Genomic DNA, 115,436 nt, shown 5'->3' on the forward strand with positions numbered 1-115,436 from the left:
CCATACACGTTATGCCTGATGCTTCCCAGTCTGCACCACCGTGTGTTTAGCTCAGACCGGCCGCCTCCCTTCCCCAGACCTGCAGGTGAGCTCTGGGCAGAGCAGACGCCTGTACCTGCCCCCAGCTGAAGCTGGCCCAGTAAAACACATCACCTCATCCTCCTCGTCTCTCCCCTGGCCCAGTCTCTCCCCTGGCCCGGCCCAGACACCCCCACCAGGCCCGGCTCCCCCGCAGCCCCTCCCGGAGCGGCACCGCTGCAGCTACTGCGGAGCCCGGGGAAGCGGCAAAGCCCCCCGCCCGCTTTGAACTGGGGCGGGCGCGGAGCAGTGACGTCACGGCGGCCATGGCCGCGCCCGGCTGTGTCCCCACGTGGTAGAACGCGACGGGCCCCCGCGGCGGAGAGCGGCAGCGGCAGTGACGGTGAGCGCCCGGCCGGTGGGGGGTCGCGGGAGGCAGCTGGGGCGAGGCTTAGGACACGGCCGGTGGCAGCCGCTCCTGCTCCGACCCGCCTGCGGCGTTCCGAGGGCGGGGAGAAGGGAGCGGGCCCCGAAGCCTGAGGGAGACTCGGGCGGGAGGGTGTCCGGCCTGGCGAGGGCCGCAGGGGAAGCCCGGCCCGGCCCGGCCGGCGGGTGTCAAGGGCAGCCCTGCTCCCTTCCCGGCGGCCGGGCTCGCGGGCACTGTCGGGCTCGCGCCGCGAGGAGGCCGTTCGCTCTGCCCCTTACGCCCCCGCCCCCCCCGGGTCTGCTCGCGTTCGGCTTCTGCTGAGGGGCCCGTCTCGTGGGCCCAGCCCCAACCCCGGCGGGGCGGGGAGACCCACCGCTCGCACTCACCCTAAGTAGCGACTTCTCCCTGGCGGCAGATCAGCGCGTGGGCCAGGCCTGGTAGCGTGCAACGCTGTCCTGGTTTTACGAGGCGTCCTCGTGGCACCTTAGAAACTAACAAAAAGTTATTTGGCCATAAGCTTTTGAGGGCTAGAGCCCACTTCATCAGAGGCATGGAGTGGAAAATACAGGAGCAGGTATAAATACAGGAAAAGGTGTGATTTGCTAGGCTGTAAGGTGCCACAAGGACTCGTTGGTTTTGCTGATACAGGCTAACACAGCTACCATCCTGAAACCTGTTCTGTTTTTGTCTACAGCCAAGCTTTCCACCTGTACAGTGATGTGGCAGTGGATACAGTTAAAGGGGTACAACCCCATAGTGTGAACACATTTATATGGGGGCATCCACACCAGGGGCTGTGGCACTTCCGAAGATGATATAGTTTTGAGAATCACTGACTTTTGTACTGGTGACCCCTTTCACATAGCTAGCCTCTGACTATGACCCCCCCAATAAATTAAAAACACTTTGCTGGAGGCAAAGCAGGGTATGGGGTGGTGATTGACAGCTCACGACCCCCCAGGTAATAACCTCGTGACCCTCTGAGGGGTCCCAACCCCCAGTTTGAGAACCTCAATATAGTTAAAGCAGGACAAAGGCCATGCTCAGATCAGCCCTGTGGGAAGATGCCAACAGCAGTTGGCTGCCTCTAATTCTTCCCAGTGCTTTCTTCCACCTGCCAGCTTCCCAGATCTTTATGCCTTTCTATCCCCTAAATAAAAGCATTACCCCGTGACTTTTCACATTCCAAAGCCATTCTTCATCGCCTCAGTGATCTATCCCCCATACAGTATAGTTGAACTTAGCATTTAACTGGTATACACTTTCTAATAATATAATGGAGCAGTAGTTGCCCTCCAGGTCAAGAAGTTGAGGGTCAAACTTTCAAAACCAGCAATGCAACTTAAGCACATACACAAGGGGAAACTGCTCACATAAGTACTTATTTTGTAGTGTGCATGGGGTAGTTTCTGAGGGTTGGAGAAGGGAAGGAATCCTCCACAAATTATGCAGCTCCCATTTCAATAACTAGATTCAGTTGCCCTGTGCTGAGAATACCCCCCACCCATCTTGCTAAAGGAAAGGCAGCTCCTCAGAGGAACTGGAAGGGAGGGGTACAGGATTCTCTCTTTAAAGTAGAGCACAGTGTCCTGCCCATTATGCCATTTTAGTGAGATAATCACTTTATCTCAAGGAGACATAAAAAATTCAAATGGTTAACTGTGGTCATATATGAGCCTACCGCAAATGAACAGCATTCTGGTAAAAAGGGATGTTATCTATGAAACAGCAGTAGAGGAACCCCAGTATCAGGCTGCAGCCTATTTTCCATTTTGTGTGACTCTCAGAAGAGTTTTCAACACTAAATTCTAAAAATGTCAGATTAATAAAAAGAAGCACAATAGAAGCTGGTTTGAGAGTCTGGCATCGGGGCTTTGATATTGCTTAGGTGTCTCATCCATTTTTCAACAGGAGCCTGACAATTTTAAACAGACCTGTCATTTCAGATGCAATTTAGGTAATTAAAATTCTTTTGTCAAATAGCTGTGTGAGGTTAGAGTTGCAAGTTTTTAAAACTGCAGAAAAAAACCCAGTCCTAATCCAGCACCATGAAAGTCAGTCAATAAGGCTAATAGGCTAGAATCCTGAGACAAACTGCAGTTATCTGCAACAGACAGCCTATCAGATTTACACAAATGCACTCCAGTGTTCATGAGTATGTTAACTTGACTGTCACTGTTTTGTTCTGGTGGCTTACAATGGTTTATTTTCCAATATTTTTAGATAATCATGAAGACAAAAAAAGGAAATAAGTTTAAGACTTCCTTTAAATTGAAACAAAAGGGTATCAAAGTAGTAGGAACATGGAAACCCATAGAAATTGACCCAAATCTGTTTGCTGAAGAGCAGCTTGGAGATTTAGTGTGTTTTGAGGAGCTTACAGATTATAAATTGGTGAATTCTTCCAAAGTTGGAAAAGAAAAAGGAAAGAAGAGAAAATCTGATAGCGTTTCTGAAGAGGGGGAAGAAGATTCTACCATCCAGGGAAAAAAGAGAAAGAAATACAAAGAGCAGGGAACCAGAGCAAGTAAAAATTATAAGCTTAAAGTGGAGCAAGATGTAATTGATCAAGAGGACAAGCCTAAAGACACCACCAAGTTGTTTGGTTATGAGGAAGATGAATGTGAATCAGGAGGCACCACAACCACAGAAAAAAATTTGAAGAAAAAGAAAAAAAAAAAAGTGAAAAAGAAAGTGTTTCCACCTGAGAGAGCTCCTCTACCAGCAAAGTCTTCTAAAAAGGTTAAAAATTGGACTACGGGAGTTCTGTCTGCCTCATCTGATCAAAAAGCAGATGTGTCTGCATGGAAAGACCTCTTCGTTCCTAAGCCGGTTCTGCAGGCCTTGAGCTATCTAGGATTTAGTGCTCCAACTCCTATTCAAGCATTAGCCCTGCCTTCTGCAATCAGAGATAATATGGATGTTCTTGGTGCTGCAGAAACAGGTACAGATCCATGCCATTAGCACATTGTATCTCCCATTCTCCCTTTTAAAACATGCAATGTATTGTCATAATTGTAATAACAGCATGAAGAGCATATAAGCTTCAGCACATCCAATGGGTGTGTTTACTATGCATAATTATGATGTAGAACAGATTAAATGTAGTGCATTTGTGTCACATACTATGCCTATTCACAAGTACTACATGACCTTTACATATCAGATACTATTAAGGTTTTCTGCCCTAGGCTATAAATGAATCTGCAGTGGACCCCTGAAATTACATTTAATGGAGCACTTTTCCATCTTCCCTCTTTAGTTTGTGCTCTGTGTTAAGTCAAGTGATTGGTCTTTTTATTACAAAAAGTGCAATAAGGGTTACACTTAGTTTCTCAGTTAATAAGCAAAATCACGTAATGAAAAAATATAAATTAATCCTTTAAATAGCTTTCAGTTTGTCCTTGGCCTCATTTGCCAGTCTCTTATTTGGAGAACATTGATCAGAGCAGTCAATTAGGGCATGGTATTCTCCTTTAGGGTATACAGTTCTTTAAAAAGACCTTGGCTGCTATTGCAATTTTTTAAAACTAATTTCCTAGCAAATGTATATTTTGCCTGCCCATCTGGGGCTTGGAAAAATACCTGCTCCATCCAGAAAGTATCTACTTGAGGTCAGTATTATAGGCATTTAAAGCAAGGTGCTGTGGCTTGGCTTCTAATTTCATAGAATCAAAAATGTGCACTTATACCATAGAAATAAATAAGAGTAATTTTTTATTTACTTTAGTAACTGCAGTTGGCTGCTGCTTCTTTGCAAACAGTTGTAATGCTTGTGTTTCTGTCTTGTTGTTTGGTGTTTTTAGGAAGTGGGAAAACACTCGCGTTTGCAATTCCAATGATCCATTCTGTGCTACAGTGGCAAGAATCAAAAAGCAGAAGTGACAATGCCACTGAAGAGCCTCTCTGTGATGATGAAGACAAACCAGAATGGGAAAGTGATAATGAAACAAACCCTAAGCAAGATGAAGATAGTGGGGGTGATGATGATGTAGATGAATCTTGCACAATAGGTTGTGCGAAGGTGCTGGAAAATGTAGAATTTGATTTTGGTGCCAACAAACATGCTGCTGACTTGAATAAAAACAGGCCTCTTTTAGGGCTGGTGCTGACTCCCACAAGGGAACTAGCTGTACAAGTAAAACATCATATTGATGCCGTGGCCAAATTTACAGGTAGGAGAGACAGAGGCAAGAGAGCTGGGGTCTGTTCCTGCCTTTGCTGCTGACTGTGTGTGCCTCAGTTTCCTCTTCATAAAATGGAGATACTTCTTTTTCTTGGAAGGGGTGTTAGGAAGCTTAATGCATGAATGTTTGAAATGTGATTTGAGATTCTTGGATGGGAAGCACTGTAGAAGTGCAAAGTTACCATTAATATGTTGCCTAAAACTGTGTACTATAACTTCCACCTACAAATGTTTACTATTACTGTTGACTTAGAAATACAAAATCTGCACTAAAATCAGTGGTCACATGGCTACAGATACCCAAGTACCACTTTCTGATGATGTGGGTTAAATATATCAACGTGGAAATTTACATAGATTTTTTTAAGGCCTGAAGGAACCATTAGATCTAGTTTGACTCCTGTATAACACATACTGTAGATTTTCACCCAGTTACCCCCCGCTTTGAGCCCAATAATTTGTTTGACTAAAGCATATTATAAACCTCCTAATCTCCTTTACATATTAGAAGGCCATGCAACTCTTATGTGAATGAGTTGAGGTAAGACAGGGAGAATCAAGTAGCAAAAATTACCTCTCCTTCCTAATATTAATGATTATGTATTCGTTAGAGTAATACTACTATTCTTCAGGAATACATGCAGCATGGAGTCTTGGGTTGTTTTTTTTAAATGCTCCTTTGGCCTCTTATACCTCTTGCTGTGTAACTGAAAGGAAGGCTAATTTTAACTCTTACCCTTAAAATACCACATCGATTTGTAGAAGTACAGTTCTGTTAAAAGCTAATGCAGCTTTGCACCCCAGTGAGAGACCGTTGCTATGTAGTCAGAGTAGACTGCGGGTTTTTAACAACCACTGTGTGCTGCCACTGCAACAGCATTTGGAGGTAGGAAGGAAAATCCCTCCCAGTGTTGTCCTTCCCTGTCACCCTAAACTGACTGAGTAAATCTTCATATGCTTAGTCTGGCCACTTTTAATTGTCAACAACTTCCACTGGCTGGTTGCTAAAATGGGCAGTTCATAATCCAAGTGCAAGACATGCCTTCCTCAGCTTTATTCATTGTGTGCAGACCTCCTGACAGTGTAAGGGACTGCTTACCCATTAGACGCATTAACATAGTATCTAATTCTGAGTGGAAGAACGTCAAAGCTTAGATCCTGAGGTAGAGTGGTGGGTTGCCTTCCTATGTGGGCATTCGGAACCTGAAGAAAACATGCATTAACTATCTAGTATATAAATAATCATTCCTGCTGTTTGAAGGCAAGTGCAATTCAAGAGGTATCGTTTTACTTTTGGCCTCTTTCTATAACCAGCATTTCACTGTAATGCTGACCATATGCTTAATGTTGTACAGAGAAGAGGAAGAGACAGTTCCTGGCCAAATGAACTTACTGTCTAGATAAAGACTTCTTAAATTATTTCCCAAAGCTGCAGTATAGTATGGAATATATCCATTTTCCTTCCTAAAATGTGGAGAATATTTTCCAGTGGGAAGTAACTAAAGTAAACTAATCCTCCATGGTCTTTACATCATGCAATCTTGTATGTTCTAGGCATTAAAACTGCAATTCTGGTCGGTGGAATGGCTGCTCAGAAACAGGAACGAGTATTGAATCAGAAGCCAGAAATTGTAATTGCAACCCCAGGTCGTTTATGGGAGCTAATTAAAGAGAAACACCCACATCTCTCAAATCTCCGGCAGCTCAGGTAAAGGTGGCTTTTAGTCTAACTACTCAGAATTAATATCCTTGGGAAAGACTGTCTAGTATCACCGAACATGCTTAATTACTTACTGATTAACTAATGTTGACTGTGCAGGAGCACTTATGTCTTTGCTAGAAGATCTCATTAAAGTTTATATTCATTACATTGAGAATCGGGGATGTCAGCTACATTACCAAAACTAATTATTCCCTTTGAACCTTGACCTTTCAGAGAGGAACAGAAACGGCTGCTGTAATTACCTATGCATACCCTCCTTTATGTTTTACATGGGGGAAAAGCAAGAAAGGTTCTTTTGAAGTGTATCAGATTTCTATTTATCTAAGGTGTGTTGTGAGCAAGACATGAGAAGTCAATCTTCCGCTCTACTCTGTGCTGGTTAGGCCTCAATTGGAATATTGTGTCCAGTTCTGGGCACCGCATTTCAAAAAAGATGTGGAGAAATTGGAGAGGGTACAGAGAAGAGCAACAAGAATGATTAAAGGTCTAGAGAACATGACCTATGAAGGAAGGCTGTAAGAATTGGGTTTGTTTAGTTTGGAAAAGAGAAGACTGAGAGGGGACATGATAGCAGTTTTCAGGTATCTAAAAGAGTGTCATAAGGAGGAGGGAGAAAACTTGTTCATCTTAGCCTCTAAGGATAGAACAAGAAGCAATGGGCTTAAACTGCAGCAAGGGAGGTTTAGGTTGGACATTAGGAAAAAGTTCCTAACTGTCAGGGTGGTTAAACACTGGAATAAACTGCCTAGGGAGGTTGTGGAATCTCCATCTCTGGAGATATTTAAGAGTAGGTTAGATAAATGTCTATCAGGGATAGTCTAGACAGTATTTGGTCCTGCCATGAGGGCAGGGGACTGGACTCGATGACCTCTCGAGGTCCCTTCCAGCCCTAGAATCTATGAATAAAGTAACCACTGTGCTTCTATTACTGTACCTGTCTTGTGTCCAACAGGTGCCTTGTGATTGATGAAGCAGACCGAATGGTTGAAAGGGGACATTTCTTAGAACTCTCTCAGTTGCTGGAAATGTTAAATGATTCACAATATAACCCTCGACGTCAGACTTTCGTGTTTTCTGCCACGCTGACTTTGGTCCACCAGGCTCCCACAAGAGTTTTACAAAAGAAATATGCTAAAAAAATAGACCAAAAGACCAAACTGGAAATGCTAATGGAAAAAGTGGGAATAAGGGGCAAACCTAAAGTGATAGACTTAACAAGAAAAGAGACCACCGTAGAGACTCTGACAGAAACCAGGATCCACTGTGACATGGATGACAAAGACTATTACCTCTATTATTTTTTGCTTCAGTACCCAGGAAGAACCATGGTCTTTGCAAACAGTATAGACTGCATAAAACGCCTGAGTGCGCTCCTCACAATCCTGGATTGTAACCCCCTGCCTCTGCATGCAAACATGCACCAGAAGCAAAGGTTAAAAAACCTGGAAAGGTTTGCTGAGCGAGAGAAGTAAGTTGATTGATCTGTTGTGGGAAAACTGTGCATGAAAAGGAAAAACAGTTGACTACGGAAGGAGAGTGGGGGGGAGATGACGAATGGTTCAGGGGATTGGCTGTAGGACACAGCTCTTGACAACTTCTAGGTCACCAGTTCAAATCTAATCCAGGCTGGTAATAACGGAAAATTGTTACCATCTGCTGGCTGTTCAGTGGCCTTTGTGATATGATGTGGTGGTCTCAGTTCATCTTGTGGTGCATAAGGGTCCATAACAACAAAATGCCTACACAGCTGGAATTGATTGGCACCCTGATTGACTTCTCTGCCTGAGTTGGTCAAAGATTAAATTGCACATGAAGACGATGAGGCAGGAGCTGTGCGGGGAAGCTCACATTGCTATTGTCCAGACTGACCTATTCTGTGCACAAGTTGATGGCCTCTGTCTCCGGGGTTTGTAAATGAGCACCTTTCGCTAGTACAAAATTCACACGTGTGTGTGTGTGTGTATTTTTAATGAAACTTTTGATAAAACATCCCTTCTGCAGAACATCCTATCAATCCTATCCTTGGTTTATGACAGACCGAGCAGAGTTTCATAGATTGTTAAAGCCAAAAGGGACCATTAGATCATCTAGTCCAGCAGTAGGCAACCTATGGCACACGAAGGCAGCAGGCGAGCTGATTTTCAGTGGCACTCACTGCCCGGGTCCTGGCCACCAGTCCAGGGGGCTCTGCATTTAAATTTAAATGAAGTTTCTTAAACATTTTAAAAACCTTACTTACTTTACATACAACACTAATTTAATTATATATTATAGACTTATAGAAAGAGACCTTCTAAAAACATTAAAATGTATTACTGGCACGCAAAACCTTAAATTAGAGTGAATAAATGAAGACTCAGCACACCACTTCTGAAAGGTTGACGACCCTTGATCTAGTCTCACCTGCATAGCAATGGTTAAGGAATTTCACCCAGCTACCCCCCTGTATTGAGCCCTATAACTATAAGCTATGCAATGCATTGTCATAAACCAGCTTTTGTTAAAATCTTAGCCAGTTCCTACTGAGAATGCTTGTGAATGATTTTTCAGTTGTCTGCAGCGTTAAAAACAAAAACAAAACACAGTTATCACCAATCCTTACTGAGGCCGTAGCTGCTGTTATGGATTATTTACATGTGAAATAGCTTGCTTGAAAATGCATCTGTTTGACATAATTGCATGAAAAAAATCTAGTGGTCAGAATACAAAATATTGTATTTTCCCCCTACCCTCTTATAGTTCAGAACTGGCTAAATGCAGTTTCCTCAAATGCAATTCAGTATAAGAATTTTCAGTCCAAAAGGAATTACGTTCAGAAAATTCAGTGTGTTTGAACACAGAGGTCTATAACGGAGGAATAGTTTTGCAATCTGCATTGCAGTGTTCATACCAGCAAAAGCTGTCATAGCCGTATCATGTACCTTTTCTAAAGAATCAGCATTATTAGTAGTAAAATCATATTAAATTAATGAGACATTTAAACCTAGACTGGACAAAGCGCTGCAAAACATTTCATAGGGGGAGCAGACTTGCACTGCCAGGAAGTTGGATTAGATGATCAAATAGGTCTTTTCACACTGACTTCAGTGAAATAGGAAGAGAATAAAAGAATAGCAAGGCACAATTTTGCTAGGATTGAAGTTAATGACAGCTTTGCCATTGACCTCATTGGGAGTAGTATCTGGTCCACAGTCAGTAACAAGGACATTATTTCTTTTCCTTTCAATATTTCACATTTCATGATTGCCCTAGATCAGGTGTTTAGGTGTCAGTTTCTTGACTTCCAAATAGATGGCATATTCCTAGCAGATGTTATAAAATGAGGATGCTCTTCAAATTCTTTTGGAAAAATTCTGAGTCACTCACACTGTGTGTTTACTGGCATCTGGTTTATATTACAGGTTTATGTTTAATGAATAGCATGTATCTCCACTTTCTCTGTTTCAGCTGTGTCCTTTTGACAACAGATGTTGCAGCTCGTGGTCTGGATATTCCTAACGTGCAGCATGTCATCCATTACCAGGTTATAAAAATCTTTTGAAGCTTCTATTGCCTGCTTTTGAACCAAGGTCTCATTGATCTAAAACCTGGCTACAATATAAAACAGTGCTTCTCAGTCCCTAGTAAAGAAGTATAGAAATTAAGGCTCAAGTATTTAATGCTTCTATAGCCCTCTGCACCTAAGGATCTCAAAATGCTTTACAAAGATAAATTATGCCCATTTCTAGAGTGACCATCAGTAGAGTCAGGGTGCAATTTACACACAGTTTTGTGTACAAGAAGTTCTTCTCGCTTTTCCATTTACACTCTGAACTTAGGCATCAGGGTCCCACTCCAGAGGAGTCAGATGACCCCACCTCATAACATGTCTGAGGTCGGGTATCATTTTTCCTTGCTCTGTGCATAGAGAAACAGGCTCAGGGAATGAGAGTGATTCACCAAAAGTCGCATAAGCCGTCAGTGGCAGAGTTGGGTCTAGAACATGTCCCTGGAATCCCACCTCTGTGCCTTAATCACTTCCTTTCTTTGTTACCAACAAAGTTCATGTTATGAAAGCAATTTATCAGACACCTGCTTGTCATCTCTGGGTCCAAGTGTTGCAAGCATTTCCTTATCTTTCATATACACTCTTTTTGATTTATGGAAGCCCTTTAACCATTGAATTTTTGCAGGTTCCACGCACTTCTGAGATTTATGTGCACAGAAGCGGCAGAACAGCTCGAGCTACCAACGAAGGCCTTAGCTTGCTGTTGATCGGCCCTGATGATATGATAAATTTTAGGAAGATTTATAAGACATTGGAGAAAAATGAAGAGCTTCCATTCTTCCCAGTTGAAACAAAATGCATGTTTGCTATCAAGGTAAAAAAAGATCATCAATACAAGTGATTGCTCATTATTATGTTTAATGAAACACCCTTCACATTTTATTAAGATTACAGAGCAGGGCTTTAGAGCTGTGCTCCAGCTCCAGGAAAAAAACCTGCAGCACCACTGCTCCAGAGCTGCTCCAGCTCTGGGCTCCACTCCAAAGCCCTGTTACAGAGTAAGTCTGAGCTTCAAAAGGTGAGTTGAAAACAAAATGAATCAACTTTCATTTTCAATAGCAATGTGCAGAATGCTTCTATTAGCTATGGAAGGCATCCTAATGCTAAGGAAGGCATTCAACACAAACAGTTTTTTTTAAATGTTCCTTGTTTAATAATTATTTGTAATTATGTATAATTTCTCATATATAGATCCTGAAATGCTTTACAGAGGTGAGCCTGTATCATTATCCCTCTTTTATGGATGGGGAAACTGAGGCAGTGGTAAATTAAGTGACTTATTCAAAATCCCACAGTGCGTTAGTAGCAGAATAGGAAATGGAACTTGGGCTTCCTGTATCCCAGTACTGTGGTCAATCTGCTAGACCACATCTATCCCTTTTAGGTCTCTCAACATCCAGCCCTTCCACGTCTGAGGTCCCCTATGCTGTGATATCCCAGTACAGACCGGCTGGCAAATGTTACATCTATCACTGAACCCTGCTAGAGACAGATAAATGCCATTTTTGAGCAGTTGTTTGTGTTACACAAAACTTTTGTTGTTGTTCAGTATCTTGAAGGGTGGAATAATAAATAATGACAAGGTTTTGCAAAATAATAATAAAAAGTAAGTCTTTCACCACACCTTTTGTCCCTAAGCATTGGTGGTTTCATACTCCATCAGGATTCTCTAGTAGCTGTGATGGTACAAGAATAATGCTTGTCTGTCACATTGGCGTGACAGTTGACCAGCAGTGGAGGGGCTGAACTTTGTACAACCCAAAAGAATGGGAGAAAAAGAAGCAATTTTTCAGATAATGTGGTGAATGCCCCTCCTATCCTGGTATCTGGACTGCCATATACACAACTAGGGCTAGGCACATGGGCCAGCCCAACAGCTAGAGTAGTACTGCTCTCATGAGAGACCCAGGAACTTCCATGTATTACAGGCTACCTGCAGGTTGGGTTGCTAGATACAGCCTTTTTAAGAGAGGAAGGAGAAAGCAGAATTGTTTCTCTGGGCTTTTTCTCCTTTAAAAAATGGCCAGAAAACATCAGTTCTCTCAAAAGCTCTCTGATTACTAGTGAGGCAAAACCATTCTTGTCTCAAGAGTTTCTCTTTGATGTGTGGCTTCTGAAATGAGTTTGCTTCTGCTTTTCTTTCCAGAGTAATACTTAGCGCTTACATAGTGCTTCACAATCTGTAACCTACAGACTGCTGGGTGGTAGGTATATCCACCATCTGTCTCCTCCACTCTTCCTCTTCTTTACCTGCATGGAATGTTTTTACTCATAAGTGCCAGTAGGCTTGAGTTGGAGTGCGTGCTATATTTCAAGCAATCATGGCCTCATCTAGTGTGCCTAACCTACCACTCACTACTGAGCATGATTGTTCTCATGATCGTGTATTTGAAGTGGCATGTTATGAGGTGAAAGCCACTGATGTTGATTACCAAAATGAATGTTTAAATGCTTGTTACATTACGGAAGTGGAGGCCAGCAGGAACTCTGTGTAGTTTGGGAGAGTTGCTCACCCCATATTAAATGTTATTCTGGTCCTGGTAACAGAGCTGGGACTGCCAGTGTTGGTTCTCATCATCTCTCCCATCGATATCTTCCACCTTTGACTTGAGATGGCTTCCCTTGAATTTCTTATCTGCAAGGGAGGCACTATAACCTACTGGATAGGGCACTGGACTGGGACTCAGGATACCAGGGTTCAATCCTCAGATCTGTTATTGGCCTGCTGGGTGATCTTGGGCATGTCATTTACCCCCCTATGCCTCAGTTTCCCCATCTGTAAAATTGGGATAATGATACTGACCTTCTTTGGAAAAGCATTGGAATCTAAAGATGAAAAAAGAGCTAGGTACTGCCTGATTTTTATAAGCAATCCTAAACCTCTGGGCACAACAGAGACTTGATAGGACCCTAGCAAACCACTAATGATGGAGGGACAAGTAGAGGACTCAAGAAGTTGTATGGAAATGATAAAAAGCTATTTAAAGGTTCCTGTAATGAGCTGAGGACAAATGGTTGATTGCAGTTAATTAATGATTTCAAGCTTAATTTTGTTTCTGTGATTTCATAAGTGTTCTAGCCCCTGATCATCCAGCGGTGCTGTTTGATGCTGAGATACTGTAGCATCTAGCTATTCAGTATAGTTGGAGTAGTTCAGTCAGCATGTCCTGCATGCTGTACCATCTTTTGTGTAATCACTACTGTCTGCAAGCTGGGTTGGGAATCTTATTGTTCTGTTACATTTTATTCAATAACAGCAACAATTTTCCATCTATTCTTAGTTATGTAAGTTAATTGTAATATGTAAATACCTGGGTTGGGAATTAATGGCAAATGAACTTTTGATTTGCTCCTAACTTCTGAAGTGTCCCTATATTCATGGCCCCACCACTCCCTAAGATAGACTAGGAGTTAGTGTTCATTTGTGCATTACTTGAGAATTATGATTTTTGTTACCATAGTGCCTAGGAGTCTGAGTCATCTACCGGGCCCTCATTGTTCTAGACGTCATACAACCACCACCACATCTGTGACAGTAAATCAGTTGTAGGAGACAAAGCCTATTTCATGTATTTCTCTACTTGTTTTTGTCCTTGCCTTTGCAAGATTAGCACACTAACTGTGTTCCAACACATGCTGTTGAGTGCTGATTCTACAGCCATCCCACATTCCTCTCTGACGTACTGCTGTGCTTTTGTTGCAGGAGCGGGTGAATTTAGCAAGGCAGATTGAAAAGGTGGAATATTACAACAGCCGGGCAAAACAGCACAACTCTTGGTTCCAGCAAGCCGCGGAGGCTCTTGAAATTGATCTTGATGATGATGTCCTTATAGGCAAGTAGAACCGCTTGCAAGTATGCTTGGCTCACTGCCTCCCCCCCATCTCCCAAAGATACAACTCTGTCTAGCATATGTCCAACCATACTAGAAGAAATCTCTCAACCCTGAGGGGGGTGAAGGGGAGAGAGTGGGATGATACCACTTAGAACTGTATTAACACTAATCCTCACAGCCCCTCTGTAAGGTGGGTAGATTGGGTGAATGACTATTTCACAGATGGGAAGCTGAGGTAGAGAGATGTGACACTTCTGACACATCACTGACAGGGTCTGGGCTAAGAAGTCAGGAGCTCCTGCCAGCCAGCCTAGCCTAATTGAACATGCTGTCCCAGCAGGTCATGCAGGAGTTTAATCTGTTCTATGACAGTGTGGTGGCTTCTGTGTCCCTGTATCCCTCCCATGACTGTGTAGATTCTAATTTCCTGCTCTTTCCTGTAATCAAGCAGCAGGATACAACTCTCCCTATATATTGCATACAAGAGCACACCAGGACGTGCCTGCATGTGGTGTGAATGGAGTGACCGGGGCCAAAGGCAGAATGCCTAGTCAAACCACTAAGAAGTGTGGTTATTCTGCTATAATTAAGCTTAGTTAAAAATTGTGAGGTGGGTTTTGTTTTAAAACAGAAAATAGGGTTTCCACAGAGAAAAAATCATGGAAAGTGCCTGCTTGCTGTGGAGAACTTCCACTTCATCAGAAAACCCAAACACAGAAAGCTTAATGGCTTTTGACTGAAAATTTTCCATTTTTTGATGGAAAGTTGAAATTTTCAGCGGGAAAAGTCCCATTTTGCTACCAGCTCTATTCACACAACTCTGTGCTGCTTTTGTCTTCTCCCCCCGCCCTCCCCAAACACCTTAAAATTAAAACCTTAAATGCATGTCTATTCTTGGATTTAATTTAAAAATCCCCATGTGGTGGTTGATTTTGATTGACTTCTCCCAAGTCAATATGATGCACTGTCAGCAGAATATCTTGGGCTTAAACTGATATGTAGTGACACTCATGCTACTAGCTACATTTCTTAATTTTGTAGCATGTTCATTTATTTAAATGGAGGGTTTCTCCTGTCCTCTAAAGGGTGGATAGTCATGACTAGTTACTTCCATACTGTTGTGTGAATGAACACTAAGCAGCCCTGTATCCAGCCCATTTAGGACGTCTTAGATAATTAGTGCCTTACTGCATGTTTTGACAATCTGAAAACATTGAGGCTTGAACTAGGTTTCAAAATGCCATGTCTACCTGAAGTAGCTCATGACTTTCCAGTTAAGCATTTTGTAATCATCCTCCTGACTCGTGGTAGTCAAGCATTTTAAAGTGTGAGCATTCCCTGGTGTTTCTTCCAGAGCTTGCACTAGATAAACTAACCTTGATCCCTTTTCTTAAATGAATTGCCATTTGTCCTCTGTAGACCAGATCATTTCCCTTCTTATTAAATGGAAAGTCTGCTTAGTTAAATTTTACTCCATTGATAGTCTCTAATTCAGGCCTCTCACTGAATTATTCATCTAGGATCCTTAGGGGATGGGCCACCCTTACTGTAGTATTTGAGCACCTCATAATCTTTAATGTATTTCTGCCACAACACCCCTCAGATATGCAAAATGGGGATGATGGGGAAATGCTATGGGGTACATGGTAATTAATTGACTTGCCTACGGTCAGATAGGAAGTCTGTGGCAGAGCTGGGAACTGGACCCAGCACTTTCACGTCCTGGGCTAGCATCTTAACCACTTGAACCATCCTTCCTCCCATTATTCTGTTCATAGTTGGGCAGCCAATTGAAACTTAACCAGAATGCTGATTAGGAGTAGATAAAACAATTCAGAAGTCAAGGTTCTCTCCTCAATGTCATTGGCTTGCTGGCACCCAAAATGGAGAGGAGGTGCGATAGTCCCCCAAGCACAAATCCATGGAAAGCAGCATGCGAGTGGGGTGGTTAAGAGCCCTAAAAGGGAGGGAGATTTGGATCTTTATGGCTGCTATGTTTAGAAATACAAAAGATTGTTTAAATGTCATAATAAAAGCCCTTATTCTGTCTTTGGTTCCGCCCCCAAGGAGGCCGATCGAATGAGCAAGAAGAGAGTCAGAAGCAAAAGATGTTGAAGGGAATGAAAAAACAGCTGAAACATTTGCTATCACAATCAGTATTTAAAGTCCTTCTGAAGACCAAATATCCAACACAATCTGGAAAACTACTACTCCCTCATTCACCGGTGAGCAATTCAGAATCAGCTCTGAGCACTGTATCAAAACAACAAGCAAAGAGGAGGAAGAAGAAAAAGAAAGAAATTACAGATGAATTAGATAAATGATCAGTAGCACCATGGGGTGTGGGAGAGAAGAGGGGCCATTTTTTCCTTAGAATGGAATTACATTAATGAGTGACTGCTTATACAGTGATGCAGAACAAAACACCTAGTACTATGTGGGTGGACATTCTAGACAAACAGCTCCTACATAGTGTTGATTGTACTGGCACGCTCTGGAAAATTAAGATAAATGGCATTGGTAACATGAGAACTGTAGCTAGTTAATGTCTTGACTGTCAAATCCTGTTTGCTGTATTCTTATTAACCTTTTCGCATGCTATTGAAAGATCAGCTTTGTAAGAAGTTTGACTCAGTCTTTACTTTCCTTATGAACAAAGTTATTGGGCTAAATTCATCCCAGGTGTAACACCATTGACTTCAATGAATTTGAACTTTTACATTTTAAAAGAGCAGGGAGAGACTAAGGAGGGTTCTTGCTGTGGAGCTCTACCTTTGCTAAAATAGACCTGCTGTGAAGTTTGACCTTTGCAAGTGCCAGTGCAGTGAAATAAGGAAAAAATATATATATAGCCATGTTGTCCATAAACCAGCAGCTTTGGTTAACAGAATCAATCCCAGATTTCCATCTCCGTGGAGCTTTTCTATGGAGATTTAATTTCTCAGTTCCCTCTGCTGGGTGTAATTTCACTAGTCTCTGTTGACGTGCTGTTTATAATGTGCTACTGAGTTGGAATGGCAGAGCGCTAGAACCAGTCTTGTAAGAATTCTAATCCAGATTTAGCTTTCTAAGGAAAAAATCTTTGCTACTCCTTGATTTGTTTATTTGGTGTTCGATCAGCTTGAAGGTGTGTCAGCATCTGACCCTTGTTTTTGTGAAAACGAGAGCATGTCATGGAAGAAATGGGCACTGAAGTACACATCAATAAAACAAACTGTGCTTTTAATGACATTTTAACTTGATTATTGAAAATAATTGTTAAATATTAAGATCCTACATCACAAAGTGGGCTTCAATTAAATTACAAACTTCAAGAGCAGCTAACATTAATGCAGAGTTAAGATTGCTTGGTGGTATGTCTCCCCCTTGCAGAATGCAGCTGAGCAAAACCTCAAGCTTCTGACAACCCAGAAATGTCCAATCAACCTTAGCTCTGCCCTCTCCAGCAATGCCTCCTTAACACACACATCTTTACTATGTCAACCCCCCCGCTTGCTGAAACGTACAAGCTCTTCTCCTTTTACAATCCATTCATTCTGACCTGCAGGATTTGATTGAATACTATTAAAGGACAAAAACAAATAAGATTGTTGCTCACACAGGATTAAACTTTCATTGCTTCAGCAGTGGGATGGTCTCATGTCCTTTGGAGTAAAAGGAGGATGGGTGAGAAACCAGAGGGGGTCCGTGTGAGTTGGAGAAGAGATGCATCTTCAAAACTCACTTTCTAGTATCTACAAGTGAGAGGGAGGTACTGTGGGAGAGAGTTTGTGGAGTGGAATTCTGAAGAGAAAAGTCAATCACTGCTGCTTGTGCCATTGTGTCTTATCAGCATGATTTGGATCACATCCTCCCCTCACTGAAAGAAAGTGAGAGCTGCAGCTTCTGTGCCTCCCTAAGGGGCTTTACAGGAGGCAGGTTGTACTTAAATTCCAGCAGTAAGAATCAGGGGCAGATCCTGGTGCTAGATGTACCAACTTCCTTCCTCTCAGAAAATCTTTGTGAGCTTAAGACAGTTCTTGCAAATTATAACAGCACTGTGGGGAGCACTAGCCAACTTATTGGGGAGGCGGGGGAGGAAGTAGTATAATGTTCCTCCTGTGCCAACTTTGAATAGTTTACAGGAGAGAGAGAAAAAAAAAAGGGATGTCAGACACTGGCTGAGCCAGGCCACCTCCAATCTCAGCTCTTTGCAGAGCAGCAGCAATCCCTGTTCGTGCTCAGGGAGGTGAGAATCATAGAGAGGGGAAGAAAGAGTCACAGACTGACTCCTGATTCCACTGAATATGCCACAGAAACATGAACAGAGACTTGCCTTTGTCTGTCTTAGGGCAGGTCTACACAAACACCACAGCTGTGCAGATGCAGTGTTTTAAGTTACCCTTGGGGGTATTCTGTGCCTAAACATTCTACATATTTTATTTGTCAAAATAACACAAAGTAATATCACCAGTTTCAATTATTCTGGTAATTTATTTCAAAATCTGTCAGCAAATATGTCTGTAACAATACAGACAAAGATTCAGGATTTTTTGTTTTTTTTGACAAATGGATTCTTTGCTAGGCAAATTAATACTGAAACTACAATACAGAAACATATTTCCTGCAGAAGCAGTGCAAAGGCCTGGGAGAGTTGGGTTATGGAGGAGCTGAGGAAGAGGGGAGGGACGAAGCCTGAGAATGAATCTGTAGGATTGTTGGGTGGTTTTTGGTTTGTTTGTTTGTTTGGGGGGGGGGGGGGATTGTTAGGGATTTGGGGAGCCTCACCCATGTAGACCCCAACTGACCCCTAGCCTCTCCCATTTAGGCACATCTGCGCCTGTCTTAGTGTGGCCCATTTAGCCCTGGGTTCAATGCTGTCACCCCACTAGCTCCTGAGCCCCTACTCCAGTCTGTTGCCCCCACTAGCTCTTCTGAACCCCAGTCTGTGATCCCCCCCACAGCAGCCCCTTGTGCCTCTATCTGTCCTCCCATCCCCCCAACCCATGCCTCCTAACCTGGCTTCGCGGGCAGGGTGCTGTGATAAATGCAGCCAGCTGTTCTGGCCCCACAGTGGGCAAAACGCAGAAAGTATTTTCTACACCAGACATGAATTCTACACATGCGCATTGGTGCAGAATTCCCCCAGGAGTATTACATGAAGACGCTCCTATGCCAGTGGGAGAGCTTTCCCATCGGCGTAGTTAATCTACCTCTCTCAAGAGGTGGTAGAAGCTCTCCCACCAACAGAACGCTGTCTATACATAGGGTTAGGTTGATATAACTGCATTGCTTGGTGTGTGGATTTTTCCACACCCTGAGCAACAAAGTTATACCGATACAGGTCTGTAGTGTACCCAGCCTTAAGAGTTCATCTGCTGCAGAAGCTCATGCCCTACCTGAAGCTGTAGTTTCCAAGGCAACCAACTGAGATGCTACCAACAGGCTAATGCCATCAGGTGAGGAATACAGCAACAACAGGTGGATACAGATCCTGATTTCAATAAAGAATGAAGGGAAAGCAGAGCAAATTTGATTTTTAGGCTGGGCTTACGCTCCATTTTTGTACCAGTATAACTACATTGGTTAGGAGGGGTCTTTAACACTGTAGTTATACCAGAACAAACCCTAAGGTGGACACAGTTATACCAGTATAGTTTATCCCACTTATGGGACTAAAGCTATACTGCTATCAACACCTTTATGCCAGTATAACTGTGTCCACACTTGGAGGTTGTGCCACTTTCAACTATACTGAGCTAGATAAAGCTGTACAATTTTCTAGTGAAGGCAGGGCCTAAGGCCAGAATCTGTTAGTTTTCCCATGAGAAGGTTATAGCTTTAAGGAAACACTCAGGCTTAAATCTTTCAGCTGAACATTGAAGTCACTTCCAAAAAAAAGTGTGTAAAGGTATTTAGTTAAGTTATCCACGTTGATCGTGGCAGTGTGATTGGCTAACAGTGGGAAGAAGTTACATGAACTAAACAGAGTGCCTAAAATGCCAACACATGTAAGGAGCTGTCTGTAGAAGGGCAATTTTTAGCTGGGAGGACTTAATCCTGACCAGAATAAAATCTTAACTAAGGAGACATTTCAAGAACAGCTTTGAGACTTATCACTCATCATATGGAACATGCACATGGTTACATAAAGACACTGTCAGACTATGGTAGGGAGTATCCTCTGTCTAGTCACAGAAATTAGAATGGAAAATAACTCTCAGCATCATTCAGGCCATCCTTTCCAGACTAGTTCAAGTGATGAGACTTCAGCCCCAGCCAGTTGGAGACTGTTCCAATTAATGAGCTCTACTGTTGAAACATATCAAGGGAAAAATTGCTATGTGCTTTTATGTCATGTCATCATACTAGTCCTAGTTTGAAAGATCACCAGTGCACCTATCTGTCCACACAAATTGTACTGGAAAATTTGTCCTCCCGCCCCATCCATCAAAACATTTGGAAATTCATTTTTTAAATCAGGTCATATACCACCACCTACCTCTTGGAGGCAAGCATCATTGTACCCCTTTTACAGATGAGGAAACCGAGGCACAAAATGACTTGCCAAAGTTCACTCCGCATACCTGTGGCAAAGCCAGGATTAGCATCTAGATTGCCTGAGGCCCAGTACAGTGTCCTATCCACTAGGCAACACTGTCTCAGGTATGTTTTTTAAAAGTGAGTAGCCCCTGACGATCTGAACTGCCAGAGCAGTTAATCAATGCTATTCCCAATGCTGCATATGTTCCTGTCACAAAATCCTTGAGGCTACTGAAAGCAGTAAGTAAACCCACAGAGCTGTTTGCTTCTGCTGAGAAATTGTGGTAAATAAATATTGGTAGGAAGTTCTACTTCCATGCTTTGAAAGGCAAACCAGGAAGATCTCAGCATTTAAAACAAAAACCTGCTTATAGAATCTCAAAATAGCAGGAATATCAAGACTTGTCCCTATTTTGCTGGAGAGTTGGAGCTTTTAACCATTTTCAATTAAAGGCTCAAGGTGTTGAATCTTCCACACAGACTTTTCTCCTGTTTGTCAAGAGTTTGGATTAAATGGGTATGAAAAAAAGATCTCTTCCTCACTAAGTTATCCAGCTTCTAGTCTCTGGGGCTCACAATTAGAGTGGGGCAAATTTTTACAGGTGCAGACCACTGAAACATTTCATGAATTCCTGTTGGTTTTGTTGAACTGATAGTGTGTTAAAAAAAAAGTCTAAATCTGTAGTTGACATTTTTAAATGGAAATTTCAATTTTTTTTATCTAAAACAATTTCAAAATTTCCTTCCATTTTCTTTACACACATTAAAATGTTCACATTCAAAACATGTCAGCCCAGAACAGTTTTTGTTTTAAACTTTTTGGTTCATCAACCCACTACAACAGTTATTGGTCTGTCTCAGAAAATCACAATCCCATCAGTTCCCCAGCAAAAAATGGAAATTAAAGACCTGCTATTTGTAATGTGAAAAACAAGATTTTTTTTTAAAACAAATCAGGCAGCTTTTATCCTGCACTCTAAAATATTGTTTGTGCAGTATAAAAACCAAACATTTAATAACGTTTAGTGATAGTGGCTTTGTTAGTAGAAGGGTCTTTCAATTATCCTAGCAAGCCGGTCTATATTCAGAAGTATGGGTATTACCAGTAGCCAGCTGCAGCTCTCCACGCACAAACCAAGGAAATGTTTGCATTTTTTTATTATTCTAAAATGTCTTATAAGAAGTGTCTTGAAAGGGCATATGCACTCACAGAATGCTTATTATTTGCAAGCCCTAAAAATACCGAGGTCTGACTGAGAATGGCGTGCACACTGCCAGTCAGCAAAAGCTCTCTATTACTCCTACACTTTAATGAAGCAATTTCTTATATTGGTGTGATCAGACCAAACTTCAGCTTGCATCAGGTTAAAATCTCCCATGGCTAGGTTAAGAGGTGTAAGAACAGCCAGCACTGAAGCATTTGTTCCCTGTTGGGAACAAACAATGCCATAAATACAGGTTTCTGCTCTCCTTTCACTGAAATTTACAACCGTTTTATAAGCTTTGAAAAGCAAATTGGGCACTTGGATTTATGGTACAGTTTCTCCCCTCAGAAGTCTAGTGCCCAGCCCATACAAGCATTGTACACATGCTCTCCTATGCCAAATGACCTCCCAAGAAGAAGAGGCAGCAACTCAGAAAAAGTATATTGCGTTGTGATTGTATCATTATAACAGTATCTTTCCTGCTTTGGTTTTCAGTTAGCAGCAAAATTTCTCAAAGTTGTCATGAAACTAAAGGCCTAAATTTTCAGTGATTTCTGGTGCCTCGGTTTTTGGTTGCCTGTTTTCACCAATTTCTGAGAAACTTTATTTATTTGTATTGCAGTAGTGCCTGGGAGCCCCTGTCGTAAACTAGGATCCTACTGTGCTAGGCCTGGTACAAACACAACAACAACAACCACCACCACCACCACCACCACCACAAAACCAGCTCCTGCCCCACAGAGCTGTGAAAGTGAGGCCCCTTTAAATCGGTCTCAGGATGGGTGCTCAAGTCACCTGTAGTTTTAAATAACTTAAGCCAAAAAATCTACTAGGGAAAACTATGCAGATTTAGAAGTATTCAAATGATGATATATCATGTGATGGGAGGTAATTTCTTCCTTGATTAGAAAATAGATCCCAAATTGATATTATGACTGACATTTATCAAGGCTTTGTGGATATTGGTTTTGCCCATAGGCTCCCTTCATAGTCCAAAAGACTTCCCCACATGAAGTTAAACCTTCATGTTTCTAAAAAAAGTGCTATTTGCTGTGAAAAACACTGGTGTTATCCCAGCCACTGACAAAGTTGACTGTGCATATTCTAAACCATATTCTAAGCAGACTGTGACAGCTCTGTCAGAGTTGTCTACCACAATAAACTGAAGGATTAGCTGTTACAATGATTAACTGCTGGGTCCATCTCACCTGCAGTCCTCTGGAAGACGAATTTGGAACGTGAGCGCACACAATAATCTGAATGTGATCACATTGCATGGCTATTAATATTTCCTTTATTTAAATTTACAGGAAGAGTCAGTATGTATTAGCATAATTAGTACAATTGAAACTTTGGGCCCAATTCTTTTCTGGTTTATACTTTGTTCATAGATTCCAATTCCAGAAGGGACCATTGTGGCCAGCTAATCTGACTTCCTGTATAACAAAAGCCACAGAACTTCAAAAATTCCTAGAGAAGGTTATTTTAGAAAAAAATCCATTCATTTAGAAATTGTTAGGGATGGAAAAATCCACCATGGCCTTTGGTAAGTTGTTCCAATGATTAATTATTCTCAATGTTAAAAAAATTACACCTTATTTCCAGTCTAAATTTGTCTAGCTTCAACTTGACATTGGTTGTGTTATACCTTTCTCTGCTAGACTAAAGAACCCATTATTAAATATTTATTCCCCATGTAGGTAATTACAGACTGTGATCCTTAACGTTTTCTTTGTTAAGCTAAAATTCAATGGAGCGCCTATAAGGCATGTTTTCTAGTTCTTTAATCATCAGTCTCATGGCTCTACTCTGAACCTCCTCTCCAATTTAGTTAACGTTCATCTTGGATTGTGGACACGGAACTAAACACAGTATTCCAGCAGCAGTTACCACAGAGGGAAAATAACTTCAGCACTCCTACTTGACATTCCCCTGTTTTTCCATCACAGAATCGCATTAGCGCTGTTGGCCACAGCATCACACGGAACGCATATTCAGCTGATCATTACCATAACACCCTCTCTCCCCCCTGCCCAAAAAAATTTCAGAGTAATTACTTCCCATGATAAAGTCCCCCATCCTGTAAGTTTGGCCTACAGACTTTGTTCCTAGATTTATATATTTACATTTAGCCATATTAACACACATACTATTTGCTTGAGCCCAGTTTACCAAGCAATCCAGATCACTATGCCAGTGACCGGTCCTCTTCATTATTTACCACTCTTCTAATTTTGTGTCATCTGCAAACCTTCAGTGATGATTTTATGTTGTCTTCCAGGTCATTAATAAAAATCTTAAATAGCAGGGCCAAGAACCAAGCCCTTCTGGACCCAACTGGAAACACACCCTTTTGATGATGATGATTTCCTGTTAACAGTTACGTTGTGAGACCTATCAGTTAGCCAGCTTTTAATCCAGGTGATGTGTGCTGTAATATAAAACTATCATTCTAGTTTGTTTTAACCAAAATCTCATGCAGGAGGAGGCACACGTCAGAGCCCTAGGGGGGCTCACATCAGGGTCCTCTTGGGGCTCTGGGTGATCGCTACTTCCCATCACTCAACACAGATGTAATGTGGCTGAGTAGTGTCCGCAAAAGAGAAACTAACACAACTCATTATTCCTCAAGGTAGATTTTTAATGACTTATGAATATAAAGGCAACACAGATGGAATGTGCCTAGCGACTTCACGTGTACTGTAACCATCCCCAAACAAATTTATATGGAATTCTCATGATGCAATTTCAGTTCTGACTTTGCTAGTGCTTTCTGTGTAGCCTGTTGTAAAACTAGGCAAATAATATCTAGATGTACCATGTATCCCTGGTTGAGAACAACTGGACTAGGTCATTAGTTCAATTATAGTAATTACTAATTATTACTTTTACTAAAGTTAGTCATGCAATGGTGACCATAGGCTATTGTGCCAGGTGTTGTACAAAACACACATACTAGGTCCCTGCACCAAAGAGCATACAGTCTAGTAACCTAAAATTGTTACTATCTAATATGGCTGCTGGGTGGTGTGTGAGAAAAAGGAGCTAATTGACTCAGTCCAATTACCAGCGGACAGGTTCCCACACCACAAAAGCCACCAGCAAACTTGTTTATCGTCTCAGTAGGGAGGCCAGAGACGAATTTCAGAGATTCAATTAGCTTAATGCAGCGAGCCAAGATACAGTGGAGACAGGTGATTGAGAAGAGGAGGTAAAAAAAGTAGTAAACCACCGTACACTTGGTTCATGTCAAGAATCACACACGCTTTCAGCCTCCCCACCCCTTTTTGTAGCGAGTCTTTGGGCCTCCGTGTAAGGATCTCAGAGCACTTCACACATTAGGGAATTAGGCCTCACAACATGTGTGAGGCAAGAATTCTGCCCTTCCCCGATTCTCAGAAGCAGAAACCAAAGCATAGTTAAAAGCAACATGAAAGAGATTACAGGGTAAAAAAATATCTGTTATTCCAGTTTATTTGCTTTATACATTTGATAGCACTTTTGCTGTAGCCATTCAGTTTGCTCTATTCTTTTCAACAGAGGAGGGAAAACATTGCAAACAAAACAGGAAGATACAACAAAAGAACACCAACGTTGGCAGGAAGAATCAAGAGCATGTGATCCCTGCAACTACTTTTAACTTTTTTCTTCAAGTCACCTAAGTTTCACCTTAACAGTGCCCTTTAAATGACATGAATTCTGTGCTCAGCCAGAGACCAAATCCCCCCCGACTCCCAGGAAGCCAGCTCTCCAAAGTCTCTTCTACTTCGTTATCATGATCAAGGACTGTTCTTTAGGAAGAAACACATTTTGACAGTCACCAAGAGCAGACACTAGGTGGCACAAATGCATCAGCAAATCTGTTCCTAGCCCAAGAAATGCAGATCTCAGGACTACGGGGAGTAGATAGGCTGGGAAAGAAGACAAGCACGCTAGTGCAGGGGTTCTCAAACTGGGGGTCGGGACCACTCAGGATCACAAAGTCATTACAGGGGGGGGTCGCACGCTGTCAACCTCCACCCCAAACCCTGCTTGCCTCCAGCATTTATAATGCTGTTAAATATGTTAAAGTGTGTTTAATTTATTGTGGGGGTTGCACTCAGAGGCTTGCAATGTGAAAGGGGTCACCGGTAAAAAAGTTTGAGACCCACTGCACTAGTGGGTATTCTCCCCACTGAGCGTGCAAGACAGTGGATTGGATCAGACTGAAAAAAACTGCCCTACCTATCACCAGGAAGAACAATGGTGACTACTAATTCACAGTGTAATAAACCCTCCCCCAGCCCTTCTTCCTTCGCACTAGAGAGATGCCAAAAGCCCAGACGCTTACACCTAGATTTGTTCCTCTTTGTTGCTTATTGAAATAAAGGTCACCCCAAAGTCCCAGCCAACCCACAAATTTGCTGCCTCACTTTTATTTCACTCTTATTGACCTCAGAGATGCCATTGTTTCCCCTCTGTTTCATAATTCTGCATTTAGGCTAAAGAAATGGGTCTCACGTTGTTCAGAAGCTTTTTGCACGAACAGTGCTCATGTCCCTCCCTTTGGCTCTTCACCTCACCCTGTCCTATCTTTGCGCCTGGGTGTAAGGATGGTGTAGTCTCTGGAAGCCAGGCAGAAGCAGTGCTGGGGAAGGTGGATAGGCAGAAGCGTTGCAATGAAGCAGAGACAGATGCCGTTACTTTAGGATCCATCCACATTACAGATGGAACAGTGATTTTGTAACCACATGAACAGGTTACAGGGTTCTGACTGCGTCTGTACAGCAATTTTTCTGCATCTTCCACAGCACTCTGCATAATCGTGTTTTTAAGTGTGTGTTGTGGGACATTCTGGACAGTTATCCCAGAGCAGCTGCAGCCCATGCCATGAAGCAAGGATATTTTAGCAGCTCACTCACTTCCTGCTTTTTGCGGCTAGATTGCTTCATCAATCCTGTCTTCCTCAACCAACTCTTCCCCACACGATTAACTTGATCCATGACTGGTCTGATCCTGAGCAGAGCCCTCCCTTGGGTACAGCAAATCAGGGCAACAGCCCCAGGCCCTGTGCTTTGCGGGGCCCCACACTTGGATAAAATCGTGGAGGTGGTAGGTGGGTGAGCAGGGTGAGGTGGGGAATGGGGGGAGGTGAGCAGCAGGCAGGCAGACAACATGGAGGAGGGTGGTGACCACTGGCAGGCCCCCTTCCAGAACCTTCTCCTTCCCCCAGCAGCTCCTGTCCACTAGTAGGTCCCCACCGATCAGCGCCTCCCACGGATCCAATGTTTTGCAGCATCAAGAGGGGAGTGAGAGTGCAGGGTGCAGGCAGAGCCAGGAGAGCACCCACCAGCAGATTAGAAACTCAGCACCTATGTGCCAGGCCCTGCACCCACCTAGGGATGTCCCTGATCCTGAGGATTTGGTGCAGCTCCTCAATTAGAGACAGAGTATCTGCCCATTGTAGGAGCCTTTATTCAAGCAAGCCCCACACCTATTTGTATTGCAATTTCTAGCACCATTTTTCTCTCCCAGCTCCGTGTATGGATACATTTCACCATTAAGTCACACACTGCCAGCTTGTCAGTGCCTTAAAGAAATGTTTTCTGAACTAGTCTTCCTAGAGCCTGTAGGTGGAATAACTGAAGTGTGGTGGGGCTGATTAGTTATGGAGTCATCAGGAAGCTATTAGATATGTATACTGTTACAGATACATCTGGTAACATCCCCAAGCAAACAGCAGCACTCCAGGACAGTATGTGGATGAGGAATCTACCAGATAGTAGAATTTAGACCTTATCCCACAGAATGGTAAAGTAAAGAAAGCTTTTCTATAGAGCCAGTGCCTAGTTTCATGAAGCTTTAGTCCTAATTCACTTAGTGCATAATTTTAAAGGTACCCTTAATTTGTTTTCAGTAATTTCCTCAGTTCTGAGGGAAAGAGTCCTCCTTAAATACCTAAAAAGGGAGTTGAAAGTTAGAACTACAGATAGGATGGATTTAATTAAGCCAGGACAAACAGGCGCTATATTTAATTGCCTCCAATACTGAGACCCCACTAAGAAATGCAAGTGTACCATGTGACACTCAGAAGTAATGCAAAGACACTTAAGACCTTGCTGAGGAAGACATCTTTAGCCTATTTAGCCATGTAATATTGGTGTGAAAACTGCCCATTGCCTGCATGCATGGGGCAAACCTCTTCAATGGGGGTTGAGGGCATTCAATATTTTGCAGTATCCCATGGCAGAATTCTAACTTCACTCAGATAGGAATTGCCAGACTGGATCAGCCCAATGGCCCATCTTGTCCTGCATACTGTCTGACAGCAGCCAGTGTCAGCTACATCAGAGGAAAGTGCAAGAAATCCCACAGCAGGCAGATGTGGGATAATCTGCCCCCATGAAAGTATCATCCTAATCTTCAATAGTTAGAAGTTGGTTTCAGGGCTGAAACCAGCAGTTTTATCTTCCTTCCAGTTGAGTTAGTTATAATTCTGGATAGTCTGGTTATTCATATTAACTTCCAATCCCTCTGAATCTTACTAAATTCTTGGTTTCAGCATCATCCTATGGCAATGCATTCCAATCGCATATGGTGTGAAAAAGGATTTCTTTTTATGTCTGGACCATATAGCCTGCGGTACTGATGAGACCGTCACTCTTCAGTAGGTTTAACTACTGGTGAGGATAGTGAGTGCTTGGAGAGCTTTACCACATTAAGCTCTTAACTTCTTTTATGAAGGGTATGTAAGATGAAAACTTAGTAGGGCTGTCAATTAATCAGATATTTTTTTAATCAAGTAAATGTTTTTGAGTTGTGACTAACTGCAGTTTTAATTTAAGTGTTAAAAATAGAATACCAATTTAAATTATAAGTATTTTGGGATGTTTCTACATTTTCAAATATAATGATTTAAATTACAACACAATACAAAGTATGCAGTGCTCATTTCACATTACTACAAATATTTGAAAAATACTAAATCTTTTTACAGTGCAATTCACCTCATACAAGTACTGTAGTGCAATCTCTTGTGAAAGTGCAATTTACAAATGTAAATTTTTTGTGTTACATAATGGCATTCTAAAACAAAACAATGTAAAAAACTTTAGAGCCTACAAGTCCACTCAGTCATACTTCTTGTTCAGCCAATCGCTAAGGCAAACAAGTTTGTTTACATTTACTGGAGATAATGCTGCCCACTTATTTACGTCACATGAAAGCGAGAACAGGCGTTCACGTGGCACTTTTCTAGCTGGCGTTGCAAGGGATTTATGGGCTAGATACGCTAAACATTCAAGTGCCCCTTCATGTTTCAGCCACCATTCCAGAGAACATGCTTCTGCTTGTTACTATTTTATATTTGTATTACAGTAGCCTAGAGGCCCCACAACCAAGATCAGGCTCCCATTGTATGTACAATCTCCATAGACAAGAACCTCTCTCTTCCCCTCATATCCCCCATTTTTACAGCGGAGATTAAAAGTGACTTTTCCCCAAGATCAGAGGAAACCAATTGCAAAGCCCAGAACTGAACCCAGCTCTCAGTCTCAGTGCAGTGCCTTAACTATCTTTCTTCTCCAATGTCACATAATGCCCCACAAGCACCCACACCCAGCCCCCATTCAGTTTGTTGCTAAACTGCCTGTGGCAGCTCACACAGTACTTCAAGCATGGTCAGATTTATGTATGTTTGTAGAATAGGAGACAGTGATGTCCCAGAGAAGCTTAGTGTTTCCTACAACAGTCCCTACTAGATTAGGAAAAGATCTATGTGTTACATTTAGCTCAGTATCGCATTACTATAGAAACCCTTGGGAGCTCTGTTCTTTATGAGTAAATCCCTGCCGTATGGATTGGTTAGATTCCAGCATTCCCATGATGCAGATTTCAGGTGACAAGCAGCTACTTCTGCTATCATTATCGGGATTAGAAAAAAACAAAACAAAAAAAACCTTCACCCCAATAGGAGTGTAGCTGTCGGAGGTAGATTGCCTAGTTGTTGGATGTAAAGCACTTAACTGGTCAGTGCCGCTGTTTTATCCACCTGTCTCGTCTGTCTGTCCAGCTCAGGTATTTCTAACGCACAGCGTTCTAGAGCTAGGGCTAAGGCACTTGCTACAGCGGAACCACCATTTACAGATAAAGTAAGTGCTTCAGTAAAGGGGGACCAAATTGAAACCCAGAAACCACCTATCATCATAGTGCAAACATCCTCTTCAGGGTGACAAAGTGTCAGCAGTCATGGTTCAAACACAGCTCAGACTGCCCTGACTTTTTCTAGTTTTAGATGACGGGACATTTGTTTTAATCCATATGAGCCATTCATTCAGCAGACCTCTTCTATGTACATCAAAAAAACCTTCCAGTCTAGGTGGATTAAGCCTTACATGCATGTTCAGAATCAGTGACATGGATACAATCAAAAACTACTACAGCCAGAGCCAATTAATCCAGGCCAGATAGAGAGCACCACTCTGCTTAACTGGGGAGAGAGCAGGGATAAGTGACAAACCTGAACACCACCAGGAACAGTGTAACACCTTCCTCAGTCTCAAAACATGTTGCAACGTTCCTACATTTAGCCTCATACCTCTGTGAAGTGGGTATTATTCCCATGTAAATGGCTGTGCAGGCCAGTTATGGCCCCAATTCAATCCCTGTTCAGGACAACACTTAAGCAGGTGCATAGATCCCATTGAAGTCAATGGGATTTAAGTGCATTCTTAAAGTATTGCTTTGATCCTATCCTGAGCAGGGATGGACTTGAGCACGTGCTTCCCTGAATTCAGGAATAAGCATATTAGCTAATCTCACAGAAGCCTATGGTGAAGTCAGGACTAGAGCAGAGGGTTTGGATCCTAGTCCTGTGCCTACTAGACAACGTTCCCTCCCATTTAGTAGTGGTGTTTGCAGACCACACCAGGGTAGCCATGTATAGCAAACTCTCAGGCTTACAGCTGAGCTGTTTACCATTAATATTCTGTTGTCCCTTTGTTTCTGTCATGCCATTTCATATAGTTACCAGAGGAGTCAGTGTTCCCCTAGTATATTTTTGATGTTTTTCCCCCACTATGGTTATTTAAAGTCAGTTTGTGACATAAGTTTAAACATACCCAGAGTCAACCAGCTCCTTTTAGCCTCCAATAATCAGGATGATACCTTACCTGACATTTCTATTTCCACCAGGATAGTCCAAATTAGTCTTCCGCTGTTCTATGGATAAACTCAGCTATGATGTTTCTTATCCTGACAATTACCTAGCAAAGAGGAGAGAAATGTCTGACATAGGATGAACATATGACCTGCACTTTTCCTATGTTTCTACAGCATGCACTTTTATACCAGCATTTCCGAGTCAAACAACTCAGGGCATTGCACACAGAGTCTGATCAAATCGGCCATGAGTAGGAAAGATGGGCACGGAACAAATCCTGGTTCTGAACACCCCTGAGATACAGTTCACAGTATCAATCCAAATAACTTGGCTAATGCCATCAAAGTCTTCTTGGATCGCCACTTCACTGTGCCATCCCTACCAGTACGAAGTCCCACATAAAATACTATTCTAGAATATTATTAGTTACTTCAACCCTTCTTTAAGGGATCTACTGATGCCTATACACCAAAGTGGAAAGCAGACCCTCTAGCAAAGATAGTTCTGTGTAAACATATTCACCAATGGAGAAGGGAACCAACAAAGTGTTAAAATAAGCTTTCTACAAAGCACTTTTGAGACACAAAAACAAGTTTTGCTGGACTTTGGTGTGTGTGGGAGGGAATCTGTCTTCTTTTAACTTGTACCCTTTCACATGATGGAGCAGCCTCAAAATTTGACATTTACCAGCCTCTACCAATAATCCATTAAAGGAGAAACAATTCTATTAACTGGAGTTAAAAAAGAGAGAGAAACATTTGAGTGCTGGGGGTGGGGGAGAGAAGAAGAGGAAGAAAGGAGAAGGAGGAAGCAAAGCTATATATAAGATGCAGGCTGCTGGCCCATCTCCCTAGCCAATGAAGGCTAAGGGTGGTGTTTAAGAGTCTGCTCAGGCCCTTTCTTTAAGGCACCATTTAGTGGTGACATCAGCAATAATTAGCAAACCCTAAAATAAAATAGCTTGACATAAATACCAGAGTTACCTTTCACCTGACTCAGCAGCTCCTTTACCAGAGCCTCCCAGCTCCTGACAGCACTTCCCCACTCCTCCAGTAGACTGGAAAGTCCACCTACCAGTCCCCTTACCCAGGTATTAACCTACTTCCTTCAGCTCCATTGCCCACTACCAAACTCACCTCTTTCTATCTTTACAGGAATCATATGCTCATCAGGCAGTCACCTGATCCCTTCCCAGCTGGGTCTGATAATCACTACCAGGTCCAAACACCTATTCTTAAAGAGGCTCTGCTTCAGAACAGGGCTGTCTGGCTCCAGGCCCCATGGCCTTTAAAGGGGTAGACCACACTGTTACAGAAACCTGGAAGAATTGCTTTTGCTTTTTACCACCGAAGTAGCAGGAGTGTCAAGTCTTGTCTTCTCCCGAGAGAAACCGCCAGCAAAAACAGGGATTCCACAGAGCTTTACTGAAGGGGAAAGAGTGTTGAATCTTTATCAAAGAGAGCTTTTCTCCCAAGTGTCTCTCAGGAGTTTGAGTTCACTGTATTTTCACCAAAAAGAAACAAAGCAAAGAGCCCAATTCTCAGCTGTACTGAAGCCCCTTTAAGTTGTTCCATTGGCAAAAAGGAGCTTCATAAGTGGGTTTTCAGCTGGTGGAGAGCTGCTGGAACAACACTGTCAGCCTCCTCTTCCTGCTCCCAACATACAGATGAGGGGGTGGGGGTCAGGAAGGAAGTGGGAGCAAAACACACTGTATTCCAGCTACCCTCCTAGATGACCCCTAAGAGGACATTGCAGCCAGAAGATAAGTTAGAGCAGCCTTAAGGCCGGCGCATCTGATTTCTCCACAAATCCAGGTGGCATAAAGCGGCAGAGAAACAGTGCCTTACAGTTTTTTTAGAAAGCATTTATCTTCATTTATCTTTTTACTGCAACGGAGTAAAGGGGAACTATTTGGTGGTGGTGTTACATTTCTATAGTAGAGTCAATCAATCAATCAAAATAGTAGAATAAAGTAGTAATAATAAGATCACCCCAATCGGCAGGCACATAGAAATAGCTGAAGCAGTGGGAGAGGGAAGGGTAGGGAATGGTTCAACTATAGGCTCTAGCTCCTGTCGTTGTTTTTAATTAAGTCTGAAAAGGCAAGACAAATGCGGCTTTCTCGATTTAATTATAACTGCAGAAACGTTGCTTGGAAAATGTACACACAAGTAATATGACAAATGTGCTAAGAAATCCACTTAATTTCACTTGACAGTCACAGTTTCAAAACAAGTAAACACATCGGCAATGGCAGACGGCCAAACTCTGGGATCTCTTCCCCAGGTGTAAATCTGGAATAACTCTGCTTTATGCAGCTATTAACTGAGAACATAACTGATCAATGCTTGGGACCAGCATCTTCAGCTGGTGTAATTCACTTGACTTCTTCCAAGGCCTTGTCTGCACATAGAAGTTTTGCCAAAGAAAGTTATATCAGTTCAACTAAATTGATGCAGCTATTTGGGTTGTGTGTTGACACTGTTACTTGTGCACCAGGGCATGCTTGTGTCTACACAGGGCCACACTGCATTGATGTAAGCTGGTATAGTGTGTGCAGGTATCTCTGAGTCCTTCACAATGCATTGTGGGCAACCTTCACGGCATATTGTAGGATCCCTGTTAGCATCCGAGGGAATCGTGGGAGCAAGGTTCAGACACCCATCAGACCTTCCCAGATCACACCCTGTCCCTGCACCATTTGTGAACTGGCTGAGGCCTTGAAGAATGCAACATTCATTATTATAACAGGACTGTATATATTACTGTGCATCTGATGCTCCACTCCCCTGCACGCATAGTTATTTATAGCTGTGCAGAGTTGAGGTAGGACGCATCCAGATCAGAATGGCATCATTTTACACCCCCTTTGCACTTTGATTTGGTAGCATTTTACACCACTTTGTCCAGGTGTAAATGACTAAACACATGTAATGCCAGGAGAATCAGGACTTATGATGTTGCAGTTTTAAGGGCTAAATTCCATTCCGAGTTTCACTGGTGTAAATCTGGGATAACCATCACTTCAGCTTATAAGGGTGTAACTAAGCACAAAACCCAGAATTTAAGCCCTGTTCTGGTCTCACTTACAGTTCATATGTCCCAGAATTCACCATTTGAGCTCATCTGCACATTCCCCCCCCCCCCCCCCGGAAAATTCTGATGAAAACAAAAAAACTTCTGCTTTCTCTGAAATTTCATTTTTTTCCTCTGAAAACTCAAAGATTTTCCCTGAAAACATGAACTGTGGCACCACCTGGGAGCTGTAGTTTGCTCTGCTATGTGCCAGGATCATCAGCTGCACTACATCTCCCATAATTAGGCTCCGAATTTTTTTTTACCGGTAAATCTCAGTAAATGTCGCTCTCACCATACACATACAAACCAACAAAAAATATTTCCATCGGTAATAGAAATGTACAGATAGGCAAGGTAAGAAGAATGCCCCTTGAGAACTTATTAGAGTTTGATTTTAGCATATCTACTTTGTATATTTTGACATGTGCTGTTGACAATTTGTGTTTTAACAGGTTTAAAGCTTCAACATTTTGAATCTGAACATCTACTGTTGTTAAATGTGTGACACACACCCATTTCCTGCAACTGTGAAAGTTTAAATTGATAAAAAATAATTTTTAAAAATGCTTTAAAATAAACGTCAATGTTATCCCACAAAATTGTAATAAAAATCAAATTCTTGACGTGTACTCGTAATGCTCCATGATCTCCCTTCTTGGTGAGGAGAAGCTGTGCATCATGGAGTTCCTGGTTATGGTGCAATATGGGAGATAAAGTGAAGAAAGGGGATGTGAGGAGCAAACTGCAACGCCTCTGAGGTGCTACAACTCCCATTTTCAGCCAAAATATTTTGGTTTGTAGCTGAAATATTTCAACAAAAATTTTAATTTTTTGGTGAAAAATTCAAATTGGTCAAGAACTCAATTTTTCATCAAAAAACAGCTTGGATGGGAATTTTTTTGACGAGTCCTAGTTTGTATAGTGCAAAGAGAGATGCATTGCACCTTTTTCAATAAAAAGATACCCATCAGTTTTCTCCTTTGTAAAACTTTGTATGGATATGCTGGGAGATGTGGAAGGTGTAATACACAAAGGAAATGCAGACTATCTGCCCATGGTGGAGAGGAGAAGAGAGTGGAGAAAGAGGCCTGAATGAATAAGGTGTACAAAGCCTACACTCTGGATTTTTTAAAAGTCTTGGTGAAGCTGAGTGCACGTTACTGTGGTAAATTAAGCCTCACATAACTTTAACTTGCCTGACTGCCCCTTTTTATGTTGCCCCACAGCTCATGGACTTTGGTAGAATTACTGGCGGGCCAGATTTTCACATGGACAAACTGCTGTTGAAGCATTCCTCTACTGTACTAGGCAATGAAAATGCTTTCCTTCCCCAGCTCTTTCCACTTGTTTTTTCCCTTTAAGAGACTCTTACTGTACAGCTTTGCTTGACTTCCCCATGTCCCTCTTACTGTGTTCTGGGGCAGTCATGCAGTAGAGGTCTTTTTTGAGAGCTTCTTTTCAAAGCTCCTAACCTGTGGTCTGACCCGTGATAAATAATCCCAGTTAATGTAACCGTATCACCTTGCACCTGAGACTCTCAAAGCATTTTTACAAATATGATTGAGTTACACCTAATGGAAGAATTAGCCTCATTTTACAGATGGGGAAACTGAGGCACAGGTAGGTGACTTGACTTGCTCAGGGTCCCAAAGGAAGGCTGTGGTGGACCAGGAAAAGAATCCCAGCTCTTCTGAGTTCTGTTCCCACACCTTCACCACAAGACCAATTTCCCACCTCAACAATAAGCAGTAATTTTTTTATTCTTAAAAGAACACCACACAGCAATGATTCTGTTTTGGGAAAGGAGTGAGACCGAGCTGAGGATAATTAATCTTTGAGGTTCTAAAACTGAGCCCTTGCTTTGGTTCCCAAGAGGGTGCAGTGGGGCAATTTTTGTTCTGTGTCTATACAGCACCTAGCACAATGAGGTGCTGGTCCATGACTCGGGCTCTGTTATAATAACTGGACCTATAAATTTACTTCTCACAGTTGAGCTCACAATTAAGGTAAGGGAATGTTCACAGAATGTCACAGTAACTTATAACAATAAACAAATGGTAATACAATAAGTAACAATGCTCACAATCAAAGAAGACAAGCAATAGATGAAGGATGGGATGAAAAAACACAATACAAATATAATAATATTAATGGTCCCCCTCCATGTAAGCCATTATTAGATGGCTAACTCCTTAGGTGTCACGGGAGACTTGACCATGAGAAAGCATCTGAATGTTTGAGCTATTAAACTCATATTATACTTGAACTGAGTCAAAGACCATTAACCTAGTCCTGAACTTCTTGTTATCAGCATTGAGTTCCTCTAGCTTTTCCAGCTAAGTCACTTTGTACCTTCTGTTTCAATTTCTCCCCTTGGTAACAGGGAATTGAAACCCTTGTGACGACATTGAAAAAGTCTCGGGCCAGCTGCCGTAAATCAGTATAGCTGAGAACTTGTCCCCAGATGTAATTTCAAACAAGCCCACAGAAAAACACACATTGCAACATAATGACACTTGGCATTTACATTGCAATTTTCAGATAAAGATCTCAGTGTATGTTTTACAAACAACAAATTAACTATTCTCACATTGTGGTCCAATATGTTTTATTGAATCTATTTTAGTCTTACTTTTTAGTCAAAGAATGGAATATCACAAATGACTCCTTACTAATTTCACTGGAGGTGCCATGGATAAAACCCACAGTTAGTAATGGACTAATCCTACATCCATATAGCAAAACCAACATAATTTTCGTTTGCATTATTGGTTGGCTTTTTGCCTTTTGAGTTACAGTCCAGGAATTGTGTAAACCATTGCCAAACTTGTGAGTGTATGGAAGACACAAATATTAAAAATGAAGGCACTAGAAAGAAGCATTTCACAGTAAGAAAAGTCAGTAAGTCTGAGGAAGCGTGCATATTTCCTCTCTTCCATTGCTTTGGAAACTGCAACACATTAATACAAAACAGTGTCACACTGACACTTTCCCCTTGTTTTTAGGAGTTTGTATAACACCACCACTGCCTGCTGGAACTTGGATCTGGAACTTCTTCTTGGTGATTCCCATTTTTCTGCTCTGAGTTTGGTCTCCAAGACTAGATAGCAAGGCCCCAGATTCATCAGGCTGAGTCGCTAATTGCGGGATATGCTTTTTTTCCAAAATGAATTCCTAGTATAAAAAGAGAGGTTTCTTCCATGCAGGCATTCACTCATGGAAGGGCTCCATCCTGCAGCGCTTACTCACACACATAGTCCCTTTGATGAAACTAAGCAGCAGTTTTATATACTCTGTCCACAGTGAGATATACTGAGTAAGGGATACAGGATTAGGCTCATTAGCCCCAGGTTAGCAAGGTACTTAAACACATGCCTAATTTAAAGCATGTGAGTATTCTCACTGAAGTCAATGGGCCTATTCATGTGCTTAAGGTTAGCCACATGCTTCAGAATCTGGCTAAACTGGGGGCTTAATCTGTCATTTAAATGGTAAATGCAAATCAATTGTACCAATTCTTTCCAATGACTCCAACACTCAGGATGTTCCACACACAAATTACACTCTTGTCTGAACTATAAGCGCCTGTTTAAAATTGTCATGCAGAAAAAGCAGGACTGACAATCTAACACAGTGTTTCTGGTGAAAACCTGCAAGTACCACATGGTCCAAAACCCCTGCATTGCAATGCAGATAGTATTGGTATTTCAGTAATGGTTCCCAAGACTAGCTGTGCCTGGCACTACTGGTACTGCAGGCTTCTGTGATTCCCCTGCTTTACCTTAACGACAAGCTGCTGTGCTGGTCCCCAGAGCACGACAGCCACCCCGCTCCCATTCAGCAATGTACTCTAACCACCAACGGGCACAATGGCGCCAAGCCCCAATTTCACAACCAAGAACAGGCTAAGTGCTATGGGTGTGCAGTGGAATGGCTGAGAGATAGGGAAATATTATTCCAGTTTTATAGGTGGGGAAACTGAGGCACAGAGCCATTAAGTGACTTGCCTAAAGTCACACAGTGAGTCATTAGGAGAGCTGGGAACGGAACTCAGATCTCCCGATTCCCAGTTCCAGGCTTTAGCGGCTATGCAGTGTGCCCTCTCCCACTGTGTATATAACTAACCTCTACATATGTTGCTAGTACATGCACTACTGCGTTTGCTAGAAGGCTCCAGAACATCCATCCTTGAATGAGCCAGACATCAGAGTTGCTTAAATTTTAGCTGCCTATACAATCTGTATTCCCTTAGCAGCAGGCACCCTGCTGTCCTGAGCAGCTTTTCTATTAACGCCACAGCAATGTTTGTTACTTACTTGGATCATGTCCAGCTTTGACAACCATTCCATTTCCTGCAAGGAGCCATAATGCTGCATGTGGCACTGCTCAGCCAGGTTGGCGATAGCTAACAACAAGCTGCCTAGCTCTTGACTCTGCAAAGGCATAAAAGACGTTGGTGAATTTCGCCCCATAGAACACTTTGCGCACAAGTATGCCTGGGATTGCCAACCTGCATGAGGAAACGTCTCTCAAGGCTACTACACAGGAGTTTGGCTGGGTAACAATTCTGCTGTGAGATCTAGCTTCTCCTCAATGTGTGACCCAACTGCACTGCTGCCTATAGTTCTGCCCCCATCTCCTCCTACATCCCTCTCTTGGCCCCTCTGTTCTACCCAAGCTTCTCTCTTCCCTCCTCACTTTGTGCCCTTCTTTGCACAAGGTATAACCCTCAGCCTCAGCAACTGCTAAGAACGACACTGGCCTTTCCATCCTACACCTGAGAATCCCCCTCCTAACTGCTTTTCCGCCCTCCCAGATGTCTTCTCCCCCAGGGGGCTAGTCAGATTGGGGTCCCTCCAGATTGCCAGGCTTGCAGAGTTTAGCAATTTTCCCACAAGCTCGTGCTGCCTCCTGCCTGGGCTCTCTGTCATGTCCCAGCCCATGGCACGGCTCCCACTTGCTGTTGTGGCTGCCCCACTTGGTGATGAGAGGCAGCAGCACTAGTGAGAACGTGCTGGGCTAAGTGGCAGCTGTGGGCAGGCAGAGGCCCAGACGTAGGGCATTGCAGGAGTGCTACCTAAGAAGATGAAGGGATGAGTGGGGAAAAGGGGAAACCAGAGGGAGCCCTGGGAGGGGCTAGTGAGGGAGATGGGAGAAAAGGTCAAGAGGGAGAGGGGGAAAACTGGGTAGTAACTCATGGAGTGGGAGGAAGACAGTGTGTCTACAGGACTGGACTGGAAAAATCTCTCTAGGTGTCAGCTGGGGGCTAGGTTGGGAGAAAACTTCTCTGTATGGAGAAAGGATTGTGCCTAAGGCCCTTGACTGAAATCCCCAGTTTAGACAATCAGTGACTAGCCATTTTCACCAGTACAAACTCCTAGAGCAGACAAGAAAAGCTACTTGAAGTTTAAACTCACTGCTTGAAACTGGGCTAGACTGCAATGGCCACAGCCTCTTTGCCTGGCAACAGTAGGGGTTTGTAGTGGTGCAGCTATACCAGTGGCTAGTCACTTATGGCTGTAACAGAGGCAAACCTTCAGTGTAAACAAGGCTTGAATCCATCCCTAGAAACCACTGAAGAGGTAGTGTTTGGAGCAAGTTGCTGCAGGTTTTATGGTAGCTTCTGGCTTTAACATTGTGTTAATGTGCGGGCCTCACCCCTGTGGTGCCTCCTGCTGGTCATCTCCAGGAATTAGCTCTCCAGCCATTGGAGCACCCTCTGCAGGCTGGTGTCCCACTACCACTTGCTGGCCCCCACGTCCCTCCCAGGACCCCAGTGCCCTGTTAGCTGGGGTGCTGCCCCCTGGCAGTAACCCCACAGTTCTGTGTCTCCCCCTCCCAGGGGGACCCCCACCCACTATCCCCACTTTGCCACAGTCTTGGCTACTGCCAGTCATCACTTAGCCCTCATTCAACCCCTGGGGGGTTTCCAGGCCAGAGCTCCCCAGCTCCTCTTGCCTTCCTCCAGCCCTGCTTCACTCAGGTACCCTGTCTCCAGCTCCCTGCAGCCAGGCCCATCTCCCACTACAAACTGAAAGAGACTGCTGAGCTCCTGGCTCCCAGACTCTTTATACAAGCCAGCTGGGGCTTGATTGGGGCATGGCCCAGCTGCAGCCACTTCCCAATCAGCTCAGCTTAGTAGCTCCCAGCCACAGCCTTCCCCAAGGGCTGTTTTAAGCCCTTCAGGGCAGGAGCAGGGTAACCACCCTGCTACAATTGTCCTTTTGCCCAGAAACCCAATTGTCCTTTTGGAAAGAATTGACGTTTAAGAACCAAGGGCCAAACCCAGAGCTCCTTACTCACACAACGGTCCCGCTGACTAGCCCTGACTTGGAAGTTTAGCCAACAGCAAACAACAAACTAGATGAAAGTAAATGACAAGTTGGAGAGCAAACCAAGAAGAGTGATGAGTTGTGTATCTTAGAACAATGGGCAAGTTAATGAATTCTGGGCCTGATCTTGCTGCCAGCTCCCCCACTTGCCTCCAAGGAAGGAGGATCAGGCCCTGAATGTTTGTAATCTCACTCGTGTGCCAGTCTTTTCAGTTAGGGTATGTGTCTCCTCTGTTTTATCCATAGCTTGTGTTCTGCTGGAAGGAACAGAAGGGGCACTTCTGAACTTACCTGATATCTGAAGTGACCTTTCTCGTGGTTAATACTGACTTCCAGCTGCTTATTTTTCTCCTGTATTCTGTTGCACTTCATCTGAAGCTCAGACAGTTCCCTAATCAGCATCTAGGCGAGGTAAACAAGAATGCCCACTGGGGATGTGCTTTGAACTGCAGGAGTCTAGCCCTAGTGTCGCTCATTCTCCTAGTGGCTTTCAACTTGAAGGATCCCAAAGCACTTTACAGATTAACCAACGATGTCACTAACAGTGAGTTACACTCGGAGGCAAGTCTTTCCCTGGCCACATGGCTGCACTGGGGGAAGCACAGGCTGGACCTGATCAACAAGTGTTGTATAGGCTACCAGCATGCTCTGCAACCATAACTCTGAAAAAAACTGGGCCATTCCGCTCGCAATTACAGTAATATAAGTCCAAAGCAACTCCAATAGAGCTTGTCCACGTGGGAAGTTACTCTGGAACAACGTAGGGTGCACATTTAAAGAGCAATAACGATTCTGAAGTATTTCAACATTCTTATTCCTGAAGGCGAGTGTCCACAACAGGGAGCAACTCCACAATAGCTATTTTGGGTCAACTTCCTTATGTAGACAAGCCCTCACTCTGGATTTACACTAGGCCAGGTTCCTGGCCTTTGACAGAACAATGCCTCCAGTTGCAACTCAAATGCTACTATGATAGCCACCATCTTGGCCTACAAACAGGGGAATAAACAAGGGTGCCAAAGAGCTGGAACCATAAGTCTTCCCTTTCCCTTGTAGGAGCCTGGCTCTAGCCCTGTTTTTATTAACAGAAATGGTTAAGTATTATTCACTGAATTAAAAATAAAACACCCGGAAAAACTCTTCTCTAGCAAGAATCTCCTTCAGTGGCCACAGTTTATAAGTGTGGGTCTACATTGTGCTAGAAGACCCATGCTGTGGACCATTACTACATAGTCTGCCCTTGGGCCTGCCTGATCCAATAGCCATGGGACATTCTGATGGGGGATGGAGTGCAGAATGTGCCATAGAGGTTGACACTACTCATCTGAGAGTAGAAATTTGCCCAGGGTGATCAAGTGATGAGAACGTACATAGTGTTTGTGATCAGCAATATTCCAGAAATCATTGCCCCTTTCAGCAGTTACATATAGACATAGGGTTGCCAATTTTGGTTGGACATATTCCTGGAGGTTTCATCACATGACATAATCTTCAATTAATCTTTAATTCTGGAGACTCCAGGACAGACCTGGAGGGCTGGGGGATGGACCCCAGCTAAGGGTTCAGTGGAAGTTGCTGGTGCTCAGTATTTCACAGAATCAGACCCTGGCTTAACTCTCTTGAACTAACTACTATCTAATATGCCATAAATAACATGCTTGATAACATTACAAGTTTTGTGGTATCATGTTCCCGTTGCAAGGTTTCCAGGTCATGCTGGCTTTTCTCAAAGTCATCTGACAGGGTGATCAAGTTCTTTATCAAGCTCTGGTTTGTAGCAGACAGCGTCTCATGCCGCCTGATGATAGCTCCAATGACAGAATCTGCACCGTACTTCGGATAGTCTGTAGCGGGACACAGGGGAAACACAGCACAAAGGAAAAACAGACTTAGCTCACCATATATTAGAGACGCTTTATTTTCCTTCCTTTTCAAGTTATGTACCGGAGCCATTAAGGAACTGAGGATATGTCTACACTGCAATAAAACACCCACAGCTGGCCCATGTCAGCTGACTTGGGCTCGTGGGGCTCAGGCTGGAGCCAGGGCTCTGGACGCTTCCCCTTCACCAGTTCCCAGAGCCTGGGCTCCAGCACTGCCCAAACATCTATGCTGCAATTTTATAGCCCAGCAGCCCAAGCCCACAACAGCTGACATGAGTCAGCCGTGGGTGTTTTACTGCAATGTAGACATACCCCGAGTGACTCGGGGGAGATACCATGTATTTGCAACTCCCACACCTTCCAGGAGGGGCCAATTGCACAATTGGGCCCTGTCCATGCTAAATAAAACTTTTCCATGAAAACTGACTCAATATTGCGAACTGCAAACATTCAAACCTGATGAACTGAGTTAAAATCATGAGATTTTTTTTTAAATATTAAATTTGGAGTTATTTTTAGTTGCCTTCCAGTTTTTGGAGCCTTTAAGGTTCATGTTTTCAATCTTTTCTCCACAACCACAAGAGCCAGAAGTGGATATTTTTAAAATGAAAGCTGAGAGTCTTATGACTTATGAGAGTCAGCTGACTGCAGGAACTGGGATTTCAAGACCAACAAGTATTGCAAGACTCAAAGTAAAGTTGCAAAAGTTGGAAACACTGTAATGGATATCTGAGAAGAAAAAAAAGACTTCTTGTTCTGATAGCATGTAGGCATGTAAGAAAATCTGATGGCTTGAGTGACTTAATTCCATAAAAATGTACCAAGCTTTTGAGCAATTGACACTGTTTTTATTAATGACCTTAGTACAAAAAGTAGGAGTGTGCTAATGAAATTTGCTGATGATACAAAGTTGGGAGGCATCATCACTATAGAGGAGGATTGGAATATTAAAAAGGGAACTCTTAGATGACCTTGAAGGCTGAAGTGACAGAAATGGGATGAAATTCAATAGTACAAAGTACAAGGACATGCACTTAGGAGGGTCTTATCGTAAGAATTTATGTTACAAGCTGGGGGCTCATCAGTTGGAAGTGACAGGAAGAGGAGAGAGACCTGGGTGCATGGACTGATCACAGGATGACTACAAGCCAGCAATGTAATGCAGCTGTGAAAAAGTCAAATGCAATCCTAGGATGTATTACGTATTGCCAGTAGAGACAGAGAAGTATTAATGCCATTATACCAGGTACTGGTGAGACCTCATCTGGAATACTGTGTACACAGTACAGCTCTTGTCACCCATATTCAAGAAAGATGAATTCAAACTGGAACAGATGCAGAGAAGAGCTACTAGGATGACCAGGAGAATGGAGGGCCTGCCTTATGGAAGGAGACTGGAAGAGCTTGGCTTGTTTAGTCTTCCAAAGAGAAGGCTGAAAGGGGATATGAGTGCTCTCAATAAATATACTGAGGTGCAGAGGAATAAATACCAGGGAGTGTGAAGAGCTATTTAAGCTCAAGGACAATGTTGGCACAAGAACAAATTGGTATAAAATAGCCATGAACAAATTCAGGCTGGAATTAGAAGAAAGTTTCTAATCATCAGAAGGGTAAAGTTCTAGAACAATGTCCCAATAGGAGTTGTGAGGAGAAATAACTGGATTAGTTTTAAGAGAGAGCTGGACAAATTCATGAGTATGATTTGATGACAGGCCTGCTTGTGATGGTAAGGGGCAGGGTTCAGCAGGCCCAGTGATCAATGCAGTTTATTTACCTTATTTACCTTATGCTTCAGGGTGTTAATTGCCAACTGCAGGAGTCAGGAAGGAATTTCCACTCCCTCCCACAATGGATTCTGGAGGTTGGGGTTATCTCCTTCCTCTAAAGCATCATGGATGGCCATGACTGGAGAGGGGACACTGGGTGGGGTGGGCCAAGGCTCTGTGGGGGCACCGAGCATTCTCTCTCTCAGGTGCTTGGTGCTCATGTGCTCAGAGTCTAACTGATCGCCACATGTGGGGTCAGGAAAGAATTTCCCCTCAAGTCAAACTGGCAGTGAGCTTGGGGGTTTTCGCTTTCCTTTGCAACATGTGGGTGCAGGTCATTTGCCAGGATTATCTGGGTCCATGTCACTTAATCAATTCCCTGCCATGGCAGGGGCCTTTGGCATTGGTGCCTTAGTCCCTCCCATTCTCTGCCTGTGGCACACAACAGTCTGATCTCCTGTAGGCTGTAATACTTTGGTCTCATTTCAGTTGTTGGGTTTAGTGTGTGGGTGCTGGGCGGCGTTGGTGGCCTGTGATATACAGGAGATCAGACTAGATGAGCTGGTGGTTCTTTCTGGCCTTAAATTCTATGATTATGTCTCTACAACAATATAATGCAGTCCATTTTAAGAGATGTACTGAAATGTAGCTGCACCTCTCCACCACTGGATGGCACTGGTTCTATTACAGGGACATTTAACTTGTGGGAAGCTTGGTCAGATACTATAAGAGTTTTTCACAGGACAGAATATTGATAACATATAACAGCAAGAGAATCTAAGTGCAGAATCAGAAGAACCAGGTTCTCCAGCAATAGGATGGGACAAGGGAATTAAGATTTTGTACCAAAAAGTAAAATATGGCATAGAAGAGTCCACTTAAAAGAATCTACTCTTAGTCATGAATTCTGAGTCAAGCAGGTGATCGCATCACGCAAACTTGACCGTGTTGTGAAGGGAAGCTGGTAACTTTCCATGGCTCAGGTTCTGAATGTTGCTAAGAGATGAATAATCTATATAGACTTAACACTTGACTAGATGTTAAATGGCTGTCAGAAGAGATACCTATGATAATCTGATTACCTTTTAATGAACAATTATCACTTCAGCCTTGAGTCTGGGCTCAAGAATCAAGACCTGACATACTCGAAAGAACTCAGATGGATGTTTTGATGCATTTAAGCAAATTCTTATTCTATGAGGAATGTGCAAGTAACAAGGCAGAATCTGAGATTTAGAAAAATTAATTAAGTAGCTGATCCTTTATCTGATATGCAAATAACAAGCTGCACTGTATTTACTTATGATAGGAATAAACTGAAAGATAAACCACATATTTTAAAACTAGAAGAGCTTATATCAGCCAAAATATCACTCCTGTAAGCTAAAACAGGGTTTCTCAACTTTTTGGGTTGGTGACCCCCAAGTCAAAAGCAAAAATGTTCATGACCCCATTACATTTAGTACAAGAGTAACACGGTATCAGTGATAAACTCTATAGGTTTATCATTATTTGTGCTTTGAGATGTTGCCAGAGAATGCTTACCCTTAGAGGGTAAGAGTGTGTGAGGAGTGGAGGAGAAAGAGTTCCTTTACTTTATATTGTAATAAAATATTTAATGCTTCCCTCTACTTCACCCACCCCCTGATTATCTTTCATGACCTTGCGACCTTTGGGTTGCAACTCACAGGTTGAGAAACACTGAATGAGAAGTTAGTCTGGAGCATCTTCTAGTGACTCCAATTGTTTAATAAATAGGGAAGGATAAATGGTCTGGGCCAAGGATGCCTAAAAGATCCCCAGAAGCTTTGGCAGGAGTCATCTGTGGATCATCACTCTACTGCTGGGCACAATGGATCTGCCCACTGCAAGGATAAAGCTTAGCTTTCTTGGGGGGCTGGTCCATGGCTGTGGAACAAACACCCATGGGAGCTAAGAACTGCCTGAAACCTGTTCTATTCCAAGGATAAGCTGTATGTCGGACTTTTCTTTCCATAGCAAACATGCAGGGCAGAGCAGAAATAAAGTACCGATGACTAGGCTACGTGGCCAGGTGACAGGAGCAAAATGAGTCAGTGAAAGTTACTATTATTACACTTAAGGAGACCGCAGATGCAGTATAAGAGCACTTACTGTCAGGCAATTGGTCAATGACTTTCAGTAGGAAATCCTCATAGACTTTTTGCTTGGCTACCTTCTTCTGCAGCTTCTGTTGTCTGTAAAAATGCAGCAAGAAATATGTAGAGTTTAATAAAAACCAATGAGAACACGAGGAGCTAATTACATGAATCCCCTGTGTCAATTATGGCTTCTTGTCACACATGCACTACTCAAGGGAAATGTGAATAATGGTGTAAGTATGTTGCATATAAATGACACAGAATCCTTCATCAGATCCAAAAGTACCCAATCAGTTCAGCCTCCCAACACCATGCAGAAGTTAGTGTTGTTAGAATAGCATTACTGGACTATTATAGTCATAGTGTATTTTCATAAAAGAGTAAACTGAAGCAATGAGAAGTTAAGTGACTTGCCCACGATTATCTAGCTAGTCTGTGACAAAGCCAAGAACCCAACACTCTTGGGACCTTGTACCAATAAAGTCAATGGGAATTTTGTCAATAACTAATGAGATTAGGACTCTAGCGGCCTGCTTGAATCACGGGACCATCCCATCTATCCTGGGGAGGAGTGACTGAAAAAGATTTGGGGGTCATGGAGAGTAATCAGCTGAACATGAGCTCCCAGCATGATGTGGTGGCCAAAATAGCTAATGTGATCCTGGGATGCATATAGAGGGGAATCTCATGTAGGGGTACAGGAGTTATTTTACTTCTGTTTTTGGCACTTGTGCAACCACTGATAGAACACCAGGTCCAGTTCTGAGGGCCACAATTCAAGAAGGATGTTGATAAATTGGAGAGGGTTCAGAGAAGAGCCACAAGAATGATTAAAGGATTAGAAGACATGCCTTATGGTGATTGAGCTCTTTAGGTACATCTGCACAGCAGCTAGACATCCGCAGCAGGCCCATGCCAGCTGACTCGGCTCGCGGCGGGGCTCAGGCTGTGGGGCTATTTCACTACTGTGTAGAAGTCGGGGCTCAGGCTGGAGCCCAGGCTCTAGGACTTTGCGAGGTGGGAGCCCAGAAGTCTACACTGCAATGAAGTAGCCCAAGCCCTGTGAGCCCAAGTCAGCTGGCATCGGGCAGTTGCAGGTTTTTCTTTGCTATGTAGACATACCCTTTATGTTTATCTATTTAGCTTAACAAAGAAAAGGTTAAGGGTTGACTTGATTACAGTCTGTAAGTACCTACATAAAGAACAAATATTTAACAGTGGGCTCTTCAGTCTAGCAGAGAAAGTTATAACACAATCCAATGGCCGGAAGCTGAAGCTAGAAAAATTCAGTCTGGAAATAAGGTATGAATTTATAATGATGAGAGTGTAGTTACCCATTGGAACAATTTACCAAAAGTCGTGGTGGATTCTCCATCACTGACAATTTTTAAATCAAGATTGGATGTTTTAGATGTGCTTTAGGAATTAGTTTGGGGAAGTTTTCGGGCTTATGCTATACAGGACATCACACTAGAGGATCAGAATGGTCTCTTCTGGTCTCGGAATATATGATGCTAGGCCTGGATGACAGGGGGTGGATCACTCAATACTTGCCCTATTCTGTTCATTCCCTCTGAAGCATCTGGCATTGGCCACTGTCAGAAGACATGATACTAGGGTAGATGGACCTTTGGTCTGACTCAGTATGGCTGTTCTTGGGTTCTTTTGAATCAAACCATAACAAACTTTTTTCCCCCATAGCCACAAGTTTTATCTTCTGATGGTAAAAAGCAAAAAAGAACAGTCTTGTTAAGGCCCAGGAGATTTGGATTCTATTCCTGCCTCTCACACAGACTTCCTGTGCAAAGCCCTTTGTCTCTCTAATCTGTAAAATGAAACATGTGCTCTGTGGAAAGCTGGACCTAAATTCACCATCAAGGTCCTGAATTGTTCAGGGATTTAGTGTGGTAATTCTGTACCAGCTCCATTAAAAGTGGAGGGTTTGGATTAATTAAATAGGTGTTATTTATTTTATATTAAATTCCATGTTTTTAATATTATTGCCCTGTTCTCAGTTTCTGGTGGAAGCCTTACGAGCTTCAGAACCTGTACAAGTTATTCAGTGAAGTTAGCCTAAGCTCACTGGGCAGGGATTGCCATTTCGTTCTGTGTTTGTGCAGTGACTAGCACAATGGGGCCTTGATCTAAGACTGGGGCTCCTAGGTGCTACGACAGTATAAATAATAAATAGTAATGTTTGCAAGCTGTCCACAAATGGAGCGTGACTTTTACACGTTTCCTGTTCATAGTTGTCTCACTAACATTTTTTGCAAACAAATTCCAGCCTGAGTGTGTGTAACTAAGTGGCTGCAGCAAACATTCTATCTTCATCTTTCAATATGCAAGCTGTGTTACATGGTATTGCTTCTGTTCCCTGATTGGATGACCCTTATCAACTACTACTTCTGATATCACTCAGAAGCAAATCAAAGAGATGTGAATTTGCAAAATGTTCACAAATATTTGTCTTGACTAATCATCCCTTTTTAACTAAAGTGCCTACGGAGTAGAATGTAGCCAAAGCAGCATAGAATAAATGTAAGAGTACATGGGAGAGAGGAAAGTTTGGCCAAAGGCCCCATGGAAAATTCAGATCTTATGAAACATGCTGTTTGATTTTGATTGTTGAATGTTTCTTTGATTGTTGTTATTAAGCAGAGATGGGACCAACCTACAGAGTTATTAGGAAGAGACATCTATGGGAGATTCAATTATTAGAAATATAGATTGCTAGGTTTATGATGACTGGAAGAACCGCGTGGTGAATTGCCTGCCGGGTGTGAAGGTTGCAGACCTCTCAAAACATCTAGATAGATTTATCTGCAGCACTGGGGAGGAGCCAGTGGTCATGGTACATGTAGGAACCAATGACACAGGGAAAAGTAGGAGAGAGGTCCAAGCAGTCAAATTGAGGCTGATAGATAAGAGATTAAAGTCCAGGACCTCCATGGTAGCATTCTCTGAAATGCTTCCAGTTCCACATGCAGGGCTAGTTAGACAGGTAGAACTGCAGGCTCTCACTGCATGAATAAGATAATGGTGTTGAGAAGAGGGATCTAGGTTTATTAGGAATTGGGGAACCTTTTGGGGAAGAAGAAGCCTATAGAGGAAGGATGGGTTCCACCTAAATCAAAATGGAACCAGATTGCTGGCATCTAAAATTTAAAAGATTATAAAGAAGTTTTTAAACTAAGGGCTGGGGAAAAGTCAACGGGTTAAGAGGAGCGCACATTTCGGACAGAGACATCCCTCTGAGGAGGATTTATTAAAATGAACACTCTATAGCCTCGTAAAGAGGAGAAGAAAGAAGTTGAAACAGTCAGATGAGAAAGTTACATCACATGAAGGCAGAAAATTAAATATTGACAAATTTTATAAGTGCTTATATATAAATGCTACAAGTCTAAATATTAAGATGGATGAACTTGAGTGCCTGGTATTAAATGAGGAAATTGATATATTAGGCATCACAGAAAGGTGATGAAACCATGATAAGCAATGGGACACAGTAATACCAGGATACAAAATATACAGGAATGACAGAGTGGCCCTATATGAGAAAGCACAGAGTCAAATATGTATAAATCTTAAATGAATCAAACTGTACCATCCAATCTCTATGGATAGAAATTCCATATTGAATAAATAGCAGTAAGAATATACTGCCAACCACCAGACCAGGATGGTGATGGTGATTGTGAAATGATCAGGGAGACTAGATAGGGTATAACAACAGAAAACCCAGTAATGCTATGGGATTTCAAATATCCCCATATTGATTGGGACCATGTCACCTCAGGACGGGATACAGAGATAAAATTTCTAGACACCATTAACGACTGCTTCTTACAGCAGGAGATCCTGGGACTCATAAGGAGAGAAATAATTCTTGATTTAGTACTAAGTGGAGCCCAGGATCTGGTTCAAGAGATGAATATAGATGAACTTCTCAATAATAGCTACCATAATTACATTACATCTAACATCCTTGTGGGAGAGAAATACCAAAGAAATCCACCAGTGTGGCATTTAACTTCTAAAAGGGGAACTACGCAAAAATAAGGATGCTAGTTAAACAGAAATTAAAAGGAACAGTTACAAGAGTGAAATGTTTGAAAACTGCATGGAGACTGTTTAAAAACACCATAATAAAGGCTCAAACTAAATGTTTGCCTAAATTAAACAAAAACAAAACAGCAAGAGGACCAAAATAATGCCACTATGGCTAAACAGATAAAAGAGGCAGAGACAAAAAGACACTCTTTAAAACTGGAAGCCAATCCTACTGAGGAAAATAGAAAGGAGCATAAATTCTGGCAAGTCAAGTGTGAAAGTACAATTAGGCAGGCCAAAAAAATAATCTGAAGAGCAACTAGCAAAATACACAAAATCTCACGGCATTTTGTTTTAATTACATCAGAAGCAAGAAGCCTGCCAAACAATCACTGGGACCACTGGATGACTGAGGTGCTAAAAGAGCACCCAAGAAAGGCAAGGCCATTGTGGAGAAGCTAAATCAATTCTTTGCATCAATCTTCACTGGTATCCTTCAGAGGATATGGTGGAGATTCTCACACCAAAGCCATTCTTTTTAGGTGACAAACCTAAGGAACTGTCCCAAACTGAGGTATTAATAGAGGAGTTTGGGGAACAAACTGAAAAATCAAACAGTAATACATCACCAGCATCAGATGGTATTCACCCAAGAGTTCTGGAGGAACTTAAATATGAAATTGCAGAACTACTAACTGTGGTATGTAACCTATCACTGAAATCAGCCTCTTTACCAGAGGACTTGAGAATATCTAATGTAATGCCAATTTTTAAAAAAGGCTCCAGAGATGATCCTGGCAATTATGGGCTGGTGAGCCTAACTTCAGCACCTGGAAAATTGGTTGAAACTACAGTAAAGAACAGAATTATCAGACACGTAGATGAACACAGTATGTTGGGGAAGAGTCAACTCAGCTTTTGTAAAAGGAAATGATGCCTCACCAATCTGTTAGAATTCTTTGAAGGTGTCAACAAACATGTAAACTAGGGTGATCAAGTGGATATAGCGTACTTGTATTTTCAGAAAGCCTTTGACAAGGTCCCTCAAGTAAGGAGTCATGGGATAAGAGGGAAGATCCTCTCATAGATCATTAACTGGTTAAAAGATAGGAAACAAAGGGTAGGAATAAATGGTCAGTTTTCACAGAGAAAAGAGGTAAATAGTGGTCTCCCCCAGGGATTTATACTGGGAACAGAACTATTCAACATATTCATAAATTATCTGAAAAAAGGGGTAAACAGTGAGAAGCAGGGATCTTAGAAATCCGTTTGCCATGGAAAAAACAAGGAACAACATGGAATTTCCATTTTTACAGAGATTCTTTAGTTTTTACATTTTGTGAAAAAATAGAAGTATATACACTGGAACCTTGATTATCTGATCTAACTGGAACTGGGGTCAGATCAGATAATAAAAAAATCGGATAGTCAGGACAATGGGCCAAGCCCCGATTGGCGGTCTTGGGCTGTCAGCCCAAAAACTGTAAATATATCAATAAAACTTTGTGTTCAACTGATACCTATATATATTATGGCTAGGGAAACTAAAGTTCAGTGTTTCATTTTAATTGTGGAAAAACACAGATTTTCATATATTTTTTTGTCAGAGATTTTTTTTTTTTTAATCACAGAAAGCTAGGATCCCTGGTGAGAAGTCAAAGATTGCAGATGATAAAAAAGTTACTCATGATAGTTAAATCCAAAGCTGACCGGATCTCACAAAACTGGGTGACTTGACAACAAAATGGCAGATGAAATTCAGTGCTGATAAATGCAAAGTAGTGCACATTGGAAAACATAATCCCAGCTATGCATACAAAACAATGGGGTCTAAGTTAGCTGTTACCACTCAAGAAAGAGACCTTGGAGCATTGTGGATAGTACTCTGAAAACATTTGCTCAATGTACAGTGGCAGACTAAAAGCTAACTGAATGTTAGGAACCATTAAGAAAGGGATAGAAAATAAAACAGAAAATATCAAAATGCCACTATATAAAGCCATTATACACCCACACCTTGAATAGTATGTGTAGTTCTGGTCAGCCCATCTCAAAAAGATGTATTAGAATTGGAAAAAATATAGGGAAGGGAAAAATGATTAGAGGTATGGATTAGCTTTCATATGAGGAGAGATTAAAAAGCCTGAGACTGTTCATCTTAGAAAGAGACTAAGGGGGGGATTTTAGAGAAGGTCTACAAAATCATGAATGTTGTGGAGAAATTGAATAAGGAAATGTTATTTACCCCTTCACATAGCACAAAAACCAGGGGTCACCTAATGAAATGAATAGGCACCAGGTTTAAAACAAACAAAAGGAAGTACTTCTTCACAAAACGCACAGTAAACCTGGGGCTGTTACCAGGGGAGGTTGTGAAGGCCAAAATTCATGGAGGCTAGGTCCACCAATGGCTAGCCAAGATGGTCAGGGATGCAACCCCATACTCTGGGTGTCCCAAAATCTCTGACTGCCAGAAGCTGGGACTGGAAGACAGGGCATGGATCGCTCACTAATTACCCTGTTCTGTTCATTCCCTCTGAAGCATCTGGCAATGGCATCAGAAGACAAAATTTTGGGCTAGATGAACAATTGGTCTGACTCAGTATGACTATTCTTATGTTCTTAAAGTTCTGGACTTTCTGATTTAAGCTTTCACAAAGTGTGTACATGTTCAAATCTGGGGGTTTAGCTCTGTTCTGAAGGTTTTACCATTCCATACATTGCATGGAATGTAAGTTATCAACCTGAGAAATCTGAAACTGAGTTGATCCTGCTAGTATTTGAACTTTCAGGGACTAGATTACTACAATGCAAACCTGAAATTTAGGTTTCTAAGCCACAAACACAGGTTAGAAAGACACATGCAAAACGATATAGTAAAACTCTTTAAGTGGGTGGTGGAACGTGAACTTTTTAGATAACCTAGATGGGTCTGTTGCATACCTGACTTTGAGTTTTTCAAGTTCTGCTACCAATTTATCTATCTCCCTCTGTTTTATTTCATTCATTTTTACTTCTGCTTGGTATTTCTGGAGTGCACGCCTCCTCTTCACATCACTTTCTTTAAGAAACTTGTCAAATTTAAGAGCTTGATTCCTGCTCTGGCAAAAAAAAAAGAAAAGAAAAAAAAGATGATATATTTAATAAACCAGGGCAACACTCCATTCAGGGAAGGGACTTTGTATAAAATCAATGAAATGTGTGCATGTTCCGCTTGCTGATCCTTGTTAAACTGAAGTTTTACAAATCTACAAAGACCCAGGTTTGTTTCCATTTATATTCCTGTAGGATGAAGAATCAGGTCCCCACTAGGTACCTGACACCAACATTTGGGTCACTGCTGAATTTAGCCCTACATGTTTTACTGCATAAGCAGAGGGGAACACTGTCAGTCTATAGAGGCCTTCAGGATCAACCCAATGCTGATGGAGGAATCTGAAAGTCATTCTTATCACTGTGAGTATGATCAGACACAGGGTACGTCTACACTACGGGACTATTCCGAATTTGCATAAACCGGTTTTGTAAAACAGATTTTATAAAAAAATCGTGTGTGTCGTGCCACAACAAACACACATCGTCGGTGTGTGTCCGCCACGTCGAGGGAAGGCCGATTTCTCTGGAGCAGCATCCTGTGGGTAGCTGCAGACCCCCCCCCAGTTCCCCGCCCCTCCCTCCTCCTCCCCCCGCCCCTTTGAATTTCCGGAAGAATTTGGTGGTCGGTAAATGTCGGTAGTCACGTCAGTCCACTTCCGCTGGGAAGTCACGGCAGGAGAGCAGCATTGCCTTTTTTTTTTTCATGCCTTTTTGATGCCATGGCATGGCAGGCATGGAGCCTGTGTGGAGCCTGTGGTCACTGTGTGTGACTGGATGTGCACACACAGAGGCGACTCAGCAGCGCAGCACAGCACAGCGCAGCTTTGCTTTGCATGATGATAGGGATTTGCCATTGCATGATATCACCCATCCCATATACCATAATTTGTAATAAGATGATTGTGGCTACAGTCCTTTTTGCTGTTCCATTTGTGTGTGTTAATAAGTGCCCCTTTGCTTAGCCAGGGGCTAAAGCTAAAGCTGGAACTGGGAAAGGATTGACTCCTTGGTATTTAAAAATAGATCCAGTCCTGAATCAGTCCTGGGCCAGTCCCCTAGAGAATCCTAGAAATCCCAAGTCCCCCCCTAGAATATGGGCAAGTACTAGAGAACCAGAGAGAAAGAGAGAACCAGAGAGCCAGAGAGCACAGCTGCAGAAGAGTCAGAGAGTGAGAAGTTGCTTATTCACAGGTCCTCCTGAGTGCTCCTGCTTCAAACCCCACCTGTTGATTCTGCTCCTTCCTCACCTTCCTGGGCCTCAGCCTGGCTGTCCCCACTGTGTGATGAAGTATGTGAAGAAGAGTAGGTGATTTGAGAGTGAGATATGAGTGGAAGAGTTAGTGAGGCAGTGATGCAGACAGGAGAGTCCAGAGGTAGAGAGAGAGAGCAGACAGTTCAGAGGAGGAAGGATCTTGCTGCTAGTCTTTTCACAGGGCAGGTTTTCTTTTCATGAAGGGCCCTGGGTGGGGCTGATGGAGCCCATCTGACATGGATCAGCCGATGGCATGATGAAATATACCAGCATATAGCACCATCTAACCATCTAATGACCTAGGCATCGACCTTTCGACCTATGGTCATCATGCTTTACTGTGTCTTTTTGCTGATGCTTTTGCCATTTGCACCATTGCTGATGGGCTGACCAGGGATGGGCCATCAGTCACCATGCCTGTGGCGGTGCGTGTGTTGGTGTTGTGTTGGATGTTGGCAGCATCGGAGTGACATGTGCAGCATAAGAGAGGTGACATGTTATCAAGAGAGGAGAGAGAAGAGCTTTTTGAGGTTCTGGGGGGTTTAGGGGGGTGGTGGGTAGAAACACTATGTGTGACGACACTGTGCTCCATGGTTAAGTGTTGACCTGAGCAATTTGGGAGAGACTGCTAAGAAAGCAACATGAGCTCGCAGGACCATGGAATGTTCGGAGTCCAGTCCCCCCCCAGTCCCCATTTGATGTTTGATCTTTGGGCTTTGTCACGCAGCATTTTTAGCAGTGTGCTTTTTTTCTGTTTATGGAATTTGTCTGATCTTTTTAAAATTATTTTTTCTGTTTCTTTTGTGCTGATAGTGCAGATTTCACATTTTTTGCCTTCTGATCTGATCTTCTTTATTTTTGATTTTTTTGCTCTTCTTTTGATTTTTAATTTGATTTTTAACTGCGCCAAAATGGAAATATTCAAAAGTTCGCGGGCAAATCCTGTCTACCTGGGGCTTGCATCCTGCTCTACATGTCCTGCTGTCCGAGCAGATTGCTGTGTGTGCGGTCCAGAGTGCAATACTGGATATAACGCCGTCCACTAACCATAATCCGGATCATACGCCCCCACTCACACACTCCAACCATAATCCGAATGAAAAATACCCCGTTATGTTGAGTTAATAAAGCAGTTTAGTGGACCAGCCAATGTGGATATGGTGTGTGCCTCGTGGTTAAATCCCTAGTGTGGTAAACCGTTGGTTTGTAACCTCAGGAGAGCACACTGCTCTCACTTGGGAAAAAGCGTACCAGGCTGCAGGTCTTGCCTGCTCCAACATGACTCTGCCAAGCACTCAAATGCACCATTGACTGCACTGCACCAGGCCCAGAAGCAAGTGTGCAGATATGGAAACCACCAGAGCAGAGTCCTGGGAATGTGAAAAGACCAGGACTAACTCCTCAGGGACCCTAAGTGCTCTCTTATCATAACACAGATGGGAAATGATGCTTACATCCTGCTGCTTTTTGGCAAATTGTGCTCTCCGCTGAGCCACAGCTTCCATCCGCTCTTTAAATTCCTGCCTCTTAGCAATCAGCTCTGCCGTGACACGATCAACTTCAACCTCTTTCTTCAGAACCAAGGTTTTTTGCAAAGAGTTTGCATCAGTCTCAAGAATCTTGCTGGGGGCCTACAAGTGGAAGTGGGTTTTCAAATCAATAGAGGCACATAACAAATTCCTGTGACGTTCCCATAGGTCTCGCATAAAAACAAATTCGGTGCATCATTACTTTTTGTCTTAAAGTACTAACTGACATAATCATTTTTATTCCCTTGCCCTCAAGGTACGGATTAAAATAAGAAAACAAGGATTCAAACAAGAACATGAATGCTGCAGTTTTAAGGCCAAGTCCCAATCCTATTAAGGCAAATGACAGAGCTCCCCTTGACTGCACTGAGAGCAGACAGTGGCCCAGAGCTCTCAACCTGCCAAATGTGACCACGGTGTGAGAAAAGAATTCATACAGAGGGACATAAGCTATATATCAGTGCAGGGGCTTAATATCAGCTGGGCTGTATTTATTTCCTCACAGGCAACATTTTCTACAATCCAGTCTTGATGGTGATGCAATGCACATAAGACCTGATTCTCCTTGGGCGTAACTCAAGAATAACTCCATTTTGGTTAATGGAATTAGACTGGGGTAAATGAGAGAAGAATCAGAATTTACCATGTTGGATAAGATGCTTCAGAAGATGGTGTTAAGGTGTTAAGATGTGACAGGACATCCCAACTATAAAGAAGTGATTAGCAAGTGTCACTAAACCCTCAGGAAGTTTTGTCTTTGACTTTTTCTTAGCCCAGTCCTGAAGCCCTTACTAAAAGCCTGCTCTACTTTCTACTGAGGTCCACAGCAAGGTTCCCATTCAGGTCAGTGGGAGTCTTCCTAACTAAAGATGTCAGGATTGAGCCCATGGTAGTTGGAAGCTTGAAGCTGAAATTTATTTCCTTATCAGAATATATTTTTCCTGCTTGGTGCCCACACTGGTTTGTTAATGCTCTTTGTTAAGAGGCCTCTCGTATTTGTGTGGGTATGAAAAAGAGCACTGAGGTGTTTTTGCAAAAGAAATCCCCCACATAAAGAATGACGTGTCTTGGTCAGGGTTGAGAGGCCCACAGTGGAACAGAGCTCTTGTATGAGCTGTCTGCAGCATCCTTTCAAGGAACTTTCTGCAACTATGTCATCACATTACCTCAGCAACTGATACGTGGCGCTGAGGTAATTTTCCTGAGGAAAAGGGTTCCATGGTCTCACCTACAGAGCCGTCCTTAGGATTTATGGGGCTTTACGCAGCATTATTAAACTGGTGCCCCTATGCTGGCATATTTGGCTTTGTGAATACTGGTGCCCCTATACTGGTGCATCTATGCCAGTGCAACTGGTTCCTCTGTGAATACGGTCCCTGCCTTCTGCCTAGTAAGGAGACTGCAGCGTGCACTGGGTGTGCGGGAGCCAACCTGCTCTTACCTGCTGTCCCGGGCATAGATGTGGACTCCGTGGGTGGGTGCTCTGGGACTGGAGCACCCATGGGGAACTGGAACCACACTCTTCCCCTCAACCCTCCTCCCCCCAGGCCTCTCGCGCACCAGTGGCCCGGCGCTTACCAACTCCTCCCCCTCCCTCCCAGTGCTTCTGGAGTGCCGTGAACAGCTGATTTGTGGCATTCAAGCTCCGGGAGGGAAAGGAAGGAGCGGGCATGGGGCATGTTCAGGGAAGGAGGCGGGGAAGAGGCGAAACGGGGATGGAGCAGCGGCAGGAAGAGGTGGGGCAGGGGCTTGGAGGAAGGGGTGGAGTGGGGGCAGGGCCTGGAGCGGAGGGAGGCGGTCCAGCATCCCCGGGCAAGATGAGAAGTCGTCGCCTATGGTCCCGGTAGTGCCCCAAATTTTCAGGTGCCCTACGCAGCCGTGTATGCCTAAGGAGGCCCTGCGCACCTATCCAGCCACCAAACTCAGATCCTACACCAATGAGGGCCATACAATTCCCATATAGACAGACACAGGTGATTTGAGTCTTCATGACACATACACAGCACCCTGTTGAAGGGGAAGCTCTTGAACTATGTTCCCTGTGACACACAGACACAAAAGGAGAAGGCAAAAAAAACCACATCTAACCTCGCTGATGATAGGGATATGAGTAACATCTTTATCCTCTTCTTCCCTGGGAAAACAAATGAGAGTCACCTTTACATGGAGAGAATTAAGGACATCTTTTTGACAGGCCAGATCAGAGTGATAGAGTTTAAGGCCAGAAGGGACCACACAAGATTGTCAAGTCTGTTCTCCTGCATATCACAGGCCACCAACACCACCCAGCACCCACACACTAAACCCAACAAAGAAAATGAGACCAAAGTAAATAAGACCCACAAGAGATCAGACTATTGTGTGCCACAGGCTAAGAATAGGAAGGATTGATGCACCAATGTCCAACCCTCTGCCATGGCAGGGAACTGATTAAGTGAGATGGACCCAGGTGTAGCTGGCAAGTGACCTGCAGCCACACACTGTAGAGGAAGGTGAAAACCTCCCAAGGTCATTGCCAATCTGACCTGGAGGAAAATTCCTTCCCGACCCCACACATGGAGATCAATTAGACTCTGAGCACATGAGCAAGAACCAGCCAGCCAAGCACCTGAGAGAGAGAATGCTCGGTGCCCTCTCAGAGCCCGGGCCCACCTCACCATCGTACCATCTCCAGTCATGGCCATCCCTGTATAAACTGGAAGTGAGTCCCAGGGCTATTGAGCCCTGCCCCCCCTCCCCCAAACACAAGCAACTCCCTCATACAATTGTACTCAAATTTGTCCAGCTCTCTCTTAAAGAGAATTAAGTTATCTGTCCCCACAATTCCTATTGGGAGACTGTTCCAGAACCTCTCCACTTAGATGTTTAGAAACCTTCTTCTAATTTCCAGCCTGAATTTTTTCATGGCCAGTTTATATCCACTTGTTCTTGTGACAGTATTATCCATTAGCCTACACAGCACTTCATACTCCCTGGTATTTACCCCCAATGCAATTATACAGAGCACTCATAACCCCTCTCAGCCTTCTTTTTGCTAGGCTAAACAAACCAAGCTCTTCCAGCCTCTTCGCATAAGATAGGCCCTCCATTCCCCTAATCAGCACCTGCTCCACTTTAAATTCATCTTTCTTGAACATGGGTGACAAGAACTGTACAAAGTATTCCATAGGAGGTCCTATAAATGCCTTGTACAATGGCATTAATACTTCTCTAGCTCTACTGGAAATGCCTTCCCTAATACATCCTAGGAGCACATTTGCATTTTTCACAGTTGCATCACATTAATGGCTAATCATTCTATAATCAACCCTCACAGCCAGGTCTCTTCTCTATTTTTGTTTCCAACTGATAAGCTCTTAGCTCGTAGCAGAAATTCTTATTATTAAACCCTAAATGCATGACCTTGCACTTTGTACTATTGACTTTCATCCCATTTCTGTTACTAGTCTTCAAGGTCATCCTGATCTTCCTGTATAATATTCTGATCCTCCTCTGTATTGACGATGCCTCTCAACTTTGTATCATCAGCAAATTTCATTAGCACACTTCTACTTTTTGTGCCAAGGTCATTAATAAAACTTAAATCCACATGTTCAAATCCCAAAAGGGTAGACTCACTTCATCTTTCTGTGGCCAATAAATTGTGTTCAGTGCTCTCTATAGTGTGAGAGACTCTGAAAGAGACCTCTTGTGTGCACATTAAAGGTTTCCTGGCACTTCTCTTAAGACTAGAAGTTTGCCCTGGTGTCCTTAGTTAATCACTAAACAAACGATTAATTTAGTGCTCTCACAACACCTTAGGACATACAGAAGTATTATCAAATGTTCACATAAGTACCTGGACAGATTAATGTTATTTGTTTTACAAATATGAAAAGTGAAACATTGGCAGTTGGTGACCTGCCCCTGGCCACAAAGTCAGGCAGAACTGGAAAAAGAATTTAAGTTTCCATTACAAGATTAATCCCACTGCAAAATGTCTCAAGTTACCATTTTCCATTTTGGTTTGTTTGTGGTCATGAGGGTTAGAAACCCTGAGCCTTGTATTACTGGGGATTGAAATCTTTGAGTCCAGGGTGCTATAAAACTCTAGAGATGGCCCTTAAATGTGCACAATTAGAACTAATGGGCATGTCTGGTATATTACTTATTCTTTTGAAAAGATGTTTTATAAAAAAAGAAATGGCTGCCAAAATACATGAGGACTATGCATCCTTGACCTCTCATGACTTTTTAGATAGCCAGCAAGTCAACCAGATATGGTAGATTCATACTTACGTCACAAGTACAGTATGTTGGCAAACAGAAACCACAGTGATGGCCACATTACAAACAGCAAACTAGACAGATTAACAGGACACACATATGCAGCAGCTGCTGCACATATCCAGTTTCCCAGATTTGTCCTGGGCTTTTCCAGGGCTGAGTTTGCCAATTGTGCATATGAGTCACATTATGCATGGTGTGTTTTTTTAATAGACTCCATACTCCATACTATACCTTGTAAGTTTAAATGATTAACTGCCTTGCTGTCTTCTACTCTACTCTGGGTTTGCAAGATGGATTCAGATACAATACATGGACACATTCAGATGTTGCAAACAATAATTTTATAGTCGAAATTGAGATGGCTTCAATCTGACTAAATTGTCTAGCCTAAAAGCATCTTCTGAGATAGCTCAGCCCCTGAGACACAAACTCCACAGTCAAGGCAGATCCCCAGGGGAGGGAGCTATTTTTATATGTCTACCATAAAGGCTACTTCAATACTAATCAATCTGTTCTTCTTATTCTAAATGTCTGGAAACACACAGGGAAAGGGGAGTTCAATTTCTGAACCTCAAGTCTCACAGGCACATTCACTTTAACACTCCCCTTTTAGACTTTAGATTCAAGGAAATAAAACGTGAGTGCAAGTGACATCACCTACCTGTATTCCCCTAACTGGGTTACAAAAACGTTCCTCCTCCTGTTTTCCAGCTGCAGTGAGTACCTAGGATGATCGTTCCTTGGCACTGCCAGGGACTCCAGGTCACTCATGATGAGCTCGGGAATCTAGCTGGCGACTTTCCCTACCTGCAATACTTCATGCACAAGCCATGTGCGTTGCAGTGTCGTTCTCCTTCTGCAGAAGGGTAAGAGTTTGCAACAGAGTTTGTAAGAGTTTGCTTACAACAAAGCAATTAGAAGTGTATTGTTTTAACTGCACGAGACATGCAGAGCAGTCTATTTTAGTAGCAACTTCAGAATGTGTTGCAAAGCTCTTGCAGAGCTCACGCACAAGAGTCCGGGGAAGGCGGGCGAGCGGGGGGGAAGAAGAGGGAGGAGGTGAGTTTGCTGTTGCTACAGTTACCTTTCAGTAGCCGGCTTCTTTCGGCGTTCCCCTAGCAACCCCGGGCCGCGTTCTAAAAGAGAACGCGGGACACAGAGTGGATCAGGGCCTCGGTGCAGGGAGAGTGTCTTCGCTGAGGGTGGCTGGCTGGGCTTTGCTTGCCCAGGGAACAACTCCGCTGCATAGCTATGCACGGCAATCTCATTAAAACACCCTGTTTTTTATTGCAATTGGAAAAGGAAAACACTTCCTCCCCCACCTGACATCTGCAGTAAAAGAGCCCGGTCCAGATGCACTGAAATAAAGGAAAAATAAAAGCAAGTCCTGAATACTTTAAGGTTACAAACATTGAAAATGGAAGTTTGGGGTGACATTTGTTTGAGCTTTTGGAAGCTGTTTGGTTTGCCTAATTCTGTCCTGTCCCCACAGTTCCCAATCCCTGTTTAAAACCTCTCAAACTTCAAATGAGTTGATACTGGACTAAGACTTGGGCACTGAAGTTCCCTTTCCACAGAGCAGGCTGTGGCTGTGCAAGTTTGGGAACCACCCTCGCTCCTGCCCCCACACACTGGGACCCCATCTAGGGGTAAGGAGACTCAGTCAACGTGATGTTTGGGGTTTTTTGAGGCAGCAGGCGGGGGGGTTTCTGAGATGGGTACAGTGCTTCTAATCTGGATGATGATTTTTGTCAAGAGGACACCTGTACAATTCATACTAGGCTGTGACCCACCAACTCATGACATCACAACCGCACACAACCATAAGATCATATATTTTGCACAATATCCATCAACCTTTGTTGAATTCAAACCATCAACCTCTGTGGTTAAAGGCTCCATCTCCTATTCCCTTGATCTCCTGCACGATTCTTTTTTAAACCACGAGGAGCCTGAAATCTATTGTTTTTCTCTTACTAGATCCAGTTTGTAGTCTGGATTTAAAAAAAAAAAAAATACAGAAAATGTCACTAGAACATCACATGACTAGTCAGTGTATGTCATTTGTATATTGTGTTATGTAAGATTTTAAACATAGTTTCCAAAGCCCTTTGGAAGAAGCTGTGAGACTCTCTCTTAAATACTTTCTGGGTCCAAAGACACTGGGCTAGATCTTCAGCTTGGGTAAATAGGAATAGTTGAATTGAAATGAATGGAGAGAAGCTCTTTTAAATCAACATAGGAACTGGCTCAATAATTCTGACAAACACTTCTAATGATAAAGGGATACATTCTCTGGTCCACTCCATACACTTTACATCATATAAGTGTGCATAGTGCAAGTTGACTAAAAGCACCTGGAAATAGATAGTGACAAATTCTACCTGGGCAGGGGAATTCTCCACCAACAGAAAGCTGGCAGAGGTGGTTCCTGGGCCAGTTGTCATTCCAATGTGACTACTCTTCTGCCACTTTAACTTGTGCTGGGCAGCTCAGGATCCTGGAACCAACATCCTCCACTGCATCCAAGCAGAACTCAGGTGAGGTGAAGAATCTGTTCCAAGAAACTGTGGGGGGGGATCTAAAAATAGAAAATACCTATTTCCTTCATCACTTTTGTCACTTTGCTCAGAAAAAAACTGCCTGTCAATGGTTAGGGGGCTATTCTTATTTTGAGTATTTATGTATGTAACTTCTAGTTAATCAAAAGGAGACTAGTTTTATTTCCATTGATCTTCTATGCACTCTGTAGAGCAAATATTGTTCAGTTACTGTAGTGCAACCCCACTAATTTCACAGGAGCTGCACTAATGTAACTGAAAGCAAAATTTGGCCCTAATGGTCTGTAACACAGGTGTGAAACCCAGCAGTGCTGGACTGATCTTTATTACTGACTCCAAGCATGTGGGATGGGTTAAGGTTACAAAAGGCAATGCTCATGTCACATGCCTGGGTTCAGTGTCCTCCAAAGGCTCCAGTGGTTTCTGTTACATCTTTTTGGTTGCTTGTTTTTTCTTTTAAATCAAAAGCAAATAGACGTGATTATGAAACATTCCAGCCCACCTAAACACTGAACCAACAACATGTTTTTATCCTGATTTAAAATATTGAGGGATTTTCTTTTTATAACAAAAGAGCTTTGGTTCTGATTATACACTGCAAAATGAAAAATGTGGATAACGTTTCACTGCTGTAACGTTAGTGGGTCTCTGTCCAGGCTGCCTCACTGAGATATTGTTAACATATTCATCATAGTCCTTGTTTGCAGGAAGTGGAGCTTTTTAGGAAGGTTTGTGATTATAAAACATAGCTACACATTTCCTCTACAGATTGAAACAAAGCATTCAGTGTTTGACTTCCAAATCATTTTATACATTATGCAATTTGTGGGCAAAGTGTGGTAAACTGGCTTAATAAATGTGATCTTGTCTCCCTCTACTGGCTGGCCTCAGCAACTGCAACATCCTGCTGCTTGTTCATAGCTTCAGGATTCAGGAATACAGTACAAGGCGGCTTGTGTTTTTTGGTGCTAAAGACCCAAGGTTCAATCCCTGCTAGTGATCATGAGATGTTTGTATACTACAATGGGTTGTTATATGTGCATGAATGAATATCCCACCTCCTCCCCATACTGTGCTGCCCAGTGCAGCAGTCTGGGAGCTGACCTTGTCTGTGAAGACCAAGGCAAAAAAAGCACAGAGTACTTCAACTTTTTCCACATCATCTGTCACTAGGTTGCCTCCCCCATTCAGTAAGGGTCCCACACTTTCCCTGACCTTCTTGTTGCTAACATACCTGTAGAAACCCTTCTTGTTACCCTTCACATCCCTTGTTAGCTGGAACGCCAATCGTGCCTTGGCCTTCCTGATTACATCCCTGCATGCTCTAGAAATATATGCCTGCGAATGGTCAACGTAAACAAAATGTCTCGCGACCTGCCTTCAGATTACCCTGATGGGTTGCGTGGCAAAGGTTGCCGACCCCTGTTCTAAATATTAGGTTGAAGAGGAGACATTCCCGGGGCAGGGGGATCATGTTTATCCCACATCTGCCTAATGTGTGGTTTCTTGCACCTTCCTCTGAAGCATCTGGTGTTGGCCAGCGTCAGAGACAGGATACTGGACTAGATGGACCTTAGGTTTGAGCCAATCTGGCAATTCTTATGTAACTGAAAAAACAGGTAATTAAACTAAGCAAGAGATAGATAGATAGATAGATAGATAGATAGATAATGCAAACATGACTAAAGTACTTAAGTTAAACAAAAACAAAAGCCATTTTTGTATGATTTAAGTGCTCATGAAAGGTGTTGTCCTGACAGCCCCAAAAAGCTAAGTCTTCTAGTATCTATAAAACAGGCACAGCATGGACAATATAAACATCCCCGCAGTGACATGGTAACGTGCTTCAGCTCTGACCTTGAAAGATCCACTCTACCTATGAGGCAGGCTTTTTTGCTGAGATCACCCAAAAGGGTCCAATTTATGCAGTTGTGATCGTTTTTGGGATGTGAGCATCTATCCATTGCTACCTAGATTGGGACCTCCAAACTTATCTCTCGTAGGGTACTGTACAGCTTTCAGATGGCAGCCACTTCCAACCAGAGCTGGGCTGGATTTGGCCTGGGAACCTGGAATCCCTATATCCAGTTTCTAATCCCTTGAAAGAAAAACTTTTCCTTTCTCAGCAGCCACGTGGAAGTTACTACATTCCACACACTGCATCACCACATTCTCTGATGTTCTTATAGCACCTCATACTCTCTTCTGCTTACACCCATAATATGTCCCAAGCATTCACCATCCAGAAGCACTATTAGATGCTGAGCTTAGGCTCATATATAGATACCACTGTGATGGGTGCCTTGGAAATACCTGGAGTAAACTGATGTACTGGGACCACTTCATACACTACTGAAACTGAGCCTTCTTTGGGACAGAGCATAGCAGCCATTCTTTACCAACTGTGCTGTAGGACACAACTGGGTTTTAGTTAGTGAAGAAAAATGAATGTATCACACACTGCAGAGGGAATGTTGGCAAGCAGAATTTATTCATCCACATTGCTTATCCCTAGTCCTGCAAAAGTGCCATGGGCTGCTTAATGGCCACAAGTGGCCAGAGATTTCGGCTTTCTTCTAAAGATCATGGGGCAGATCCTCAGCCGGTGTCAATTTCAATGAAACCAAGACAATTTACACCCGCTGCAGATCTACCCCAGTACTTCTAGGAGCAAAGGGACCCTCAGCATGAAGCAGGGCCATTGGCTAAATATTGACTTAGAAGGAACAATTTTTAAGTACCAAGATGATAGGAGTAGGTGCCTTAAAAATACCACAACTGGATAGACGGATGGTGGATGATAGAAGTGTCACCCATACTACTGTCTGTGGCATCTACGGTTGTCTATCCAATGCCAGAAGAAGAAGTGCTGACCTTGTTTACCTCATGTGTTCAGACAAGACACGGTGGTCTGTCAGCAGCAAAAATAGAAAAAAGACCCTGAGCTTATTAAAATATTAAGAGTTTGACACAAGTCAAGACATTTCAGATGAGGGTTGATACTTCGACATTAGTGTATGGTTTTGTGCCTGTTTTACTGTTGTCCATAACATGGTTTGGGTACTTTTGCCATTTGTGCAACAATCTTTTCTGTATTTGAGTTTTCCCTGCAGGGCTAAGAGGACTCTAAATACAACAAAACAAAGCTGGGAGCCAGTTGTAAACGTATTTGGGGAGCAGATTCTACTACCTTCAGTCATACCAAGTAGTACCTTACTCAGGGCTGCCGAGAGCGGGTTCGGACCCCGGTGAAAAAAATTTTGGGGGCCCCCCAGCAAGGGCGGACCAGCTAAACAGGACCGACGAAGACAGGGAAGCTGGGCCTCAGGGCCCCTTCTGGACTGCTAGGCCCCGGTAATTTGTACTGGCTTCCCCTGCCGCCATCAACCCTGACCTTACTCCACAGCTAGTCATGCTGAAATTAAGGGAACCACATGTGCAGTAATCTGCTATACAGTGTGAGCAAGGGTGGAAGAATCTGGCTATTTATAGAATAGGGATAGGAATTAAACTAAATCAAATTAAGGCCACTTGAATTCTGTATGAGGGTGTTCACACATGGGTTTAATACAGTTTAACTAACCCATTTCAAGAAAAATTAATCCAAATTAACTAAAGGTATGAATTTGATGGGCAAGCACTCTAACAGTCCTCCTGCTGGCCCCTTTCCCCTACCCAGTCATTCCACCGGTAGGTTTGGAGAGGTCAGCTGGCAGGCAGGCTTCTCTAGGAGCTCCTCTTTTCAAATGAGCTCTGGTAGCCTTTTGTCAAGTCCAGGTGCTCATTAGTCAATCACCAACGTAGTTACTTAGAAGTGGCTGAGATGGGCCAATTCTCTTTGAGCGAGCCCATATCCCCTTAAAGAAGCCATGCCCCACTGTGACAATACGAATATGTTTAAAAGAGTCCACCTGCTTCTAAATAAATGACTATGGAATGCTATTTAGTATTTATCTAAATAGGGAGAATGAATTAATATAGTAAAGAAAAAGGGGGAAGTTATGTTTTCTCAAGTTTATTGATCAATCTTGTTCCCTTGCATATTTGTGTCTCATTGTACCATCTGTTGATCATTGCAGTGGATAAAATCCAGGAGTCTGCCAAATTACGAGGTAAGCATACAGTTATTTTTAACTAAGTTAAATTTTACTCGTTCCATGGCACGTTGTGCAACAGACATACACTGGTGTCAGATGACATTCTGTCCAGACACTTATGCTAAATTTAACTCCTCTTGAGAGCTATAGGGCAAACAATTAAATGTCAGCCCTGCAAAACAAACCTGTTGCATTATGATTTGCATTTAGAAGAGAAATAAAATCCTTCATACCTTCTTATCCATAAACAAAGTAGTTGGTGCAGGATGTCTAAGCTTTCTCATTTGGACTGGACTTTAAATGATGAAATTAGACACATTTCAATTTGACTGTTCTATTCCTTTTACAGCTCTCCTCACCATAGTATGAGATCAAGTATCAGAGGGGTAGCCGTGTTAGTTTGGTTCTGTAAAAGCAGCAAAGAATCCTGTGGCACCTTATAGACTAACAGACATTTTGCAGCATGAGCGTGGGTATTCACCCACGAAAGCTCATGCTGCAAAACGTCTGTTAGTCTATACGGTGCCACAAGATTCTTTGCTGCTTTTACATAGTATGAGAGTGCCTTCCAGAAGTGCATTAAGTGACATGACTACACATCTGTCCTGCATGGGTCTCTTTTCTTCTCTCCATATTATACATACAAAGGGCCCAGTTCTGCCCTCAATAAGGCCCCAACCCAGCAGTGCCCTTAAGCATATACTTAACCTGAGCATGTGAGTAGTTCCAATTGAATTTCATGAAGCTACTCATGTGCTTACGGTAAGAACATGCTTATCAGCTTTGCTGGATTGTGACTTTAGGTGGGGGCCTCTGCTATTGACTTCAGCAAGAATTTTTTCTGACCCTTAGGAATTTTAGATCTGGTATGCAGCAGACCTATTTTCATGTCATTGAAGGAAGGGGGATGCAAGATTGACAGTAAAAAGTCACACAGTTCTACTACACACAGTGAATGGAAGAGTTGAAAACAGTACTTCCAAATCACAGCCCTAAAGAATGAGCTTTCTGTAGGATTTTTAAAACTAGTCTATAGAATTCTAGAGCAGGGGTATTGTTATACTCATGGCCTATAAACAGAGAAGGTAAATAACATCAAATACTCTTGCTTCAAGATTACAATGTAAAACTAATTCATTTCTTAGAATCCAGAACAATAACACACAGTAACCAAAAATAGAGAGAGACAAAGCAGGCTGCTCTTTAAGGCAGAAAGGCAAAGTTCAACCCACCTTTTTCTGAATTGGCTCGTTCCTGACTGAGAGACCCAGATTACACGCTTCACTTTCACAATGGAGAACTCGCCCACACTCTTAAAGTGATAGCTTGCAATTCCAACAGTTTTCAATATACCACAGGTGTGATTCTGTATTAAATTCTACAGGTTGAGTTAAAAAGACTACTGAAAGGATCACTTTCTGAGCTGTCTCCAGGTAGGTATAAATATCTCCTTATAAGATCAAAGGTACCCTACATTTTGGTTCTCAGGACTTCTGAAAACTGACTCTGCAGAGTCCGCTGCCTTATCCCTTTAGGGAAATGTCCTATAAAAATTAATAGAGAGCAAACCACAGAGTTCTATAGAAATTCTAAGGGTACCATAGAAATAGCTCAACAAACTATAAAATTTAGTAGAGACTGATACCCTTTCTGTCAATTTTTAAACTAGCCTATGGAGTTTAATAGAGAAGCATGTTCCTACTATAGCTTTCTGTAGACTGGTTTAAAAATTCGATCGAAAAATCATTCTCTGTCACATTCTGTAGGGTATCTCCATTAGGGCAGTGATTCAGAAACAGTGGCTTTGGCCATTACGTTCACTGTATGTAGTAGAATGATGTGGAACATATTGTCATTCTTGCCTTCATCCTTCCCTCTAATAATGGGTCTGCAGCAAAGGCGATCTATTTTCTTCTGTTTCTGAAAGGTCAAGGAAAAGAACAAACCTTTCAGTAGAACTCCTGCTAAATCTCATTATAAAATATAAATGATAATTGCCCAACAAAGAATAGTGATGTTTACCCACGTAAAAGGAACATGTCTTTGTTTACATCGCCATGGCGGTTTTGTTCATTGTGTATTATGATTACACATTCTCCTGTACTTTAGTCCTTTTTCACTTTGTGTCTGTGTACTTGACCTTATGATGATATTTGCAGAGAGAGGCTGAGACTGTAATAACTGCAGATTTCTCCAAGGTTTATTGGCTGTCAGGTCCAGCCTGAGTCAGTAAGCAGCTAAAATGGTGCTGAAGAACTTATATATTTGTTGTTCCCCTTGGTGCTACTATCTCCAAAGAAGTGAGGACTCCCTCCAGACTGTAACTGAGATGCAGAAAGAAGTCCCTACGCTCAGCCGCTATGCTGAACCACTGAGCCAGTGGGCTCTAAGTCACGCTAATATAAATTAGAAGCCATTCCATTCAAATTATAGGATATACACCGATTTCACATTAAGGTGAGAGGAAACTCGAGTCTTAAGACTAATATAGTCTGAGAAACCGTCTTTTTTTGGGGGAAAAAAAGCAGATTCAGCAACACCAAAGCATTTTGCAAATTCATGGCAATTTCACCAAATTACTTCTGTTGAAAAATATTTCTGAAAAAAAATCAGACCATTTCATTTTGACATTTTGGAAATAAAACTTTTGTTTTTACATTCAAAATGACTGTTGTTGTTTTTTTTTAAAGTAGCAACAAATCAAAAGTGGTTTACATCAAAATGAAACATTTCCATTTTGTCAATATAAAACATTTCATTCAACCAGCTATGAATATTTTTTTCAATTTTTTTGGAATTGCCAGTGAACTGAAAAATCACCAGCTCTAATTCTAAGTTGATTGGAGGAATTGGTGGGGTTGGACGGACTGAAGGACTTTGCAGCATCAGGGCCTTAGATAGCAGTGCCACCAAGAAATAATATATGCTGTAGACATCGCACCTTAGCAATTACCCACGCCCTGGCATATTTGATATCACACATTTTTTATTAGTGTCATAGAATTTAAGGCCATAAGGGACTACCAGATCATTTAGTCTGACCTCCTGTACATCACAGCTACCAACACCATCCAGCACCCACACACTAAAGTGCTGCTGGCTTATTGCCACCATCATCTAAGCATGACCAAAGCAATCACTTCTAAGCCCATTCTTGCTAGGAGAAAGAAATTGAAACCTTCTTCATCTATTGAAATTCTTGTCCCCTTGCTAGTTGGATGGAGTTTTAGTAGCAGCATGTGTGTGTGTAGAGACAGAGAAGAATGGAATGGAAGCCATGGAAGCCAGGAACTCCTGAGTTCTAGTCCTAGCGCTAACACTGATTCCTTCTGTGGCTCTGTCCTTCATCCTTCCTTTCCCCCAGCTACAATGCTGAGCTAATAACAGTCTTCTTTCTCTGTTGTTAGGGTCCATCAGTGCAAAGCACTGCATAAACACTGAGTATATGTGTTTCTCCTCTTTCACCATTGCACTTCAGTGTACAGTATTTTGTTGGTTGACATTTTTTGCTACTATAACTCTAAATGTGAAAATTGAAATGTGAGGTGTAAACAATGTTTTTAAATTAAGAATTTGGTTACAAGGTGTGTAAGTGCTGAGGAATCAAATAGAAGGCAGGTATTTGCCAGATGGTATAAAATAAAAAGGCATCTAAAACAAAATGTAGGTCTATTGAAAATCATTTGCTTTTTCTTTGGAAAGGATCAGGGTTGGTGGGTGAGTGTGGGGTAGGAGAGATGCATTGGAGTTTGCTGGTTATCTTTGAGAGTATGATGGTAGTGAAATACTGCAGGCACACCAAATATCAATCAATAGTGGAATCCCGCTCCCCATTGAAACCAATGGGAGTTGTGACATTGACATCAATGGGAGCAGGAATTGGCACCAGATTTTGATAAAGATGACTGTAAAATATGAGAATGCACGTATTACACATTTTCCTCAGTGAATAACATCCATAATGCACTGCACCTAAAGACTAAGCCAAAGCTTAGAAGAGCTCCATGTTACCCATGAACGGTGTCACGCTCCAGATAACCAATCGAATATCACCGTGGACTATGGCTGAGAAGTTATTGTAGTAAATGCTGTGACTAAATTTGCCATAAGAAATTCAGGTCAGGCAGAAAACCTAATTAAACAGCGGCTCTGCAAATGCATAATGTAAGAGATCCCATTATCTGGATCTTCTTGCATCTCATATTTCCTGTGACTTTTCAGCGCCCACTTTCTGCATTTGCTAGAGAACTACCATGTCTGAAGGCCGGCTGAAATGAAGTGGTTACGTTCCCTATTGGAATTACAGTATCCATCAGGGACAGTTAGTCTGTTGCATCTATTCAATAACGTTCTTGCTTTCTCGATGGTGCCCGAATTCACCTGAACCAAACTCTTGAGTGTAGCAGAGTTTAGGCACCATTAATACCATTCCACAACTGAAAGGATAACGTACATGATGTGTTCATACTCATTTGCACATGAAGATTTCTAATCATAAGACAGCAAAAATATTTCTATTTGCTGACTTTGTACATAGAATCAGTTGAAAAAAATGCTTTTCAGTCTCACTGGCTTGCATGCACGAATTTGGTTTCTGCACCAGTCTTAGCTGCATCCACAATAGTGGATCCTGATGAGAAACAAGGCCTAAGGGAACTGAAGAGCTGGTTAGTTAAAACAAGGGGAAGGCGAGCTTGCAAGCAAATCTAAAGTTGAAGCAAAGGTTAAAGTGGCATTTAGAAACTACTGCTGGCTACTTTTGAGGAAGTAAGAAGAGGAACCTGCTTTTTTTTATTTACCAAGTTTTCACAGGGTCTCCTCTCTTCCTCTTTCCTCAAACTCAGCTCCCCCTTTATGCACCCCATTCATGAGACCCTAATCCACTTCCCATAGCCAGCATGAGCTGGTTTATGATACTGTTTTCCTGTGTAAAGAGAAAACAAACAGATATTAACGTGCAGCATCCGAGTCTGAAAGCATTCCCAGAAAATGACATCGCTTTATGTACTTAGTTTTCCTGGTGACATTTTGTAATCTCTTGGAATTAAGCATTAAATTAAGATGCACAACTGGATGTGTCTTTAGGAAAAGTATTAACATATTTTCTACAGTCATGATTATTATTATGCTTTGAATGTGTTGTAGCAGACTTACAGCTTTGCTTTATTGAAAAATAAATAAAATTTATTTCTGTACATTCATACTTCAGCAACTAATACTTTGAACTTCCAGAGGAGCTTCTTCCAAGGATACAAAAACAGTTTTTCCTCAGGTAAATAGTCCTATTGGCTTCACATCAGTGAGATGTCAGGACTGAGCCCTAGACACCCTTATGAGGTAAGTAAGAGCCATTGTTTCCATTTTGCAAGTAGGGAAACTGAAGCATAGAGAACTTAAGTGACTGCACAAGGCTTCAAAGAGAGTCAGTAGTATTTGGGAATAGGACCCAGATGTCCTGCTTCATTATAGGAAAACTCTCAGGAACTACCATACCAGATCAAACAATGGTCCACATACTCCAGTATCCTGCCCTCAGCAATCAACTGAACTGGGTGCTTTTAAGGAAAGCAAATACCCTTTATACAACTGTGAATATCTGCACAGGCTGCAGAGTTCTTTCATTTATGAATATTTATGAATATTTATCCAGGATGCAAAATGAGGACTCCTATTTTGTGTACAGGGTGGTTCTAGTGATAGCAGGAAAGGTCACTAATGACAAACTGCAGCAAAATTGCATTACTCAATGTATGCTGGTCAATGGAGCCTAACAGGAAGACCTAAATGCTACATTAAAAAATAACCTACATTCTTACATACTATTAGACCCATTTTCAAAGCCATTGTTCCTGCCACTGTTCTGCAAGAGGGTTCTCTCAGAAAGTTCTAACAGCTGCCAGTTTTGGCCTGTCTCTTGGGCAATGGAGCTATGAGTCCCACTGCCCTGTCCCTCATGAACCCACCTGGGAGGACGCTAAGTGTTCTTTCCAATAGTGCCATTGGCCGACAAGTTCCACAGGCCCCCTGGGATCTGTATGGATCAAAGCGAATCAGTGGCAGTTCACAACCAGCTGTTGAGAGCCCTGTACTTCTGCACCAGCTCTGTATCCCTGGTGGCTCATCCTTCCTGCATTCCAAGGCAGCACAGCTCTGATGGGGGATGATACATGTCCTACTCTGCCTTGCGCCACCTCTATCCCCCTTCCCACTGCCTCGCAGATCCCAGGACACACAGTGCATCCCTGCATCCTATGCATGCCCTGTTTATGCAGAAAGAAGACACTGGCACATGGAAAGTCCTTTCCTCATGTGGACCTTGAGACCAGAATCTGGCCCCAATGCCGTTTTCTAATTAAATGCTCCATCCTGCAAGGTACTGAGCACTCTGGCCCCAACTCAGCCAAGCACTTAGGCACGAGCTTGACTAAGTGCATGATTAGTTTCATTGAACTCAGTGGAACTCCATGCAGCCAAGTAGATCTGATGGCAGGGTTAAAGCCTGAGAAACAAGCAGCAGGCCTGTCTTATAAGGGTAAAGAAAAAGAAGGGAAAGAGCTCTACATGTTAAATGAACAGTGGTTATAATTAAAACCGACTCAGAGAAGGTTTTAGGTTATATTTAAAAGTGATGAAGGGATTGCTGAGATGATCGTCAAAGGTGTGCAAGGTTCACACCCTAGGGTGTCACTGCAGCAATTGCTCCTTTGACTGCCAGCATACCTTAAATGTGGACTGAAAGAAGAATTCCTCTGACATCACACAGTCATGAAGGGCAGAACATTCACCGATAGCAGTTTAGAGGGAAGATGCCTGACGTGATGGCCATCCATGTCACACCTGAGCAAGCTGGTCAAGGAGAAGGAACAAAGAAGTGGTAACTCTGATGCAGAAAGCATCTAAAAGAAGATCAGATGGACTGAAAGTAACTGGATAGATGAGGCAATATTACTAGGGTGGCTCCATCTAAGGCCACCTTGCTGTGCATCAGCATGATGGGTATTTGTGCTCTGCCACTAGGCTGAGGCTCAACAAGGTGTTGACAAATGGAGGAAAGGGCCACCCACATGAGCTTGCCCTCCAGTTCACTAGTGGGACCAACATGGTAAGTGCTAGAAGAAGGAGTGTCAGTATCAGCTGATTTCATATCATGCCTTTTCTAGTCATTGCAGTTGGGCATCTTCTGGGCAAATGACTAGTTACCCTCCTTGGCCTCAGGCAAGTGGTATTTTTCTTCTTCCAGCCAACCTACCAATGTTAATTCATTTACACATGTTGTTACACAACCCACTGTCCTAGAGCAGCCCTTTGTAACATAGTGGCACCTTTACCTCAGTTTCCCCTTGGTCTTCTACAACTCCACTCAACTATCAATGCCTTCCAGGCTACTTCAGTGACTTAGGCCTCTGATAAAATCACATTTAGTCCCACCTCTTCTGGGGTACCAATGTTCCCAGGCCTTACACTCAGGCCTGCAAATATTTCTTCCTCCTCTGTATCAGGACACAAAGCATTCCTTCTTCCTCTCGACTGCAGGGGTCCTGTACAGCCCTCTCAGTGGGGTCTGTGAACAGTCTTTTCCCTCCATAGCTGGAGGGGTCCACAAGAGGCCCAGGTAAACTTTAGGCCTTCTGAATGGTCTCTGGCCCTAGGCTCACTTAGGCTCCTTCCCCAGGCCCTTGCCAGAAGAAACCTAACAGCCACACCTGTTTTGCCTCAGGTCTTCCAGTGAAAAGACTCCCTGCTTACCTCTGGATCTCTTTTTCAGCCATCCCTCAGGTAGGAGCATTCATTCTCCACTCCTCCCTAGTCAGCCTCCTACTGGTGAGTTTTCTTCCTTTCAAGGCCCACATCCTACCCAGGTGTGGCAGGGTGGGTCTAACAGAATGAGACTGACTGGCCTTAGGTTTCCCAGGCCTTAAAGGAGCAGGTCACCCTGTCACCCATGCCTAGTTGTTTTCAGTCCATCTGCTATTCTTTTAGACTCACCTGGATCAATATTATCTGCTCCTTGAGCAACTTGCTCTAAAGGCCATCATGAGGTGTATGGCCACCATGGCACATACACTGGCCTTAAGCTGTCTAGGTGATGGGGCTTTCCTTCATGTTCACATGCTATTTAGAGCAGTTCTTTCTCTATAGTATATGTTTATGGAATACTGTGTGGGATTTGTTTCACAAGTGCTTTTGTAATATATTGGAAGTTCTAAAGACTTGGGCTCCATAAATTCTAGTAGTCTTAAAATACGTTAACTACTGTAAAACCTCAGCAAGCACCCACTGTCATGTTTGCCCTATTCTGTTTATGCAGCAGCAGCTGCAGCAAAAGCAGGTACAGTAGAAAATCTGCCTGCAGCTTTCCCCAAAAATAAATGAAACCCTCCAGCACCACATACTTTATATCAAAAATACACTGCAATTTCTTTTTTTCCTTTAAGTTTCAGAAACATATCCATATATGGTCTACTTGTCAAGGACAATAAATAATGATATAATAGAAAGGTCAACCTTGTGTCATTTAGCTACAGGATGCTTGATGAAGTGACGTTCTACAAATTAAAGCAACAAAGAAGAACTTTAGGATGGGTAAAAGTTTCTCCAGTGCATCTTCAAGCAGGAAATCTGAGATTCAGAACAACTTATATTTTGGCTGGTAATCGTTGATCATGGGGTGATCCAGAAATAAACTACAGGCTTCAAAGTGAGAGCATTTCAAAGCTGCCCTGCAGTAGATCAGCGCACCCAAGGAAAGGCAAGAGATGAATATTAACGGGGATTTTCTGTACTGAGACTTACCCAAGGAGAGAAGTCTTTGCAGCATTATTGTTTTGTTTCAGAAACCATCAGGTAATGCAACTATGCATGCTTTAAATTTACTTATCTTATGCAGAATCTATTAATTTGTTACGGTTTGTGAAAATACTTACTCCTATAATATTTTATAAACTAACCAAGCCTTTTTAAAAAATGCTTATCAGTTAAATTTAATTTGGAAATGGTTGGAAAGAGTCATAGCGGCATGGTTTATTTACTTTTCCTTTACACGGAGAATGTGCACTTGGAATGTTTGCATGTCTTGTTTCTAAGGCACATGGAAAAAGAGTTGCTGCTGCTGTTATGACATATTTAAAGTACCGTAAAGTGCATGCAGTGTACCACGTATAGAGTAACTAGCAAAATGATATTAGCAAATGGTTCCCTTTATTTATATCTTTGAAGTTGTTATTGCAGTTAACTCTGTACCGATGGATCCAATTCGGTAAGAAATAAACCCTTTGCATCAAAGAGTTTGTGCAGAATCATGATTTGCTGGCATTGTGAGATGTGCCAATCTTACTTCATAAACAGTTAGACATGTTCTGACAGCTGGGGCTGGAATGGATTTGTTTACTTGGAAAGTTCCATCTGGAAGCCTATAGTTGCTTTATTCAGCATCGTGCTATAACTTGACCGGCTTGCATCAACCGTTATTGCAAAAATATATTTGGCTGCTGCTGCTGACCTACATTATTTGTTTTCCCTCTAAACATGGTAAAGTGGAATGTTTTCAAATGTAAAATCTTTTCATTGTTTAAAAAGCCCATGATATTCTTAGCAGTAAACTGCCATAATTTACGTGGAAAATTGTAGAAGTTTGACTGGCAACTTACCCCCCAAAATAATAAAAATAAGCCAGATCCTCAACCGGTGTAAATCAGCATAGCTCCATAGACTTTAACCCCATGTGAGGATCTGGCCCAAAACATGAAGACCTAAAGGCACAAGTTATGGCCTTGACCCTGCAAAAGACTGAAGCACATACGTAACTGTGCACATCTGAGCAATCCTGTTAACTTTATATGTAAAGTTAAGTATGTGTGGAAGTGTTTGCTGAATTGGGGCCTTAAAAAAAAGGGAAAAGAAATAGTAAACCAAGGAAATCCCACTTAACTCTTTTTCACTTGGAGTCTCTTAATTTTGTTGTTGTTGTCAGCGTGGTCAATGCTGTTTAATGAAGCATAAACCATAGAAACTGAAGTTCTGTATCCGCCTACAAGTTGAGCACTGCTCCTTTAATGACCTCTTCATTATCCTTGACCTACTATCACCTTCTCTAACAGTAAGCTGCAGTGTTGCTTCCCTGAGTCTTTTGAACAGGGACAGGCAGTCTGGATACATTATGTTTTATGGAATGTGCATTCAGAGGTGACTTGTTGTTTCATATAAATTGTCATATTTAGTCACTAATTGTACTGAACTGTGGTTCAAGAAGTTAAGGACCAATTTTTTATTCCCTATACTAATATTATTGATTTGCATTGGGTAGTGGCTGGAGGACCCACTCAGGGATCAGGGCCCCATTTTGCCAGCCACTACGCACACACACGACAAAAAGGAGGACTCTGCTACAAAGAGCATACAGTTCTATAACAATAACAACAAATGTCCATGGTTTTTACCACAGAGGCAGATGGTGAGTCTTTACTCACGTTGGTGAGCAGCTACTCACATGAGTAGCAACCTTGATTTCAGTGGGACTACTCATATGTAACTGCTCACTAATGCGAGGAAGGAAGTCATGACCCGGCCTACAATGTTAGCACTTCATTCCTTACCATGTCCTTTTGTCTCTGCATTTGCTTAACAAATCCATGTACATTATGGGTCTGCTCTTCTATGCATTACTTAGACAAACTTTCATTGAAGTCAATCCAATAAAAAGAAGAATACTTAGCAAGGGGGAGCTTTGCCTGTGCTGAAAGTGCAGGAGCAGACCCTATGTGGCAATGGCTGTGAATTCAAACCCAGGAGGATCTTGTTAGTCTGAGATATTAAATTATAGAACAGTCAGCAAAATAGTACAGTGTAAGAAGAGATCAGTAATACAGCAATTCAGAATAGAGGCAAAGGGTTTGGTAATGAATAGTGATGGGCAAAATGCCTCAATGTTTAGGTTCTGTTCCTATCAGGCACAATAGGTTCAGTCTAACTGTGTGAGAACAGGCCCTTGTGAGATTCCCAGTATTGCCTGGGAATTCAGGGGACATTCAGAAGTTCAAATCCAAATAAAATGCAGTCATTTTAACAGTTAAACCAGTATTTTTAAACCTACAAGCAAGATTCATTTTCAATATGAGGAGATGATTTGAGCTGATTCTTACTTTAACTAAACTGGTTCACCCATTCCTAGTCACAAAGAGTTTTGGTGGCACTAATTTCCCTTGCAGTGGATGGAGAATATTCAGTTTATAGTATATTAATCCAGGGGCATTCATAAGGTCATTTTGGTAGCTCACCACTAGGTAAAGGTAATAATTGGAGATATACTGATCTCCTAGAACCAGAAAGGACCTTGAAAGGTCATTGAGTCTAGTCCCCTGCCTTCACTAGCAGGACCAATTTTTGGCCCAGATCCCTATGTGGCCTTCTCAAGGATTGAACTCACAACCCTGGGTTTAATAGGCCAATGCTCAAACCACTGAGCTATCTCTCCCCCTAAATTAATGCAGCTTAGCTACATATCAGAAAAGCATTGTGAGAGGGAACAGTAACTTACCAGCAATTGTGCAGCAGTAGACTGCAGGTTGGCCAGGCGCTCCGGTCGGTACAAAGAGAGAGGCAGGCATGCTTCTTGCCTCAGCAGACTTAGTTCAGATGCACAATACACCTGTCGCCCAGTCTCAAAATGGAGCAGTTTTGTTTTCTATCTTTGGTGGATTCTTGCTTAACTAGCTCTCAGGAGAAGTGTGTGTCCAGGCAGGATTTGGATGCAAGTGGTCATTTGCTGGTGCACAAAACAGGGAGACTGTTCTAAGCATAAGGCATGCCATGGGAGCAGGCACATGGGCCAAGATTTTCAAAACTGGGGATGCCTCAAAGTTAGTCAGGTTTGCAATTAGACACTCACTGAGGTGCCTACATAAGGACAATAGTAATCTAACATGAGGCACCTGTGCCTGAAACCCTTTGCAACAGACAGGAGCTTGAGAAGGGTGCAAAGGGGGCAGTAGATGGAAGGGTTGGGCCAGTTTGAGCAATGGGAGCCAGAGGGAGAGGAAGAAGATAAAAGAGGAGGAGTGGAGTTATGTGGAGTTATGCTGAGTGGAGTTATGCAGAGACTTCTGGGCCCAAACCCTACCCATAGGCAGTGGGCCAGAAGGCCTCTGACACAGCTGAACTGGCATGATTCCACTACATGGGGAAATCAGCATGTATACACAGCAGATCATGCACACTCTTTGTGCCAGAGCTAACTCTCTGGGGGCAGGATGGCAACAGGCAGCATTTGTGGCAGGCTGGGGTTGGAACATCCAATGCTATGATGATTCTCACAAAAGAGGCATGATATGGAGTCTATTCCAACCCTTATGCTGGAGTTGAATGGAAAAAAAGGATTCCTCCCCACCTCCTCCTCTGAAGCGCCCCAGCATCTAGTCAAGTTATTTAGAGCTGGGCCATGGTTACTTTGGGATTGTTTGTTGTTATTTATTTGTTTAGCAAGGACAATATAACTCGTGTCTAATGACGCAGGATCAAAAGCGCCTACTTGTTTGGTTATGATGACACCTCTGCTTTACAATGCAGTTGTCCAGTGAAAATGTGACCTCACTGTCAGAGCCCTGGATATGCGTGAAAATAGAGACCTATTAGCAGAGAATGGGTGAGAATCAGATCTGGACTCTCATCGATAAGGAATCAGAATGTCACGACTTTCTGTTACTTCGAGCCTGTCTGAAAATCCCTAGAAGTCAGGAATTTGGCTTTGGCTCCCTCATCCTTGGTCCTGAGAGGTAGATGAGAGAAACATGACTTACTAGTAAAAAAACTCTATTTTGGGCCCCACACCATTTCTCTCTGCAGGATGAGTCAGCGGTTGGAGCCGCTGCCAACGCTGTTGTTTCTGCACTCGCTGGGACTCTTGTCATAATATTTAGATAAGGGGAGAGCATCTAAATGGATTTTTTTGCAAGTGGGTGGGATTGCTTAAGAGAGAAAATAAGAGTCCTCCCAAAATTCATGATCCTATATACCCCCCATTACACACTCTGCAGGTGATGAAACAAAAGAAAAAGGGGGAGAGGGACACTAAGAAATTACCTTCCTGTCTAGGTTGTATGAGGCTTTCTATCATACAAAATGCCATCCAGCTACTTTGTCATGTGCAGTCAGACAATGCGGTATCCATACATCCACAGCACACGGACACCAGCTGCCAAGCAAGTACAGTGGATGATGGAGTGTAAAACAGAAGAGCAACATGTCAGGAGTTCAACCAGCACAGGGGCAAACAGAGTCATTGGGGGAAGGTCTGTGTCATGGTACTTGGCTTGTGTGTAGCACTAATGTTAAAGCATGGATAGGTAACGGAATGGCTGAGAAGGGAGGAAGGGCCACTGTGGCTCTGTTCCTGGAGCTATCAGCTGTTTAGTGGCTTGGCACAGATCCCTTGGATGCACAGAGGTCATAACACTGGCCTAAGGCTGTCACTGCCTGCGTGCCAGCTATCACTGAAGACAATAATCAAATATCAGCCTTGTGAGATCTGGCCTAAAACAGAGTTGAAGAACTTCAAGCTTCCAACCTTTTACTTAGACAACTGTTTTGGGGTACAGCTTACATATTGTATCCCTTAATAGTCAGACTACCACTCCCAGCCTGATCTAATACATACAACATCAAGGGTGACTCTCCACCCTTAACTTTCCCTCTTTTGCTTCTGTGGTGCTTGGAGTCTGAGATCAGTGCAGGCAGTAATCACATGTGTTGCTTTGGAACGTTGCACAGCAGGATAAATGAGAATAAAGGTGAGTCCTTAAATCCACATTTCCTTGCTTTTGTAGGTTTTACTCAGGCTCTTAAATTTTCTTTAAATGCTTCAAAGACAGTTCCACTGATTTTTTTTAATGGTAATCAGAGAAAACATCCTACCTCTCAATGGAAATATGAATGGAGACTGTCTTCATGGGCTTGACACAGCCGTCTACCACTGTAAAATCGAGTATCAGAGCTGTCTCCTCTGCCCTACAGACAAGGTCTGTAAAGGTTGTTTAGAGCAGTGGTAACATATTGTAGCTGGAACATGAGATTCTCTAAGCTCCTGGGCCCATAGTGATATGCCTCTGTGCCTGGCTCTGATGCACCACTGCTGCTCACGTTCCATGCATCTGTACTTGCCATAACCCCTACCAGTGGGTTATGTTCTCCACTAGCTGCAGTCTAATGATCCAGATTGCAAAATGGAGAGTGCACAGTTACACAGGGGGCTGGCAGAGCAGAGTTCTTGTCCTAGTAAATTGGCACAGAAACCTAGAGTGATTGGGAATGAATGGTGGTCTAGAGCAACAAAAGGTTATATATCAGAGGGGTAGCTGTGTTAGTCTGTATCCACAAAAACAATGAGGAGTCTGGTGGCACCTTAAAGACTAACAAATTTGTTAGTCTTTAAGGTGCCACTGGACTCCTCGTTGTTTTTTTAAAAGGTTATATGGCTCCCTACAGAGTGTGTGTGAGAGAGAGACTCTGGGGCGAGAGGGGGGGCATTTTCCAGTGTGCTTAGTGCAGTACAAATGCTACAGATCTGTCAGTGCCTGACATCTCTCCCAAGAACCCAAGCTGTTCTCTTCTGTTAGACCCTGCTTTTCAAATGTGACTCCTCACAGCAATTTTGAGCTAGCCTGTTATTTTGCTTATGGCGGTGTACAAAATACTTGACAAATGTCGGTTGCAATCGGACAGCAAGGAGAGCGCGCCTAAAAAGGGACTCTACGGTTGGGCTGAACAACTGATCCATAACAACCCTAATGAGAGGCCCTCGTGGATCCTGCAGAGCTGATGGAGACAGGGGCGGCTCTGGCACCCAAAAAAACAAGTGCCTAGCCTAGCAAAAAAAAAATAGGGGCGCGGCAAAGGCTGGGCCCCAGCTCATCCTGCCGCTGCGAGCTGAGGCCGTCCCCCCCCCGGGGTGGGGGGGGGCGCGGGCTGCGCCGCGGACCTGCCTGCGTCATGCCTGCGGGGAGGGTCGGGCCGGACGGACGACCTGCGACCATGCGGGCGGCAGGGGCGGAGGGTGCTCGCGGCCCGCTCCTCCTCCCGCATCGCAAAGCGCGCAGCGCGCAGCTGAGCTGAGCTGCTGGACCCGCGCGCCGCGGGCGCGGCCGTCCGAGGCAGCCAGCCAGCCCAGCCGCAGTCGGTGCTCTGCAGTCCCGCTGCCCTGCTGCTCCCTGCTCTGGGCGCTCGCGCCGCGCCTGGACTGCGGGCGCAAAAAGGAGCCCCGCCGCCCCTGGATGGAGATCTGCACCAATGAGACTCAGTCCAAGGAATAGGGACTCACCGGCTTTCCACTGTCAGAAACTGTCTTTTGGCACAGTTGCACCTGGCTCTTGTTTCCCTATTAGAAACCCCATTGGTAGCAAAGTTATTTCCACTGGAGTAGCAGCATTAACCGGCTGTTTGCTTTTCCGCCTTGTGCATTACTTCCTCAAAGGAGCTGCCTCCCTGGGTCTCTTCTACTCCCTATAAACTGCTTTTAAGCATCTTGGGAGGGTAGCAACCTGCTTTTAAGGATTAACCAACAAGGCAGCTGTTGCAAGCCCCGTAGATTTTTTTCTTTCTTTAAATGCAACCTCTCATTATTTCTCCCAAAGAGGTGATTATCTAGGAGTCATATTCACTCCTCTGCTAGTGCCAGAAGGAGGAATGCTGTCTCTGCTGCATGCTCCTTTCTTCCCCCTCCTCCAAATCCTATGGGACACACATGGCTGGTTTTAATGTTGGGGCTTAGTGCACATTTAAGGGAGGAAGGAGACAGGGCGGTAGACACACTATACAGCATGCTCCCATCCAAATGGATATGTGAAATGAACTTGGGCTCTTTGAACCCAATTCTCCACCAGTTGGTGCCTTGTGTAGTCTCATATACCGTACCTGCAGAGAGTGAATGCAAAGCAGGCATCAATCACTGCCGTTCCGACTGGGTAGCATTTTACACCCTCTTTGCACACGTGTAAATGAGTGCACAAGGTGTGTGTGGGGGGGAAGCAGAGAATCAGCCCTTGTGTCTGCATGGCCCTGAAAAGCTGGGGATTTAGCACCGGCCAGGGGTGAGTGACCAACCAGAACATGGGCCTGCAGAAGTGCTGCTGTCAGGAGAGGGAGCAGATGCACAGAAGTGAAACTGACTAGTCTCTTTTTGCTGTTCAAGCTGAGTGCATTACAGAAAGTAACCTAACAGCATAAAGAGTGAAAAGGGCATGGCAGGCCAGATCCTCAGCTAGTGTAAACGGGATTAACTCCATTGAAATCAACAGGTATCTTGCTTTACACCATGTGGGGATCTGGCCCAGCAACTTCCATCTTCAATAAGCAAAGACAAGTAGGACAGTAACACAGAGGGGGACGTGTTAATGTTGTCTCTGATTCATTTTTAAACTGACATTGTTCTCTTAATCGCTTGGGGAGATTTCCACTACATTTTATTGCCCAGAAGTGCCCTAACCTGAAGGAAGCTGAAGAAAGTCTGTTTTACTCACTTGGAACTTCTCCCATTTAGCAAGAGATAAATTAGCTGGGTCCGCGAGGTGCAATTATTATAAGAGGGCTAAAAGAGAAAAAAAGAAATCAGGCCCATTACGTTTAAATGTCGCCTCCAGTGGATTTGCTAAAATGTGTTTTCTCCTCGACTGAAAATATGCTAAGGACTCCTGGTCAGTATAGGTCAAGGTACAGATCTGACCCTGGACACAAGATGGTTGAATGTCACTTCACATTTTCAAGATTTTGATTTTTACTGTTTCTTCTTATCCCCTGGTACTAGGCAAGCAGAAGATGGCTACAAAGATTACGGCCACAACAAACACCCAAAGAAAAACAATAGGTCATGAGGAGTACAGTCTGTACAGTAGCATGAGTGAAGACGAGCTTATTCAACTGGCCATAGAACAGAGCCTGACAGAGGATCCCTCAGGTCAGTCAGCTGCCCAGAGTCATCAGAAATCAGTCATGACAGCCCCAGGAGAGCCACCTACGTTGACGCGTCCTTGCTCTCATAATCCACCACACCAGATTAATGCTTGGCACAGGTGAGTGTGTGAGTGAGGTGGGGCCTTCACAAAGCCCCATTGAAACATGGCTTTCTAGACAGTTTTACAAAACAACACGAAAACTCATTTAACAGATCAGCTTGTAATTAATTTACAATGGTCAGCTTCTGATCTCATTGCCGCTGGGGTAGCTCCACTGGAGTCAGCGGCGTTACTCTGGCATGACACTATTGTCAATTAGATTAGAACATGGTGTCTGCTAAAAGTTGTGTATCTGTACAAAACACTGGACTAGTCCTGCAACGTTTTCTTACCTAAAGAGTCCTCACTCAGGTGGCAGCCTCATTGCTCCGCAGGGAACAGGGGTTTTTCCTGAGTTAGTTCTGGTCAGGTGAGGCTTGCAGGATTTTTATGAAAAAATGTGGAAAGGTTCTGATTTTTTCCCCCCACACAAAAGAACCAAACTCTGTATATAAAACACACGGCTATAAACACGACTGAGGTGTCCCAAACATATTGCTTTTGCTTCCTTAGGCACAAATTCTGAGCTCATGTACATCCAGGTGCACCAGAGTAACTCCATATCTAGGCAGACCCCTCTTCCCGCACAATGTCACGCTCATTACCGACGCCTAAGCAGCCCACGGGGTTATAGGAACCTGCCATTATAAAAAGCAAATATTTTTTATTTTCATTTTTAAAAATGAAAAATTCTCAAAAAAGATGGAAAAGTTCATTAAAAAAGTTCTACAAAAATTCAAATAATCAAAAAATAAAAGGTGCATTTCACACCTTGCAAAAGAACAACAATGTTTATATATTTTGTGTATTTTTTGACAGCTCTAATTGTAACCTTACAATGACACATTTATTACAGGCCCCCAAACAAAGTGATGGGTGTCATATATACACAGAGTGAAATCCTGGCAACATTTCCATTGATTTCAATGGAGGCAGGACTGTACCCACTGTGATTATTGTAGTATTACAAGATCTGGTGGAGGTACTTCTGTATGGCGCCTGATATGCGATCTGTTGTGGGGCCTGGTCATGTTGGTTAGCATAGGGTCTGAAGTGGGGATCTGATATGGGTCAGGTTAAGGGCAGAGCTGTCAGCTTTGGCCCTGTACTCCAAAGGGTCCCTTGCCACCTGCTGATTTTAGCACAGGATAGCATCTGCTGCCTTGCATACTGACTGGTGCTCTCCCACCTCTGCCTGAGCTCAGCAGTTTAGAGCTCCCGTGCTCTGCAAGGACACAGCTGCCCACCCTACTACTAGGCAGGTATGGAAGCCTACAGGAAGGTTTGTGGCCCCAGGTTTTTAGCTGGCTTAGGACCTTAGCAGGGTAAGGTCCAACATGAGGCCAGTTCCTGAATGCACAGTGCTAATGACCCTATTTCAACCCCTCACCAGGCTTCCTCATCTGCCTGTGCTCTCAGATCCTCCTTTCCCTGAGGTGAAGAATGTCGTCCGACTCTGTATCTTCCTCCTGTGTAGTGTGGGGAGGTTAACCTCAGTGTTGTCTTATATGGTCATTCAAATCCCCTGACACTTCCTCAGTGGGCCAAAAATAATCCAGAGCTGAGAGAGCAGCTGAGTTCTGCACAGAGCAAGCCGTGGCCATCTGCTTTCATTCAAAGCCCCAGCGGCAGGCTCCTTCTCTCTGTGTGTCTCTTTCGGCTCCTGCCTTTAGTAAGGGGCCCGAAAATGACCTGCTTCTCCTATTCAGAGTATTTCTCTTTATTTCATTCGTGCCATCGCTACGCCAGGTTGGCAGCCCAGTCCGGAGGCCAAGCTCCGGGGTCATCTTGGGGGGTCAGACGAAGGTACGACGGCAGCCTGTTCATCACCCCCCAGCCTGTGTAAGTATCTCCGTTTCGCTGTGTCTTGCTCCAAATTAGCCTTGTTGTCTGTCTGCCCTCACTAGCCAGCTGGAGGCTTTTGGGTGGCGGGGGTTGTGGCGTTATGTGTGTCGGGAGGAATGCATAGAATTGCCTGAGGGAATCTTATTCATTTCCTCTCTTCTCCACCCTGCCTGTCCTCCCCTGCCTGCCCCCGAACCTCCTACACACACTCAGTCACTCCTGGGCTATTCAGCCCTACAGACCCCCGCACTCTACTGCATGTGTGCAGGCTTCTGTGGGTCCCTAGACAGCACTGAGATGGCAGGGGAGAGAGGAAAGGGGATGTGTGTGTTGTGGTTTATTTATACACGCTGGCTTCCGTGTTGCAATCACAACTGAATCAGGCGGGTGTTATTTTTAACTGCATCTGTATGAAGTTCAGAGGTCGAGCCTGGGAAACAGGAACATAAACACGTCAAGGGGCATCAAATCTGAGTGAAGAAGCCTGATCCTTGTCAGTGCGCTTGGTCAATGTCTTCAGACAGCGTGAGTCTCATCTGGTCACTGAACAGGGCTCCTACGTGCAGGGGTACATGTCCTCTCCCACGCTCTCAAGAGGGGCCGTGATGTTCCTCCTCGCAGGCTGTGGCTCTTACCCCAAGGGGGAAGCTGCCATTGCAGGCTGGACTTCTTCCTTTTGAAAGAGCGTAAATGTGCTTGGCTGAGTACAGCTACTGTTGGGGGAAACTGCTTAGCTAGAGAGATCAGACAGGGAAGATGAAACAGGGGGAGGGGACCAAACTGTGCCCATACTCCTGTGAAAGTGCTGGGGGGGAGGGAGAACAGCTGCATGGTGGCTGCATGTCCCAGGCACAATGCCTGCGAGGATGTGTCCAGGAGAGTGCACTGAGCACTCACTGCAGAAAGGGGCAACCTAAATTACCCTGCCCACCTGCTTGTGGGTGCTAGCAGGAATGTGACTGGGTATGTGTATGTGTGGGAGCCTGGGTCACACCCCCAGTTAAGCTGGCCAAACCCTTACAAACCCCCATACACTCAGGGAGCGCCAGTAGCAGCATTCTGCCGGGGGCCTGAATGGAGTGCTGGGAAGAGAAGATGCTTCCTGCACCGTCTGTGCTCCTGCCCACCTGCTCTGGACTACTCAGAATAGACCCCATCCTGAATCGCTCTTGCAGTGGGAATTCAGCCGCCTGCTACCTGCCTTAGAGATGCAGTAGCAATTCTGAGCAGTTCACAAGATTCAGATTTTTTTTAAAAAACTGCCGCTTCCTCCCTGCTCCCGCTGCAGAAGTTGTCGTGTTTCTGACAGAATCCAAGCAGCAGAGGGGTTATTTTTTTATACTGACCAGCTGTGCTGCAGGCCAGTCACACAAGGGCTCCAGTGTGACACTCGTTAAACTTTCTGTGCTGCAGCGGAGTCTGCTTGGCTAGAGCATGTAGGGCCTGGTCCAGCAAACCCATTACTCACACCAGTAGTTATTATTCAAAGAACTACTCATGGGAATGAAGACTACTCACCTGGGTGAGGGGTTTTCAGGAAGGTGTCTTTAGGGATTTTCTAAAGAGCTAAGGGGTAGATTTTCAAGAGCTCAGATACCATATAAATCCTTTTAAAAGGACCAGTTTTTCACAACTGTTCAGCATTCAGCAGCTCCCATTGTGATTCCTACAGACAGATTTTCAAAGGAACTCAATATCCAACATTCTGAAAATCTGGCCACATATTTTGGTGCCTAAGTGGAAGCTGAGCATTTTTTAATACCTAGTCCTTACTGTGTCATGTCTGGAGTTTCATTGGGGTGGACAGCTTTTCTCTTCCACTCCTTAATTCAATGGAGTTTAGTTCAGATCATTACACAAAGGTTTAGGTGTTGATCTCAATTACATGACTGACTTCTGAGAAACTGGACCAGCTATCTTCCCAGAATAGACTCTCTTATGAGGTTCTCAGCACTTTCTGCTTTCCGGAAATACCACAAGAACAATCTCTCATGGTATTTCAGCATTTCTACTTCTGGGCTCATTTCTTTTACACAATTAAACAAACTTGTTCAAACCTCAGAAAAGTTTGGTGCAGGTTAGGTGTGAGTTTGGAGAGAAGCATTGGAAAGAGGTTTCTGGACAGGTTTGACCATCCCGAGTTACCTTTTAGAGGAAAGCAGTATATGTGAGTAGAATCACATAGTACTATAGAGCTAATGTCCATTGCAGCCAGTGCACCCGAGCCACCAAAATCTTGCCATTTTAGTTTGCATGAGTGGGCCCTAGGCTTTCACAGTCCTTCTTGGTTGATGCTGTGAAAAGCTTTATTATAACGCTGCAAAATGTAATTGATTTTCAACATTGTTTTAAAGAGAGCTGGATCCTGTAGTGGAAGCAATCAAGGAAGGAGATGAAAGTGCCCTGCTCAATATGATGAAATCAGGGAAGAACCTTTCCGAACCTAACAAGGATGGATGGCTACCACTGCACGAAGCTGCCTACTATGGCCAAGCAGGCTGCCTGAAAGTGTTGCAAAGAGGTTAGTAAAATAAAAACAACTGATTACAAATGGAAGAGAAACTAAAAATATCAGCCAAAAAGAAGAAAATATAACCACCCCCATGTTCTGTTCATGGCATACACACAGAGACAGATAAATACTCTTGCTAAAAGGTTGCACTGTAACACTACTTTATTCCTTAGATAATACACAAGAACCTAAAATCAGAGGGGGACACAGCAGGCTGCTCCCTGAAATAGAGAGACACAGCTCACTCCACCTTACTGTAGGCTAGCTGGCTGCAGACTGAGTGCTGGTAGGCCCAGATCACACACTTTCCTACAGAGCCCTGTAGACTGCAAGCAGGATCAGGAAAAATCCTGAAATTTAAAGTGGCAAGCTACAATTTTAACAGCGTTTTCAATACAACACACCAACCTTTGTTCAGTTCCTCACAAAAAGACCCTTTACTCAAGCCTTGTGCATGTGTATGAATTTCACCCTATTTGAATAAGCAGCTTGCAGTCTGTATGCAATAAATAACAGTTAAGATCTTAAGTGCTGAGAGATATCTGTGCTATTCTGGGCTGATGTTGGCTTGCTGCATATTACCAGGTTTCTTAGGGTATAAAATAATGGTCTAGATTAGTGGTGGGCAAACTGCAGCCCACGGACCGCATGCAGCCCGTCAGGGTAATCCGCTGGCAGGCCGCGAGACAGTTTGTTTACATTGACCATCCACAGGCACAGCCACTCGCAGCTTCCGGTGACCGTGGTTCACCATTCCTGGCCAATGGGAGCTGTGGGAAATGGCAGCCAGGGCTGCCCAGAGGATTCAGGGGGCCTGGGGCAGGGCTGGGTCTTTGATGGCAATTCAGCGGCGGGTCCCTCTTGGAGGGAAGGACCTGCTGCCGAATTGCCACCAAAGAATGAAGCGGTGGCAGTAGAGCAGCCTAAGTGATGCCAATCGCAGCTTCCCGCCCCCCACCGCCGCTGCTTGCGGCACTTGTATTCACCAGGCGGCACTCTGAGGCTTCGGCAGCACTTCAGCAGCGGGTCCTTCACTCACTCCGAGTCTTCCGCTGCACTGAAGGACCTGCCGCCGAAGTGCCCCTAAAAACCCAGAGCGGCTCGTGGGGCCCCTGCGGGGCCTGAGGCCTGGGGCAAATTGCCCCACTTGCTCTCCGCCCCCCCACCTCCCCGGACGGCCCTGGTGGCAGCCAGCACGTCCCTGTGGCCCATGCTGCTTCCTGCAGCTCCCATTTACACCTCCTCAGCTGGTGTAAATCAATGTAACTCCAGAGAAGTCAGAGAAGCTACACCAATATACTCCAGCTGAAGATCTGGCCTAGCCTCTGCTTGCTAATAGTTAATAATGGGCTACTGGTTTACTTTTGGTTTCAAGTTCCCATTAGAGAGCAGTTGCTCAATTGCTTTGTGAATCACCAGTAGCTATAAGTATCAGAGGGGTAGCCGTGTCAGTCTGGATCTGTAAAAGCAGCAAAGAGTCCTGTGGCACCTTATAGACTAACGGAGCATGAGCTTTCGTGGGTGAATGCATGCATGCATCCGACGAAGTGGGTATTCACCCACGAAAGCTCATGCTCCAAAACGTCTGTTAGTCTATAAGGTGCCACAGGACTCTGCTGCTTTTACAGTAGCTATAGTCAACCTACATTTCTAACATTTTAACCTAATTTTCTGTCCAACCTATTATTCTGTTACCTATTATATAGTCAACCTGCAGGATGTTCTCAACCTACTTTGACTTTGTTTATTTGGGGGGAGGGGATGGGACCCTGAAATATTTTGAAGAGTTAAAGTGGCTCCAAAAAGAAAATGCAGTGCACAGATTTTGAGCATCACAACACATGGATCCAAACACTGTGCTCCAAGATGTCAAAGCAAATGGCGTGCTGCATACCCATGGTCAGCAGGAGCACTGCTCTGGGGTGCACTGGCTTATGCGCCAACCCCTCCAGTTTATTCCTATGTCATCCAATAAAAGGCACTGTCAGCACTGGCAGATACAGGTTGCACCTTTCTGATCCTCATGCAGACTCCCATCCGCTGAAGACAACATCATCACCCTTCCCCAGGCTTTCCAGTGGGGCATGGCAGCTTTACATTGTGGCTGGGACGTCACAGGAGCCTCACCAGCAGAGTATGCCCCAGGGCTGCACTGAGTCACCCTGTTCTCAGGGAACACGTTGGTCACATCTTACTCCTAGCCAGTGCCAGTCACCTTTGTGGCTTGTGCTGCTTGGTTATGAGCCCCGCAGTGAGAGGAGCTGGATTGCAGACACTCTGTGCAGTAGCATGGTAAATTTTCCATCCTGGATTACCCCGCCAGAGATGATGGGCTAGAGATGGGCCTGAGTCATGATGTTTACATCCAGATTTGGCTCCATACCCAAACTTCCCCCAAAGCGCAGGGGTGTTCGGATTTGCTGTTTCACTTCATCCCACGTACAGGCAGGCCCAGCCCCAAGTCCTGAACTTTGAATCCTCATCTGTACCGGATCTGCACTTCGAGGGGCTCAGCTCTTGTGTTCTGCCTCAGATCCATCGCTAACATGTTGGTTAATTTCCCATCAGTGAGATAAGGTGCCTCTTACTGATAACTGGAAAATGCATCACCTCTAAGGCTGAGTGTTAGCCAGCATGTATTGCTACGACTGTCTAAACGCAGGCCAGCTGCAGGGCCATCCTTGCCCATATGCAAAGCACGCAGTTGCATAGGGCACCAGGAAATTTGGGGCACCAAATTTCCTGGTGCCCTGCGCAGCTGCATGCTGCTCCAGCCCCTGCTCTGGCTCTTCCCACACCGTGTCTTCCCACCCCTGCCCCACCTCTTCCTGCCCCTGCTCTGCCCAAGCCCCGCCCCCACTCCCTTGAGCTCTGCAGCAGGGCCGGGTGGGAAGTGCAGCAACCCGGCCCCAGCCGCACCGCCGGTGTGTGCTGGGGGGTGGTTTCCCCCTGCCCCTCAAGCCAGCGCAGCCTCCCACACACACCCCCGCGGAGGCCTGGGTTCCGCAACCCCCCCACTCAGGCCTGGGGCCCCACCCTGCACCCCACTGGGGGGCTGCGTAGGGCCCCAGAATAGCTAGGGATGGCACTGGCCAGCTGTATAGATGAAAGCACTTTAATGTGTCAGCAAACTCACTAATGCAAGTTTTACTGCAGCACTGATTTCTGATGCCATATTTACTGCAATGTTAATATCTGGAACGATATGTAATGTCAAGTGATTTTATTTTCCTCTTTTAAAAATGTTTCTTATCAGAGAGTTTTTGGTGGTTTTGCAGAGAATCCTGGAATCTGATCTGGATGGCATGGCAAAGCCATCTCCTGGGTAATTTCCTAGCATTTGGTGTTTCGTGTTTGAAATCATCATAGGAATGTAGGGCTGGAAGGGACCTCAAGTCACCTAGTCCATCCTCACCACACTGAGACAGGATCAAGTATACTTAGCTCATCCCTGCCCCAAAATGATTAGCAACAGTGTTCAGTCTCAGAGTTAGACAACATGCGCTATATGCCTTACTAACTATGGAACAATGACATCTCATTAGCATACCCCGGAACCACGGATCAGCGTACGCTTCAGGAAGAGACAGCGCTGTACATAGCAACAAGCAGGGGAAACCTGGACTGTCTACTGTCTTTGCTGCAAGCCGGGGCTGAACCTGATATTACAAACAAGTCCAGGGAGACTCCACTCTATAAAGGTAAATGGCCTGATTTTCAGAGGTGCTGAGCTCTCTAGATTTCAACTGAAGTGGCAGGTGCTCAGCACCTCCGAAGATCAAGCCCATGTTGTTTCTATATGAGTATGTATGTGTCTTTTTCAATACAAAATTCAAAGCACCTACTAGATATCAGAGCAAAACTAACCGAGATGTCAGTCGTTCACTTATAGTGTGGGCAAGGGCACAGATATACAGTATTTACTACAACAGATGTATTCTAATATGAAAAAAGGCTATAAGGGATCCTGGGTATGCTACATTGTTGCTTTGTGTTGAGAACACTTTATTCAGCAAAACCATACAAAATCCATGGAATCAGAGTTCGGAGAAGGAAAAGTTCTCTTAGGTCATCAGGTCCATCTCCCTGTGAATGGATGGTTCCCCATGGTATTTTTTGTAGTGCTCTGTCTAGTGCCCATGGTACTCTTTCTAGTGCTCTGGCTAGCCTAGTCTTAAAGGTATAGGCCCAGATTTTACAAAGTGGCCACTCTCTTTGAGGGCCTGGATTTATGGACAACAAACTTGACACTGGATTTTGAAACTCGGCCCAAAATAGGCTACCAGATTTAAGGGACTGTTTCACTTCTCAATAAATATAAAAGATGGGCCAAAACACAGCATATGGAAGCACACCCAGCCTCAGAAAACTGTTATGAAAATTTACTAGCCTCAACACAAAATCTGCTTGCCCACAGGTGGCAGTGTATTACCCAGGCAGTGTATTACCTATTTCTTGGTGGGTTCCTTTAAATTTCCTGGCACCAGCTCCACTGGGCATGTTTGCCAAAGTCTTTCAAAGTCAAAATGATCTTAAACTCAAACTTTGATAACCAACAGATTTCTTACCAGTGCTCCTCCTGGCTGGAAGCATTTCTCACTTCTCTTCCAAGGCCTGGCAAGGAGAACCCAGATCACGCCTGCTCCTTCTGGGAGTGAGGGTTGAAGGATTACTAGCGGAACAATCTTTCCCTCTGCCTTCTCCCAGGGTTTGATTTTAACTGGTTGGAGGCTTGATTGGGAGAGAAAGGAGCATTGCCCCACCCTTCATTACAAGGCTCCTGGTGCCTTAAAGAGACAGTCATATCTTCTCATATCTTACCCCAGGACCTCTTCCTCTCTGTCCACATCTGTCTCTGCTGTTCCCAGGGTTTTTATACAGTTGAAACTACTTGGAATGGGGTAGCCTGGATCTTTCCTCTCCCCACTTCCTCTTTCCTTGAAGTGCCAGCATACCCTGTTACACTCACCCTCTACCACGATGATGATGAAAAAATTACTTACCTTTCGGAATGTGGGTGAGCTGAATTTTGCAACGCTGCCATGGATAGATAACTGCTGTAATGTCAGGTCAGATAGTCCACTCTCAATGCATCTGAATGACATGCATTAATGATAGCAGGAGCTGTACCTGCTCATCAAGGAAAGAATCAACCCACAGGAGAAATGATGGCATCATAAAGAATTATACTTTGACTTACAAAGAAATCGCCATTGTACTGTCCTAGCCCATATCAATATGCGATGTACAATACATTATGGCCAGAGATTGCAAAAGTGGCCTGTGATCATAGACACCGACTCCATAAGTGCTCCAGGGCTGGAGCACCCATGGAAAAAAAATGAGCGGGTGCTTAGAACCCACCAGCAGCCATCTCTCCCCACCCCAGTGCCACCCGGCCACCAGCGGCCCCACCGACCAACTTCTCCTCCTTCCTCCCAGGGCCTCTGCCCACCAGGGATCAGTTGTTCCACGGCATGCAGGAGGCGCTGGGAGGGAGGGGGAAGAGCGGGAATGGGACACGCTCCAGGGAGGGGGTGGAACTGAGTGGGAAGAAGCAGAGCAGGGGTGGAGTGGGGGCAGGAAGAAGCAGGATGGGGGTGGGAGCTTGAGGGAAGGGGTGATGAGGGAGCGGGGTCTGGGGAGGACTGGGGTTGAGTACTCCCGGGGCAAAGAAGAAGCCAGCGCCTATGCCTGTGATTCTAGGTACCTCAGGTTCTAGCGTGTTGTAATGGGCACCCAGAACTGCAGCACCCAGAGTTTGTGGCTTCTTGAAAAGTTTGGCCTAAATGACCTGCCTTTTGTTAAAACAGCCTGTGAACGCAAAAACATCGAAGCTGTGAGGATGCTGGTGCAGTACAATGCCGATGCAAACCACCGGTGCAACCGGGGATGGACTGCTCTCCATGAGGCCGTCTCTCGGAATGACATAGACATAATTGATATCCTGATCAAAGGGGGAGCCAAGATTGAAAGCAAGAACACCTATGGGATCACCTCTTTATTTGTGGCTGCCGAGGGTGGGCAGTTAGATGCTTTGCGATACCTTGCCAAGTGTGGTGAGTACAGTGGTGCTGTTCATTTGCTTTATATATTATGGCCTAAATATTCAAAAATATCCACTAATTTTGGTTGGCTCAGTTTTTCAGTAGCCAAGTGAGGACGAGGCCTAGTTTTCAGAGGTGGTGAACACCTCTTGCTCCCTGAAAGTTTCTAGCAAGAACAGTCCACATGGGTGAGAAAGGGTTAGAATACAGATGCACAATGATTGTGCTTCTTCAGTATCAATGGTCACTCGATTTAGAAGCAATTTGGTGCCCTTACTTTGTGCGGCAAGGATAACACAAAAAGTTTTCATGATTGTCACTGTACATGTGTATCCTAAAAATCCATTGACAGAAGAATAAGTCACAGACAGGGAAAGATAAGAATAAGGTCAGAGTTAAATGTTAGCCAAGCATGGTCTGCTCATGAATATTCAATAAGATATGACTTGGGCAAAGCTAGTTCACCTCAAATATTGTATCACTTTGTCCTGTTTCCCATAATGTTGAAGGTTCACAGTATGCAGTGCTGCTGTAGCCATGTCAGGATATTGCAGAGACAAGGTGGGTGAGGTAATATCTTTTATTGGACCAACTTCTGAAGTAAAATAAATAGATATTACCTCATCCACCTTGTTTCTCAGAAGGTCACAGGGAAGATATTCTAGAAACAATTTTTTTACATGGTCGAGGGACTCCCTCTTGTGGCGTAGGGTAGTTCACTGAGGATCTAGTAGCAAAAACGAGGAGTCCTTGTGGCACCTTAGAGACTAACAAATTCATTTGGGCATAAGCTTTCATGGGCTATAACCCATTTCATCAGATGCCTGGAGTGGAAAATACAGGCGCAGGTATAAATACATGAAAGGATGGGAGTTGCCTTACCAAGTGTGAGGTCAGACTAACAAGACAATTCAATTAACAGCAGGTTAGCAAGGGAGAAAAAATAACTTTTGAAATGGTGATGAGAGTGGCCCATTTCAGACAGTTGACAAAAAGGTGTGAGTAACAGTAGAGGGAAATTAGTATTGGGAAAATTAGGCTTAGGCTTTGTAATGACCCAACCACTTCCAGTCTTTACTCAGACCTAATCTGATGGTGTCCCGTTTGCAAATTAATTCCAGTTCTGCAGTTTCACGTTGGCGTCTGTTTTTGAAGTTTTTTTCTTGAAGAATTGCCACTCTTAGGTCTGTTATTGAGTGACCAGAGAGACTGAAGTGTTCTCCTACTGGTGTTTGAATGTTATGATTCCTGATGTCAGATTTGTGTCCATTTATTCTAGTAGCTTTTAGCCATAGCCCTTGAGTAGGAGTTGTGGAGCCACAGGTCTCCAGTGGGAGCAATGAGGGGCACAAAGCCTCTTAGAGCTCTGCATCGTGCAAAGAAAGTGCAGCACTGTCCATCTGTAGGCGGGTGCAGCGTACACTCCCTTTCTCGGACAGCCAGCTCTGTTGGCTGACGAGATGGTAGGAGGGACCTTAGCCTGGTTTCTTCCCTCCCTATCCCTTTTCAAGTGGCTTGTGCTCCAGAGGGCAAGGATCAGTCTTTGAAATCTATGTGATTTTTGTCCAACCCTTTAGCAAGGGGCACAGAGGGGAGAAGACTTCTCGTCCCTTCCATACTTGTACACCTGCATTGGGGCTGGTTACCTCATTATCCTCATTTTACAGAAGGAGATACCATACTCACCATTCCCACCTCACAGGGAGGTGTTTGTAAATCACTTTGTGGTTGAAAAGCACTAAATACGTTTATTAGTGTTGGTGGTGGGGGGGAGGATTTTAGAGTCCCTAGGTAAGGCCAAATCCTGCTCTCATTACTCATGTAAGGAGTTAGTCCCTTGGAAGTTACCACGTCTATTGTTGTGAGAGTAAGGCAAGCAGGATATGGCCCAGGAAGAATATATTTCTTAGTCAGAGGAAGAATAAGAATATTTTGATTCTCATAATGAGTCAAGAAGTCACATCTCATATTACTTCCCCCCCAGAAAGGCCTTTTAGAATCCAGCTCTCTCCTGTGGTCCCATGAGTCTTTGTGCTCACTTCTTCTCAGGTGGGTTCATAACCTTAAAATCTCTCTTACACATGCACCGGAGCAGATTCTTGGCACTTCATGATGCCTGTAAAACCAACCCTTTGGTTTCACCATCCCTTACAAAGAAATGATAGTTTGGCCCCAGCAAATAAAGGGAGACCATGTTTAAGCCTATTAATTTCCAGTGCAAACAATGAATTTTATGTAGTTTATCAAATAATAATGAGCCAGATTCGCAGCTGGTATAAATTGGTAAGGCAACATTTAAGTTAATGGAGTTGCACTGATTTACATCAGCTGGGAATCAGACAATATGTGGTATGTTGGTATAGATAGATATAGTGGGCCTGATTCTCATTTACACTAAGGCCACTTACACCACTTTCGTCATGTAAAAGCACCTTAAAAGTGGATGCAAATATAATTTACTCCTACTGTATCCTTTACACAGCCTCCTTAAATGAGAATAAGTAAATGAGTAAATGAGAATCAGGCCCAACATATAGAAATATATTGATGAAATAAGAACTAAACTGCAATGAAGATAAGAAAAATCTCCAAAGAAAGATATGGGATTGTAAAAATACAGCCTGCAGTTATGGCTGATAGAGACCAAAAAAATATTGCTGGCTTTCCAGTTCACATTTTTAACAAGTCAGCTTTATGTGACATTGAAAACTAACCAGTTACTCCATCGTGATTTAAACACTGATTTGAATATGATTTGTGGTTCAACTCAATTACATGTTAGTATGCCCTTAAAGTTCAATTTTGAGGAAAATCCAATAAAACTGCCCAATATTTTCAAGCCATAAAAGACCTGCTGAGAACCTCAGTAATAATATAATTGTATTTTTACAATAAACAATGTTTGCCATAAATAAAAAAGAAAGATTTCATTTATTTCTCATTAAGAAAGTAGCCCTGTTTTGTGTTTTGTCATTGAAATTCTCCTGGTGTTTCGAGCTACAGTATCTTTAAATTGCCAAACAAAACACAGATGTTTCAGCTAGGGGGGAAATGTTCTCTTTGGCAGGGAGTTTTCATGCCCAAACAAAAGACTGATAGACTGTAGTTTTGTTTTTGTTTTTCTTATCAGAGTTTGGGAAGCAGAAAACCAATGGATTGTAATTCATTTTAGGATACCCATAGATCAGGCAGCCTGAAGGCAGAGTGGCACTGTGTATTACAATGGAAGCCCAGGTTTGGAAATTGACACACATTTTCAGGGCCTAAAATTGTGCCACAAAAATAACTACATTTCAACATGGTTGTGGCCCAACAATATTTTATCATGGTTTATTTTTGCTGGTGTGCACCGTGTAATAACTAGAGCTATTCAAATAATGCAAAAAATAAAATAAAATGCAAAAACCCTACCATGTTACAGAATCATCTTTTAGCCTGGGTATATGCACAAGGATTAAAATATGGTTCTTCAACACAGGGTTATAAAACATGGGACTTTCTCTTCCCACGCAGGCAAGAAAAGGCCATGTTATAACATGATTTTTCCTCATATTTAAACATGGTAAAGAAGATGAGGTGGGTGGGGCTAGGCTTGTGACCAGGGCCGGCTCCAGGCACCAGCATTCCAAGCTGGTGCTTCAGGTGGCAATGTGCAAGGGGCGGCAGTCCCTGTTGTTTTGCTCCCAAGCAGTGCACCGAATTGCCGCAGCAGACAGCGGGGGCAGTCCGTGTGCCCTTAGGGTGGCACACACGTTTCCGCGGTGGCAGCAATTCGGCGGCAGCTTCTATGTTTAGCTGTCCGGGGCAGCTTCAGCTAAACATAGAAGCTGCTGTCGAAATGCACCTGCCGCCCTAAGGGCACATGGACTGCTCCCACCGTCCGCAGTGGCAATTCGGCGCGCTGCTTGGGGCAGTGAAAACTCTAGAGCTGGCCCTGCTTGTGACCAGAATCTAACTGTAGACACCCTTTGTGTGTATTATCATATGAGTACTGCTGTTTAATCTCTCTTCCTATGTAGTATATCACCACTTTTATGCAATGGTTTGTCCTCGGTGGACTGGCTGGCCCCAAGGAATACCCTGTTATACTCAGGGCTAGTCTACACTTACCTGCCGGGTCAACGCGGTGAGTTCGACTTCTCGGAGTTCGAACTATCGCGTCTAATCTAGACGCGATAGTTCGAACTCCCCGCGCGCTCTGGTCGACTCCGGTACTCCACCACTGCAAATGGCGGTGGCGGAGTTGACCTTGGAGCAGCGGACTTCGATCCCGCGGCGTCTGGACGGGTAAGTAGTTCGAACTAGGGTACTTCGAGTTCAGCTACGCTATTCACGTAGCTGAACTTGCGTACCCTAGTTCGACCCCCGCCCTTAGTGTAGACCTGCCCTTAGTCCCTCAGCGCTGGGGAAAACATTTACCTCATAGCAAAAACACAGTTAAGAAGACATATGCTGTTCTTTTATCGCCTTGCCCTCACTTTCACCCCACCTCAGCAAATGGTGTTAGGGAAATATGAGCAATCAATTGGCAGTTTTGTAGTTGAAACCTTAGGCAAGTCATGGAGACTTGGGCTGTTGATCCAAATATGTTACACCTGATTCTAGCCATTTAGCTCTTCAATTTTTTTTTTTGTGCTCCTAGGTGCTGATATCAACACCCAAGCCAGCGATAGTGCCTCTGCTCTTTATGAAGCCTGTAAAAATGGACATGAAAAGGTGGTGGAGTTTCTCTTGTCCCAAGGTGCAGATGCTAACAAAACCAATAAGGATGGTTTATTACCTCTTCATATAGCATCCAAAAAAGGCAATTATGCGTAAGTTTTAGTTTGTTTTTAATCACTTTATTGTATCGTTTCACCCTGTAGAAAGGAATTCAGATTTTTGTTAAATTAATGGCCCAGATCCTCACATAGTGTACACCAGCATATCTCAAGTAAAGTCAAATGAGTTTGGGTTTCAAATACTAAACTCAAGGGTGTGTTTGCTGAGATGGTATGAGCCAGTCATAGGGCCTTCCCTTCCACACCCAGGATGGATCCTGCTACCTCAGCTGAGATATTACTTATTAGTGGTGGGCCTCCAGAAGCAGAACATGTTGCCCAAGTCTTCAGTGTGTTCAGATTTTATCACCATTTATAGAGAAAAATTATTCGGAGACTGACAGGCGAGGAGTGGATAAATGAATCTCTATAGCATTAGAGAGACCACTGCTGGAATAGTGTGTCCAGTTCTGGTGTCCACACTTTGAAAAGGATGTTCAGAAATTGGAGAGTTCAGAAAAAAGAGCTACAAGAATGATTTGAGGTCTGCAGAACATGCTTTAAATTATAGTAACAGTCTAAATAAGCTCAATCTATTTTGTTTACACAAGAGAAGGTTAAGAATTGACTTGATCACCTTCTCTAAGCAGGGGTGGCTCTAGCTTTTTTGCCACCCCAAGCATGGCAGTCAGGCTGCCTTCAGTGGTGTGTCTGCAGGAGGTCCCCGGTCCCGCGGATTCGGCGGCATGCCTGCAGGAGATCCACCGGTCCCATGGCTTCAGCATACCCGCCGCCGAATTGCCAACAAATCCGCGGGACCAGCGGACCTCCCGCAGGCAAGCCGCCGAAGGCTGCCTGACTGCCGCCCTCACAGGGACCAGCAATGCGCCCCCCGCGGCTTTCCGCCCCAGGCACGCGCTTGGAGCGCTGGTGCCTGGAGCCGCTGCTGTCTCTAAGTGGGGAAAAGATTTCTGATAGATGGCTCTTTAATTTAGCAGACAAAGGCATAACAAGTTCCAATGCTTGAAAACTGAAGCTAGACAAAACACATTTTTAATCATGAGAGTAATTAACTATTGGAACAACTTACCATAGGATGTGATAGATGTGTGTGGCCCAACAATATTTTATAATGGTTTATTCTTGCTGATGTGCACATTAAACCATGTAATGACTAGAGCTAGTCAAATAATGCCAAAAACCAATGCACTTGAAGTCATTAAATCAAGGTTGGATATCATTCTAAAAAATGTGCTCTTGTTGTAGAAATCACTTGGTGAAATCTGTGCAGTTATGCAGGAGATCAGACTAGGTGATCCTAATAATCTCTTCTGGCCTTAAATTCTATGGACCTATTCATTTTTTCATCAAAATCCCCAAATAAACAGTAGAATCATAAACTAAATACAGCTGCAAAATCTGTGTATGGCTTTTTCCCATTTCATAATGCACGAAGAACTAACTTTTTTGACAACACCATGTCTTTTATCCAAAGATCTCCATACACTTTGCAGACATTAATTAAACTTCCCAATATTACTGTGATGTATGTAAGGATTGTTATTTTCTGTAACTGTACCTTTGTGGAGGCTGTATGTGCTAGGAGGTATCCCAGAATGAATTTATGTAACTGTTGTATATATTGCTATAATGTAGGTAGGAGTAGCTATTATAGCCTTATGCTGGCATAACTCGGAATTCTCTCCAGGGTGTAAGTTAAAAAGAGATTTTCTTAAAAACAAACGTATTTTAAACTAGAAACCCAGTTCCAGTCCTCCTTCCCTAAGCTTTGGAAAAGTGGCTCTGAATCTGAACGCCTATACTAAACCTGAAACAGACCTCTCAATCTGAACACCCCTAAAACCTGGACAAGTTTAGCTTCAGCTCCAAAGCTCTCCAGCTTGAGTCCAACCCCACGTTCAAAATAAGGGGCCTGATCCAAATCTCTCACCAGTCATTGCTGATTCCCATCAGTGCAAATGAGTTCAGAATTAAGTCAGAAGTCTTAGTTCCTTCACACTTAAGAGGTTGAGCACATTTTTTGGTTTATAACTGCTGTGAACTGAAGTGAAACAAAAGTATCCTTTCTTTAGCAGCCAGAATCAAATATTTATCCAGATGACAAAGCTTTACCCCAAGTGGCCAGTCGTTCCTAATTCCTTTGGTATTCAATATAATAACACCCTTCATGGTGACCTCTCTTTATATTCCTGCGGATTTAATACGTAATTCTCCAGGAATTCCACACTCAGACTTGCTGCCAGAACACAGAGGCTTCAAAACGTCAAAAAGCCAAGAATGTGGTCCCAGGGCTCAACATTCAACTCTTATTGCTTGGTGTTTGTTTATGTTAAATGATGCCTTGTCAATATTAACGTGAAATGAATTTTGTTGGCATGGAATTCATAATTGTGTATCATCAGTATTGTGATCATAGCAAGATGTCACTTAACCCCTTTCTTCCCAGTGCTCAGGAGTGGTGGTGGAGAAGGGCAGAATTTGTTCATGATTTATTTTGACTTATTAAAGATGGCAGTCAATCGCTAGGTACATTTTTATTAGCATCCTATTATCTACAGCAGCTGGGAGGCAATGCAGCCAGCAGTGGCATTGGAACAATTTGTACAGTGGGGTGCTGAACAAAACCAAACCCCCTGTATATGATGGAAACCATGTCAAGCCAGGGGGCGCTGCACTCCCTGCATCCCTAGTTCCAGCACCCCTGGTAGCAGGTGGCAGAAAGGGTAGGGACCATGGGCAATTCAGCATCACTTCCAGTGTGGGTATGGCACTCAGGTGGCTCTGTGCAGGAGGTGGCCTTGGGTTGTCATGTAAAGCAGTAATTGGCTTTGCTTGGCTGTCTCTCACTGGGAATAACCCCTCACTTTTGAATAGGAAGTAGAGTCGGCGGCTGTGGAGGCACGGTCATGCTGAACAGAGCCCTTGGGGGGTCAGAAGAGAGAGGGGCTCCAGCTGCAAAATTAGGTTCCTGATACTGATTTTAGTGTTCCCCATCCCCAATCCTAAAATAAATGCAGGAGGCTTTGGATCTGGGCTTTGGGTTTGACACTGTAGCATGAGAGGGGACATTTGCAAAATTTAGATCCAGAGCCAAGCATGGATTTCAAACACCCTTGGAGTTCGGGGTTCTTCAGGCCCCTCTCTAAACGCGGCTGCATCCTTTCAATCAGATACAGAGAGCTGGGCTGAGCACATTCACTTCTTGAGCAAGAGAACAAAAGCAACCCTTAAATCTTAATAAAACCCAGTAAATCATGGGATGACTAATGCTGGCACTTGGCATGGTGTCACTGCAGTGCTGCATGTGCTTTTTTTGCTTTTATGGCTATTATGAAGCATTTGTTGGAGATGGATGGTAGCCATCTAAGCAGCACCCAAATTGCCTGGATTCTGGTGAGCATCTTTGTTACATGAGGTCAGTCTCTCCACTTTGAGAAAGGCTCTGGGTAGAAATTTCCTCTGTAGGCTTTGGATCTTTTCCTTAAATAAAGACAAAACTTCTTCAAGTATATGACTAATGGTGTGGCTATAAACTTGCCATGGGAGACATCATAGTCCAACATGTAAATAGGCATATAAGGTTCTGCATGTCTCCAACTCTCATTTTAGTCCAAATAGAGGGGTCTTAGCACCACTTAGGAGTAGCTAAGCACATGGCATCATCAGATGCTTTAAAAGTCATAATAATTACTATTTAGTTGGATTTATCCTGTAAATATCCTGATCATGGGATATGCTGAGCAGCTGCCATTGCAGTAAAGCTAAGATGGCCAATACCTTGTAGAAGGCACCCAAATGTCTTGCAGGATTGGGCCCTAAATGGGTTTAAATGGGCCGTAAGTGGTGTAGGAGAAAAACTTAGTTTTTGCTTTTTGTTTGGGTGCAGCAAAATTAAATATTTTATTATTTTTTTAGTAATTACAATGGAGGGAGAGAGTGCTATAGGACACAGGGTCGCCCTAGTCCTGGACAGGTCTCTCAACTGGTAAACAATTACAGCAAGCCTTTATACCTTTGTTATAGACAATTTCTAGCAATAATACAGACGGTAAAAAGAAACAATTGCATTTATTTATACATAAGCCTTTTTGCTATTTTATTTGTTTTTACTACTAGAAAAAGCAAGCCTGCATATTTGGTTATTAATGCAAGGTCGTAATAACTTTTTACACGGTTCGTTTGTTTGTTCTACACTATTTTTGCTTCTACAAGTCTTACGTCATTAGGGTTACAGCTAGGCTAACTTTTGCTAACTGACTGACATGCATTAAAATCCCCTTCAAATCCTTATTAATTCTTTTCCTGCTTCCACAGTGGGTTTAAACGTTTATTGTTATTGAGTAAAGGATTGGGTTAGTTACTAATTAGTACTTATTCACCACCTGTGTATAATTGCTGAGCAGGGATGGATCCAGGCAACAAGATTCAGATCTAGATTCTCTCACAGCACATTCAAATTTTGGGGGCTAGTCAGGAAATTTTTATTTCCCTGCAAAAAATGTCACTATACATGGTTATATTGAAAAATTTCAGTTTTTTGTCAAAAGCCCCAAACTCAAAAGTTGTTTTTTAAAATGTTGGCATTTGGTTATTGAGACCAGAAAAATTTTGGCCAGTCAGGCAAAAAAAATTAGTTTTACTGAAAACTTCCACTTGATTTGCTGAATTTTTTCTGGTTTTGTTGCTAAAATTTTTCATATGGGGAGTTTTCAGCAGACCCTCACTATCTTTTTCTTTGGCCTCACAAACAGACATTTTCCATGAAGATGACCATTTTGACAGAAAAAAGCAGTTTTTCAATTAAAAAATTGTTTTTCAAATAAAAAGGTTTAACCAGTGTTTTAGATCTGTTTAGAGCTAGATGTGTTTAGGTCAGGAATTTTGGCTTGATTTATTAGAGAAGGGGGCCAGATAGGACATTTGAATCAGGTTCAGATTCTGAACCACACAAAAGCAGGGGTGTTCTGACGTACGGCTTTAGCTCAGGCACTTCTCTAGTGCTAAGTATTATTAATTATCCTACCCATAGTATGACTATTATTTTACTATTACTTGTTTTTATCCAAATCAGTGTTTACATCCCTAACTATCTTAGCTGGAATATGAGAGAAATGATTAAATGAACTAAAGTTTAATGCCACCTGATATAGTGTGTGTTAGTCTTCCATATCGCTGAATAAGCTTGCACACTTTATAGAAGCGTTATGATGAACTAGCTAGCATGTAGCAGTACCCTCCATGAGCTGGAATCAACACTGCTTATCTGTGTGTCAAAGATCAGGTGCTGCTATCACTTAACAGAGATTTTTCATTAGCTCAAGTGGCACAGGCTTATGCTTTTGCTTTGGGCACAGGATAATCTAACTTCTGCCCCCCACTGTTGCAAAATTCCAGATAGCTAAAGTGCAGCATGGCTGGGTGAAAAATTATTTGCACCTTTAGACCCCCTTCTAAGGAGAATTTTGCATCATATTCAATGTCTTTTCATTCACTCTTTACAAACATTCATGTATTTGTGGAAGGTAAATTTGAGGCCCATGAGGAGATTAGTTTAATCCCAAAATTCATTTCACAAATGAACTAAATCTTTGTTGGACAACAGTAATTTATAACAGTTTGGTTCTCTAGTTCAGAGAACAGAAACTGTGTCATGTGATTGAGGTGATCACCCAGGTAAGGAGTTAGGAATAGCGAACACGCAAGGGAATACTTGCTGCATCCAACAACCCAGAGGTTGAAGAATGTGATTCATAGAAAACATAAATCAAGTCTGAAGAGTAAATACATTAATAAAAAACCCAGTCTGCTATTGATTTGCTCTTCTGTGGTGCTCATCACTACTAGTAACCAAATGCCGCACAGACTACCATGAATTTAGACTCATGGGGTATGTGTACACAGCAACTAGACTCCCACAGCTGGCCCATGCTAGCCAACACGGGCTCTCAGGGATCAGGCTGTGGGGCTGTTTCATTGCTGTGTAGAAGTCTGGGCTCAGGCTTGCGCTCAGACGCTAGGACCCTGCGAGGTGGGAGGAAAGTATTGACTATCCTCATTTTACAGAGAGCAATACTGAGGCACAGAGATTAAGTGGCTTGCCCAGATTTCCTGAGGCCTCAGCCTAGTGCCATGACCAAAAACCCCACCTTCCTGTCTGCAGCTGATTTATAAGCAGGAAGAAGGGCTAAACTCACCGAATAAAATGTTCATTGCAGATTGCTTGCCCATGTCTAGTAACAACCATGAAGACCTAAAAGCAACCATAGATTTGTTACTATATGTCTAATGCTCATCACACTTTTATTGTTAAGGCTGTAGAATGATGGCAGCTCTATTTGAGTTGTTAAGGAAGCACCATTGTTTCCAACAGAAATTCCTGTTTACTGAGGTTTATAATTTAGCTGTACATTTTTTCCCCTCTGGGCTAATGCTTGGCAATTTGCCTGGACAACAGCTTTGGTTCTTTATTTTATTTTAATTCCTAATTGTCCTTTTGGCTCATCACAACCGGTCCAGCTTGGGTTTACTCCGATAGCCCCATGGATTTGCCCCTCCCAATACCCACAGAGTGAAGGGCTCCCGAGCAGTGCCCAGTGCAGGGAGTTGGATTTAGTACCAGAACTGTAACGTTGGCTTGGATCCTGGGACCAGATGAGCTCAGAACTGAGCTTCTGGCTTTGCCCTCTCTCTCGTTTGAAGCACTGTGAAAAATCAATGCATAGAAATGCTTCAGGGCCAAAGCTAATCCTAATTTTTAGGGACTAGAGTGAGACCTAATGTGGGGGCAGATTATCCTACATCTGCCTACTGCTGAGTTCTTACTCCTTCCTCTGAAGCATCTGATGCTGGCCATTGTCAGAGGCCTCTTGGACCAGATGGACATTGTGTCTGACCCAGTCTGGCAGCTCCTCTGCTGCTAACCCCACCCTGTCAGGATGAAAATGCACTGGCCGAGTTGTGGGGGAAGGGGCTGTACGGCTCATGCCTGTGTTATCAGACCTTCACCTTCATGAGCAGCTGGCTCACTCCTGTGCTTATAACCGCCTTGCTATTATTTGCTGCAGATTGTCTAAGGCTAACAGCTATCCACTGAATCCCCTTCTTGCAGGATAGTCAAAATGCTGCTCCCCGTGACCAGCCGCACTCGGGTCAAGCGCAGCGGCATCAGCCCGCTCCATCTTGCGGCTGAGCGCAACAACGACGACATCTTGGAAGAGCTAATTGAGGCCGGCTATGATGTGAACACCACCCTCTCCTTTGAGAGAGCCCGACTCTACGAGGACAGGCGCAGCACCGTCCTCTACTTCGCCGTCATTAACAATAACATCTACGCCACAGAGCTGCTGCTGCAAGCCGGCGCCAACCCCAACATCGATCTTATCAACCCCCTGCTAATCTCCATTCGCCACGGTTGCCTGAAAACCATGAAGCTGCTTCTAGACCACGGGGCGAATATTGATGCATACATTTCTAGCCATCCCACTACTTTCCCGGCCACCATCATGTTTTCAATGAAGTACCTCAGTCTGCTCAAATTTCTAATGGATCTGGGCTGTGACGCCGACTCCTGTTTTAAGTGTCAGTATGGAAATGGCCCACATCCTGTGCTGGATCATAGAAGGGACAGATTGGATGATACCCCGGTGAACAAACAGCCAAACATAGTACAGGTAAGTGCTATCGAATCTAATCGATCTATGGCATTTATATGGCCACCATTAACATAGTATCTGAGCCTCTCACACTCTTTAATGTAATTATCCTCCCAACACCCCTATGAAGTGAGGCAGGGCTATTCTCCCCATTTGGCAGATGGGGAACTGAGTCACAGAGAAGCTAAGCAACTTGCCGAAGGTCACACAGGAAGTCTGTGACGGAGCTGGGAATTGAAACCAGATCCTCAGCTAGTGCTCTAACCACTGGACGAGTCTTCCTATGTAGGCACTGATACCACTCTCTTTGCCTTGGTATCTGAGCCATCATGAATTAAATTACCTCTGTAGGTAGCACCCCCTATTTCCTCTGGGGGGTGGGCAGAAGAGATCTACCTTGAAACATTTTCTATTTTAGACTTTTTCAATTATAAATTGACTGGTAAACTTTGAACATCGATTGGGTGCTCTATTGGACTCATCCCCCAATGGTCCATTGGATGATGTGTGGTCTGTTGTTCTAATGTTCCACCGTGTGCCAAAAGAGTTTGCTCTTTTAGTGGTCTGTGCCAGCGGTTCTGAGGCCAGCCTATGTCAAAAGGGGCCATGCTGCTGTTTTCTGGGGATGGGGTGATGTTTGATACAGACTCTACCCTTCTGATTAAAATCAAATTTGGTTTCTAGCCGTTCTGGTTGGGAGGGTAACCTAGTGAATGTTCATAATTGCAGTAATTTGTTTTACTGAATGTATAGCATTAGAGAAAGTGCGAGTTATAATATTAGCAACACAAGTAACTTATAGTTGAGGTTCTCAAAGCCATCTAGGGGAGTTAGACACATAGGCTGATATTTGCAAATCCACTGAAGGGATTTAGATGCCCAGTTGCTGTAAATTAGCCATATTTCTGATATAGCCATATTTTTCAGACATATCTTCCACTATCATTAATGAAAGATTCCCCTAGACTGCTTCGAGAAGTCTGATTATACATTTTCATATATTTTAAAAAGTGAAATGATCAAAATGATAGGCACTGAATGGAAAGCCTTTTTTGACCATATATGGAACAAGCAGCGTTAAGCAGTTAGCAATTATATATTTTGGAGTTTGGGGGGTTGTTTATTTGCTTGCTTCTTTGGGACAGAAATGCCACAAAGGATTCTGAAATCAGGGATTTTTATCCCTTTCCTTTTTCTTCTCCCCTGCGCAGCTTAATTTTTTATTATTATTTATTTTTAGTGGTAAATTGCATTTGAGGAAAGAATGGGGTTTTAGGGATAGTGAAGATGCTAAGAGTGTGAGAGATGATGCTATTGTTGTAGGAACAACTGGGGGACCGCCCCACCCAGTATTTTCAGGCATCACAATGTATGCGTGTGTGGCAAGGAAGTTGGGAAGGATCCTCTTATCTTGCACTCAGCCATCTGCTTATGTCCCCACCCAAATTTGCAATGCAACATGCCACATTATAAGATATCCTGTGACAGCCCTTCCCCCACGAAGTCACAAGGAAGAAGTGGCTCCCATTGATCTGTAGGGCACATTCTGTCTGGTTTAGTATCAGCTTATAGGGGGTTAGACAAGAGTCCCTCCAGCCCTCTGTGCCCAGAAGTATGGTCACTGACTAATGGCCTTTGAGGATGAAAATAGTAAAGGAAAGAGAGTAGAGGATCCCAGGAGTCTAAAGGTCCTTGCAGGACCCCACAGCTCCTCCTGCAAAAGATCTTTTCTTCAAGACAAATCTAGAGCGAAAAACCCATAATAGCAATACATTGGTCCCAAACTAAGTGTGTGCCTGTCGCGAGTGGATGTACTGAGGCAGGTATCACTTGTTTATCATGGTTTTCTTCAAGAAAATAACAAAACATGGCCCATCTAGTACACAAGACATGGCTGGAACTCAACACAAAGTGTAGTGATTAGAATTCTAAGGCCAGAAGATGGGTTTTGTTTATACCCATCTATGATTTCCAAGCAACTCAGAACCAGCTCACATTTTACCCATGCATTTCCCATTCTGGGTCTCAACTATTATTATTATTATTCTAGTGCCTAAAATTGTGCTAGGTGCCTCACAAAACTAAATCCCTGCCCTGAAGATTGTTCAGTTTAAACTTGCCATAACACAGCTAGTTAAAGTCATGTAAAATCCTACCTGTGCCTAAAGTAAAGGAGAAATCACTGAGCATAGAGGGCATTTTCCCTCATCTTGTGTGGCAAAGTCCCGTCTCAGTCTCCCCAGCCTCTGCTGTTTTTAGCTCTGGTGAGACCGGCTAGGGTAATGCAGTCCCCCTTAGGACTCAGGGGAAGTCTGTTCCCTGTCTTCTCACCAGTCTTAATTAAAGTTTTTTTTTTGCTGCTTAGGAGAGGCGTCTGCTGCCGCCTGCCTGGGGAGCTGCTTCTTTTCAACACTAACCCAGGCAGGCTCTCTCTCTCTCTCTCTTCCCCCCTCCCCTTCCTCCAGGAAGGGGTCTAAGGGTCTCAGGCAGCTCTTGAACCAGCTGATCCCTCTAATTACCCTCAGGTCTCCTATTTGCTACCTTGGTAACCCTTTCTCTCTGAAACCTGCTTGACCTGTAGTTGCCCTCTCTTTGATAAGGGAGGGGCCTTTTTAACCCTCTGGGACTGACTCCTCCCCCCACCTCTGGCAACTGTCTGTCCTGAGTTTATCACACTTGTTATAAAATTGTTATAAAATTTGCTTCTTGGGACAAGGGGATTGGTTAAGAAAAGATAGGTGCATATGGTTTATCTTGTTAATATTTTTGTATACCTTTATACTTTGAAATAAAGCCCAGGAGATCATTTAGGACCTTTGTCATTAAACTTCACATAAAATACATGCACTCATTATTTCAGTCATATGAGATTACCTGAAATTACAGGCATCCCAGACTTTTCACCAATAAGTATTTACAGACCAAAAGCTGATAATAGATCTAAATTATTAATCTTTCCCCAGAAAAGATAACTAGGTATCAGAAGATGAACTGAAAAGTACATCACTACATATTATTACTATTGTTGCTAAAGTTTATTGTTCCAATCTACAGTACTTAAGACTTCTATGAACATTAGGATAGGGAGATCAGTCTACAAATATATTAGTTCATGATTCCATAAAATGTTTCATTTACCCATGTAAAAGGGAAACAATTGGTTTCTTCTCAATTCATGTATTAGAATTAGAACGTTAGAAATATGAAGATGAAGAGTAATTCATTGTAATGCCACTAGAGGGCATTTACCTTTTGTAGGCCTGGCTTGACATGAGTAATTGGACATGGCAAGGCCTCATTTCTTGGGAGACTGGATTGGGGAGGTAAATGGATCAGCAGTTGGAAACAGAATGTCTGTACTAGATAAGATAAGGGGGAACACCCAAGGAACCATTTTGAATGGACAAGATAAAAATGGATGAGATAAATTAGGAATGTAAAGATGAGGTAAAGAGTCAGTTGTGCATGGACAGTGCACGTGTAACTCATGTCTACTTGCTGTGGTGCTCTGTCCCCCTCTAGTGGCACTTAGACCTTCTAGAGATTGATAAGTCCACTACAGTTTTGGCACAGAGCCATGTGGTTTTTAGCTCATGCAGTAGAGGCTCATACACTAAGCTTCAGATGTCCCAGGTTTGATCCCGTCTGCCAAGGACCGGGGTCTATGGGCATTACACATGCTGTACAGAAATTGGTTACTATAGAATAACCAAGCCAACCCCAAAACATGTGATGCAATGTATAGTCAATGCAACACAATGTGTAAATGTAATTGAAGGCAGAGGTTTGCTGTGTAACTCTGGATGTGTGGTATACCCATGCCCCTCCCGCCCATGCTTGAGTCTAACCAACTCAGCATAGCTTTGCTCTCTGCCAGATTAAGGACCCTGACTGATGAGACTGGAGTCAAACGGAGTTCTTAGGGAGCCAAATGGAAGAGGTCTTGGGGGAATCCCAACACCTTTGTGCAGAGGGTGAAGTCCAGATTGATACCAGTCCCAGTGTAATTTTGTTTCTGTAACGCTCACATTTCCTAGGGTTGCACTCTGTGGTTCCTCCCCCTCCCCCGCCCAAACATTTTCTGTTAGTTTATTTGATGAGTGTTTGAATGTTGTCTGTGTATGTGCAGAGAGGGTGGCTGCCAGAGGAAAGAAGAATAAGAACATTAGACACCGGATCTGCTTCTGTATTGTCTTGCACGGTGTGTCGTCATTTAAACCTGGATAAAGTGGGTAGAAAGTGCTGCCATTTGGATGTGGTAGCACTTTACACTCACTTTGTGCTCCCTTTAGGCAGGTGTAAATGCCAACACCACATGTAAGGAGTGGGCAAATCAGGCCCATGTAGCCCAAACAGAGCTTCCTATAGCCAGGAGAAGAGTAGGAGACCCACTGAAGTCCACTGGGGACCTTGCAACACAGATCTAATTTACTTGGAAAACAGTCAGATACTTTGGTGATGGTCATAACACGGCCCCCTAAAAGAAATAGACGGATGGGGTTAGATTTATGTAGAAAGATAGGCCATATTTTTTAAATGAGTGCTGAAAGTCAGGCTTCTAAGATTGTATTTAGGCATCTAAATGAGTGGCCTGATATTCAAAGGTGCTGAGAGCCCACCAGCTTCCACTGATAATGAATTTTTCCTGATTCAGGAGAAAGTAGGGGGGACTGCAGGCTTTGGCCCCATATTAGGCCCAGTTTGTGGGCTATACCTGGAACCAGCTAGAGCGAATGGCCCAGGATAGAAGACTATGGAGATCTAGTGTGGGGTTACCCCCCCGGTTGGGGGGGTGAATGAATGATGAATATGATGTGGGCTATACCTGGAACCAGCTAGAGCGAATGGCCCAGGATAGAAGACTATGGAGATCTGTGGTTGGCGGCCCATACCCCGGTTGGGGTGACGGGCATGAATGAATGATGAATGATGATGATTGTTTTCCGACACAGAATAACCTACATAGTGAAGCAAAAGCTTCATGTGGTTTATCTTGTAGCAGCTCCACTAGACTGGCCCTTGGCCAGGAGTTCAGCTCCCCTACAAACCTACAGATCTCAGGGAATCTACTGGAGGCGTTGTCCTTCCATGTCGAAGACCTGTGCCCCTGCACTACCAACCCTGACAACTGCTACCTCAGACTTTCCCCAAACTAGGATCCCAAAGAAGAGAAATGGAACATGCTAAGGGTGATAGAGCCTAAGATTGTTCTGACTTTAAAGCAGATTCTCTGCTGGTATCCAGGGGAAGCTGTGGGCTCTCATCCAAACACCAAGCCACTCGTGGATCCTTGACTACCCTGAGGACCCTTATTGAGTGACAAAGGATACTGAGGCCCTATAGGTGGTTGACACCTCTTCCATGCTCCAGAGCCAGGAATCCACTGGGATTTTGTTTCATTCACCCACAGTGGGAGAGGGGGTGATTTTTCCTTCAGCAGCAATAAGGGGGTTTTAGCAGAAGTTTTCATAGGAAAAATTAAGAACTGTCTTTATCCATGGTATGAAGGCGTAACCAACATGATGTCCTAACAGTCTCTCCCCACAAGGAACTCATCAATTTCACACTGACTGCAGTAGCTCTGGCTTTTGTTTCAGTTCTGTGATATGGTGTCTGCTCCGGAGATGAATCGCTGGGCCGGGCCTATTATCGATGTTCTCCTGGATTATGTGGGCAACGTGCAGCTCTGTGCCCGGCTAAAGGAGCACATAGACAGCTACGAGGACTGGGCAGTCGTTAAAGAGAAAGCAGGTATGATGCCGGGCTGAATTACATTACACAGGCCAGAATTGGTACCCAGGAAATCACATTGCTGGGGGACGGCCTGATGGTCATAAAAAGCTTCAGCCAGTCAGAAACCACCTTCTTTCACAGGTAGGATGCTCTATCATTGGATCCCTTGTGGAAAGGTAGAGTAGGTCTTTAGTGTAATTTCTACTGAACTGTATTTGGTTTCAACCTTATTAAGTTCTATAAGGTTATCCCAGAAGGGTTGAATGCCATTTTGGGCCATAGTTTTAGCTAGTATAAATGTACATAGCACAATTGACTTTAATGGAGCTAAGCTGTTTTACATCAGCTGAGGATCTGACGCACTGGGTCCAAGCCATCCCTGATTTCAGTGGAGACACACTAGGGATGAAAGTGGGGCATTAGGTCTATGCTCTACATCAGTCAAAATGGAGCAGGTCAGTAATCCCCCCGCCCCGCAGGCACAGGCAGCCTGAAATGCAGCAGTATGATACTAATACTTTGTCCTTCTAAAGCATCTTTCATCTAAGGATCCCTAGGGTCTTCACAAACATTAACGTATTGAGTCCCACAGCACCTCAGGGAGCCAGGTAAGTAATAGTGGGAAACTGAGTATAATTAAGTAACTTGCCAAAAGCCACCCAGTAAGACAGTAGCAGAGTCTGAGATGGACTGCAGGAGTCCTGACCTCTAGTCCCCTCTCTCTGCACTACACCTAAGTGCCTGGCAGCCACGGATCCCAGTGAGACTTTGCTGTTCTAGAAACAAAGAGCCCCTTTTGTGCTTATCCCTCACGCTTTCCTCTGGTTTATATTTGCATCTCCACCTTTTTGCTAAGCTGCGTTTGCATTAGGGGGTCAGCTCTAATGACAGCTGAGCTGGCAGATCCTCACGGCTGGCGTTTTGTAATGCAGGGGATTACTTGGTGACTTGGCTCATTGGCACAAGGGTTCCCCCTGTTCCCCCTGCACACTTACAAATCTCTTTTCCAGGGGATTCTTTCAGCCCCCTTCAGAATCCTGGGGATCCCAACCCCATTTCCCCACCCACCTGCCAGGCCTCATCTTGTGCGTACCATTGTTCTGGCCAAGGAGGGCTGAGCGTGGTTCCTGGTCGAGCCAGAGGGGTTGCCACAGAGCTATCTGAAGTATTTCCTCTCTTCCGCCTCACATTGTGTCTCAGCCTGAGACCAAGGGACATAGCTCCCAGCCCCATATGGCGGTGTGATGCGTTAGCACAAGGAGCCAGCTGTCCTCTCCCTGACAGGTCTGAACCTAGAACTCCACAGGGCTGCAATGTCGGGCAGACTGGATGCAGGCTGTGGTTAGTGCAGGACGTGTATTAAGGTGCAAACTCTCAGCTGAGCTGCGTGCTGTGCAGAGGATGTACACACCGTACATGGCTCACTGCACAGTTCATCCCCTTTGACTGCACTGACTCCGCTGCTGGGGGTCGTTCCTCCACAGCCCCTAATAAATGTAATGGCTCAGCATGTGAGGCACTGACCTAGCTTAATAACTCAACTGATCTGAAAATGCCCAACTAACATTTAAGTCCTGTCTCTTTTCCAGAACCCCCCAGGCCTCTCGCTCACCTTTGCCGGATCAAGGTTCGAAATGTGATTGGGAGAAACCGCATTAAACTGATTGACACTTTGCCTTTGCCGGGCAGACTGATTCGATACCTACAGTATGATTATTCACAGTGACCTCGTGCAACCCTGGTGATCAGCAGCTTCCTTGTGCAACAACCCAATTCATTAGAGAGAAGAATATTCACATGATCATGTTGAACGGACTGCATGATGGGAAGGAACCTGTGTCACATGTCACACAGGATCACCCCCTAGCTAATCTGTGTGCATTACAATGCTGGAAAGGGAGAGAGAAGAAACGGAGAGTGAAAGACACAGAGTGACAGAGACAGGACAGACGATCCTTTGATTTTTTTTCCCAAAAGAAAACGAGAGCTTTGGAATGTTACACACCTCAGAGATCCGTAGGGAAGGGGACAGGAAAGCCAGCACTGAAAAACTAGCAGAGTCAAAGCCCCATGACATTGTGGGATTCGAAAAAGACCTGAGGGTCTTTCAGAGGTTAAAGTTCTTCAGTGCTCAGGAGTCAGTAATTGTCAAGAATCTGCATATCTGGGGAAACAATCACGTTTCCCTGAGTGTTATTTTGTTTTCTGTCATGTTAGACTGAGCTGTTTGCTGGTTGCTAATTCTCTGGTACCTTGACATTATCTCTCTCGCCTATTTATTTCCAACTGTTCAAAACTCAGAGCTTTTGAGAAGATTTTTTCTCCCCAACAAAGACATTTTGTAAATATTGGTTCAAACCAAGAAGACTTGACTCATCCTAAACTCCTGTTAAAGTCAGTGGACATTTTATTTGAGTAAAAATACCAGAACTGAAGGATTTAGCTCACAGTAAATACTGTTTGTGGTATATTAAATGTGCATAAGAAGTAGGGCTCTGGTATAAGTGAATTTCTGCAGCGAAGATCCAAAAGCAATTCTGAATTCCTTTTAACTGGTGTAAATCCGAAATAGCACCACAGAAGTCAATGGATTGTCTCCACCATAAAATTGCTATGAGAGCAGAATCAGACCCTGAAGTTCAGGTGACAGATTTTAGTGAAGCCAAGACACTGAGCTACTGTTACTTGTAGAAGAGTGAGATTATTTCAAAATTATAAACACCGGCACTAAGATTTTCAAAAATTAGGCTCCTATGTCCTTATTTATGCATTTAAATGGTGCCAGATTATGATACACTTACACTGAACCAGGGCCGGCTCCAGGCACCAGCGCAGCAAGCAGGTGCTTGGGGCGGCCAATAGAAAGAGGCGGCATGTGTTCGGGTCTTCGGCGGCAATTCTGAAGTGCCGCCGATCGCGGCTTCTTTTTTTTTTTTTCGCCGCTTGGGGTGACAAAAACGCTGGAGCCGGCCCTGCACTGAACATTTACTTATGCCACAAGAAATTTCACTGAAGTCAGTGAGGGGACTTGTGCAGTAAGGTGCTACTCAAGGAAAATTACAGTATCATAATTTGGCCCTAAGTGGCCTGAATTTCAAAAGTGCTGAGTACCCGGAAGCTCCCACTGACATCAATGGAAGCTGCTAGATTTCAGCCCCTTTGAAAATCAAATAATTTATTTGGCACCTATATAA

General features: G+C 43.6%; 3 protein-coding genes and 1 long non-coding RNA gene across 9 annotated transcripts; 3 read left to right on the forward strand and 1 right to left on the reverse strand.

Moving 5' to 3' along the window:
- The first annotated feature begins 305 nt into the window (after nucleotides 1-305).
- On the forward strand, nucleotides 306-16,976 carry DDX24 (DEAD-box helicase 24). The gene is made up of 9 exons (XM_039537003.1): nucleotides 306-421; nucleotides 2,669-3,389; nucleotides 4,252-4,620; nucleotides 6,186-6,339; nucleotides 7,307-7,822; nucleotides 9,802-9,877; nucleotides 10,527-10,715; nucleotides 13,605-13,734; nucleotides 15,802-16,976. Exons 2-9 carry the CDS (start codon nucleotides 2,675-2,677, stop codon nucleotides 16,056-16,058), a joined length of 2,406 nt encoding a protein of 801 aa, XP_039392937.1. The 5' UTR covers nucleotides 306-421; nucleotides 2,669-2,674; the 3' UTR covers nucleotides 16,059-16,976.
- A 2,067-nt stretch (nucleotides 16,977-19,043) lies between these two features.
- On the forward strand, nucleotides 19,044-25,843 carry LOC120404451. The gene is made up of 3 exons (XR_005598001.1): nucleotides 19,044-20,379; nucleotides 23,743-24,093; nucleotides 25,002-25,843. It is a non-coding gene; the product is annotated as an uncharacterized LOC120404451 (long non-coding RNA).
- Nucleotides 25,844-28,639: 2,796 nt separating this feature from the next.
- CCDC197 (coiled-coil domain containing 197) lies at nucleotides 28,640-74,408 on the reverse strand. Of its 4 annotated transcripts, XM_039537007.1 has the most exons (11): nucleotides 74,383-74,406; nucleotides 73,357-73,482; nucleotides 60,640-60,834; nucleotides 57,798-57,843; nucleotides 55,635-55,811; nucleotides 52,776-52,933; nucleotides 45,793-45,875; nucleotides 41,682-41,854; nucleotides 40,302-40,412; nucleotides 37,995-38,111; nucleotides 32,723-36,852 (listed from the first exon to the last, which is right to left on the reverse strand). In XM_039537007.1, exons 3-11 carry the CDS (start codon nucleotides 60,747-60,749, stop codon nucleotides 36,655-36,657), a joined length of 1,173 nt encoding a protein of 390 aa, XP_039392941.1. In that variant the 5' UTR covers nucleotides 60,750-60,834; nucleotides 73,357-73,482; nucleotides 74,383-74,406; the 3' UTR covers nucleotides 32,723-36,654. The 4 variants fall into 4 exon arrangements, with proteins under 4 accessions (XP_039392944.1, XP_039392941.1, XP_039392943.1 ...); XM_039537009.1 differs by lacking the exon at nucleotides 73,357-73,482 and having other exon boundaries at nucleotides 74,383-74,408; XM_039537008.1 differs by lacking the exons at nucleotides 73,357-73,482; nucleotides 74,383-74,406 and adding an exon at nucleotides 61,063-61,181.
- Nucleotides 74,409-75,157: 749 nt separating this feature from the next.
- On the forward strand, nucleotides 75,158-115,120 carry ASB2 (ankyrin repeat and SOCS box containing 2). 3 transcript variants are annotated; one of them, XM_039537004.1, is made up of 10 exons: nucleotides 75,158-75,480; nucleotides 83,426-83,690; nucleotides 85,422-85,514; nucleotides 87,872-88,038; nucleotides 91,575-91,730; nucleotides 93,843-94,088; nucleotides 98,719-98,890; nucleotides 105,966-106,527; nucleotides 112,107-112,260; nucleotides 113,832-115,120. In XM_039537004.1, the coding sequence occupies exons 2-10, from the start codon at nucleotides 83,437-83,439 to the stop codon at nucleotides 113,966-113,968; spliced, it is 1,941 nt and encodes a 646-aa protein (XP_039392938.1). In that variant the 5' UTR covers nucleotides 75,158-75,480; nucleotides 83,426-83,436; the 3' UTR covers nucleotides 113,969-115,120. The 3 variants fall into 3 exon arrangements, with proteins under 3 accessions (XP_039392938.1, XP_039392940.1, XP_039392939.1); XM_039537005.1 differs by lacking the exon at nucleotides 75,158-75,480 and adding an exon at nucleotides 80,407-80,417; XM_039537006.1 differs by lacking the exon at nucleotides 91,575-91,730.
- Nucleotides 115,121-115,436: the final 316 nt, after the last annotated feature.

Source organism: Mauremys reevesii, linkage group 4, assembly GCF_016161935.1.
Source record: "Mauremys reevesii isolate NIE-2019 linkage group 4, ASM1616193v1, whole genome shotgun sequence".
Classification (NCBI taxonomy): Eukaryota; Metazoa; Chordata; order Testudines; family Geoemydidae; genus Mauremys; species Mauremys reevesii.

What these genes read in the sequence shown, in the direction of transcription:
- DDX24 (XM_039537003.1), top strand. Translation starts at nt 2,675, where the DNA reads ATGAAGACAAAAAAAGGAAATAAGTTTAAGACTTCCTTTAAATTGAAA. An exon ending in TCTTGGTGCTGCAGAAACAG is followed by an intron (nt 3,390 to 4,251) that starts GTACAGATCCAT and finishes TGGTGTTTTTAG; the next exon opens with GAAGTGGGAAAACACTCGCG. An exon ending in AATGCATGTTTGCTATCAAG is followed by an intron (nt 10,716 to 13,604) that starts GTAAAAAAAGAT and finishes CTTTTGTTGCAG; the next exon opens with GAGCGGGTGAATTTAGCAAG.
- CCDC197 (XM_039537009.1), bottom strand. Translation starts at nt 60,749, where the DNA reads ATGAGTGACCTGGAGTCCCTGGCAGTGCCAAGGAACGATCATCCTAGG. An exon ending in ATATCCCTATCATCAGCGAG is followed by an intron (nt 55,812 to 57,797) that starts GTTAGATGTGGT and finishes TTCCACTTGTAG; the next exon opens with GCCCCCAGCAAGATTCTTGA. An exon ending in TTGCCAAAAAGCAGCAGGAT is followed by an intron (nt 52,934 to 55,634) that starts GTAAGCATCATT and finishes TTTTTTTGCCAG; the next exon opens with AGCAGGAATCAAGCTCTTAA.
- ASB2 (XM_039537004.1), top strand. Translation starts at nt 83,437, where the DNA reads ATGGCTACAAAGATTACGGCCACAACAAACACCCAAAGAAAAACAATA. An exon ending in TCCAAAAAAGGCAATTATGC is followed by an intron (nt 98,891 to 105,965) that starts GTAAGTTTTAGT and finishes CCCTTCTTGCAG; the next exon opens with GATAGTCAAAATGCTGCTCC. An exon ending in AACAGCCAAACATAGTACAG is followed by an intron (nt 106,528 to 112,106) that starts GTAAGTGCTATC and finishes CTTTTGTTTCAG; the next exon opens with TTCTGTGATATGGTGTCTGC.